Genomic DNA, 144,179 nt, shown 5'->3' with positions numbered 1-144,179 from the left:
GCCATGAAAAGGCCAGACAGTTTGACATTTTCACTCCTTCCTTCTCTTTTTTCAGCTTTTTCTCTCACCCTGTCTTTTTCCTTTGTGCCTCTCCGGTCTCTTCCTCCAGGATGGCAGAAGTGTGACTTTGTGATACTGTGGTGATAAGAAATCTTGCCTGTGTGTGCCACTATCTTTTTAAACCCCAATCTCTCCCAAACGTGATAACATACCAGTTTATGTAAGTCTGTAATATCTAATAATTAGCTTTTTAACAACCAGTGGTTATCACGCCAAGCTTGCTCTGCTTGTACAATTAATATTTTTAAGAAAGTTGATTTGTTTTATACGTACAAAAAAACTATAATCATATAATCTCTGTCATAGCCAACAAATAGCTCACAAAATGCTCGTACAACACTGAACCACACAGCAAACATAAAAGAGAACTTCACTTTGATCTAACATCTCTCTCCTGTGAAGTTGTCAGACTCAGAGCCGACAGAGTAAAAATAAAAACATAAATTAGACAGAATCTGAGATTTCTTCTTCTTGTCAAAAGCTGGGGCTTTCATCAGGCAAAAAGTAACGCCACTGCTGACAGTTAGGTTACAGGTTCAGGTTTGTAGCCTCATTCTGTAAAACTAAAGACCGCTTGGGAACCAGGACTTTTTGATGGTTTCATAGACAGAAATATACAGTTTATGTGTGAATTAACACTACAAGGTGTAGATTTTTTGATTTAAAAAATATTATTAAGCAATATTTCCTTGCCCAGCTCAATTCAGCAAATCCTTGATAAATAATTTACCACCACCTGGCAAGTGGGGGCGCTGTGCCTGTTATTCAAGTTGTATTGACGAAGGCCGCATGAGACCAAACAACAACAAAAAGGCAGCCAAAGCACTAGCAGCAGCATGGTAAAGCCAGCTCCTTCAGCTCTAAAGTCTGATGTTTAGGTTGTTTTAATGTGGCATGAAAATCAAAAATTGAAGCATCTAAATCAATATCAAATCAAGTCGTTATCAAATGTAATCATAACCTAAAGAATCAAAATTGAATTGAATCTTGAGGTTCTCAGCAATACCCAGATCTAGTTGCATTTATTTTCCAAGTATAAAAGTTTTAAGGTCAGTGTAGTAATTGGTGTAACGCTGTAGTAAATTATTTCTTTGTGGATTGCCATGATACTTTTCAGCACCTTCTTAATAAGGTTTCTGTGCCTTGTGCAGCCCGTTGGATTGAGCAGAAGTCTGCAGTTTCCCTTCCTCTCCTGCAACTCTCACTCTAAAAACAGACTGATAATACTGTGAGTGTGTTTAAATCGAAGCTTCCACCAAATGTCACGTTATGTTAAATAAGGTGATAAAGACGCCAACCCAGTTCTGTCCAGCACCTCAGCTGAATCAGCTCCTGTCAGACTCAGCAGCCATGCTTTATCTCCCTCTGCCGTGCCTTTTGCTTTACCCTAGTTAAGCCTGTTTTTAAGGAGCGGTAAGCAAAATGTTTTTCCTCTGCAACATATTACCCACAGATTTCTCGGGAGGATAGCAAAGAAAAGCTGCAGCTGCTTTTTTTTCTGCGCATCTCTAGCCCCGTCCCTTTTTAATAAGCTGCTTATTTTCATCCCACCTTGCTATCTCTCTTTCTCCTCTCCCTCTTTCCTTCTGATTCTCTCTCTGAAAGCTGCTTTTCCCATCCTGCCATTTTTCTTATGTTGGACTCCTTTTCTCTCTATCTTTCATCCCCCTTTCCCTGAATTTAACTCATCCCCTTCCCAACCCAGTACAACTCATTTACACCTATTCTTAATTTGCATCTTCAGTGGTTTCCACTCATCATCTGTTTGTGTCTTTCTTACGGTCTGTAACATCCCTGCTTGTCTTTTTCTCCACCTCTAATCCCTGACTCCTTTGCACCTTTACTACGTCCTTCCTGTCCTCTTCTTTTTTCTATATCTCCTTCAAACTAAATGGAACTACCTTCATCCCTCTTTCTTCCTGCCAAACCTTCCCTCTGCTCTCAGCTTCTTGGTAACTCCTCTTGGAGATTGATGAAGCTCAGCACAACACGGCTGAGGCCGACCTCAATACTATAAAATGCCCGAGTGCACTTTCCCAAAGTCTAAGCACCCAGTTGCACGCTGTGTTATTTTTTTTCTCTGTGTGTGTGTGTGTGTGTGTGTGTGTGTGTGTGTGTGTGTGTGTGTGTGTGTGTGTGTGTGTGTGCGTGCGTGCGTGCGTGCGTGCGTGCGTGCGTGCGTGCGTGCGTGCGTGCGTGCGTGCGTGCGTGTGTGTGTGTGTGTGTGTGTTTTCTTTACCCAGCTATAGCAAGAGTGTAGAGCAGAAATAGGATGGTTTAGTGTTTGCTGACAGTAGACTTTTCAAAGAAAGTCTGTGAGGTTGGGTTTTGCACCTGGATGTGATATATTATGTTTTTTCTAAATGTTGTCAGAAATAAATTCTTCCTCTCTTGCTTATATCCAACATCTTCTTTTTAGACCCACCATTCCCATAAAAATAAGCCCTTATCCATTCTTCCTAATGTTATTCCTCATTCCTAATGGTGTTCATTCACTTGCTGAGGATGGGGGAGTGCAGCAAAGTGCAAGTAGTGAAAATATGGTTCTGAGACTTTCTGATCCTGCAGTGGGATCAACAACATTCATTAGAAGAGGTTTTGACTCTTAATCCCTGGGAGATGGTTATTTGCATAATCCTGTTTAAACTGATCTAAAATAAGAAAAAACATTGTAGTATCTGAAGCATGTCTTAAGAAACCTTCATCTTACAGATTTTAGGGATTTGGGGACATGAACTCTGATACTGTCATAAAAAATAAATCACATACAGGCCCTGCATTGCTTTTGTAGAGGTATTTATAAAATCACCCCTTCATGGACTTGAACTATTTTCTCAATCTGTTTGTATCAATATTTGTGTTTTTATAGAGGGTTTGGGTTGGTTTTTGTTCAGGGCCCAATTTCTGGCAGTTTAAAACAAGCAAACATCTCAATGTTTGTGCTGGCAGCCCGTCTGCTTTTTGGTTAGTGTTAAGACTTCGGCCATTTATTATAAGCAAACATTAAGTTGTGAGAAAAAAACTGCCCTGCTTGTGATGTCGGACTTGAAGCAGTTTGTGGCCCTCATGCATACCGGCCTCACACCAGATCCATATCAGTTTCTTCTCAGCTTCATTGTGCCGTTGCGTCTCTCATCATCCATCGGCTGTTCAGTACACAGAGCAGAACCGACAGACAGCAAGAGTTCCTGTGCTTCCCACGTCCATGATGAGGCTCCTCTCATTCATGTTGGGCTTTAAAACCTGAGACCTGTAGACTCCTGGCCTGGCTCCACTCGTTGTGTCAGTGGAAGTTAACAGCATTCATCGTTCCGACATCTAGCAAAAATAGAGTCGTATCTGATTGCGAGAACTCAGTCCTGCCTCATCTGAGGCGCTGCCCAAACGCATCGGAGCGGATCCAGTGTGAGTTAACACATGACTTGAATTGAAAACTATCAGATCCACTGCAGTGATAGAGCTGAGACAGATCTTATCCCTTCCTTTCTTCATCCTTGCATTTGTTGTATATCCTCTTGAACGCATATTGCTGTGGACAGACGTGTCTGATAAATATAATTGTAACACTGACAAAACAGGTATTAATGGGGAAAGTGTTCTAAAGTTGCTGTACTACTTTAAGAATTCATCTTACCTGATATCGTGCAGAAGAAGCAGAGGCCAGCTAAATGACTGTAGACATAACTGAAGTCACGTTAGCAGAGATGTAATCAGATAAAGTCTGCTCTAAGGCCTTCAGAAGGACATTTATCCATTACTAATGAATCTCTTTGCAAACAGTGGGACACATAAATGAGATTTATGCTTCATCAGATGTTTTTCAAAGCAGTATTTTTCATTTTTAGAAGACAAAAGTCTGAAGATGAAGATGAATTGGTTAGCTTGGCAAATGCACATTTTGGGACAGTGTCCCACACAGTTAATCAGACGATCCTTAAGAGAGATTAGTCCAAGAATTAATATGACCTCCAGATGATGAATTTGTTGAACACAGACAAACATCTTCTAACTTTTAGTTACTAAAGTTTAGTACATGTTGAATGATGCGTCTGGGCTTTAGATGGTAATACCTCCCCCCTCTTGGTAACACACTGTTCTACTTTTGCCCACTTTGAGAGCAAACTCAAATTTTGTGTGCCCCAAGCACAGAGCCGTTCTTTATCCAGTGATTATCATAACTTGAGATCAGCATGTTGTCTCCAACTTTCACAAAGTTTCCTTTTCTACCTCAAAGTTTACCTCATTACCAAACTCTGTTTCTTCTCCCTCTAATGAGGATATCTAACCCCTCTCTGTCTGGTGTTTGCTAAAGCCTCATAAAGAGCATTAGTCCAGCACACACTCACACACTCACACACTGACGCTTTCACAGCCACAGTGGGCTTTTGCAGACTGCTGACAAAGAAATCACTTTAACTCTGTATTGAAGTATCCCACTGGAAAAAAAGCAGAGGAACAAGCAGCACACAGAGGCACCCACACACACACATAAACACTCACACATGCTGTCTTATGTGCGCAACACTTGCACTGCACACCGTCTTCCATAAATCATACACACCTGGGCGCACATACACACCATGTGGCTGGGATACAGTAAAGGGACTGAGACTGAAAATCACTGCTTATTACTTTGTCTGTACTGTAGCCAGGTTACCAGGCTCCCCCGGGGCTGCTGTAATTGACTTGTCCGATCTGTCTTTTCAACACGTTTTTCTTTCTCCGCTTCTTCTGTCCAGCGTTTGCCGCAGGGACAGAGCTGCCACACAAAAGATATTGGCCGCAATGTCAAAACTCACGAGTGGACAAAACTATGCCGCTGTAATGAATACTGCCTCGCCGCCAGCGTCAGCTCAGGTTTAATATCCCAAATGTCCACTTCCACTGCTCACAATAATGAATATTTAATGCACTTGTCATGGTCCAAAACCTCCTGCTCCCCATGCAGATTCAAAGGTCTAGCTTGAGTCATCATGCGTCTCTCCTCTGTTTCATTACTGCTGGGCTCCCCGGAGGGGCCAGCTATTGACTTTCTGGACCTCATTTGAAAATGTTTGTCTTTCTTTTTCTTTTTGACGTATCCACCTGTGGCTGAAGAGTAGCTATGAGGGAGGAGCCAAGTATTTGTTGAGGAGGGAGTTCTTTTCCTTGTAGTGGGTTCACCATACTGTGATTGGCAGGGTAGGGTGATGGGTCAAACCCGGGACCTTCTGTCAGTTAACCCTGATAGTGTCCCATGGGGAAAGTACCAGCTGATGATGATTGTATGCTATTGAGGAACCAAGAACATGGCAAAAAATAAATATATTTACATGTTGCACCCAATTCTTGCAATAAACATACATCATACTTAAGCCATGTAAGCTAACTGCAGAAGAAGTTACCAAGACCTTTCTACAGTGAGTGTGTAAGATATGAGGGGCATGAGTTTTTTCCACATCACTAAAAATTAACTAGGGAAACCAGGTTGAAGCTTATCACTAATTAAATCCTCCATAATGTTGGCTACGTGAGTGTGAAGTGCAGAGAAATGATTAGATAGGACCTTTTTTGCCTCAGGATCTTTTGTTTCCTAGTCTGAGTGCCGGATTATCTGCTCCGTGGAGTTAAGGTTTTATATTTTTCATTAGATTCTTCAGCTCGCCCTCCTGTTCACACAAAATTACCATCTGACCCAGATCATGTGAGGCCAAATAGAGCATTTGATCTAACATGGGATAGGATTGGTATTATTACCAGTCCTTTCATACTGTAGGATCAATATGCCACCTTTACACACCTGCAACACCTTTCTCTCAACAAGAATGTGACAGAGGGGTGAGGGTGGGATCAAGTCATCTCCCTGCTGTGGTTCTGAAGGTAGTGACAGAGACGAGGCAAACCGTCGAAGCAAGCAGGGAGGAACAACGCTGTGCATGTCTGACTCTGTGTGTGCGCGTGTGTGTGTGTGTGTGTGTGTGTGTGTGTGTGTGTGTGTGTGTGTGTGTGTGTGTGTGTGTGTGTGTATGAAGCTCCTTCTGTTTACCCCTCATGCTCCTGCAATGCCAAAAAGCACACTCTGACACAAATATGGTGTTGTTGCGGGCTGGTTTGAACGTGAAAAGCATGTCAGAAGAGCTGGGTTGTGGTTCTGTTGTAAAATGAATAACGCTGCTGACCGCACAAAGCAGCATCCTTCAGGCATGTCAGAAAAACTTAAATTGCTGATGATTAGGGACGCACCCATCAGACTTTAAAGCATGAATACCGTTACTGATAGCACTTCGAGCTGTATAAATTAGATTTTAGACTAGCTTTTTCATTGAACAATCCACAACTTTTGTTCCTCCAAACTGCTTATTGAGACATTTTGTGCTGCACTTTCCAAACTACACTTTTCAGGAATTAAATCTAAAGTGTTTCAGACCAACTGGCCTTAAAAGTAATACTCTAGGATGGAACAAGTTGGGTCCTATCACAAGGTTTAGGGCAGAAATTACCCCTACAGCAGTGTTTTTGTGCAGCAGAAGCCCAGAGCGCTCACACCAAACACCCCCTCTCTGCTCGTCTGCCGGTTTCCTCTGCACTCAGACGGGGCCATATTTTACTTGACCAAGAACACAAATAAACGGACTCCCACCGAAAAAATCTGATATCGGTCTGCATTCACGCTTTATTTAGAGAATTTTCAACGCGTTACTTTCACACAAAAACACAGCTAAATAAGGCTCTAGTTCTCATCGTGTCTCTTCGTCCTGGCAGACTACCTGCATTTGTTTATATCTGGCATGCCGCGTGCGCAGACTGATACACTAAGCGGCGAGCGCCTCGTAGCCAGCTGTGGCTCTGCAGCAGAGGTAGCGCTGTTACAACACGATGAGAACTAGAGCCTTATTTAGTGGTGTTTTTGTGTGAAAGTAACGTGCTGAAGTTCTCTGAATAAAGCGTGAATGCAGACCGATATCAGATTTTTTCGGTGGGAGTCTGTTTATTTGTGTTTTTGGTCAAGTAAAAATTGGCCCCGTCTGAGTGCAGAGGAAACCGTCTGACGAGCAGGGAGGGGGTGTTTGGTGCGAGCGCCCTGGGCTTCTGCTGCACAAAAACACTGCTGTAGGGGTAATTTCTGCCCTAAACCTTGTGACACAACTTGAGTATCACTGTCAGCAATTTCTTCTTCATTCAAACTTCTTTTTTTACCAAACAACAGAGACTTTGATGGCAGTTTTTCCAACAACTTTTCATGTGCTCTACATGGCCACATGTGGTCAGGCAACTTGTTGCAGGTGGTAGGGTAATAGTTTTGTAAGAGAAGATCAGCTGTTTTGGAAGTTTACATGGTTTTTAATCATGAATTACCTTTTTCATTTCATACACCAACTATAGGTTAGTCCCTAAAAGCCTATATACATGGTGTAGGTCTTGATGGGGGTTGACTTTTAGGGAATTTATGACTGCAGTCAGTACTGACACAAGTTGTAGTGAAAATTGCTTTATCTTCAATCTTGCTACTGCCTTAAATGTAGACTGAGGTGCAGGCATGTTGTTTCATACAACAGAGGTGGAGTCTCAAAACTGGCTGTTGGCTGTAATGAAGTTTGGGCATCCAATAATTGAGTTTTTTCAAGGCCTCCTATAAAATGCCCACAGCTCTGCTTTACAGTGGTGGGGGTGAGGTAATGAGGTCAAATAGAAATGGACTTGCTCCTTGTTAGAACCAATGAGAGAAAAATTAGACCAAGTTTGTTTTTTCCAATCTGTGTGTATGCAGTTGCTGCTTTTTGCTCTCCCACAGAGGTGACATATGTCTGTGCAACGACCTCTCTCTGCACCGTGAAGGCCTACATCCTGCATAGTGCTCGAGTCGGATTGTGAGATCTGTGTTACTTTGCCGGGAGCCACTGTATTGGCTCAGAATAATGAGCAGAGTTGTCCTGGAAACTGAGATAACTTTTTTTCCCCTACAGGAAGGAGAGAAAACATGGTTTACATTCAAATAGCTTTGTTTTTCAAGTTTTCTGCATCTTTAATATGTGCTAGTTGACAGCAACAAGGCCAAGCTTTGAGACTGTTTTACAATGTGATAACACTTTGCTTTGTCACAAACAGAATTCTGGGACAATGTTTTACCCAGAGGACAGTGAAGAGACAAATGCCCTACATTCAGTGGCTTTATTAAAGGGTCTTGTTTTAATTATCTGCATTGTTTTGTATCTTTAACAAGCTAAAGCTGACACTGTGTGGTAATGTTTTGTTATAAAGTTGTATCTGTAGTCTAATCTTGTCACATGGTGAATAATTAATGCAGCATGGCATCCAGCTTTATAGCACAAAGATGTGACAGAAATGAATTTGTTGTTTTGTGTCCGAGCTCTGCCACCTGCAGCTGCTTTTCCTCGAGCAGTCTCGTGATATGGTCCTCATGATTCGGCCTTTGATTGAGACGTGTTAATGAGTTGAACTTCACAGCTATAATTGGGTTTTACAGTGTCATTGATCTTTAAGGACAAGGCCTTTAAAAGTTTTAATTTTCTCTGAGATGAAATCATTGGAATGTAAATGTCATGTGTGGTACCCTTTAGCGCCACGCTGTGAGCTATTTGTTTTCATTAGCAACGCCTTGAAAAGCTGCCCTTTTTCCTGATTTACCGTGTCACATTCTGCAATACACTTTGCTTCTCTCCTGTGTTGGGCCATCCTGACTTGATGAAACTAATAAAGACAGAATTTACAGTCTCATAGGTCTCATAATGTAGTTTATAAGACAAACTTGTAATATAAATTTTTAATGTTTTAGTACGTGCTCATTCTCTCTACATGAACTAAGCAAGTTGAATTCTAAATCCTTTTTGGATTTGCACAGTTTGCAGTTAGCAGTTCCACCTAATATTTTCAGTTTTTGGCAGACACAGCAGCCATGTGTTAAGATTTCACCTCTGAATGATTGTTTTCTGCTTCATTCAAAAAAAAGAGGTTTAATTGAGTCCCTGCCTGCAATTATTAACAAGTGTTTTGACAATATTTTGGATCAACGTTTTGGAGAAAAAGCATGCTCAAATTCAGAATTGAGGCTTATTCAAGAAGGGTAAACTATCTCAGTTATTAAATTTATACACTCCTTGACAGAATGACCTAAGCAGTGTTTTTGTCTGACAACATTTTAAGATGATTTGATCTTTGAATGCCTTTATTTAGAGATAAAACCACGGATAGAGTAGGAAATTAGGTTGAGGGATGATATTCAACAAAAGGGTCAGATTTGAACCCAGACTGCCCTCTTAGGCTTCCATAGCCTCTTCACATGGGGTGCTGGATTTAGCGGCTGATCTAAACTGAGCCCTCCACTGGCGTTTTTTAAGGTAGACTTCAAATTAGCAACACTGGGAAGCAATGTTACTCAGAGCCCTGAAAAGCCTGTTGTTTGTTTATTCATGTGTATAAACTGAAGTCCTGTACAAACATTGCTCATGTCTCCATATGTAATCTAGCAAACATGAATGAATTGTCCAAATATTGCATTTGGATAAAGAAAGATATGTACATGCAGTTATTTTCACACAATTTGTTTCCCCGCTGTTATTTTCTAACTGGGTATGGCCTTGATTTAACTCCTACTGTTGATGCTTAAATGTAAAACTGTGTGACAGCAAAACACTTAACACCCGTCTGTATTTCTGTAGCACTCCAACAGCTTACACTGCGCACTCTGTTCTCCCCCTCAGGTCTGCTTCTTAATCTCTAATGATGATTAATGTAGGCTCTGTGCGTATTGGCAGCACTGTGTTATTGGCATACTGACAGGGTTGTTAAGATGGATAACTATGCAAGAGCGTTGCCGTACGTGTGAGTGTGTATGCCTCAACTTGGTAGTCCCTCCCTCCTTTTGCAGCAAAGCTGTGAAATCAATTGATTTGTTTGTCTGGTCAAAGGAGAAAATGGATTTGTGGAAAAAGCAGAAAAACAACACCTAAATGAAACTTTGTCTGTGATTTTCTGTTTGTTGGAACTTTTTTTAGTTTTAAAGTATGATAGAAATCTCCTCAAGCAGAGTGTTTATGTTGATTTATTAACTGTCATGCATAAAGTTTTCTTTTTTTGAGTTTTTGATCCGTCTGTGTGTCTGTGTGCAGGACATGGTTCGTAGAGGGGAGATCCTGGATGACAGCATGGAGGATGAGTTCTACCTCCGTCGCCTGGACGCTGGATTGTTCGTCCTTCAGCTGATTTGCTACATTATGGTGGAGATCAGCAACTCAGGGATATCTCAGGTACATACATAGACACACACACACAGCAAGTCTGGTTTACCAAGTCAGTTTTCCCTCCATGTAATTTATTCTCATGTAGCTGATCTGAAAGCTGTAGCTCTACCAATGTCCCTTTACTGCTATACTCTAAACACCATCAGAGGCCTCCACCCAAGGACTGTACAGGGGACAAACATGTGCCCATAGCTGCTGAAAGTACAAGACAAGCTAATTTAAGAAACAACATTGGACCTCCTGTCAGTCTGGGAGTAAAGGTTAATTATCCCAGCATGATATCAGAGCTACTGATTGCCACTCAGTTACTTTCACGTCATGTTATTTTCACACCTGTGGAGTTCTTGGCAGCTCCTGTACATTCAGTACTAGACTTGTCCTCAACGCAGAAAGAGAGACTGCTATCTGGTGTTAGCTGTCTGTCTTTCAAAGGTCTCATTAAATAACCACACTGCTAAAACATAAGCAATGACACGGCAAGCTGTGTCGCCCAGTCAATTAAACCAGGACAAAGATCACCTGGAGCTTGAATTAGGAACAGGACGGCTAACTGTGTGAACAACTCTGGCTTCTTATTAAAGTGAAAGACAATTGATACAACATCTTTTGGATGTCTGCCCCTCTGGAGAACAATAACGTAGATGCTGTCACTGCATTAAGAAAAATAAGATGCAAATTTTGCACATTTTAGTGCCAAGTTCGACTTTGGCAGACACTGAGTCCTTGCAGTATGTACCGAAACAAATTGGGATACTGATGTGACTTGAAACCATCAGTTTTTTTTTCAGATCCTCTTCCTTTTCTACTTTTAGCTTCAGCAGAGAGTCCACCAAATCCTCAACTTAAGAGGAGGCTCCGTCAAAGTGGTGCGCCACGTCATGAGAGGTAAGTGTCTTTGTTTTCTTGGATACTGACATTCTTCAAATATAGTCTTTTGGAAATGTAATAAATCCTTTAACAAATAAACTAAAGCTCAAAAACAGAAACTGATGGGAAGAAAATACTGGTGCATGTACTACACAGATGTTATTATAATGTCTCTCTTGGTAGATTTATCCACTCTGAGAGGTTAGCCAGGCTTTACTCAACATGTTTGTCTTTTTTAGAGAGAAGCTCTTCTGTTTGATCAATTTCCAAACATCACAGGACAGTGCCCCGAGACTTGATGTAGAGCTTTTAATGCAAAGCTTCTAGCTGGATTGTGAACGAACAGATCCTGGTTATTTAGAAAAATACAATTACACCATTATTTGGTTTAGTTTTAAACCAAATAACGGGATGAAATTAGGGCTGAACGATTTTGGAAAATAATCTAATTGCAATTTTTTTTTTTTTTGTACCAATATTGCGATTTAGCAAGCAATTTTTTTGGGGGGTTATGTTTACCGTTCTATAGTATGACCAACACAACAAAGCATAGTGTAACATACAAACAAGTTTTCCAGTATGCCAGGCCTACATGTCATGTTTACAAATAACATATACCTTCATTTAACTATTACAATCACAGTAGAATATTGACAGATTGATTTTACTTTAGGCCTTATAGACCTTTAATAAAATTATCATTAATTACCTTAAATAAAATCAGAGAAAGGAACAAAGCACTGCAGAACAACAGGCCTATTATGAACAAAAAAATAAACAATAAATATGAATCCTCTCGTCTATGGATCTCACATAAAGTACAGTGCAGAAATGTAAATAAGACCAAATTTCTGGCTCAACCACTGAAATATGTCAACATGTGGAATGCACTTTTTTATAAAATGAAAAAGAAACACTGTGTGAAGATAAATTAAAATATTAATTGTATAAAAAAAATGACTGAGCTCTCATCAGTAACAAAACACAATCTAAACTAAATGCACTTTAATTTTTATTTATTTTATCTTTTTCTAATTGCAGCCTTTGCGATTTGAAAATTGCATTCTGTTACATTACGATGTCGGTTTAAATTCAATTCAATTGTTCAGCCCTACATGAAATAGATATAAAGTCTGCCTCAGTTATGATGTACATGCATACAAGCAATAACTGGTCACATCAGAGAAAAACTGAATCAGATCAACAGGCTGTGTTGGTAGATCACACATGCAAAGGAAATGAGCATGAAATAATCTAGATTAGTAGTACCTGCAGCAAAACTGTCTTTACTTAAAGCAGAGTCTTTTATCATCTTGTATTTTTAAGCTCCTTTCACCAAGTCTCAGCCTGGCAGTGAAGCAACCATTGGGTGAAGTGTTGGTATAATTGCTGCTCTTTGGCTGTGGTTGTCGTTTGATCCCAGGCCCATGCTGTTTTTCTGCCAAAGTGCTTGTGCTGGAATAAAATAAAATACTATGAAAAACAGCATTTTTTTCTAAATATGCTCAACTAAGATGAAAGCATTGGCAATTGTTAATAATTGTGCGTCCAAATGCATCTCTTAATGTCTTTTTAAGGTGGCCCTTTTTTTCTTAAATATCCAAGCTTTTAATTTGGCAAGTTCCTGTCCTCTCCATTCCTCCTGAGCGTGTGCCCATTTTCACAACAGTGCTGATCACAGTCGTGTTTTTGAGGCTATTCATAGGCTGACTGAGAGACTCAAGAAAAATCAACCATTAAGAGACAGCTCTACAGGTTTATTGTGTTTCTATTAAAACAAGAGGACGGACTGTAAAACCATGCACAGAAATGCATCTAGCTGTGCAAACATGCCTTGTGAAATAATCACATTGTTATCCGTTGGGATCATCACTCATTCCTCATTCATTTCCCAAAGAGTTCTAGTCTGCAATATTTGTTTCTTCTTGTATTTCAAAGAGCTGGCAGGTGTGTTATTTTCCTCCCAAAGTGACATTCATCCGTCCTGTATCATTGTCGGCTGAAGCTGGAGGACGAGCCTCCGTTCACACAGCCTCTGGCTCTCAGTGGCATGTAGCGTTGTAGATAGAGCCATCCGTCATGCATGGCGCTGCCAGCAAGCGTGGCAGGTCTCCAGTCTGCGTGTGTGTGTTTGTGTGTGTGTTTGGGAATGTGTTTTCTAAATGTACTGGTGTGTGACTTTTGCTTGAGTCTCTGTCCACATACATGTGTGTGTTTGTTGGGATAAATTCCAGACAACATTTTTGCGCACCAACATGAATTTCTGTTTGTGAAATGCTGTCAGTAGCATGTTCACATATTAATGTGTGCAGAAATTTCCTCGCTTACCTTCGCTTGCTTGTGTTCTGTTGCTTTAAGAGAACATCTTTGCATGTTTCTTACATGTTCTGTTTGTAGTTTGTATTCATGTGTGTCCTTGCATGTTTATATTGGAATGCAGCCTTCATACATACTAATGTGCGTGTTGACTGGACGTGTCCTTGTGTGATCTTGGCATGATTTATTTATTTATTTCTCATAAATTGGATTTGCATTTATGTGTGTGTTTTATGTGCTGTGTGTTTGGGCGTCTGCATTGTATAATGCTGTCACACCTCTGCATTATACGTGTGTGTGTGTCTGTACGGCTCGTCGTGCGTGACCTTACCTTTTCTATTAGACAGTAAACTCTCACCTATTTCAAGCCACACTGGTCTCTAAATTTAGAAGTGCATGTTCAGGTCATGTCGTAGGCGATAAGGCTCTGGGTAATAAGAGAATATTTTAATTTTCTCTCCTAAGATGAATGTAATTTTGTTTTACCTGTGATGGGGTCTTGATCTCTGAATGGATGTCACTGGCTCTGTTTACATGCGGTTGTAAATATTCCAGTTTCTGAAACATGTCCATAGCAACAGCAACAACAACAGCAGCAGCACCACGGTGGACTTCCTGTACTCAAAAGACAAAGATTCCTTGCGAACAGAACATGGCACAGAATATAAATTAATATTCCTTTGGATGGCGATATCCCAATAGGCGTATACATGATCAAATATTCAGGTTAGGAAAGGAGAAGCCAGGGGTGATTTTTAAGGTTGTTAAAAACTGGAATATGAGCATATTCCATTTTTTAAAAAGGGTTATCGGTGTTTACATGGCTGTGTGCAACTAGGTTATTGCTAATATTCGGAATATGAAAGGGTCACGGACTGCATGTAAACATAACCGACAAAATCACTTAGAGATACCTCTGTTGAGGCTCTGAGACACTAGAATATCAGAACAGGAACAGAGAATATTCAGGTGATGTTAAATAGTTTGTGTTCAGAGTTGTTAAATCTTTTAAAATGATGAAAAGGCTTTAACTCATCCAAACGGCCACTATGAGTGAAAAGAATGGTTACAGAGGCAGGGGGTTGATTTCATTTTGATACGAGGACAATGCTGCTTATTTTAAGACACTTTCCTTTGGAACAGTTTCATGTTCTGTTGAAAGGTGTCTTGTGTCATGAATTAGAAGAGAGCAGGAAGGAAAAGTTCAAACCATGGCTCTTTCCTCACCTCCTCACAGCTGTCCAAGCAGAGTGTGAAGTGGGCGTGAATGTCAAATTATCGGTTTGAGAAAGTTCTTTAAGTTGGGCTGACACAGACAGCCCCACAATGGAGCCTGATTTACACTTCAGCTGCAGACCCTCAGCCATTGCCGGATATAAACCTGTCCAGAAAAGTACCTACATGTCACATTGGTGAGGCCTGTGATTATTCCATTAGAGGGTATAACACAGAAACTGGTTTGACACTAGCTTGATGCTAAACCTCACTTAAATAAAGTGTTTTTCATAATCTTTTGCTCCAGACACACAGTCATCTACTTTTGTTTTGGGTCTGTAATTTAAAGAAAACAAAGAAAATGTAACACAGGGACAGAGTAAGCCGACATCTAACCAAAGATGTGAGGGTGTTATTGCTATCACTGTGAACACATCGCAAAGGTAGAAAATACATGTTCAGAGAAGCAACCACCTCTCACACAGAAAAACTTTGCCTTTGAAAATGAAGCGTTTATGAAGTTATAAACTACTTTATTCTGGAGAATTACTTTCTTGTTTGTTGTCCTCGCCTGCATTCATTTGTTATTTTTCCTTCAGAAAGCCTTGACATTTGTTTTAAACAGCCCTGCAGATGGCTGACTCACTCTGCTGTTACTGTTTTTTCTCCAGATGACCTTTAATGCTCATATTTGAAAGAGGAATATTCATCTGTATATAATTTATTTTGATGCTTGAGATACCGAGCATGTTAACAAGTTAGCATTATTTCCTTTTTATCAAGTCTGTGTGCAGCCTCTCTCATGAGGACTGATGCAACATTTGAAGACATTACGTTGGTTTGATTAGCACACTACAGCGTCATAGCCAGCCATCCTTTGTGTGTCTGGATCAGACCAGTTTCAGACTGGTCTCACGCTGGTCTAACCGTATTTAAAACGCTCTGTGGCGTCCCGCCGCAGCAGCAGTAATCACACTCTAAGTCCTACAGCGTGTCCCTTTCCTTGGCTGCTGCTGCTGCTGCAGAGACTGCTCCTGGAAATGATTCTCCTTGTACTCATGGCAGATCAGTCCCAGTCACTGACCTGAGTAATGGCCATGCTCAGTACTGTATTGTCCTCTGCTGCGTTGCCGTGGTGACAGGAGGAGAGAGTACCGGCATGCCAAAGAAAAGGTTCTGCAGAGAGTTGAGGAGTCACCGAGTCTCTGACCTTTCTGTCTGAGAGGCTGACTGCACCGCCATTTATAGACACAGAGAGACACACAGGAACACCAGCACAATGACAGCACAGTGATGAAAGAGGCTCCAGGTTTTTCATGTTGTTGTTTATGTTTGTTTGTTTCTTTTTTCTGTGTCGCTCTATGGTGTCTTTGTACCAGATTTATTGAGTCAGTCCCAAAGTTCTGACATGTTGGCTTCGCTTACATCCTCATGGATTAAATTAAAACCTCTGAGCAAATTCACTCTCCACATTGCTCTTTGGTTTTTTGCTCTACACCCACCTTTTTGGTCTTTATCATCCAACTCTGCTCAAAATGACCAAGAATGGCGTGACCTCTGTGCTCCTCAGTGAGCTTCTGTCGCACTTTGAATCCTCTAACCAGAAACTTTTCATATCTGGTCTGCCTTGTGGCTCTCCTGATCATCAGATCTGCATTATTTGCCACTTTTCAGTATCCTGCAGATACTCCTCTTTTTTGGTTTAACCTCAGTTAAACCTAAAAAGAAGAGAACTTGAGCCAACTTTAAGGTGAGGTTAAGACTCTCTTGCCCCTCAGAAGCCTGTTGTATTCCCCTCTTTCCTGGTAGTTGTGGTTTAAATGATCAGGTTAAACTTTTGGCTCATTTTGAAGCCAGTTTGATCAAACTTCTAAGCCCATCTGTTCAGCCCAGTTGTGCTGTATTTCAGAGATTGCACCATGTTTCTGTTACCAACTAGAAACTGCAAATAGATACAAAAATGAAGTCCCTTGTTGTTTAATTATTGAGGTCAATGTTTCTGTTGTCTTCCAGCTCTAATGAAGACAAGTTGTGTTCTCCCACAATATCTCCGAGGTCTCTCTTCAGTCCCATTATGCCTGTCACTCTCCTTTATGTACAGTCTAATAAAACGAAAACATTCCTCCCCTCTTGAAAGACAAAATCTCCTCAGTGTCTCTGACAGCCGTGTTTCGTCCTTCTAAACCCTGCGGGCTCTTGTCAGGAAAGCCCCCTTCATTCTCTCCTCTCTGCAGTGTCTCCCTGAGAAAAAGAAGTCTTTTTCATCTTTCTGTCTCGACATCCCTGGGTTTAATGTGTAATCCCTGCCTCAGAGGCTGGCTGAGAGACAGAGAGAATGCACCGGCTCCACTGAGGCTGCGGCAGCTGCAAATTTCTCTTTCTGCACATTAGACTCACAAATCGACCGTTCTACAGTCTCGAAGGCCTCGTGTGGGAGGCAGACGCATCAAATGAAGAAAACAGTCAAACACTCAGAAGCACCAAATGAAGTATGAGAACCAAACTGAACACCTGAACCGTTCAGTGTTCACAGCTAGAGGACACACAGTGGATCCCAGAACGACTGATGGCATGATGCCTTGTGACTCTAAGACATGTTTTCAGAGGCAGTAAGCTGGTTTCCTGCCAAGTATGGACAAGCCAGAGATTATCTGGAGGGAGTTTAAGGCTAAACACTAAAATATGTCTGCTCGTCTGATTCTTAGTAACACAAAGAACAAATTTTGTGTTATTGATCACAGAATACAGTGAAGCCATAAAGGAGGTGATCTCAACCCTGAAGTTAGAGCAGTTCTTTACTTCCTCCTAATTATTCTGTTCTTTAAATTAAGGAAGAAACAATTATTTCCTAAATTCCCTGTTGAAAAGACTGCAGTCTCAGTGAAACCTGGACTATGAGTGTAGTAATTTGTTTGTGTTAAATTACTTACCTCCCTCGAGAATTTAATGTAATTTTTCCTGGACCATTTGTTTGTTTCCAACAGGAGTCTAAGAAAGTAGTCCTGGCTTTCACAAAACTTTGTGAGCAGTTGTAGGTTATGCTGAGCTCATTTTCATTACAGCATATCCCTCCATTTAACCACAGACCAGTTTCCTGTCCAGATCCAATCAGCTTGTGTCACAAACTCTGCCAGAAATCTGGATGTCATGATTGATGACCAGCTGACCTTTAAGGTTCATGTGGCCTCGATTGCTCGGTCTTGTCGATATGCCATCAGGAGGATCAGACTCTACCTGACACAACAAGCCACGCAGCTTCTGGTTCAGGCCCTTGTGATATCACACATCGACTACTGCAATTCCCTCCCGGCTGGCCTCCCTGCATGTCCATTTAAACCTCTGTAGATTACCCAGAATGCAGCAGCACGTCTAGTCTTTAACCAGGCTGAAACAAAGCACATCACCCGCTGTTAAATTCTCCTCACTGGCTTCCGGTGGCAGCTAATTCAAAGCTCTACTTCTGGCTTACAAAACAGTGACAAGAATGGCTCCTGCCTACCTGTGGTCCCTCATCCAGGTCTACACTCCCTCTTGCTCTGCCTTGAGGATGCGTGGTTGTCCAAGCCCAGCTTAGTTCTAAATGATATACTGTATTAATTATGGACGTCTCCACTATGTCACCCGTCTGTTCCTGATGCAGGATAAAGAAGCTGATCGTTGGCTGGGGCCATGTTGGTCTATTAGCTTCCTTTTTAATGTGAGCTGAGCTGTGCCTCGGATTGGACAAACTTGTCGTCTTGTGGTCTTCTAAAATACTAAGTTAGAACAAAAATTACCCTTTTACAGTTTGTGTATGTTTCTAATCAGGCTGTAAATATTTTTTTTTTAATGCTGTAAAAGTCTGTTTTTTTGCAGTCTTTCTGCAAAAGTCTGTGGATTCTCAATGAACAGCAACTTATAGCACTTCCGCATTGGCTTCATTTTTCTAAAATGGATGTTGTCCCAAACGCACCTTCTCTGTTGTTCCCAAATGGTGGCATAAATTACCCATATTCATACGATAGTGTATTCCTTTTCTCTGTAAAATATGTCTGAAAACCTAGCTGTTCAGGGAGCATTTACGCACTTGTTCTGCCCCTTCTTCTCTTTTGCTGCTTCCCATTTACATCGGGAAGTGGAGAGCAGGAAACATGTCATCTCCAAGTTAAAAGCATTCCAGTTGCAAGGTTGGAAAAAACTTGCCATAACGGCAATATTCCTGTATATAAACATTAAATAATACTTTGTATACAGCTGATTTGTTGCAACAAACACAAGAAATTCTAAAATAAACGGAATAAAAAGGAGCTTAATAAATGTTTACCCCTGAAGTTGAAATGTCCTACTGGGAACTCGAGGGTGGTGTGGATCTTCCAATAGGATATTCCAACTTCAGGGGGCATTCCAGTTAAAATTTCCCACTTGGGATTCGTAGATTACGACTTCCGAGTCGGACGCATCATTTATCCTCAGGGGTAGAATGAGTCAGAAGGTCTCAGATCCAGCTCTTGGTGAGCACTTGAATGTTGAACAATATTGTTGATGTTGAATTATTATTTCCTAACACCAGATGGCAGTACCTGCGGCCAAACAAAGTATTTGTCGCACTTACTAAGATTTTTTCCTCCAGTCAAAATTCTTGCTTGTCTTGTACGTCGCTTTGGACAAAAGCATCTGCTAAATGGAATTGTTGAATTGTATGCGAGAGAAATATTCTTCATTGCTCACCTTTATGATGACATCAAAATTCATGAAATTTGAACTTAGCTCAGAAACTTAATCACTGGAAGGTGATAGCTGATGTTTATTTTTTTAATTATAATGTTCTCATTGTCAATTCTGCTGTAGGAGTCACTGACGAGGCAAGGCAAGTTTGCTTATATAGCACATTTCAGCAAAGCACATTTCAACAAGGCAATACAACAGGTCAAAGTGCTATACAGAGAAAACATATTAAACAATTAAAATTCAATTAAAAGCAGATTAAAAATATTAAGATACAAAAAAGAGAAAAAAAAATAAAGTGAAAACAGATTTTAGATATAAGCATAACCTCTTCAGAGTTGTTCTTTGATTTGCTTTGAACACAAACACTTAGGATCATCATCATATTCTCCTGTGCCCCCAACTTATTAATGTGGTCCAGTCTTCCCAAGATGATTATTCAGTGATAGGTGAATGCAGTGTGACTGTTTTTGTGAATTAAAACAGATACAGGAAAGAGCTACATGTTGAAAAGTTAACCATCCCTCACAGCTATAGCAAAGTTTAGGGAGCATGCACAAAGGACAGGAAAGGAGTGAATCACCACCTCGACTCTGAATCACACAGTTCGATAATTTGGGCTAAAACTCAGAACACTTCTTGGCTCCAGTTCTTTAGAGGGTTGCCGTGTCTCTGTTATTGTTTTGTGCCATTTGGAGTTGTTTTGAAACATCAGGATGTTACCTTTGACTCATTTTGGGGATCAAGTAGCCAGTTAATTTTCTTCACATCTGCTGCCTTAGCCAGATCTGCTAAGTTTCTTGCTTCAGAGATGACTCTGTGTCCTCAAAAACCAAACTGACTCTGCCTGATCTGACCACTAGACTAATCCTCTGTTTTGTTTTGTTTGTGTCTTTTGCAGAATATGCTGAGAGCATCGGAGACGGGAAGAGTGATGAGTTCAAAGAGGCTGAGAGGAAGAGGATCATGGACCTTTTAGATAGTTTCTAATCTGAAAATCTTTTCTATTTTTTTTTTTTACTCGAGAGAAGCTCAAAAACCATCTGATGGGGGACTGATGGTGACTGTGACCATGGCCCTGTAACAAGTAACAGTCTGGGCATGTTGTACAGCAATGCTCTGCTAAAACCAGCCCTTTTGATTTCTGTGTGATTATTGTTAAAAGAAACCTTCTCTGTTCCATGAGATGAAAATATTCATGTGTTTTGGGAAATAGTTTTAGGTTAAATTTGTATTTTCTGTTCATGTTAAATTCATTGTATAAGCACAACCCCTCTGTGCAGGAGATCTGGTTAAACCAGAGGTTGCTGTGCATGTAAACCTGCTCACAGTGGCATCAGCAGGCGTCGAGTTTGGAGAGCAGGAGATTGTAGCTCGACTGAAACAGAGAAAATGAGATATCCTCAGAGCGACTGTGGATAATTACAGACAGACTTCGCAGGCATCTGCAAACTTAATGTGTCTCCCTTGGCTCTCCCGCTTTACCTGCTTTGTTTGTTTTGGATTTGAGTGTAAAATATTTTCTAATAAAACATTTGGTAATAAAAATCTGATTGCTTGTTTGGTTTGTTTGATTAATGTCAGGGTTTAGTGAGTGAGATTGGCACAGCTTGTTGAAACTCGTCTCTGTGCATGAATCTCATTATGCCTACGCTTGGTTACTGTTGCACAGAGGCACAGATGGAGACAACAAACATATATCTGCAGCTTCCTTTGCTGGGAGAGAATCCTTGCAGAGAGAAAGACCTGCTTCTTTTAGTTATTTGTCTGAACCCACCCACTGCTGGATCTTAGCTGCCTCCCAGAGCTCTCAGCCCACTGCTGTCTTCTCTTTGTGATGCTGAGTTCACATGCAGCAGTGTGGAGGTGTATTATGGTAGAGCTGTATACACAAACCTACTGTATTATTCACCCTGTCCTGTGCACCATTATTCACTGTATCTTTGCTGTCTTTATGCTGGGGAGCAAACGAGGGAGAATGAGGGAGAGGAGGATCAGTGCAGAGCAGAGAGAAGAGGAGGATGTGTAGCAGAGATCTGTAGTGAAGAGCTTACACAACAGTTTTTACTTTTTAAAGCATGCAGAAGTGCCAAACATGAGCCGTTAGAAAGGAGAGCAGTTTCTGAGCGTGTTGGATTTTCCTCATTTGTTTGTTGTTCATCGGCTTACACATGAAGATGAGACTCACCCCCTGCTGTGACACTGAAGTAGCTGCAGCTCTGCACCTCAGGCTCCACTGGATAACCCTGAAGTGAGAGCTGCTCGCTGGATTTTATTATTTTAAATCCCGTTCTTTGTGTGTGTGTGTGTGTGTTTAGTTTTTGTACTATAGGATCTCCCCTCAGGCTGATTGATTCGTCTCATATCCAGTTTAATTTTATTGGCTCTTGAACCATAGAGATATTAATTTTTTATTGTTGATGGGACTTAAATAGCTCTGTACTAATAAATGCTCAAATACACGTGCTATATTGTGAAAAATAGTTAAGATACATAACAACTTAAAAGCAGTTATCAGGAAGTGAAGGCCACGTGTTGAAGGCTTTTATTTTGAAAAGGTAGGTTTGATGGTTAGATGTTTGGATGGAGAGAGTTCCAGAGAGTTGGGGCAGCGATGGCTAAAGGTTTGTACCTCAAAGTGCGGAGCTGGATCTTGACGATGAATGATAGGAAATTAGTGTCCAATGATTGGAGACGGGGAGTTGGGGCAAGCCAAGTTTTTTAACATATTGCACATTTCAGCAATAACGCAATTCAGAGTGTTTCACTGAGATACAACTTAACATTATAACGGTCAGCAATTATATTAAAAGAAAAGGTTTAAAACAATTTAAAAAATACATTAAAGAAAAAAAAAGACAAGAAAGAAAGTAGGGGAGTGTTTTTTGTGATGGTTGGTGAGATATGAGGGGGTGAGGTGAAGGGTGGCTGTGACGTAAGCTCCAGAGCAGGTGAGCGAAGAGGGCAGCTGAGATATAAACACAGTCCAGTCTGGAGATTATGAAGGCATGGATTAGTGGATGAGTGTATATGCAAAAGAGGAGGAGAAAGTGGGTCTGAGAAGGAAGGGGGACGTCTTGGTTCTGATTTCAATGTGAGATTTGAAGGAAAGTGTGGTCAAAGATGATGCCAACCATGATTTCAGATTACTGGATACTATGTGAATACAAAAACCTTTTTTTGAAGGATTCAGAAATTAAACTTTGAGTAGTTTGGTTGTAGCTGTTCTGCAGAATCTCCTTTAAGCCAACAGAGCTTTGAAATCTGCCAATGTGCTCACAACAGAAGAAGCTGATCTGCAGGGAAACTCCCAGAGAAAGAGACACAGATTGAAGTTTTAAAGCCACCATGGGGAACTTTTTGTCTGTGAGCTTAAAGGATAAATCCGCATTTTTTTAAAATCTCTCTTTTTATCCTGTTTATGTTAAAGTACTACTTTTTACAAAAAAAAAAAAAAACAAAAACAAAGAAAGACATCGTGCTTTTTTAACCCAACACATCACTCATCTTGAATCTCTGTTGAGAAAATTGAAAAAGTGGGTTTAGTCTGTTTGTTGTGAACTGCTCTGACACCAGCGTACCACTATTAGTTTCAGTCTATTCCAAACCAGCAAGATCTTACAGTGGGCTTAGATAACTATAAAAGAAGATTAAAAAAAGATTTCAAAATGGCATGGAGGTTATAGTAGAGAAAAAAAAAAGTTAGTATTTGAATCACTTTATAGATCTTGAACATGGTTGAACTATCAGTAAGCTTGTGCAAAATGAAAATTGAAGATGTAAACATCTTCTTCAACCCTCAAAATCCCAAGCACTTTCAGCACATTTTTGCTTCTGTCATATTTTGTCTCAAAGTTCTTCATTAAGTGAAGTGCAGCACCTCTATAGATTCAAGACAACCATGGCTTTGGTTGATGTAACTCAATTATGTCTTCATGCAGTGTTAAAAAATTTGAAAGCTGTAATTCATTAGCGTTGTTGAACCTGCTCGCAGGTTTGGGATCCAGAGGGTTAAAGCTCCTGTGTGAAACATTTGGTTTTGTAAAGGTTTTGGCTCCCCCTGTGGTAAAAAGTGCTCTGTTCATCAGTAAAAGTTTGTCTTGATTATTTTATGCCACCTTCTCTTTGCTGTATGATACATTATAAATATGCCAGTTCACAGCCAGTTACTTTGACTCTGTCTCTCAGCCCATGGTTTCCCACTGTGGATGATCCTGCTCCCAGTTTGTTTTGCAGTAAAACACATCGTTACTAAGCCAGCACCTGTGTCTTGCTGGTATGAACTGGAAGAGCTAAACATTGTTTCTGGGTGTTGAGTTTGAAATGGGTCTCCAATGTGAACTAAACCCACCGTCTGTTCCTCTCATTGCTTCGTCTACATCATATTTCTCTGTCATCAATTACTCATTAAGCAAACCACGCCCTCTCTGGGTCCCTGACCATTGGCCGGCAGGAGGCAGTGTTAGGTAGGACCAGGGGGCCGCTCCCTGACAGCTGTCACATCTGCTTCCTTTCCTTAGTATCGTCGCTGACTTTAGTACAGCTCAGTAACAAGATGGGTAGAACGGCAGGGCGTCGTTTGCATATTGTATTGGCAGTGGAGGCTCGGCCCCATGCATCTCTTATCAGTGATTATGACTGCGGCGTGTTTAACAGCGGTTGTACAGCAATTTCACAGCCGAGGGGAAGAAGAATAATTGTATTTTCCGAATGACTGAGTGCAAACACTGTGCACCGCTGTGCTTTTGGGCTCCTCTCTTTTTAGTAAGGACTGAGAGGAGAAGGTATTCTGCTATTGAGACTAAGTATGGGGACAACACTGTATAAACAGGGCTGTCCAAACTTAAAGCTGTGGTGTAAAAAAAAAAAAAAACCTCTACATTTCCTCATATGTTTGTGGCAAGGCTCCACTGAATGTTAGTTCAGCCTAGAAGTCTGTCTAACAACCAGGTGACCAAATAAAGTGACTGTCAAGTTAGAGCCAAATCAACCAAGCCTTAAAAACTCCCTCTGTAATTCTGGCCAGAAGATTTTCTCAACTTGCTCTGTTCATATTAGAAAACAGGAAGAAAATTTTATTCAAAGGAGGAATTTAATAACCAGGTTTACTTATGGCAGAGGATTTCTAAAGGAGCAGGAAGGTCAGCCCACAGACGAACATCATGACATGAAATAAAATGCTTTGGTGCATCTGATATGAAAGCCTCTTTCATTATAAATGTTCAGTCGGGTAAAGGTCACTGCACTTTGGATGATGTGAAACTTATTATACACAGAGTAGTACATTGCTGATTGCAGTTTTCTTAAAGCAATTAAATATTTTGGTTCTTGAGTTTGCTGTTAGGAAAGCTTTTCAGACCAGACTCTCACACTCTCAGTGAAACAGAGATGAACCTGCCAAATAATAATAATAAAAAAAAAATCCACAGAAAAAAAAATCATTGGGGAAACACCTCAGGAAAGTCAGGTATGGCTTCCACCATCAGCAGGCTAAAAGCAGCATGACGAGGAGGAATGATGGCACCCACCTGTGTCCACTGCCAGGTGAGATCAGCGTGTGTGACAGGTGTCTGAGCTAAACCCGACCAGCAGACTCGGAGCTGACATATTCAGTCATGCGCGCGCTCATACAAACAGTAGACAGCTGGTGTAATGATGCTGACAGAGTCAGAGGCCTCTTCCTTTTCTAATGGCCACCGAGACAGAGGAGAGGAGACAACAGGAGACCTGAACAGCACCGCCACTTGTTTAATGAAAACAACAATTTACAGGATTTTAGATTGAAGATTTAACAACCAACAAGTTCCCAGATGAGGATTGTGAGGAAAAAGAAATACCCTGCAGGTGATTTATAAATGTTGAACTTTAGCTTCTTTAGTTATGACACTATTGTAATTTCTCATCATAACTCTTTCATTCTTTTACTTAAAGTTTTTTTTCTCTGCTTATATATTTATTTCATGTTGAAAACTCACATCTATCAGCTTTTTTATGAAAAAAATGAGAATGAAACCTAAACCTGGACACAACTCAGAGGACAAATGTTATGTTTTTACACTCATCTGTAGAAGGATGACCTGTAAAGGGAGAGAAAAAACAGCAAATCATAAGTTTTGTCACTGTAAATCAACATTAATTCAGTAAACCTACAGTATCCACCTTTTGTGGTACTAAAAATGCAATCAGATAACATGTGAATTATATTTGGATGTGAAAACTTAGAGGTGAATGTTTCATTTTGCACAGTCAAGATTACTGGTGTTATCAAGCAAATCTATCAGATGTATGTAGGAGCTTTTTTTTTGTATATACTTTGTTGCCTGAAAGGATATGAATATTTTTTTCACTCTGTTATTAAACATGCTTTATGAGCACAAACAGGATCCTGTGAACGCACACTCCAGGAGATGCTGGGAGAGGGGCCTTTGTATAAACAAGCACCCTGAGCTGTTTGGGGTTTAGTGCCCTTAAGGGTTCAGGAGGTAAACTAGCATCTCTCTACTTTGGTCCACACACACGGCTCAATCCAAGTGCTCCTCCAGTTCCCAAGCCAACACTGAGTGTCTTAGGCTGATGTAAAACATCAATACAGCCCAACTCTTGGGAATAACTTGGCTGAACACAGAGTACTGTTCACCCAGGAGAAATCTACGGTGGCTGGTGTGTGTCCGATTATTTGTAAAAGCAACAACAAATGTGCAAACACCACAAAAGTACGGCCACAACAGAAGTTAAAAAGGTTGGTTATTCCAAAGGATGTAGAAAAGTTGAGAAAGTAAGTAAATGATTTTCTTTTTTAACTTCATCTATGATAAATAAAGCTTTGTAGGGGTTTCCCAATGTCATCTTATATTTAGCTTTATGAATAATAACATTAGCATTAAAACTATATTTATCAAAGCTGAAGGCAAAGAAAAAAAGATAAACAACTATTTATTTACTTTCACAACTTCTCTGTGTGCATAACTGTCCTCTTAACTTCTGTTGTGGCTTTTGCAAACCAGCTGACACCTACTGGCCACCGTAGAAATCAAACGAACAGAGCAGATGAACCCAGTTGTTGAGACATACTAGAGCTGGTAACATTGAGTTGAAAATTGTGCAAACTTACAAAGATCAAAAAAATTTAGATGAGCACAATTCACCAAAACTGAAACAAAAAAAATTCTGAATGTAAAAAACTCTGGATAATAATTTTCTCCTTGTCTGAGTTAGACCTGTTTCCACGTCATTTAAAACTGTAACATAATGCTCTTTCGAAGCTATCATAAAGTTTCAGCTGAAATCTCTGAACTTATTTTCTATTTTTCTTCGACATCATCAACCTCACCCTCCAGCCATGCACAGGTTCAGCAGCATAAAGCCACCACCTCTAACCCTCCAGCTCAAAGCAAAGCTCTAATTGCAGCTGGGGTCTGACTGCCAGGCTGCAGCAGCACAGGGCCCGAGCTCAGCTCCTGTTAGATATCTCCACTAAATTGGACACTCTCTCTCCCTTCATGCTATCATACAAAGCCAAATCACAATTCTTACCCATGACAGTTTTACTGAGACACAGAAAAATATTACTAAGACCCATGCATCACTAATGATGCCCCTTACCACCAGCTGAAGATCGCCATGAAAGCAGACGAGCCAAAAACAAATCAGAAAGCTGGTCTCCTGTCTGTTTTTTTTAAAATGCAGTTTCTTTTCTTTTCCCCTCTTGTATTTCTGTTGTTATAGTCATATAAGCTTGAAGGATCATTTCATACAGCATTGCTCTCTTTTCTAACAGAAAGCGTTTTTTCCACACTGAAAAAGCACATGGATGACTTGAATAATGGCTTTTATTAAAGGGTAATTGGAGTCAAGTAATCTATTCAGTGTGTTAACATTCAGATAAGGAGAACAGCTGGGTTTCCAGATTTGTTTTTTAAAGATCTACAAAGTTTGTTCATGAAACATCTTCAGAGATCTGAAACATGCCTCCAACAGAAAAAAAATAAAGATTTCAAAGGAACAAGAAAAAAGAACCCCAGTCGAGGGCATTTCAATGACAGGGGCTCTAAATGACAGTGATTGAAACTGATTATGGACCTCCAGGTGTAATGTCTGTCTTCAGATGTCCACAAATAACTATGATGAAAAAATGATGGGAAAAAACAAAGAGAGTGGTGTAAATGGATAGGGAGAAGAAAATCACAGCTTCGCAGGGCTGCCTGCCTCTGTTTTTCCACTGAGAAAAATCAGAAGGCTGAGCACAATCCACTGGACCACCAACACAGTCTGAAATAAAATTAAGTAAGTTATCAATTAGATACCATAGGAGAAAACAAAGTTCTCCTACTCTATGGAAAAGGATACAGGATTTTCCAAGAGAACAAGCTCCTTACACCTCCATCTAAGTATTCTCCACCAGTAACTTACACACACTCTACTACATGACCCCTAATGTTCCCCATCACTAAAACATGACGATGAATGAGCAACATGGTTATAAAGTGGGTTCCTCCTTTCACCTGTGTATCCTCAAGTTACACCTCAACAGTTCATATCCTCATCATATCCACAAGTGAATTGTTAAAGAAAAGGGGAAAACAGAGAGAGGAGGCTGTAGAGAGGTGTTGGAAAGAGGACACAGGAAGCAGAGCCAGTGAGAGGAGCCAGTTCAGGCTGGAGCTCACCCCCTCCCTCTGCCTACTCCTCATTTTCATGAAGAAAGACAGGAGAAAGGAGAGATGATAAGTTTTCCTTTCTCCTGTCTTAACCCCCAGCTGAGATGAAAACCACCTCTGATTGTTACGAAAAGACAACCCTACATACCAACTTGAACTAGCTTTGAGAGCCTCTTGGTTTGATGTCTTTGGATTTTCATGGTCTTCAGTGAAAGACGCACTGAGGTTCAACTGCATTTATAATTATCAATCCTTTATTTAGGTAAAATATCTACAGGATAGCCCAAATCAATAGCAATTTAGATTATAAAAGTAAATTAGATCTTAAAAAGTTATTGGTGGTCTTGAGGATTCATAAGGCATGAGAAGCCTGCAGCTTGTGCAGAAGCCAAAGCAGAGCTAACCTTTGCCCCTTTGACAACTTTAGCCTGACTGTCAACTTGAGAAGAGGACTCCATTTTACCAGGGCTGATTGATTTAGTGCTTTCAGCTGTTCTTGACTGATAGCTGCTCACTCAGAGACCCAAGAATATACAGAAACCCAGGGAAAGAAAGTCTGTTGTCCATAGAGGGACTGCATGCACACATTTAGAAACACCCCAGGGGGATAAAAGGCAGGGAATGAACACTAGTTTTGGGGTTTTGACCCTGAGACATCATTGTGTCGACTCCATATTTGCTAGCTTTGAATAAAGTGCTGGACTGAAGTTGCCTGTTCTCATCTCCTGCTTCTTTAAGCCAGCATTAGGATTTTAGACCACAAAGTTAGCAAGCAGTTAGTCAGGAGTGATCCTCCTTCAAGGAAAGATACGTCAGTGGTAGGATCCTGCCCATGAACAACAGTAAAAACGACTTATAGTTATCCTTTAAAATTTATGAATAGATGAATACTAGCATAACAAACTGGTATTAACTTGATGTCTTGTATGATTACAGTCCTCATGAAATCATCACGCTTTATGGATGAAGGCTGGATTTTGATGCATTTAAGTCCACTAAAGAAAAGACACAGTAAATCACTCTGCTGTATTAGATGGATGAAATACTCCCTGATACCATGTTACTGTTGTGTAAAACTCTTTGAGATCAATGAAAGTGATAAAAGTACTTACTACATTCCATAAATCTCAACAGCCTGTAGCATTTTGCAGCTTTTCTTTGGATATTAAATGTTTTCACTGATCAATATGAGATCAGCACTGAGGCCTCATTTCAGCACCATGGACAGCGACACCCTGAGCAGCAGCGCAGCCTCTTCTGGTTCCCTGGGATCAGTGTTTGAGTTAAACATCATCTGTGGGGGTCCAAAAGAGGTGGAGGGCATCATTATTTGATTTGATACTAGGACACATAAACAAAAGCTCAGAGAAATCACACCTGAGATGATAACCAGTCAAAATGTGGCTAGCAGGAAAGCCCAACTGCAATAAGGACTGAACCTCGTTTAAAAAAATCAAGAAGAAAAACACTTCACTGCACGACCTCAGTAATTTTACTGTTTTGAGCCATAGCTCATCTTGTTCTATAAGGCTGTGCGGATGTGATTTGTTTAAGCTATTTATTCAAAATAATTGTATGGTGAGAGTGAAGTTTACACAGTCTAAAATTATAAATAAATAAATAAACAAAAATGTTGGGACATGCTACTATCTTTGTAAGTTATTTTCTTGTAAAATCAAGTTATTATCCTTCAAGCAAAGATTGCTTTGTAGAAACAAGTTTTTAAAAAAGTGAAAGAAAAACAGGGGGAAAAAAACTTAAAAAACATAAAGTAACTTGTTCTCCCAGGTAGATGTCTTTACCCCACAAGATAACTTTTGCTGACAGTGACAGTTGTTTTGAAGGCTACATAAGAGCACAGTTTCAACTAATTGTGAAATATATTTATCTTTTTAAATCCACTTTTTTGTTTGTAATAAGAAAAAAAAATCTAAAAAAAAAAAAATCTAAAAAAAAAAAAGAAAGAAAGAAAGAAAGAAAAGTTCGATTTCTTTGGCCAATCCCTTTAAAACAACAGTCGGTGTTTTCTGCTTTAATATTTGATTCACATTAATGAAACAACGCTTTTTAACTTCACAAAGGCTAACTTTCTCCACACAGATAGAAACAAGCAGAAGTTTGAAGTCTCTGAACGCATTTCTAATATCATTCCTCTCAGAGCTGATATTCCCAAACGGAAGCCGCGGCACCTCCCATTTGGGAAGAGTCCCTCCGCCGCATGTAGAGCCGACTGAGCGGAAGCAGAGGCTCAGTCAGTCTGCTGGCACAGAGGGAGGCTGCAGCCACTTCCCCGCTCCATTCTTCCTTACAGGTATTCTTTACTCGCTTTGTAGCAGGACCAAGTCACCTGGATTTAGTTTGAAAGAAGAAGAAAGACAGACAGACAGAAAGAAAACACCTTTTCTCTCGTACACTTCTCCACCCGATGTGAAAGAGGAGCGCAGATAAAAGAAGAGAAATGGGAGCGTTCAGGGTGCTGCTGAGGGGTTTACATTACGTGGGACTCTACCTCCAACTTAGTGTCTGCACGAGGCAAGCTGGACACGGAGAGATAGAGAACCACATCTCCGGGAACGGTAGGTGTGAGATCTTCTCAGTGTTTCCTTTGTGTTCAGTTTCTTTTTGAAGGAGAGGACATGAAGGAGGCTGTGAGGAGAGGACGGCAGAGGTGATGCCATCTGCTCGCATGCAGAGGAGGAATTAAACAAAGAGATGCACACAGGCTGAGAGGCTGAGGCTGATAAACTCAGGCATGTGTGTGTTGTCTTCTTCATGTCAGACACCTAACAGCTTGTAGCTTCTCTCTGCCTCAGTGAAAGGAGTTTTGATTCCTGCTCTGAATACAGCAGCCTGTCATTAAGTCAGATCATGTCCATCCATCTCATTAGACTTGGGTTTATAGTCTGGATTAATTTGGATCTTTACACCGTATGCAGACTAAATACTCTTCTTTGATGCTTGTGTAACAGAAAATGATGTTTGGTAATTCTGCGCTCATTCCTCTGTGCTTCCTCTGAGCGCTGCATCCCTCCACCAGCGCTTCTCTTCCTCCTCTTCCTCCTCTTCCTCCTCTCTCCTCCTCAGTGGGTGATTCATGCAGACAGGAAGCAGAGCTGATGTCAGCTGATAGATGGAAGTTAATATTCTCTTTAAGTATCACCATGAAATCTCACCTGAGCAGCCGCCCCCTCCCCTTCTCAGCAGGAACTTCCCTAAATGGCCATCAGTGTTTACACTTTGTTACGTCATGCAGGCTCACACACATACACACACACTTACACACACACACACTGTTTGTGAAGGGTTTGTGTGGATAACTTTGGCTCGGTTGGCCAATCTCCACAGGTGTCAGTCACTCTGTGGGTTTGACAGATGTGCCGGCAGCTCGATGTTTGAGTTAGAAAAATAAAGTGAGGAGGAGGAGGAGGAGACGTGGAGCGAGGGGAGGTGAGAGCCAGAGACTCTAAATGCCTCAGTGCCCTTGAGGCTCTGAGTCTAACTGTAGGTCAATTACTAACTTTTCTGACTTCTGGACTTTTGCCTTGCTGTCAGATGCTTCCTGACAGACTAATGAGCGGCCTTGAAACCCGATGACTCAGTTTGAATCCCACAGATAGACTCCACTGTGCAGAGTCTGCCTGCAGAAAAACACCTGAATAACAAGAATTATCACAGTCATACCCATCATTGATTGCTATCAAGTATTGATCTGGTCAGGTGTGATCACTTCTGCATTGGTGGTAAAAAGGAGAAAGCTGTATGTTCTATCTGTTCACCAGCAATGGCAGAAATAGCGTAATCATTACTTTAAATTTTAAAAAAGCTACCAACAGATAAGTCTTTATCTTTTTTTTTTCAGTTGTGATCCTGAATAATGTTAAAGCTCTTGTCTGATTCTTATTCTTATTTACAGTCAACTTCTATAAACAAGTTTCTGACACGTTGCACCTCAAGATGTCACCTGCACAGTCCAGATTATTTTATTTTTCAAGAGCTTCCTGATTCAAGAGAATCTGTGCAAAGCTGCAAATCCCAAACCACCAACACGAGGTAGAAACTGGTTTAACTGTGAGAATGGTGATGATGAAATTGTGTTATCTCCAAAGAAAAACCCTCGCTGTTAGAGATTTTTTTAACCTCATCCTTATAGTCTGATTTTTTTTTTCAGTGTTGGTTGTTTTTTTGTCAGTGGGTGAGAGTCTGAGAGATTAATTGGTGTCCACAGCAGGGGTTGGCATTATGACCTAAAATTTATATCACTGTATTTTTCCTTCATATTGCGATAACGGTATTATATCACAGTTTTCCCAACATAGAATAAGGAAAGTCTTTTCAAAACATGACTTGGACTCTGTTCTGTGTTATAAGTGTACACATTCTACCTAACAGGTGGAAAATGTCTAATACCGGGTTAGAAAAAGGCCTTTCCCCACAATGTGCTTTTTGGAAGAGTAATGAACAAACTGGGTCTGAGGAATGAAGAATACTTACAGAAAAACGTTTTGCATTTTATGCACAAAAGTTACGAGTTTTCCCAAATTTATATTCTGTATATTTTCTGAAGCCTGTAAGGTTGTCTAATGGAGCACTTAAGATTTCTCAGGTTTTATTTCTCAAAACACTGCTGCTGTAATACAGACAGCTGTGGCATGAGACATAACACTTCGCTGATGTGATTTTTCCGCCGCTATCGTGTTTTTTCGCACAACAAACAGACAAATACAGAGATACTGACAGATCGTTGGCAGTGATTTTGACTGAAGAACAGAGGGCGAGAGTTCGGACTCAGAGCCTGAACCACGACCAAAACAAAACAAAACAAAAAAAAACCCTTTTGAGGCAGCTTTTCAGTCTACAGCTTTATCAATCCAAGTTAGGATTCCTAAATTATGACTCAGTGCTGCTGGCCTTAAAGGTTTATTTTCAGAATGGCTGTGGCAAAAAAGTGACCTTTTGCGACGTCCGAAGAAATAAATCTCTCACACAGCCCAACCAATACTTGGACGAAATTAAGTGTAACAATGCTTTACAGTTTTGCAAAATTCATTTTGTGCCAACATAATATACCAGTGACGATAATGAAGCCGGTATACCGCCACCCCTGGTCCACAGCTGTGTGTTTTTTCAGATTTAGACACAAGCAAAGGTTTGAGGCCAAATCACAATCCAAATTAATTCAGCGTAAAACATTGTAGCTCCTCAAAATTGTTACATTCAAATAACAAATATTTAATTTGTATCAGCTGAGTTTTTTTGTCTTCTGATCCATTAGATGTATATTATACACATCCTTCAAAGTATCCCCAGCTCTTGGTTTTCTTGTTAGCTGAAGATAAACGTCTCCTTTAATTTTTTGAACATCTGTCAATTGAGAGAGGTCACAAGTGAACATTTCTTTACTTACTTACTTTTCTCCATGTATTCACTTCTTATCCATGTGCTACTAGTAACCTTTTTACTGTCTGCTAAAGGTGAATAGTCAGTGGTTAATGGTCCTGCAATGTGATCTTCTTATGGCACAATGATCACGCCTGGTTATAGGTGAAAGATTTTAACCCTTGACTTGGTTAAACGTATTTTAGATGTGAATGTTGATTGAATTTCATCCTGATGGATCACATTATTCCCTTCTCAGTTGACACTGTTAATTTCATAAACATCCTGCCAACCATCCATTCAACACTTTGTCTATCCACTATAAGTTTCCACACAGTTTTACATACTGTCCAGCTTTATCCTTCTGAGCATGCTTTGCTATGTGAAATGTGTCTACTGTTGGTGCCATTTTGAGCTCTAAGACTTATAAGGCTTGGTGCAGATTGGAGCACTCATGAGGTAACACATCAGGACCTGTTTTCATGCCAAATAACATGCTTGTGTTGAGACATATTCTCAAACAGTGGGTGTGTGCAGATTCACCTCTTGTCCTTAGCCAAAATGCAGGAAGAGGAGACGACAACCAGAGATTTAAAATGCTAGAAGATAGAAATGCATGAGATTGTTTTAACTCATGTTGCCTTGTGATGAAACTAAGCTACACATCCCAGTTTTAGGCTCATAAAACAAGAGTATAGAGTTTTGTCTGAGATAATAGCCCGATAAATTGTTGGTAGTATAATTTGTATGATGGGAGTGGTAAGTGCTCAGGGATATAAGTGAGGATAAATCCACCTGAACTCAACCCGCATTTGCAGAAAATTGACCACTTTACTGAGACATTCATAATTATGAGGTGAAAGCTGAGAGTGTGCTACCCCACAGTGAGTTATATGAAATAGATGATATGAGTACCAACTAAGGGAATAGCAGGAAGCCGCCATCTGCTTTTCCAAGGATTTACTGTAAGTTTGGCTTGTACTGGTGTTTTTTTAAGCCCTGTGGGGGTCATCATTTATCCTCCTTTTCCTCCACTGGCGCTCTCCCAGCTGCAGTTTAAAGAACAGCAGCGAAAAAGAAAAGGCCGTATGAAGGAGGAAAAAAGAGTTTGGGTTTACCCAATCTTCATAATGTTCCAGTCTAATTCTGCCCAGACGCAGCTTTAGTCATTGATGCTTTTCAATTAACTCCTAATTAGGGCATGGTTATCCAGCAAGGCAATTATCCCAGCCAATCAATTGCTTTAAACAATCAGTGAAGGGTAAATGAGCTGTTAGCCAATAAGATGCTAAAACTTTGCAAAGTGAGGCAGATTGTAATGAGACAGATGGAGAGAGCTGACAGAAGTTTGGACACTTTTTCTGTTCACGGTTCCATTTTAACAGCACCAGATTTTCCCATCCCAGACAGTCAGCCTCCATCATGTCCTGTAGAGACAAAATAGAGAAGAAAACCATCATTATTTTGATTACTTTTGAATTTGATTACTTACTTTTGATTTTGATTACTTACTTTTATTAGTAATTTTACAGAACAAAATGTTAATTTTGATTTTTAAATGTCAGAATGTAGTAAAAAAATATATATATTGCAACTTCCCACAAGCTCAAAATATTGTCTTCAGATTGTTTCTTCAAGCAACATCAGAACTTAAGATTTTAGAGTGCAAATGAGAAAAAATTGGCAAACCTTTCATGGTAAGTAACAGAATTGGTCATGAAATTACTCCTTCATAGTTTTAATTAGTTACCTGGGAAAGTAATTGAATTATTTAATTAAAAAACCCTTTGAAATATTTAAAATAATTCAGATTTTTGAGCAGGTTTTGCCCTGGGATATAATGTACACCTCACATGTATGTTCTTGCCTTTAATATCAATGACATTAAACTAGTAGGGGTTGGAGAAAAAAAATAAAAATCACTATATCAGGATTTTTTGTTTGACAATATCAAAATCGGGGTTCTCTGTCCAAAAATAGAATTTTCTTATTTTAAGTCAAATTTTTCATTTCAGTCTTCATTTATAACCTGCTCGAGGCACACGTTGCAGATTTGCAACAGCTAAACGTAGTTATCTTATTACTCCACATCCACATTTTAAGAGCCTTTTTTTCTCTGATGTTCCACTGCAGAACTTAGTTGTGCATTAGTAACTAAGAGTTTCCCACTATCCCACCAATTGGAAGAGCTATGCCACTTCCAACATGGCTGCCCCATGTTGGTTACCCCGAAAACAGATTTTCAAGGCATCAATTTAATGTAAGCCTCACTACCAACCTCCATTAATTTGCTCCATTAAAAACTGCACAAGATGAATCCTGTATGTATATAGATACAGTCCACGCCAATTAGTAGATTTGATCTCCTCTGGGTTTTTCCCTGGGGGTAGCTTTATTACAATCTTGCAACATCCCAAAATGCATTGCATGTGAATATAACTACCCCATATGATATTTTTCCCCAAATATCTGATTTTTTCTGTTACTAAAACTTAATTTGAGCCTGAAAGGGATAAACTAGATTGGGAAAGAGTTCCCACTTTTCTCCAGCAGAGGGTGAAATATTTCTCTCTGACTCACGTGATGTGCATTTAATCAGAAAATATGGCTCCTGATAGAATCTGTAGATGTAGACATTATTATCATCATTTAACTTTTTCCCTTGGTCTGGTGTTAAAAAGTAAACAAAAAATCCTAAAAATCTTAAATATCAAAGAATCCCAAAAATTGTAATAGAACTGAATCACGAGAATAGCACATCGTCCCAGCCCTATTAAGTAGTGCCTATACTTCCATCCTGAAAAGGCCAGTTTTATCCTGACAGACCGCTCTGGACTTGCCAATGTAGCATCAGGTTCTCTTGTGTGGCTGTCTGCAGCTTGTTGAGGTTAATAACAACACCCATAGAGATGGGTACCAAATTAGGTACTTTTATAGGTACCGACCGAGTTCTGTCAAAAGTACCAGGTACTGATTCACGTAAAGCCAAAAGGTACCATGCTTAGGCACCTAAATGCATCCTTGTGACTGTGAGGGAGTGGAAGAGTAGGTGATTTTCCGTGCTTGACGTGAACACAGCATTACAGGGTTATAAATTGAAGGATAAATATGTTAAAAAAAAAGAATTTACATTTTATTAACAAAATAATTTATATATTTTTTCCAAATACACACACTAAAGTACCGAAAATTGGTACCGTTGAGTACCCATACTGATTGCCAGGTACCAGGAATCAGTACCATATCATTTCAAATGTGAAAGGTACCCATCCCTAAACACCCACTTACCTGAGCTCTGGCTCTGATTGCTGTACCATGAAATTGTAGTCTAACATCACTACTTGTGTCCGTCACCCACTCCCTCCTTACCTCCCCCCTCACCAAAGATGGAAAATTAGAAAAAAGAAACAAAAACAAAAAACATTGTATTTGCAGCTCCTGTCCTGTGCCTGGCTAAGTGAGCAAGGTCTAATAACAACTGGTAGATACCAGTGCATGGTACCACCCCACATTTCACCGTCAGTAACAGGGCTGCACAATATATCATTTTAACATCCCCATCGCAATATGTGCCAGATGCAATATGTTATGCTTGCTCTGGAAATGTCTCTAAACATTGCTTTTCATTCATTCACATCTCTGAAAAAAGATTATTCAAGCCTACAAAAAAAGGAAAAATGCGTCTGCTTGGCCTGGATGTGGGCGCCCCCGCTGTCTCTCTCTGGCTTTTGCACTCAGGCTGGAGAGACGCAACATGTGAACATATTTAATAAATATCCCTTTATTATTTGGTTGTGGAGGGAACCTTAAAAGATGGATCCTCTTTGTGCAGGAGGCCCTATTACTAAAAAGTCTGACCTGATGTGAGAGTAATCACTTGCAAAATTGTTATGGATCAATATGAATAATTAACAGATATCAACATGGTTAACTAGAAGCAATGCAAACAGCGTTAACAGAGGCAGAGAGAGACAGAGGCAGTTAGGTCGGAGTCTGTTATCATGATTTCAGGGAGAATTCAGCTGAACAGAGTAGAGCAGTAAACTCAAGAAAATATCGCAATATATTTCTCAGGGAGTCAAAATATCGCAGTAATAATTTTTCCTAATATTGTCCAGCCCTTACTGGGAAACAATAACGTTATTTTAAACACCATCCTTCCCAACACTGGTTTTAAAACATCCAAAATGAAACATGGCTTAAAGAAGATGTAGGTAATTGTCATGGTCATTTAAATGTCACAGCATGTATTTTATTAATCGTCCGCATAAATTGTGTTTAAAGCATATTTTCCTTGTCATGCAAAGTGACATAAGGGTATATTTTGCTCACCTGGAGATGATATTTAAAGCTGTGAGCCTCCACTTTGTATCTTCACCCTGTTTTGACCCCCATCACCAGAGAAACCAGCCTCATCCTGACTCCCATTATTAGATTAGATTTGAACCATTTTTCTCCAATTCAACAGGTGAATCATTTACCATCCAGTCAAGACAGAAGCATTTATAGCTGCTGCAGCCCTGTTAAAAGGCTTCAGGCGCGGCTGCTCCTCCACGCTGACTGAATATAGAGGAATATAGTAGAAGGATGTGTGAGTGTACACCCAGGTCTGGTACAGATGCAATCACAGCCTGGGATTGCTAAACCTCTTTTACAACTCCGCCTTCTCCACCTGGAATAACCCTTGCAGACTTTGGGTTTGTTGTTGTGTGATAAATATAGAAGGGATGAGGGGAAATAGGACTTCCTCTGAAAGCAAACTGGAGCACCAAAGCAATGACATCACACTACTGTTAGACTATTAAATATTTAACAGTAGCCGATGCAGCATCACTGGCAAACATTCAGCAGCAGCTTGTGGGGTTTACTCATGTGTTCTGCAGAATCAGACGCCAAATGTCCCTGTCTGCTCCTCGCCTCCCATTCACTCATGTACAGCTCACTTCTGATGGCAGCGTTTTAACACGACCGTGGGGTTGCTTCCATTATCAGCAGAGCGAATTCAGAGAAACTACTGCCATAAAAAATTCAAATAGGGTCAGCTGATCTTGAGATTTTCAGCACAATAATTATACTTACATCTGCTAATATGGGCATGCCTCCAACGAGCATCAGTAAAATAAGCTAGCATTCCACTGATGCATATTATATGAGCAGCTGCTTCTGTGCTTCAGAGAGACTGTGTAAAAAGGTTAAACTAAGTTAGAGATATTGTAAAGTGAAACTTTGGTTATGCAAATTAGAATCCCAACAGGGCGAGTGAACAATTCTGTAGTTACTGAATCTCCCCTTGGTCATTGTATTCAGAGCACTCAACGGGTGCCCAGCTTGCTGTGGTATTAATATTTCTAATACATGATCTAGACTACGTTTGTGTCTGAATTCATAGATTTAAAACAACTTTTAATCTTTGTGTCCCTGTCTGCATGTCTGAGTCAGAGAAGAAGAAAGAGGCTGACAGTTTCAGAGCTTGTTGGTGCCCAGCCGTGGGTAGAGCTGTTGTATTTGGGTCTTGACCTCAGTATACACACCTCACTGAGAGATGAGTGCTGGAGGGCAGAGCGGGACAAACCACAGACAGGAGACAAATTATGACCATAGCTACACCTTACCTCTGCACTGTGGACAGCTTCGTTGTCCCAGGTCTTAAGAGTCAGTCGTGTACAAATCCTCTGGTTTTGTCTGCATATTTTTTATAAGCAAAGACTAGTAATCGTTGACATTTTAAAGATGGAGGTGCTGATTTGCAACTTACACTATTCACATATAACGTTTTCAACTTGATATTACAGCATCCTGGTGAAGTTTCAGGCTCAGTTTCTCAATTCAAAACACTTAAAATTAAAAAAATATATATTTCATAAAGGTAAGCCTGAAGCCAAACTCATAAAGCATAGACTGTGTAAATCAGGGGTAGGCAACCTAGGGCACATGTGCCATAGCTGGCACGTGAGGCTATTTATGTTGGCACTCAGAGAATAATTACAATGAGACAGAGGACAAAATAAATAAATGCTAAAACTATATTGTTGTATTCTTTTTAACACTTCACAAGAAATTTAACACACTTTAAATGTCCTTACGTAAAAATGTAACATTACATAAAAAATTAAAATCATGACGTCACAGGTGCGTGAATGTGTCCTGCAAGTGCGTCACCACAAACCTCTTGGGAGGTCAGTCTGCTAGCTTGCAATCACATCCATTTAGAAGTGTCATTAAGGCAAGCAAACCAAGTTCCAGTTGTTCTTTACAACAAAGTTGGAGAAGGGTATATGGATTTATTGCCAGAGATATCCAGAGATCGAGTGATATGCACCCTTTGCTGTGAAAGGAGACTTTCCTATCAACTGTTGATGATTTTATGAAAGAAGTAAGTATTGGCACTTTGGGCATGAGTGCATTTTCTCGGTTGCTAGGCGCTACCCAAGTAGCTGCCTGTTGCAGCAGCTCTCTCGTCTTTGTCCGTTTCTTGTAATTTTTTCGTCTCTTTTTCATAATCTTTGTATTTGGAGTGGATCATCACTTTGTATGGTTCATTGTCGGTCACGGACACCAAACTTTTTGTGGCTTCGGCGGTATTTTTGACTACTTTTCTCCTGTGTTTGTCTGGAGATCCTACATGTAACCATGGCTGCATTGTTTACATGCGAAATTAGCTGTTAGCAGCCTGTAGCATGTCAATGCTAACTAGTGTAGGGCTTGATGATTTCCCTCGAGCTGAGGAGGAGGAGGTGAGGACGACGTGCTGGTTCTCGGATGTGAGCTGGGAGGTTACGACGTGGACCTGTCCTTTCATCCATCGTTGTTGGGAACGTGGGATCTCGCTCCGGGGGATGGATGAGCTAGCTGTGCTAACCCAGCGGCATCGTGCTGTTCACGGACGTGGCTGACGGAGCTGACATCGGACGCCGCGACACATCGGAGGAGCTTCGCCTGCTGTGAGCAGACAGGATCCAGGAGACAGAGACTGAAGGGACTGCTGGAGAGGCTCAGTCCTGGACCCTGTGGAGGTGGAGACTGGCTGGGCTGGAGAGTGGTGGACAGGATGTCGTCATCTAATTTCTTATGGACATTTTTGCACTTTCTATACTCTTTCTTACTTTTGTTTTCTTAAATGCTGCGGTGACTCCTGAATTTCCCCTCGGGGATAAATAAAGTATTTTCTATTCTATTCTATTCTATTCTATTTTAAAGTTGCTCGAGTCATGGAAAGGTTGCCTACCCCTGGTGTAAACTACCCACTCTTTAAAAGTACAGAAACAGCGGAGCAGCCTTTCCTCTGTTAGTGAACTGCACTGCATTTTTTACAGGGAAATAATCAATTTAAAAAAATGTAAGGATTGATTTATACCTGCTCGTGACATAATTGCGATTCGTCAATAATCCTTAACCTCTATTATCCAGAGAGTGGTAAAGAGGTGGACATGAGGCCTCATCTATGCCCAGAACTTGTGGCACCATGCTTACCTGTCAGTCAAGTTAGCCATGCCCCATTCTGCCAGTAACTCTACCAGCGCAGATACACCAGATACGTTTCCAGTCTGGCTCCACTCTGTCATGGCACCGGACAGGTTTCCATTCATGCCAATGTGTCAACTTACACTGGATCTGCTGTGTTGTGGTCCAGCTGCATCCCTGCTCCAGCAGGTCACAGCTGATGCACAGAAATTCCATTTCAGCCAAATGCCAGAGCAGTGTCACATCATTTCACAGTACAGGTTTGAGGTTTTTACAGCCCAAACAAGAATGAAGAGAGGCTCATTAATGGATTGGGAAGCGTGGGAATTCTTGTGACTCCCACTGTCTGGTGCCAGACTGAACACGCAGCTGGTGTGAAGTGATATACACAGGCAACATGCCACAGAGTGTAACCCGACAGGAGACGTATCTTGTGTATTCTTGCAGTAAGTCTTGCTACATTTGAAAAGGGACAGTGCAGTGGCAAGATGGTAAAGTAATATGCCGTTGTTTCTCCAGAAAAAAAACCATGAAGACCAAAACTACTTCTTCAACTGGGCTGTGAACAAGGTTAATTTCAATCTTTATTTATTTATTTATTCATTCATTTATTTATTTATTTTAGTTCAGTTCATATAGTTAAGTGTTGGGAAACAGGTTTGGAAAATTTCACACATTTAAGCCCTGACTTTAATAACAGTGACCACTGCAAAGCTAAAGACACTGCAAAGACATTTTAGCAATACATTTCTAAAAACACAGAGTTTACCCAAATTTGGTGTCAGAATTCATCACCAGGTCTAGTTGTAGAATTGAAATTGAAACACATCTTGTCGAATGACAAGAGCTGTAAGCTGTTGAGGAGGAAGATTTCTTGGTGGCTCAGTCAATCAAACCCTGAAAAACAGATTAAATATCGTAATGATTGGAAGTAACAAATACTCGAATTAGAGGGTTAAAAAGGTTGCCCTTGGTAATCCAACTCACTGGAGGTGACTCACAGACTACAAGGGTCTTTGAATAGGGGTCCCCAAATTGCACTCTTGAATCTGCAGCCACATATCACTGTGTCAGCTTCATTTTTCTAAAGTGAGGGCGGCCATATAGCACTCTGATCTGATATGCTTCAAATCATATGCCTGGCAACACTTAGAAAAACTCTCCTCTTTTTACTTGCAAAGCTTCTAAAATGATAAATAATTCACCTCTAACCCACAGAGGTGTGTTTACATATTCTGATCAGGCTGCAAAAAGAGATTTAACAGCAAACATGGAGCTGAGGGAAGTAGATCCACCCTCTCCTCCTGTAGCATCAGAAAAACAAATTGCAATGAATTTTTAGTCTAAAAATGGTTTTGTCTTGTTGGATGTGGTACAGTCTTGAACAGAATATTCAAACACAAGCAGATTGTTGGAGGTTCAAAAATTAAATATGTACTCAACTCAGGCATGTTCGCTCCACCTCTGTGGAGAACATCCGATATTATTGCCTCCGTGTACGACTGGTCATGAGAAGTATTTATACCTGCAGTGTCTACCTGAAAACATCTTGCAGTTTGGTTTATATTGTGACAACAGTGTTACAGGAAAGAGAGCAGAAAATACCTTCCTTGTCTCCCAAAAGAGGAATAAAAAAATCTGAAAGGAAAAGGACATGTGGGTAAAAAATAAATACAGTCTATGCCTGAAACACAAGACTGCAGAGAACAGGTGGTTACAATCTTGGCTGACATCCACAAGCTGAGGCAGGGACACATGGAGCTTGCTCATGAATGAAAACACTGGTACCATAATTTAGAAACTAATTTAAAGGACCTTATGAAAAGAAAAGCTTGTTTCTGGCAAATTAAAATAAATATTGAGTAAATGCTGAAAAGATCTGTCACGTTTCTGTTGCCCAAAGAAGCCAAAGTGGTGGTGCAAAATATGAATACTTGGTGTTTAAGAGGCTCAGGAGAAAGTTGAGTGTGTGACTGACCTTATCTGTCAACTGAATATTAAACCAAAAGATAACACAGTACCCCTGAGAGCAATTATTTCAGCTACCTTGACAGGCAAGTAAAGGAATAACTACAACAACAAGCACGCAGTCAAGCGTGGATTGTTTACCAAGGACTGAATATTTACTTTAACCACGACTACACAAGAGAGAGAAGTAATTAAAAAGCTCAAGAAAAAGACTAGAAAGGCACAGCTTGAATACCCGGCCCAACTGAAACTATTTTCGGAGTCGGGCATGAAAACAGTGAATACGCTGACAGACGCTGCGCCTGTGCTCAAGGAGACGGGGATTTACAACGGAGAGGACGAGACAGTGAAACTACACAGAGCGCTGATACAAAGCAACTAGAGCGCTGTGATGGGAGGGGAGCGCCAAAAGATGACAGACACCCAGACTTTCATCCAAGTATTTAGTCCAAATGAACAGCCTGGTGAGAATCCTGATGAAGATATTAAAATAAAGAGGTTGAGGTTGAAAATGAAGATAATGAACATAAACAGAACTCTGGTCCATCCAAAACCTGATCATCTGTATACATGAGTAAGTTGTAGGTGCACTGGATGTTTTCACCAGGGAAAACCGGCCACATTTCACAGATTAGCCAGTTATTTTACTGTAATTATTTCCTCAGTTTATTAAAAGTCGCAGCATTTTTTGTTTCCAGCCTTGGGGAGCTCATAAGTGAAGCTGGAGTTCCTTTGCAACAGCTCATTAAAATCTGAATATGTTTACTGTATTTTATTATTTCCATGGCATAAACCATTTCATTAAAGGAATAATAAAAGGTCATTAAAACAACTGTGTTTCATACTTAAAAAACAAGAAACTAATTTAATGTATTACATTTTTTATAGAGTTATAATTCAAGCATCCGATGTAGCGCAAAGAGCTGAAAGACCAATACCATGGGCTTTATGAATATATTTTTGGGCTCAGTGACGCCTCAGTTTGGTTTGTAAGAACCTAAAGCAACTCACCTGACATCAAATTAGCCACGTCTGATTATGGCTCTGTCATTTACAGTTGTATTGTTCTGAAGCCAAAATAACACCGTCACAAGTGCTGCCATCGCGAATCAGAGTCTGTGAAGAAGAGACTATGAGGGAGATTGATAGAATCTGAGTGGAGCAGGGTGACAAAAGCATTTATATTTTTCTTTCTAGAGTGTAACTCTAATCTCTTCTTGGCTGTTCCTCCTACTGTATTTTACTATTACCGAAAAAACTACACAAGAATGGCAGCTGTTAATCATTATTAAACATGACAAAAAAAACCTGTTTTAAACCTCCAATAACTAATGAAAATGAAACTTTTTTTTTTTTTTTTTGAAAAAAGAGAACTTGAACACAATACAGCCCAATAATATCTTCATATCACCACAGCATACAGGCCTGAGACACATTTTTACAAGGTGTATTTATTTCTTCTGACCACAGTCTGACCACAGCCCATCTGAAAAGGCTGGGGAGACAGATTTTTTTTTTTTTACCTGTACTGCAGCCAGTTTCCAAGGGGAGCAGTTTTTACAGCAACCTCATTTCGAGCGCAGTGAAACAACGTCCATTTTTTTACAGTCCATGGTAGCACGTTTTAAGAATATTCAATTCTGCTGGAACCAAAGACTGTTTTTATTGGCTGTGTAGAGGTCTTCTTTGCTTTAGGCCTGGACCACATGTATATGGATATTTTTTTGACCGGATATCTTTGTCCTTGTTTAAAAAAAATAACTGTCCACACCACAAAAATATTTCTGTTCATACGAAGAAGCAAAACTGAAAACAATCGCTTCTGAAGCCTGCAGTGCCATGCCTGGCTGATAAATGGTAGGTTAGCAAAATGTGAAAACCATAGAAGAAGAATGTTATGAGCATGTGCAGTTAAAAACAGGAGGAAGAAGCAGTCAACAGAGTAAGGACATGTTGAAAAAAACAAATACAGAAACATTACATTCATTTGTAGAGCTGTTATGAGGGCAAAAAGTGCAGAGAACACAGGAATAGCACGGTAAATGTCGGCTATCATTCTTGTTGTTGGCAACTGTTGCTGCAGTGACTTGTTGCTAGGCACCATCATAGCGCCAACACCAGCTCCGTTTAACATCACTACATGGATCCACTCTACTAGATAATTTTTATTTCTTCACTTTTTTCTGTTTTAAAAAATCTCTGTTTATGTGGGTGAAACCACTATGCTCATGTCGTTGAGAGGCCCAATTGGAAAGAAAAATGTGCGTTTAGGAATATATCTATATCCATGTGGTCCAGGCCTTAGAGCAGCCTATGATGAACCTTTTGCTTGGTCATGTCTATGATTTGTCATAGCTTGTCACAGCCCAAGCTATACATACTTATTAGGGCTGCTACTAACGATTATTTTTAAAGTCGACTAATCTATCGATTATTTTTTCGGTTAGTCGATTAATCACAATTATTTTGTGTTTCAACCTAATTTGGCCTTTAAAATGTGCAGAACTTTAAAATTAAACCTGTGTGTTGCATTTTCACTGCATTTACCCAGAGTTAGGTTCTCACCTCTGATTGGTCAGCCCTGTGTCATGTTTGATTGTTTATCTTTATATCATTCATGATGACATAAAAATATAAGTACAATACAAAAAAATAAATAAATCTCTAAATGAATGAAGCAGGTAACAGCGAAATGAAGTTGTTGTACGCAGTGTTGGACAGACCTCTTTGGGCTTATTTTCTAATGTTTATTTGTTTATTGGGGCTTTGCTCTCTGTATGATCCTGCCTGACTCTCTCCCAGCTCTCCATGACAACACGTTTAGTTTCGTTTCTTTACATGGGCTATTTGCTCATGCGCACTCCGCCCCTCCTCCTCCCCACTGAGTGTTACCGGTGCAGTGTGAGCTTCAGAGCGAGAGATCCATCAGATAAGTGTCCTCTCTTTTAAAAGTTAGGGGAGTTTTGACACTAGTTTGTGACTCAGATCCTGAAAAACTGTCTGTAACAGAGAGTGAAGGAGACTCTCTAAATCACGTTATCAGACGCTAAACTCTGGGAGCTGTCAGGCTCCGTCAGAGCCTCCGTCAGCACACAGGGCTCTCTGGGAGTGAAGATTTTTCCTCATCAGTATTCCTCACGTAGAACTTGGTGATCTTTTCCCATTAAAGTATCCAATAACACAGCACCTCGTGCTGTGAACTGAAGTTACAAATGAGTATTACCCCCTAGTATTTGATTTCACCATGTGACAACGACAATGAAAACAATAATACGACGCGTCGACTGTTAAAATTTGCGTCTATGAATTTTTATCGTCGACGTAGTCGATTATGTCGACCTATCGTGGCAGCCCTAATACTCATGCATAACTCTAAGCCTTGAGATAATCATACAATAACTCAACCTATGCATACTAGAAGAGACAATTAGATCTGGAGACTAAAATCAAATGTGTTTTTCCTTTTGTAAAAATTAAAGTTTAATGAGGGCTGTTACTAGGATCCCTAATTTTTGGGGTCCGCCTCAAGTGGACATTAGGGGAATTGCAGTTTTTGGACTCTCACATTGGCTTCATTTTTTTCAACTATGGAAATGTTGAAGTTATATCAACTATGTTTGTCAGGGTTATTTAACCTCTTACTGCCTGAATTAATTAACAATTATAAAAAAGAAAAAAGTTGTTTTTATGTGTTTTTGCATTCTTACGTTGAATTGAGTAGCGATTGTAAATTTGAGTATAGTTAACGCAATATTTATGACTACGTTTTATTATATGTAGACATGAGAAGTTCATCCCCTGAGCAATATATGGTGACATAGTGGATCTGATACCATCTTTGGTATGTGTAGAATATGAATTAATAGGTAATAATTAGGAACAAAGGTCATTTCAGCTGCATCAAGACCTGACAGGATATGCTGCAAATTTGCGACAACAGGCATCAAGGAGTTCATATTTAATGGTTCTACATGAGAAAATTCTATTCAAGACAGTTATTTTCCAAAAACAGGTAATGGTTATCCCGTGCACCTCATGTAAAAAGACTGTGGTCCTCAGAGCAGGTGGCTTAGGTTGGGTTCCCGGCCTTGGTCTTTTTCCAGGCCTTTCCTTAATCTTAGTGCCCAGCTCCCTGCACTGTCCACTCTTCTATCTCTTCAAACAGGCAAAGTAGCCTGAAGCAAAACTAAAAAAATGAAAATATAAAGCCATGAAAACAATGATTACACTGCTCAGCAATTGTTGAAACAAATTGATGCGGTATTATGAAAAAAATTAATTCTGCAAAATAACAAGCTCCACAAAAAAACACAGATTATTCAAGGCTGAACTCTGCTTTGAAACATTTTATTTGCCCAGTTATGCAGCGCTCTTCTTATTTCAATGCTGGAAAAACAATGATTCATAGCCTCTCAGAAGTTATTTTTTGCTAAGGTAAAAACATTTTTTCAAGGTCTGCAGCTGAGGGGAGTTACCTTACCCAGCGGGATGAAATATCTCAAATATAATACTTTCATAATTCACTGAGAAGTTATGATAGTGTGTAAAGACTAAACAGTGTGGTCTAAACATTATATGAATATATTTTGTGGTAATTTCATTTTCAGAAAATGGTTTTAAAAGAAGATGCTCTTGTAAACTGTTGTTGCAGAATACAGATTGGTTTAAAGGAAGTGTTCTCATCCACTTTTGGTTAATTTTATAGTTTTTGGATTCTGCCCTTCATAGCTGTGCTTGGTTTGATGTCTCCATGAGCAGACCCAGGTGTCAGTGTTTGATAAAGCCGGCTGATTTGTCATCCTCACCTTGGGAAGAAACGTGTGGCAGCAGTTCATGTGTTGTACTCAGTTCTTGACAATGTGGACTTGGACCTTTGGTACCTCCCATCACTCTTTCCTCCTGCTTCCTTCCCTCCGCTGTCACTGCTCGCCGTGTTGTGTGTAATAAACTGAGGATCCTCTCCTGTCTCCCCTCTCGCCATTGCGACGCACTGCTCACAATCGGCACAAACAAGCTGCCAGGTCAGACGGCAGTCAAGGACTCTCCTTCTTTCTTTGGCTATAAGTGGCTTCTGCTGCACTCATCCTTTGCTTTCTCAAAAAGCACTTCACCAATGTGTATGATAGCGCGTGTGTGTTTGTAGACATACTTTAGAGGAGAAATGATTGCGGGTAGCTTTGAGCGTGGCGATACAAAGCTCCACTTTTTTCTGAGGTGTCCGTCTGACTGAACCTCATCATTATCAAGCCATTTGTGTGTTTGTATGTGTGTGTGTGTGTGTGTGTGTCATGCATATGTGCGAGCCTCAGTATTTGAGATGATAAAGGCAGCTTTGAGCTGGACGATCCAAACCCTCGCTCTTTGTACCGCTCTCATGCTTTGCCTTTGCATTTGTTTGCTTGTGTGTATGTGTGTGTGTGTGTGTGTCCAGAAAGATGGCGGCCCCCCTCTCTTGCACTCAGCGTGATGTTGTTGGGGGAAGTGCTTGGCTGTGAAGGCTTGTTTGAGAGAGTGTTGCTTATCTTCCATTAGACACATTACTGCCAACGTTGCCATCAAAGTGAAAAGGCACACACACTCATAAACAGACTCTCTTAGATTTGGAGGGACACACACACACACACACACACACACACACACACACATGCCTCTCCTGGGGAGGCACTTGGCAGGATTCATCTGTTGGCAGTTTCACTGAGGGAGGAAAGAGGAGGAGGAGGAGCAGACAGGCGAAGAGGGGAGTGCGATGTATCCGTGGTCCAGGATCAGTCATTCTGCAGCCTGAAAGAGCTCCTCAGCCTCCAGCAGGCTGCCACATCATTTAGTGGAGTGCCATTGTTCCCTGAAGAGCCTCCTCTCATTTGTTAAACTCTTTTCACACAATGCAACTCTATCTTTTAGTCACAAGTTATTCTGCTCACCATGTCATCTCAGCTCTGAGATTATTTGCATTTCTTTGACTCATTCTTAAAAAAAGCAAGTTTCACGCCACAAAAAGGTGTTAAATAATGTCAAAGAAAGAGCAACGTTCTTGTACGTCTTCTGGTCCATGTCAGTGTGACATTACACATCGCCCCAGCTCCCCAGAGGGAGTGTAAGAAATGTAAATTAATCATTAAAACATAAAAAATGAAAAGCCTTCAGCATATTTGTTGCATTTTTTAAAGAATCAAGCAGACACTGCAAAAAGCCGCCTTAGTGCTTTTTAATCACATTTAATGCAGCAATGCAATTACAAGGCTGCCTCGTCAGTCCATTGCGGTGATTTCATAATTCACATACTGCTGAGACTCAAGAAAATAATCAGCCAAGTCTATTGTGCTCAGAGTAAGCATGTAATATTCATATAATGAGCTACACTGAAGGCCAAAGACGCTGCCTCAATGTTAATACAGCGCACATCTTCATTTATGCTGAGGACAATAATAGTGACTTTATAAAGTAACTACAAAAACAGATGTGTACAGTATGGTCTTATTGACAAAGAGAAGGCAGGGAATGCAGAAATATCTTCAAAATTAAAGAACTAAAGGTGTGAGAGCTGGCAGGTCTCAAATGACAATAAAAAATAAAACAATCTAGAGACGAAGGCTAGGATCAGATGAAAAATTTAATGTGGGGCTTATAAAAAGGTGCCAAAAAAGCTTGAATTGGTATAAAAAGTAAATGCGTCAATTTTTTTTTACAATTAATACATGATAGAAAGCAATGATTGTGAAGCAGTGTGTTCTTTTAATTTTTGAATGATGAACTTCTGCTTACATAATGTTGGTTCCATATCTGAATTTTAATGTCACTTAAGTCGTGCTGCATGAATTCTGTAATTGTAATCCCGTAATGAGAGCGTGCAATTAGAGGATCGCTCAAAATTTTAACAGCACAAAAAGCTATGATTTGCAATTTAAATAAATTTGCACATGTCTGAAAACATTACAACAGCTCTCTTCTCTGATTGTTTGATTACATGCTTACTACCATCAGCTGCTCCGGCAGATGGAGTGTATGTGTGAGTGCAAGCAGCACGTTTGATTGGTCACATGACGTGAGCACAGAGTGACCTACACGGCTTGTGAAAAAGCTGATGTTGAATTAGTGAAAGAATAAAATATGGTCATTCTCTTTGATCTGCATTTAAACTCATCACTGTTTCTAAAAACTGATATCTGTTCATGGAAACACTGAGTTTACATTAAGTGTCTATAAGGTGTATATGCAAACACTTTCTTTTTTTTTTAGAAGTGACATTACAAGTACATACAAAGTGTTTTTTCTGATCTGAACAACTTTGGTACATCCAAGGGTCTCAATTTTCTTTAACACTTCCAACAAGAGATGAAATGGTTTATGAAAAATCCTAAACTGTTTGGTTTTTCCTCACTCAGTTCAGGGCGCATGTGCTTTGTTTTGCAACAACTTTGTTTTACAAATTTTGCTAGACGATAATTTTCCAAAATATTATTGCCGATGAACAATATTATTGTCAATATTATTTTGAGTTTTTTTCCCCCATTTTTTCATTGATGTAATTATGATAAATGGGATAATAAAGAGAGTACACCATATCAAAAGCAAGAAACTGTCTCTAAAGAAAAAACGAAACTCCAAAAAAAAAAAAAACCCCAACAATAAAAACTATAGCCTAAATAAAAGGGAGTTTATACAGTTCCTGAATTGTTTGTAACATGTACTTTTTCCCAGTCAATCCGTACTGTCTGTCAAACATTTTGAACATTTCTGGCTTTCAACCGTATTGAAGGCCTGCATTTCTTTGGCAATGTAGCTGTCTATGAGCGCTCACCATTTGGCGCTTTTATTTCTATTTACTTTGCAGACCAAAAGTCTCAGTAAGAGCGGATTGTCAAAGAACAAGGCTCTGCTGCACCTCCCCTTCTTCTTCTTCTTCGTCACCACTATTTTCAAACAAATGTGACATATCAGCTCGTTGGTGTTCATGAGCTCACACTTTGTTCATTCTGATAAAAAACAAAATATTCCCACACTGGGACTGTGGCAGGCGGCTTAAGAATCGTATCTTTCGTGTCATCACTCATTTTAGCGTGTGTTTCCTCCTTACCCCTCAGGACGCTCGCTTCAGCTCTCTCTGTGTGTACGCGCGAGCAGCCCTGTCTTCACCCCAAAGATCGCATTTTTGACAGATGCTCACTCCGCTATAAATCTGCTAAATCTGCTATAGAACCTATGCACCCCGATGTTAGGAAAGATAGACGTAGTGAGTCATCTTCTCATTCAGCCACTTTGGTCAAAAGAGAGGAGGAAAACAAACACGCATGCATGTGTCAGTTTATCGAGGCTGGCAAACTTACTGAGGATGTTTTTGTTTATCGTTCGGTTAATCGATTTATTGATAACCGTGACAGGCCTAGAAACCAGCAATGTTTCACTCAGCTTTAATGATTTTTTAAATGGGGAACAGCCATAGTCTTTCAGATTTTTCATGACTCTACATGACAGCATTGATTTAAAAATAATCTGTTATAAGGGTATATGGTAATCTGGGGTGTTAAAAACAACAACAATGTACACTGAACTGCAATGAACCAAAAACCTTGACCATAAAACTGTGAAATGAACAGAACCATGGTTTTTATGAACCGTTCCATCCCTTCCTCCAACAAAACTAGTTCAGGTGGCTTTTTTCCATCTGGTTCTGTTAAATCTAAATAAATTTATACTGAAAGGAAAGTGGTGGTAAAATTTATCTCCAAGTGACAATTTTACTGATTTCCCTATCTGCAATCTCTGTTAAAAGGAGTGGGTACTCTGTAACTGTGCGCTCAGTTTATTTCCCTAACTTTTCAGAATTAAGATAGATATTATTTGCATGATAGATGCATCCAAGGTGTTTTCGCATTGGGGAATAAATCTGTTGGGTGATGCCTGCACTTAGAGGAGGTTAAAGGAAAAAGCTAATCATGGCTGCAGACACTGCAGGCAGTTTGGTCAGTGTGGCTGCTGTCGAGCTTAGTTATCACTCCCTATCTTCTGAATCCTAACAGCAGAGATCAGCTGCTGTGGAATTGTGGGAAACTTACCAACCCTGGAGTTCATTTATTTTCAAATATTTTTCTGTTTTTACACATGCAAAAAAAAAAAAAAAAAAAAGAGTACAGGGGATTTGAGTCAACCACCTGTATGCACACATCAGAATAAAATACCAACCTTTTACTGTCTCCTTAACAGCTCTGCAATAACTACTCTCATCAGCATTCATCTCTTGAGCACACAAATTGAAATGCACTTTGATAAAGCTCAGCGGTGAAAAATAAAAAGTGTGTCTCCCTTTGCTGCAGTGATCTGTATTACATGCTAATGAGCGAATAGAAATGACATGAACTCAGATCGTCCTTGTTATTCTGTGTGTCATCTAGCAGGATTCACTGTTCAGTAAAATATGAATTTTAAGAGCAAAGGGAGCACTTTTTTTTCAAACTGATCATCTATAATACATTTGAGAGGACAGAAAATTATCCCAGTGTTTCATTCTGCCTTTAAGCATATCATTGTTTCTGAAAACTGATCAGTCTGACTCACCAGGTGCCACATATCACTGCTGTGGTGGAGTGTCTCCATGAATAGCTTACAGACAGAGTGATAATAACTTAATCAGCACTAACTTTCTGCTTCAATGACAAAAGAAAGTGATAATGAAAATGTCAAAAAATAACTTTTACAGATTTAAAACTATTAGCTGTAATTGATGTCAGACACTTTGGACGCTATGAAAGAATTAGCAGGCTGTAAGAGCTCAATCCCAGCTGGAATAATAAAGAAGAGAAGGCCAGTTAGTCAACATGTTGTGCACCAGCACTGCTCTGTTGCTGCTCTAAACATGTAGTTTTACTCCCTCCCTAGATGCCGACATGTGACTCCTCCTCTTTCTGCTCCAACACCTCGACCGCCCAGTTTGCACATTTCACAAACAGAAGCCTTCAAACTTGGTGCTCATTTGGTGCTGCTGCACACACTCTCCAGAAAGATGAAACAATAACAGAGCAAGCAGCAAGGAAAGCCATTTTTGGAGCCTTCCCTTGCGATTCTCGCACACACACACTCTCTCTCTCACACACACACTCAATTATGTGTGCAGCCCCTGGCCATTTTCAGTCAGGGTTATCCATTACGAGTCTGCAGTGACCGGGCCTAATTACACCGCTGTGGAGAACCTCTTTTCCTACACAGTGGGTGTGTATGTATACGGGCGCTGCTATGGTGTGTGTGTTTGTGTGTGAATGTAGCCTGTGAATGACTCTACATCCCCTGATTGGTTCTGCAATTACCCAAACTGGAGCCAAATTAACTGGCATACAGTGTGTGGTAATGTTCAAAGTATTGTTTGGGGTTCACACACACATACACACTCACACACATGCACACACACTAACAGGCTCACTTTGCTTGAGTCCAGTCATGCTCTTTCGTTTCCTCCGCCGGCTGCCAGGGATTCTCATATTCTGTCTTTCATGTTCGGCTAATAGGCCCGTGGCCATCTTTGAGGCCCTGCATGCTATTTTACAAAGGCCTGCTTAGCTGGACAGCTCGATACCTGTAGGCAGTGTGGAGTGAAACATGTAAACACACATACACACACAAACAATAATGCCCTTACACTCAGCTTGGTGTGACAGAGCAGTATCAGAGTGAGCAGTGTTTTCTCACTGTGGTTTTAATGGTTGCCTGCCCTGCTGATGAGCACAGGACGCTCAATAAATTTAATACAAGTTGAACTCACAGCCAACTGTCCAATTTTCCTCATTAATATTTTCTTATTGATTGGTTTAGCAGACTTTTCATGATTTAATCACAGCTTAATAAGGTCATTAATGAGGGTTTTTAGTTCAGTTTTTACCTCAAGTTTAGTATTTTTTTGCATCTCTATCTTTGTTTTTTTGGAACTTGAAGTGACAATAACTAGATTACAGGGGATAAAACCTCATCACATCTGTATTGCAACAAACAGGGACAGCACGGGCTCAGTCCATAGAGACTTGGCTTGGCAACTCGAGGGTTGCTGGTTCAAGGCCTCAAATTGACCTATGACTAAGCCACACCCCCTCCACTCACTCAGACAATGAAAATCCAGTGACAGGGGCTATGGCAGGTAACACAGTAGGAGACATTTCACAGGATGCTATTGATGATTTTGGGAGACAAAAAGATCACGTTCTAGAAGTTACAAAAAGGGTTTAAACTACACATTGGGTGGATGTATCGATTTATTGCTCAGAGGGTCAATAAAAAGTTTCAGTTACAAGACAAAGTGTACACGTCCCAGTACAAAATACACGTCATGTTGCCATCAACAGCTTAGACAACAAGACAGAGGATCCACATTGGTCATGTCAAAGATATTAAGTTCTATTTCTGATGTTTACCAAGAGTGTGTCTCTGTTAGTTTGGTGCCACAGTATTTACACTGAATCGTTCAGCATACTGTTTGCCAACCTTTGTTATCTTGACTATCACAGATTAGCTAATGAAGCTAAGCTTTAGCTAATGTTAGTTTAACAAGAGCCCTTTGGACAACAACAAACAATGATAAACGATCACCAAAAAACAAAAACTAGAACAAAATACTCCCAACAAACAAAGAGACATGATGAACAATGCAGCTAATGCTACCTTTAGCTAATGCTAGAAAAAATAGCAGTCCATCAGACTGCAGTGGCAATTTTAATATAAAAGACAACATTTTCTTTTTTCCAGTTAAGTGATAATATGTTGCGACAATAACTGTCAGCTTACCTTAGAACAGATGGCGACATCCTTGTTCATTTCTTTCAATGTTAAATTAATGTGGTCTACTGCTCAACTGTATCCAAAGAAGACACTTTTCTCTGTTGAGATGTGTCTTATGAAAAGGTAAAAAAAATAATCTCCTCATCCAGCCTCTCAGGATACCACGTGTTGAAGTTGAATGTATCCCATGAACACAGTTTCACCATTTTTAAACTCAAAATCTCAGCAAAACCTCCAGAAACCAAACAAAAAAACAACTTTCTGCAATGCATTTAAATGGGATTGTGGCCAGAGAATGTCCAATTGTATGGGAAGGTTATACGCCCTGTCATTTGCTCTTTGTGTTTGTGGGCAGGACTTAGTCATGGGCTGAGCACTGTTGAGTTGCCGTTGGGCAAGGCACCTGCTCAGAGGGGCGCTTACAGTGCAATACCCTCAATCTGCACTCTCCAAGGCATCTCAATGGAGTCTTTTTGGATCACTTAATTTTTTAATGTACAGACTAGTTTTAAAAAAGTATTTGCCAGTTATATAATCGGATTTCTGAAGAGCATAAGATGAAATTTTCCACATAGCCTTTAAGTCAGTGTTGAGAAGTGGGTCTTTAAATTGTGGTTTTTAGCTCAAGGAGGAAAAGATCCTGGAACACAGGGGCAACAAGTCACCTCGCTGTCACCAAACAAATATCTGGATGAAACAGGCCGCATCAAGTTTGTGAGCTTTAGAAGTGCTGGCAAGTCCAATTCCAACACTTTAGGTAGCCTGACCCTCTTGATGTTTTAAGACCAGTTGCAGATTTGTATTGCTAGATGCATAGACAACAATATCCTGGTCATTGGCGATGTTGCTGAGTACAAAAGTTTTACACAACAAATTCACTTGATCCTATGTAGTGAAAAGCTTAGGATCCCCCCATGTGCTGGGATGTTTGACTGTGTGTGAAAACACTGACCTCCTTTCACATTTCAAAGGATTCCTTTAGCAAACAGCCTGTGGATATTTACAGTGAATCTTGAGACCCAACGAAAAAGATAAATACTTGATTATCAACTGAAACACATCACCTGTAGTTTCCAAAAGAGAAATCTCCTCTGAGAAATGACTTGATTATGTACAGATGTACCTGAGGTGCAGAGTTTTCTGTTGCTTTTTATCAGTGCACGCCTAAATGATCCCACTCTCAAACTTGGACAAGTGTCAATGGCCAAGTTCTTTGCATTAATAAAACAGAAATAAAACGTCTTCAAGGGAATCATTTTCTGGAATTTATGTCAGAGTAAAAGCAAAGCAAACCAAAAACCCATGTATCAGACTTTCTGTAGCAAAGCTTCTTTGATGCTGAAGAGAAGACATTTCACAGCCAAGACCTGCTGAGGACATTCTGCTCTGACAGAGGCTGTGGATGCAGCCGCTCAGAGCTCTACTTAAACGTCCCCAGAGTAGACTATTCCCTGCATCTGGCTTTGCTGCTCAGAGGGGAGAAGTTTGGCTCGAGATACAGCTCAATACTGGAACTACATCGGCCAAAACATGACACCGTATCACTGATGAGAGTATGCAGCACATCCAGCTGAATTACTTCTAGAGGGAAACATTAAGCATGAAACTGCTCCGTGCTCAAGCTATAACTCCAGACAAGGGATTAGTGATGAGGATATGATGCATATCAAATCACCTTTTGACTGGAGGGATGCTTTCCCAGCCGTCCATTCAGACTCACACACTTCTTCATGTCTTCTCACAGGATTCCTGGCGATGGTTGTTTTCTCTGCGGCTCTTCTGCAGCAGCCATTTTCAAGTCTTCCCATGATGCTTTCTGTTAAATGTCGTCAGGATCTGAAAACGGTGATGAAAGAAAAAGTGTTCAGTTTTTTTTTCTCACCATTGTTCTCATCCAAAAACAATCATTACCTCCACCAAGGAGGTTTTGTTTTTTGAAGAGTTTGTCTACTTGTCTGTGAAAAACATAACTTAAAAACTAACAAATGGATCTTGATGAAATTTTCAGAAAATGTCCAAGATGGGATAAGGAAAAAATGATTAAATTTTGAAGGTGATCCGGATCACAATACAAGACAAGATCGCCATAATTCCTGACAGATGTAAAAGTACGATCCAGATCCTGCCAATATTCTGGATACTAAGATCCAGAATATGAAGTATGTACTGTGTCATAATTTTTAACACTGTCAGAAAACAAATTATCGTACAAACCTGCAACTAACACAAAACTGTAGCAGACAGTCTGCTAAAAGGGAGTATAACATTAAAGTAGGACTAAAGTGTTGGTGACAATCACAAAATGCTTGGTGGAGGTCTGCGCTTTCTGAGTGCTTTTCTAGTTTCTTCAAGTTTCAGTGTCATGCCAGACTTCCATCAGATCCATATCCTGTCTGTGACTTCTACTGGCTGTTTGGCTCCTGCCTCCCTCCTCCATCAACACTCACTGGCTGCGTTATCAGGATGCAGCATGGAGAGATGATAGTTTTCTAAGAGGCCATTAAAAGCTTTTTTTTTCCAGGACTTTCTCATCATGTGAGGCAAAGTTGTGCCTGTTGGGTTTGGTGCTTGTCTCATTTGATAAGTAACCCTGATGAAAACCGTTCACTTGAAGGTGTCATTCCCTCCAGGTTGGATGTCATTGTACCAGCGACAGGCTCCGATAAGCGCTGATGTCTGGTCTTTGTCCTGAGCTCTGTGATATGTCAAGCTCATTAGCTGAACCAAATTGTAGTATGAGAAAGACAAACAGAGCCGTGCTGCAAATGAAATCTCCTACGAATGAAGCTTAGCGACGTTTCTGCAAATAGATTACAAGAGAGGAGTTGTATTCCCAGCGTCAGCTCTGATTAGCGCTGCAGAGACCGCGCTGGTTCTGTTTTTAGAGAGTCGCTCCTGTGTGACAGCTTGGCCTCTCAAAGGACGCCTGATGTGTCGTGTCCCTATTAGATGTGACACTTTCCTCAGCCTGTTATTCTTTTTTAATCTGCTTTGTCAAAGTTGTGCTCTCTCTTTGTTTTACCTCGATCTCTTTTGGCTCTGTCTCACTCTCCTCTTTTCTCTCTTCCTGTTCTCTTTCTTTCTCACTATCTACACGTGTTAATGTGGCGGAGGTGTCACTGATACGGCTGCCTCGGAGAAGATGAAAAGATCCAGCGCTGATGCAGGCTCTGGCTTCTCGCAGGAGAAGAATATTTTCACCTCTGATTAATCAAATGTGATTTCCTTAAAATATTCCGACTAACTTTTGGAAAGTAGGCCAGGTGCCTCTTTTTCCCCGTCAGCATCTTGTGCCGTGTCTGAAGCCCTCAGGTGCTTTTTTGTGCGTTATCTTTCTTGGTGTAATGAGCTGAGCTGAACAGGGACTGCACTGTTGTAGATAATGCTCCTCTCTTGTTTGTTTGTCTCTAGTTTATCAAACAAATGTATTTAAAAGAGAGAAGGTTCAGCAAAATGAAGTTTTCTGTGTTTCTTTAAAATCAGAGTTTGGGGTTATGAATTTATTTACGATGACCAGGATTTTTTTTTTTTTTTTTAATCTTGTTGTATTAAAGCTTTATTCAAGTTGTGAGAATCCAGAACAGCTTTGACAGCCCATCGAAAACTCCAACGCTACATCCACAGTGTGTTGCCTTTGCAACCTGATGCTGTATAAAACTTTAGTGTTTCTTTGATGAGAGATAGTGTTGTCACAAAATCTGTCCAGTGCTCTGGAACATGTCTGTAATGTGTAACATTAATGAATCCTGGTTATGTCCTGCCAGTCATCTACCAAGCAGAGCTAACGTAACCTCAGTCTTCACTTTATTGATAGACTCTCAAGTTTGAACAGACCACTGCAGAATAACTGCTGACTGTGGGTTGGAGTGAACATTGTCATAAACAGTTTAGCTCCTGTTTTAGCCCATGCTCTATCACTCACCTGTTTAGCTTTCTTCAGTTCTGATGTCCTTTTTTTTTTAGCAGTCCACCATTACTACAAAATTAATCCTAAAAATAATTTGCAACACAGATCTCTCTTCTCATTGCTTAACTTGGAAGTGCTGTAAATCAATTCTGTCCTGGACGACCGGACCGCAGATACTGAGAAATAGCATTGAGAAATAATTATTTTGGCACTGATAATCTCATTTTAAATCATGGATTTCATATATTTAGAAGTGAGACTACTTCAAGATCACTTAGAAACTCTTCACAGGGTTTTTAAGTCAAAATGTGAAGCAATCCTTGCTGATGTCTTGATTTTGAGATCAGATGAATGTAATGAAACTATCATTGTGTTTTTGACTTTGAGTTTTTTTTCCCCTCCAACAGTCACACTTTTGGGCTTGTGGACCCTTATTTAGAGAGACATAGGAAAGAGCAGGAAACCATCAGAGTTGGGGGATGAAATGCATAAAAGTGGCCACAGGTTTGAAGCAAACCCAGACTGTAAACTAACCTCCAGTCCAAGCCTCAGCCCGACTTGGAGTTTTTACAATGATTTACACATAGGGATGGGTACTGAATTACGTACTTTTATAGGTACCGACCAAATTCTGTCAAAAGTACTTGGTACTGATTCATGTAAAATCAAAAGGTACCATGTTTAGGTACCTAAATGTATCCTTGTGACTGTGAAGGAGTGGAAGAGTAGGTGATTTTCCATGGTGGACATGAACACAGCATTAAAAGGTTATATGTTGAAGAATAGATATGTTACATTGAAAAAAACAAATTGCCAGGTACCAGGCATTGGTACCGTATCGTTTCAAATATTAGAGGTACCCATCCCTGTTTACACACTCTTAGATAATGCTGTGTCTGTTTTTATAGCATGGCTGCCTGCTGAAATCAGTCCGCCTAGCAGCACCTGTATGTTTGGTCAACAGGCAATGTCATTTTTATACAGGATATATTTATACATTTTTTAAGTTTTGTCCTCTAGTAGTTTTTATTTTAATAGATTGGATAGCTAAAGGAAGAAGGAGATATAGGGGGTAGAGAGTGCAGGGGGATAAGACAGAGTTGTGAGTTGAAAAGTGACCACTGCAGTGACAATCATGGCCTTTATACACAGAACATTGGCTTAAACCACTGAGCCACCTTCAGTGTTATCTTTCCCCATTAAACACAAAGTAGCTGTCATTTCAGGCATGTCAGCTGAGCTGTCTGGGAGTTTTTCAAGTGAAATAGGCCAAGCAGAACCACAGAGGTGTGGTTTATTTCCCATTCCTGCATCAGGTGATGGGAAGAGACCACTAGGGCTCCACTTCAGGGTACTGAAGGAAAAAAAGAGCGGGAATAGAAAATAAAAACACTTTGAGTTCTTACTTTGATCGTGTCATCGTAATCATAAGTTAATGCTAGCATCTCATTTTTTTTATTTGTGGTACTTCAGCATATTCATCACAGGTTATAAATAAAATGTTGATAGTTTGAGTTTCAGTTTTCACTCAGTCTGTGTTTGAAGGTTTAGCAAGAAAGACTTAAGTAGTTGGATTGTCACGGCTCCTGAGCTTCTGGAAAAACAACAAACAGGAAGTTAATGTGCTCTGCCCACCAAGTGCAGTCATATTCCTTGTTCTCTTATCATAGCTTTCCCTCTGTTCTTCTGAAACTTTAGCTTTATTATGAACAAATACAACAACAGGCGGCCCCCAAATCAAAAGTGTGAGTGAATCTGATTTGTTTCTTTAATTTTCAAAGTCTAACAAGAAGCTGTTCAGAGGGACAGAGCACTCTGGGAAAACAAAAACAAACAAGCAAACAAACTGTATTGTTCACTTGGTAGGACTAGTGAAGTCTCTGTTTACAACAACAAAACACATTGGATGAGGGTAGACGTTGTGTCAGTGCTGCACCAGTCACTGCTGTCTGTTTGGTTAACTGACCTGCACATGCATATGAATGTAAAGGTAAAAGGTGCATTTGAAGCTCCTAGATCTGCTTTCTTTGAGGTGGTGCAAGCAGTTTCCCAGACTCACTGTTGTGCTCCAAACATCCTGTGTTACATCTTAACTGGAAGCTCTGACAGTGCGAGGGAAAGGACGAGGCATAGCTCAGGCATGTGGCGCAGTGTATAATGAGCTCAGAGCACCGGATGCTTTGAGTCTGGACTGGTCTTAACTTCTGTTTGGACAAATATAATGAGCTTAAGTTTAAGATCCACAAACTTTATCCACACTACTCAAAACCCCAGAGATCTTTATGTATTTATATCACTTTCCTCTGCTTGATAAGACACAGTGGTGTCAGCACATCACCCAGAGCTCTATCTAAATATAGATTAGTGGCTATATCCATACGAGGAAGAAAAAAAAAGGAATCAGCCTTTTACTCTGAAACAGTTTGTTTGAGGAATTTTCCTTTTGTCAGAAATAACTTCAAATGGTATTAAAGTACTTACAATATGTTTCTACGTTGAGAGCAAATTAATCTTAACACTTACAGAAAGACTTTCAGAAGTCTCAGACAACATTAAACTCCAATAGCTCTACCCTTTATTGTGTCTATTGACAGTTTCAGTGCACAGTCCTGTTTTATTCAAGTCCATCTTATGGAAACAGGAAAACTCATAGCCCACCCAACTTAAGACTTTTTTTTTAAATTTATTTTCATTTCAAACGTTGGGTTGATGATTGCTTCAAACGGTCATCTTTTCAAGTCAGCATTTTTGTCAAAATTAACTCCAGCAGTTCAGGCAAGGTGTGATAAGTGTGAATCTTTAAGGCCCTGTGAGGCCTGTTTAAGAAATATTGTATAAGTGACACATAGATATTTGCCTGTTCATGATCTATGACTTGAAATGAGATTATTGTTTATTTTGAAATACTACTGGGCAGATTTCCCTTGGAATAAATTATCTATGGCACATAGAACGAAAGACCCTTTGATGACACCCGGCCAGCAAAGTTTAACAGTGGAAGGTAAAATGACCAAAACTAAGAGGCTAGATCTGCCTTTTTTCTTGATGTAAACAATTTCTTGTTTACATGTCTAGTAATGGCGGACACTGGAGCTGGACTGTCAAAAAGAAAAGAGGCCAGTACTTATTCTGCAGTGGTCTTTTCAAACTTGAGAGTCCATCAATAAAACGAAGAGTGAAGTTACATTAGCTCTGCTTGGTGACGTTGGAGTTGGTAGATGAGCTCTGGTAGGACATAAGCTGGATTCACTAATGTTACACGTTACAGACACGTCTCATAGCACCAGGCCAGGAATAATGCCAAACAGAAAGTCTACTCACCTTCTGGACACCAAACTACGCTAGAGACTGACGTCACAAACTTTGCTTGGTATTGCATTTCAGACAGCAGCACTAAAAAACTATAAATAATTGCATTACCTCGCCGCTTTGGATCCTAGAAAAAATTTGCTCTCTGTTTATTTGCTTCCACAACAAAATGCACGCCTTGCAAGAGTCACATCTTTACAACACTGAGTGATGGTCTTCATCTTGAAAGAACACCACGGCTGCAATCAACATAGAACAGCTAGTCCTCACAGCGCTTGTAAGTCAGTTGTTTAAATAGATGTATAGCACTGACAATGGAAAACACAAAGCATTAAACCATGCCAGAATTTCTCTGCCAGTTTTCTATTTTTAGAACCAAAAACTCTTCACATATGACTATTTCAATGCACTTTTTTCAGGATTTATCCTTTTTGTTTGAATATTGTGTTTGTTTTTGAGCAGAGGGACACAAACCACACTGTGGGACAAAGTCCTCTCCCCCACTTCTAACCACCTGTCTGTCTCTCTGAGTTAGACAGCTCTTTTTTAGATGACTACTCATAAATTAGTTTGCACATTATCCAAGAAGATGTCACAGCAGTCAAATTTGATGAATTATTGTCAGCTTTGTCGATTGCTACATAACTAAGTAATCACTGATGCAAAGCTGCATTAATTGAGGGAACAAACTTGCTTTGTGCAGTGTCAGCATTTGTTTACATATTTGCTGACACTTCAAACTGAAATTGGTGTATTTTGAGAAGGGGTCCCATGATAGTATGTGGCTAACAGGAGAAAGATCCATCTGAACTAATTAGACTCAATCACTCAGCATGTGGCCGTTTGTGTCAGCTATATGTTTGTTTAAATCCTCCATGGAAGGGTTTCAGGAGCCCCTTTCATACCTGAGCTCCTGAAATTTCTGAGATAATTTCAGGACATTCAGGGCCGGGACATCTTCCGTTACTGCCTTTCACACTTTTACCTCACAGCTTGTCATTGTGGGACTTGCTTTCATGACCTGGGATACTTTTCTGCTCAATGAGGTGAGGGGACTCCTGGGCAGCACCACAGACTGTAAAAAAAAAGGGCATCATCTTGCTCAGCTCAAAGTGAGGTTACCACAAAAACTGCTCCCCCTGGTGGCTGGCTGCAGTATAGGTAAAAAAAAATCTGGCTCTCCAGTCATTCCAGATGGGCTGTGGTCAAACTTTAAAAAAATAATACACCTCAAAGAAATGTTTCTCACGTCTGATTGTTGTTGTGGTTTGAAGATATCTTTGGCTGCCTTGTATTCAAGTCCTCTTTTTTTAGAAGTTTCATTTTCATGAGTTATCAGAGGTTAAAAATGAGGTTTTACATCACGTGAGGCAATGATTGACAGCTGCTGTTCTTGTGTATTTTTTTTTCGAGGCTGTAAAAAAATGTCAGGAGGTAGAGTCAAGAAGTGATTAGACTCTCACTCAGATTCTCCCAGAATCCCTTGCAGTCTCTACTGCGTAGACTCTGGCTGCACAACTGCTTCAATGGCTGCGCCTGTGACCGGGCTATTTTTTTCTTCAAAACCGTACTATGGTAAATGGCGAAGCCATGCTGTCCACTCTATATACAGTCTATGGGTAGCAGGAGAAGAAGTAATTTTCCATAACAGTGATTGCTTCAACATTTATATGAATAGGACTTGTCTGAGTATATCTTGGCTGTACAAACAGAAGAAAACAATCATTGAGACAAGAAGGGAAAAGGCATTAACTGGCTCAGTGTGAGAAACGTCATTGTCAGGAAGTTTTCTGGAGTGCAGTGCAGGAGGGACTGATCTCTGATGTACGGCTTCAAACATGTCAGAAAAGTGAAGAGGTGTAGAGGAAACAAAGTCATGGATTGATACAAAAATTGAGTTTTAGGAATCTTAGCGCACACTTCTCCTGCAACCTCCTCCATCCTTTGAAGGTTAGAGTTCCCTGGACACCCTCTGTCTGTGTTTGATTGTGCTTGTTCTGTGATGAAGCGAAGCAGCAGTCTGTCCTGTAATCTCCGTCGTTCATCAACGTCCGCTCTTAATGGAGCCAGAGTAGGAACCAAGCAAGGGATGTCTGCTGGCAAACCTCCGGTAAATGCTTTTACGTCTGCCAGTCTGTCACATTTTGCAAGAATTTGTAGATCTTTCTATTGTGTTAGAAAGATTCTGTAAGTGTGTGGAAAGGTGTGCGTGCTTGCATCCCATAAGCTGGTTCACTTGTTTATCCGTGCTGTCAGCTCGCCCCATGAGAGCCCCTCACACACACAGTAACCTGCAGAGAGAAGGAAGGAGGGTGAATGAGAGAAAGGCAGGGAGACAGGAGAGGGAGGAGGAGGAGGAAGGGAAGAAAGAGGTGTGATTAGTGTGGAGGGGAATTTCACCGCTCCCTGCCAGACAAGGAGGCTCGTTTCCAGCTGTCCTGTCTACCAACACCCCACCTCCACCGACCCCCTCTTCCTCTTCTTCCTCCTGCCTGTACGCCCTCAGCATCAGAGCAAAAAGTCTTCCTCAGCTCCGGCTTTAAACAGTGGGGAGATAATAGGAGAGCCTTGTGGCCCTCTGTGAACGGCTCCACAACCACCGGTGCTGTGATTTCAGTCAAAACAAACAGAGCATCCATCATCCTGCCTGTCAGAGGAAGATGCAAAGCCCATACCTGACATGACAACCAATTCATCACATTTGAATAATCCTCCTCTGAATACAAGGCAGAATAATGATGTTCAGGTGGCAAGTCTGTAAAAAGCTTTTATCATTCACAGTTCTCAGCACTCACCGTCCTGTAGCTCTTTCTCAGGATAACAACAAAACCTGCACTCAGTGAAACAAGAAGCCCATCTTCTGTCTTCTTCTTGTGGCATTGAGTGTTTTTCACCAGTTTATGAGACTGGACAGGTGATGAAGATGGAAACTTGGAGGTGAAAGTGGGGAATGAGGAAGAGGTCTGTGAGTTGGGCCTCCTGCTTTGAGGATTTACGCCTCTGAACATCGAGCGCATTGGGATAAACAGACTCCCCTGATATATGTTAAAATCTAAGCAGTACCTGGAAGGGAGACATACTTAAGTGGAAGTGAAGATGCCATTCCAGAAAGTACTTTTATAAGAGTTCAAGTCAGCTTTAAGGGCCCAGTCACACTGGCCATCCAAGTCGTGCAGTGCTTAAGCACAATTGCCCCCCTCTGCAGTGCCGTTCCCCCACTGGAGAGTATGGCCAGCAGTCACATGACTCCAATATGAACCAGACTTTAGCGGGTATCACACACATGCATGGCCTGCCTACGTCATCATGTAGCGTCTGTTTACATGAAGCGCGATCTCATCAGAGTCAGCACAATGAGATACAGGGAGCACTGCAACAACTTTAAAGACTTTTTGACTTATGGTAAGTTGTTTTGGCCCGACATAGTTCTCTTACACTCCTGCTTTGATTTTAGATTTACTTTGTGTATACTTTATTAGTTCCCTTGGGGGAAATTCTGTTTTTTACACTCCGAACATGCTAAATATACAAACACATGCACAAACAGCACATCTGCACAGAAAAATGCACTGATTAGAAGTCAGAGTGATGGTACTGCACCTCCAGCATGCACCTGAGCAGTTGGGGGTTTTGGTGCCTTGCTCAAAGGCACCCAACAGTGCTCAGGAATGTAAGCCCAATTCCAAGCTTGGTTTGCACCTTGGCTTGAACCAGAAACCCTCCAATCTCTAAACCAAGTCCTTACACACTGAGCTACTGCAGCCCCAAATTGTTTAAAATAACTGTCATGCGCTGTCTGTGTGCTTGTGCATGAAGTAAACTGTGCTGAAGCCACCTCTCCAAAGCGTTCCAAAGCAGAGAAGTGAACCATGCTCAAATACGGTACGGCTGTGGTCACACCAGCCACTGGCTTTAGGGTTGAAGCATGCTTCCATGTCCCAAGAGTCTCAAGCCCTCATTTCGCCAAGCAGTCTGGTTTAGATCAATACGGTTTGGCACGGGTTGGTTAGGCTTGATCCTGTTTGCATGGGCTGCATGTAAGCTGAATGCCGGTAGCCACATCAATTAAATAACGACGTGATGCCATAGCAGCACAACACAGTGTACCTCAGTAATAAATCCGACGAAGAAGAAAAACATGACACAGTAAACAAAGACCAACAATGGGAGACCTCCAGTAATTTGTTTTCTTTCTGATTTCCATGTGGCTCTTTGTTTCAAAGCACAACCAAGCGTTGTTTTAGAGGAGACTGTGTGCTGCGAGGAGAAATACAGTCACTGTTGCATGGTGAGTGACGATTCTTTCGACTAATCAACCGTCTGCAGTGTTGTAGCTCCACCTTCTGAGATCGGATCGGTTTAGTCTGGCACCCTTATGGAAGGGTCCCAAAAAGGGGGAAGGCTCATCTTAGTTATTTTGGGATTAGTCAGTGGAAATGCCATAAAATATGTGCTGTACCCAGACAAACCAAACTGAACCGCTTGGTGGAAACAGGGCTGAACATTGGTGCCTTAAAAGGTGGCGTCTCTGAGTAAAAGTAAGGTTTTAAACCTTGTTAACATGCCTTTAGGATCTAAGGGCTATCTAAATAGGATGTGATTAATATGATTAAAGCTCTTCTGTGAGTGGAGCTAAAGTGTCTGAACAATGGTCTGAATGGCACGTAAATAACAGATTCCTGATATCCTCCCCTCTGTTCAGGATCAAGCCCAGCAGGGGAATCCTACCTTTAGCTGAAAGCTCTGGTTCCTGGTTTCAGCCTGAGCAGCTGTCGACTCCTATCTTTGTGCCCGTGTCTGTGCAGGAGAGGATACTCCAGGGTGCATTAGAAAGGGTCGGGAGATTAGATACTGAGTGCTGATATCGCTCGTCTCCCTCCCTCACCGTGCCTCCTCTCTGCTGTTGATGCTCGGCCCAGGAGAATAGGCTGGTGGAGGCTTTTTAAAGAGGCAGAGGAAGAGAGATGCTCCCTGTTGTGAATTCTGCAGGCCTGTTTCTTTCATTTCGCCTCTTCTTCATCATCATCTTCTCTTCTTTTCTGCTCTCTTCTCTGAAACGAGTCCTCGTCCCATGGCTGCACTGCTGCAAAAATACTGCAACAACAGAAAGAGACAAGAAAAGACTGTGCTTTATTTTAAGAGAGCAAGATGGATAAATAAATCATACGATTCTTCCCTGGGTACAGATATTCTGTTTTTGTTTTGTTGAAAACATATTTTATCCCCACGCTTTGCACAGCAGTTTCCTGTGTCAGCCGGGAGCAGCTACAGATTCACCTTGGAGATGGCTTTATTGATCGCTCCATCTCTGGGGGCTACTACACACCTTCAGATTCATTGAGTGAACGTTTGGTGAGCTGTTTTAATTGCTACGTGTAATGGTGGAATCGGAAATTGAGCCATTGGGGAAAAGCAGACATGTTAGGAGAAATACTGCAGGGCACATAGCAGCAGAGCTGTTAAAGGCTGCTGTTCAGCATGCAGGGGAGATCTACGCTGAGGTGCTGTGTGTGTGTTTCTAACATGAGCCAGAGTCCACCATGTAGATTCATCTTTAAGTTGCTCATAATACAAGGTTAGGGGCAAATTCGGACATTAGTTTGATCATTTTTAAGTAATGCTAGCACAGTGCTCAGAACAGCTCTTTGAAAGGTAACACAAGTCAATTTAAATGAAATAAAGACTGTACAGATAAGACAGATCTATCTAGACCATAGCTGCTTTCCAATCAAGCTTAAAAATTGTTGTGAAGATGAGCTTTTAACAAAGAGTGTGCATGTAGCTTTTGGTGGTTCTGGAGCCAGCCTCAAGTGAACACTGGAGGAACTGCACATTTTAACGCCTCTTCATTGGCGTCATTTCTCTGGAATAAAGACTGATGCTTATCAGTTTTCTCCTATTAGAAGGGGTAGAAAAAAAAATTAAAGTATTTCCCTTCCCCAATTAAATCATGATTCAGCGAATCATGGGTTTCTCCAAAATGTGAGGTAATATACCACATCTGTAAACCCAGGCATGAAAATCAAAAGTCAAAGCATTTAAATCAATTTCATATTGATCCAATCAAATCCCAACCTAAAGAAAGTGAATCGAATTGTGAGCTTCTTTACAATACCGAGCCCCGCCTGTCAGGTGTCACTTTGCAATTTCAATGCACTTGTTGCCATAACAAATAAAGTTTTATTCTATTCCAGTGTGTCTGAAGATTCACATCAACACTTGAGGCGACAGTGATGAGGGTCACACTAAAATAGAAGCATACTGCCCACAAGTGAACATGATTTCAATTCACCTTTGACCAATGGTTAAACTGCTGCAGTGGCCAAAATTGTCATAGAATCACAAATGTGTGAGATGATAATGAGTGACATTTCGTAATGAACTGGTTGTTGTGTTGTGTTGTTGACCTGCTTGAGCAAGAGAAGGGTTCTCCTTGGAAATACCTAGTTTTTAAAACCTTAGTTTGTTTCATTCAGATGAAAACTTGGTGCGCATGAAGTGTTCCCTTACAAACTCTAACACCAAGAAAGGAATCGTAAACAGGGGTGAGAATCAGCAAGAACCTCAGGATACAATACGCATGTAGATATTTGGGTCATGATACGATAAATATTGTGATGTATTGCAATTTTCTACCCAGTTAACTGTTTGACTGAAAACAGATTTTCTACTTTATTGTGTTTTAAATAATGATATTAAGATGCAGTGTTTCATACAGACACTTAACTTGAAAATATAAAGTGTGTCAAGTTTGTCACTTAAACTACTGTGACATTAAACTCATGTTGTAACAGAAATGTTGGTAGAAAGACATGGTCAGTTGGTGAAACTGATAAATGTCACTTGGTGTAACCAATGTTACTCATAAAAAATCTAATATTGCAGACAACATGACCATGATTATTACTTTATCAGTCTACTTCACTGTAAAAATTAAACTTAAAATGATTTTAAACTGACCCAAGAATAGAGAAAAACATTGATGTTTACAGCATCAAAACCCACATCATCAAGTTTAGGAATAAAACATTTTGAATATACTTTGAGGATAAACTGATTATACAGTTTATGGGCAACATACAGCAGAGTAGCTCTTCAGTGCAGTATTGTGACAGCGTTACAAATGTGCTACAAAGTCAACGAATCAGGCGTCAGATACAGCAAATTCTAATTGCAGTGGAGGTGTGGAAGGTGTGGACATATTGTACTTCCAACTCACCTAAAATATGAATTTTTATTTTAACAAAAAATTGATAGTAAGAGTTGAAATATTGATATTTTATCACAGATCAAAGTATCGCGATATATTGCAGCATATATATTTTTTCACACCTGTAGTAAACACATCTGCATTTACACATAGCTGTTCAAACCCTCGCGTCATCCATCACTGTTTTACGGCTGGTTAGCTGCTGTACAGACCAGCCATCCCCCCACCACACACACACACACACACACACACACACACACACACACACACACACACACACACACACACACACACACACACACACACACACACACACACACATGCACACTTCCATGGGGCATTTCCAGCCAGGCTTGTAAAAATCATTACACACCTCACCATGATGCATGCATGTCCTGTTCAATTACATCTGAAGGCTGCTTTTTGATAAAACACTGATACTCAGAGTGAATCCAGAGTCATTAGACCTTCTGGGGGGGTTGTACGTACTGAAAGAGGTTTAAGATGATTGATGTGCTTCTTAGATCGCTGTGTCAGCCATGTTTCGGCACAGAATCACTGAAAAAGGCTAATCCTTCAAAAATGAGAGAAGATTTTCTTTATTTACCGAGTGAGTCGTCTTGATCTTCTTAGATTATGTTCACTGTTTGGGAAGCCATGTTAAGTTCATGACAAATAGCGGGATGGGGAGGATCTAAATACAGCTCCACAAGTGTAAGAGGAAAGTGAAATAAATAAAAAACAAGATGTGGTTTCTTTCCACAAGGTTCTGCTTTTCATACTGTTTCAAACTGCCTCCCTCCTCTCTCCTGCCTCCCAACTATTTTACATGTATTATTCAGTGGAAATACATTATTTCATTGTGTTGTTTGGACTGCATATTAAAGTTGAGAAGTGTTGTAGACTTATGAATAAGCAATAGGCACGGCAAACTCCTACTGTGCCGCACTGCGTTGGAGTCATTTGTGCTTTCTCATTAGCGAATGTTGAAAAAAGCTCAAACATGTACTAAAGAGACAAAACAATCTGTTGGATTCGGGTTCGTCTTTGCATTTGCTCGGGCTTAAGGCTTCCGGCACGTTCTCTGTGTAACTGGTGGCAGCTGTTTACCACAGAGCTGTGCAGAGGCTCATTATTAGAGCGTGAAGCTTGTTATGAGGCCGTGTGAGAGACTCGTTAGGCGCTAATTATTTCTGAGGAGCTGCCTGGCAAGTCTGCATGGAAATGAGTAAAGAGAGACGCAGAGAGACGGCAGAGTACAGTACAGGAGGAAGATGGATTTGTCACGGTAGAGACACGGGTCAAATGTGTCCAAAATTTTAATTGTGTGTCTTAATCTGCGGGGAGTTTGATGGAGTTTATTCAGACTTAAGTTCAGTTTGTGGCTTAAGCAGCACCATGTGAGTTATCCTTCAACTGTAGGATACATTTAGTAGCTTTTTGCTTTCAGTTTTAGACAAGTTCATAAGTGTAAAGCTGTAAAATGATGTGTAGACTTGACTATGAACAGTAAGCCAAGTATCTATGTAGATTTTTCCTGAGCGTGATCTTTAAAAGATCATACACACTCAGAGGAGTATCTCTCTAAAAGCCTTCATTTATATCAGGGCTAAAGATTCAAAATTAACTCTGTATTACCAAATGTGTCATATATGATACATGAGTTTCAAAGAACTTTGTCTCATCAACATGACAAATAGTTTCCTTAAAAACTTGTTAAGAAATATAAAAGAATATATTCTACCCCCATGTGGATTATCATTCCACAGGCAGCTGAAGTTGCATTTTGTCCCTTTTAAAGATAGCAGCCCTCATGAAATCACCCACACACTATTTTCTTTTAACTTTTTCAAAAAAGCTGCAAAAAGAAAAACATCTTAATTGTTTTTCATTTTTCCAAATAAGTATTTTCTGCATTAAAAGAATGCATATTTACTATGAAGTTGACAAAAAAAGTTGCCAGAACTGCCCAATTTATCCAGTGTGATACAAAAGATTTATCAAAAACAAAATAATATGACAATATGTTTTTTTTTTCTTTTTTCTTTTGTAGATTGTGTTTTAAGGGATAATAAATAAACATCTCAGTTCAAAAAATAAATAAAATAATTCTAGCAATTTTTTGATGGTTAAGGCTTTGCAGGGTCAATATGTGCTCAAACGATTCACCCATCATCAGATGGGTACCAAATGGTTGCCTAGAAGCTTCCTAGGGTTGATTAGTGCTGGATCATGATGTTTTCTTGGTCCTGGTCTAAACTAAAGTAGATATGGACCTGTGGTGCTGATGAGTGTCCCAAATCCTTGACTGGCTGCATATAGAAAGGATTGAGGTGAGTGAAACAAAATCTGAGGAAAATAGACACGACTGTACAAGAGCAGTCTTTGCAGGAGTCTTGTAACTGACAGGTATGCCTGTAAAACTATCGCTCACTGATTAGATGCTGCTGCATGTTGGATTTTAACAACCGACATCACTGTTTCAGGATGTGATGAGCGGAATATTCAAAAGATGTTTGAAATAAAGAAATATAGAAAATAGGCCTATTCAGCACAACTGTCATACAATTAAAGCTATGGTCCACAATCTGAAACCCAGTTTGGCTGACAAGACACATTTGGAAAACGCAGCCTGCCCCCACCTCACTCACCCTCCCCTCCGTGTTCCAAGATCCCGTCCCCCAGCTCGCATCACCCTACCTCTCCTCCTAACAACATGCCCCCTACAACAGAGCAAGAAGAAAATGTAACAAACACAACAGTCATCCCCCTTGTAACAAACGGTGGTAGTTTTTTTTAATTGGACCAGCATGATCAAAACCATAAATTAGCTGGTGAAGCAGGTCTGGTGTTGCCACTGCCAGCTGATCAGGGCAGAGCCAACTGTGGGCGAGGCTTTACCTTTATCCACTGTAGTAAACAAAGTAATTACCTGTTAAACAGAAATTTGTCTGTCTCAGTTGAATATTTCAGTCCCAAATCCCTCTGCAGCTTTTTCCACAGGTTGTACATTTCTCCAATATTCAGTCTCCGTTGACACCTGTATCGCTAATAATTCAGTAGCTGAGCAGCTAGCTGACGTGAGAGGGGTAGTGGGGAAGGACGAGGCAGGAGCATTGACAGGACGGTGCGGAGCAAGGGAGACAGGGGATTGGATGGACTCACGCACTAACCCGTAATGAGGGGGACGGCGGTTTGGATTGGTCAATTATTATGCCGTTTTACAGCTGATGTACTTAATTGATTTTTTTCATTCTTTTTGCTTTTCTATTGCGTAGATCGGACCATAACCACCTCATAAACAGTGTTATTAATAATTACCAAGCTTCCAAATTGTAGACTATAGCTTTAACACAACAGAGTATCACTTCTGAATTTAGTGCCTGAAAGTTTTCTGATTTACTAACTATGAAGCTAGGCCATGTTAATTATCGGAGTAGAATTATTTTTTTGTGATCAGCTGTCTCTCATTTATAATTTCTATTATGAGGAGAATCATAGTCTCAGAGAAAAGGGTGTTAGTAAAACACAGTTGTTACATTTATAGACGTCACTTAAGTTTGATGAACATCTGGTTTAAAACATTGTAAATGATTTATGTTTTCCCAGAAACTTTAAAAGTTTGAAAAAAGTTTCAAAAGGTAAAAAAAAAAGTTTAGAAGTTAAATTTAACCAGTGAATACATTTCTCTGGAAAGATTCACTGACACTGTTGGACGCCTGTTCTTCTAGCACATTTTTACCCTGCCAGTCTTCCCTCCAGGAATCTGAAGAGCAGGTGATGACTCAGTGTAAACCTTGTGCTGCTGCATAGGTTGAGTCTGTAGGCTGCAGGAAAAGAGGAGTTTTGTGTTATTGGCCCAAGAGTATCTGTCTATCTCCAGATTGTTAATGTTGTTCACGATCTGGATGTCACCGTTATGTTACCAGCTCCTTCACAAACTCATTGTCTAACTCGCTTTACATTCCCCCAAGCAGCCTCTAAATGCCACAAAGGTAATTGTTTCTCTGTGTTGTTCATGCAACATTAATAGGCCTGTTAATATGTGCCCCATGTGTATTCATGCAGCAGAAGTGTTTGTATCTGGACATCCAGTCAATGTTGATTGCTTATTAAAATGAGAGATGTAAGATAAGCTGACATTTTTACAGATGTAGGAGTTTGAGTTGTTGCTGCAGCAGAAAATATGGTAGAAGTAAAATTAAAAAAAAAAACAGAGGCAGAATAATTGTTTCTTAAACCAACATGTTGAGTGTAAAACAAAAGATAGAGAGACAAAGAGACCATCTCTGCATGCCGTTGGATGGTTGTTCAAGTCGTCTTTGTGTTATCAAAACAACCGCGATCATTACTGAGGGAGATTTTATCCTCAGTGTTTTCCACCTTTAAAGTTCTGACTTGAAGCTGTTTCAGCCGAGTTTGATTAAACTCTTCTTCTCATGCAGAGCACAGACAGAGGACAGAAATAGCCTCGGCTCGAGTCCTGAATTTCTTATTGTTCCAAGCTGGAGCTCTGAGCCAGACAACTGATGTGGTCCTTCAGAGCAAAACAAGGCTTCTGCTGGAAGAGAATCCAGTCTCATCAGCCTGTTTTCTTCCTGATCGTGATGGAGAGGAAAGACTGGAGTCAGGGGGCTGAAAGATTTCTGATTTTACTGGAGACTTTTGTTATGATGGAGAGGAGAGGGTTTATGTAATGTTTAGCAAGTTCAAGGGAAACAAATGATCTCAGCTTATAAAACTGTTCTGTTATCTGTTTTACTGTGTGTTTCAGTCTTAAAAATAATTGATCAATAAAATCTGCACTTAGCCAAACACCTTAAATAGTGTTAGTTCTGCTAGAAGCACGCTTAATGATTGAAAGGTGAAGAACTTCATTGGTGCTTTGTTCAGGTTTCGTTTGAAGTCTTACAGATAAAATGAACCTCCTTGTGATCTCAGCGTCTCTTTTAGGATCCTGTTTGTTACTTAAAGAGCACCTCACCTGCTTTGTACTCAGACACATCGGTGCTATCCTGAACTCTGTGCACCCGATGTGTTTCTGTGAGAATGAGATAGTCGATGTGTTGATGTGGTGATTATTCCTTTAGCAGAGGTGGCACCTTTGTTGTGTTGGACGACAGCAAAAAATGACTCGTCCTTGGTGTTCTGGCTGAACCCTCTGGCTCCGGAAGCCGTGTTCTCCTTTTAACCTTTTTCATTTGATTAAGAGGGAAAACAGTGTTTGACCTGCGCGGCGGGGAGGCAGGACGGCTGCTGGGATTTGGGCCAAAACAGCAGGAAACTGAGTGCAAGTGGAGGAGCTGGCAGAGCCAAGGGTGGTGAAGGTCCGCACATACACACATATCCACAAGTGCTTGTGTGCATGTCTTTGCAGGAAAACACACAAACACCTGCAGGGATGAACCCAGAATATTTAGTGGCTCACTTCATGCACTTACAGAAATGCTCACATATATCAGGACATCAGAACATACACACAGCACTGAGAACATATGACATCAGATTCTGCTTATGAATACTTTAAATCATCCGACACATGGAAGACAGTGTGCACACATTCAGCGGCAGGAGTACACAGCTGATATTTCTGTGCATTAGTCCTTTACTGCATTAATCAACACTTTGGTGAAGGTCGTCTTGTTCTCTCTTCTGTGATATTTGTAAATTATTAAAACTAACCTTTAGGCATAGTGTGGCACCTAATGACAACATCATCAGACATATTTACTCATTACCTCACTGTGTTGAATACTTGATTCTGATTGGTCAAAGCTCTATGACAATGGTCATTTATTTTCAAAAGTAAGAAAAACACCAGAAATTACCTGGTTGTACCAGTGTTTTTAAAAGACATGTTTTACCCCTGCCTGTTGACACTGTGGTAAAAACATCAGTGACTGTTTCGGGCTGGTCTTGAGAGTAAACTAAAAGTAGAAAAGATTATAGTCTCAATGTCAAAAGTTGTGACTTTGTCTATTTTATGTTAAATGTGTATAAAATGTGAAGCTCTGAGAAGAAAAATAGTTGATTAAAAGTCCCTTACATCTATCAGTGGAAACGTTTTGCTGCGTGTGATATATGACAAATATATCTTGCATTGTTTGCAAAGTTGCAAAGTTACGATGTTCCAACTTCTGTTTGATGAGTTTTGTCTTGCTTATTATTTTCTTTACATTCTTCAAAATAAACGTTTTCAGTCAATTAATTTTTTTTTAACTTGATAATGAGTAAAAATGTCAGTTTAAAGAGGCTTTGAGGAAGATCTGTTTTAATTGCACTCCCTCGCCACCTTGTGGCCCAGAGTCTCCGCACACTGTCGTTAATTACTTCCAGTGAGGCCAGTGTTTGTTTTGGAACCAAATGGAGATTTGATCAAAACAAAGTTTCTTTGTTCAAGACAACTTTTTACTGGATACAGTATGCTGAGGTAAGGTATTTATTAGTACAGTTACGTAGACATCAAGCAAACGCTGTAGTAGCCGGCTATTTGTAGCACTATCGACAGCCCAGTGCTCCGATGTATCTGTAGGCTAATGTGATGTATCCATGTATGTTTAGTGCAGCTGGCAGCCCGGTGCTAAGACATGACTGTAATATGTAACGTTAGTAAATCCTGGTTATGTCCTGCCAGTCATCTACCAATCAGAGCTAACGTAACCTCACTCTTCATTTTATTGATAGACTCTCAAGTTTGAACAGACCACTGCAGAATAACTGCTGACTGTGGGTTGGAATCAACATTATCACCAAGAGCTTAGCCCCTCGTTAGCCTTTGGCTCGGGCTGTATCTCTCTCCCATTTATCTTTCTTCTGCTCCTTTGTCCTTTTTCTGTCTGACAGTTAGGCTCCTGTGTCCACCATCACTACAAAATTAATCACAGAAATGGTTTTCAGCAGAGAAATACACGGATCTCTCTTCTCACTTCTATACTTAATCAGCTTGCATGGTGTTGCCATAGAGACTTAAATGTGTTGTAAATCAGTCCTGTAATGCTCAACCTGATCGGGAAGCTAAGAAGTAGCGTTTTAGAATAATTTTTAACCTGTAATATTGGCGCTGATAATCTGTGTAGATTACAATCAGGCATACATCTAGACTTTTTCAAGATCAGAAAATGACTCCTCACAGCCCCTTTAATGTTATTTTTTCCTGCAAGAAGGCTGATAAAGTGTTAAAAAATGTTGGATCGGAGGGACTCATTTTTTAGTCATAATTAATTAATCAATATTTGGGGTCAGACAGTCAAGACCTTTATGCATGAGTACCTGTAGACTAAAACTTTTAGACCCTTAAAGTCTATTTTTAGCTTTAGTAGAGGATAACTATCCTTTCCTCTCAAGAGTAATTTACCTTTACTGTTTTGCTTCCTTTGTGATAAACTATTTACAAAACTGCTTTAACCCTTAGGACAAAGACTGCAAACCCATGTATGATCATTCATCAAATACTTTTCTTTACTGCAATAAACTGTTAAGAGAAAACTATAAACTTAAAACATAAGGATTTACGTTTTTGTTTTCCATGAATGATTTCAGAGCTTTATTTTCAAGCTTAAAGGAATAATGATTTTGTGTTACTTCACAGAAATGCTTAGAAAACTCATCCCCTACATGTGTTGGTGCAGATTTGATTGCGTCCTCTTGAAAAGTCCTTGAAAAAGATTAAACTCCCTCCAGCTCCATGCTTGCTGTTCTTGCTGAGCCTGACCTCTGACCTCCCAGCAGAGAGGAGCATGCAGAAAGTAAAATCCTTTATAGATATGTTTCTTTCCTATATCATACAGAATGATTCCCACGTGGGTCGTTTCTCCTGCCTGAGCTTTTCTATAGTGACTGGAGCTTTAAATGGGCTCCAGGTGCTATAAAGACATTTTAAAAATCAATCTTCTGGCACCACTAGCATTCAATCTTCAAATGTGCAGCCACATAATGTAACCACTGTGCATCACATAATGAACAGCATTGAGATTCAAAAGCTGATGCTACTGTCCAATTTTCCTTTGAGCCATTAAGCAGACTTAAGAGAGACACGAACACGATGGATGTTACTGTCTACAGCAGCAAAAACAACTATATTTACATTTTCACGTAGTAAAACCATCCATTACTGGATATTAACTAAATTAGGGTTGTAATAATGATACAATTCTATTTAGAAGAAGTGAAATTGGACAGCACAGTAATATATACCCTTCTCTTTCTCAGAGCGTGGAAGAGGATGCACATACATCAGCCTAATTACCATTATAATAGCTGTAGAGCCACACTCTGCTGCAGCCACTTTCTCTGCTGTTATGAAGCCATTTCAAGGAGCTGAAAGCCTCTTGAGGGTACAGTATGCACCCAATGCAGCACCAGCCATCTCGCAAACTGAGCAGCATTGACATTCAGAGGCTGATGCCGCTGGCTGCAGAATCACACAGCTTGCAGCATCTATTTTTTGCAACAAATACAGGAAGTAGATGCAAGTGTGTGTTAATATTCATCTTGTGTGCTGTGAAGTGGTTTCAAATGCTGCGGCAGAGGATGAAAAAGGGTAAATTATGTCATGGCCTCCAATCAGGGATGGCTCGTTCGGGGAACAACTGAGCAAAAATAATGATTAATTTATCTTGCGAAGAAAAGAACATCAAGTTTCAACATCATTCACAATATCATCTGTCAGTCTGCAACAAACATGAAACCCTTGAGTCTAACCCTGTGCGGAAGAACGTTAATTTCAAGGTCTGAAGAAGATCAAATCTTTATTCTCATGTTTACAGATCACATTTCACACCGTTTAATGTTGATGTCAAGAGTTTTTTTTTATGCACATTCCTTAGTTCCCACTTGTATAAATAGACCTTTTTCATTTTTTATGAGGGGTTCAATTCCACAGTCTTTTACTCTGTCTGCTGTCAAATCCAAGTGTCTGTATTTTTTTATTAAAAACAGTCCACTCCACAAAAAGTGTGGCTTCAAGCATGGGGCTTAATTGAGGTATTAACCTTAAGAATTTTTGATGTAGCATGCCATGGGTGACGCTACTGTTACTGTAGACTCTTGACTGTATATAGAATGAACAGTGTGGCTCTACCTTTTCCCACTGTACAGTTTTGTTGCAAAAATCCCCCCAAATAACGAGTGACGAATAAACTTTTATACAAAAAGAGGACTTGATTACAGCACAGTCCAATAGTATCTCAGTATCACCACAGTATATGGATAAGAGAAACATTTCTTCAAGTTTATTTTTTCAAAGTTTGATCACAGGATGGGTGGGGATACAAATTTTTTTTTATATATACTGCAGCCGGTCACCAGTTTTTGTGGTGACCTCTCTTTGAGCTAAGCAACATGACATCCATGTTTTTGTTTTTTTTTTAGTATATGTACTGCGACACAGAAACAATCTCTGAAACCCAGGCAACAAAACAATTCCAGATATAATTGCAGATCAAGAGGTAAAAAGTCCACATTTTTTGTGAAAAATCTTTGGAAAAATTAGAAGAATTAACACACTGTGAGTGGAAATATTTAAAGACTCCATGATCTTAAAAAGGTTCACAACTGTTGAGTCATAATGAGGTGTTACTTATGGTAAAGATGGGTTTGTTCTATCTAGACCTCCCAATGAAACATCATTATCAAACACTTGTAGATGCTTGAAAAATAGTTTATCAAGTGTTGTACATAATAACACATTAACACTCATAGGTTTTTGTTGTTGTTTTGGTTTTTTTTGCGCCTGAGGACTTGGTCACACTGGCAAACTGTGCTGTGCTTAAGCACGCTTCAGCACTAAAGCACAAGCAAATTGCCAGTGTGACGCAACCATGCCGTGCTTGAGCACGTTTCACTTCCCTGCTTTGGCATGCTTCAGAGAGGTGGGCTTCAGCACAGTTTACTTCATACACAAGCACAAGCACGCGGACAGCGCGTGTGATCCATGACGTATGATCGAGCACATCTCTCGACAATCGTTTTAAACAAAGCGGGGTGTTATAGGGCTGTTTCGGGCCAAAACGGCTTAACATAAGTCTAAAAGTTTCTAAAGTTGTAGCAGTGTTGTCTGTGTCTCTTTGTGCTGACTCTGATGAGATCGCGCTTCATGTAAACAGTTTCTTCACGATGACATATTCGGGCCATGCGCGTGTGTGATACCTCGGGCTGCAAGCAGTTAATTTTTTTTTTCATTGTGAAGAAAAAGAAACTTCTTATTGCACAAAACAATTTCCTTTTGATTATCAGAGCTTTAAATGTATTGGTTAAACAACCAATGTACCGACAGAGTGTTCATTCATTATCTCTAGTTTGCTCTTCTCATTAAACCAAACTGTAGTACACACACTGCTTTAATTACATGTTGTTTTTTAAGCTTTAGGATTCTGGGGTTTCATAAAACAATTTGTGTATGGAATATTTATTCTAAATCCACGATGCTGTAAAACAAAAGGTATCATTTCAAAGGATATATTTCTTTGCTGTCTGTGAAAATAAGGCCTCAGCTGAACGTACAGACTGGAGGAAACATCTCCTGCTTCCTCTATCACAGTTGTAATTACCACGTTTCATTTCTCAAACAAATAAACGATACAAGGCATCGCCGCAGTGTCCGCCCACAGCTATCGCTACCACGCACACCCTCTCTGTCACACACACACACACAGAAACACACACACGCACTGTCTCATATCAATCCCTTTATTCTTCAATATATGAGCGTCTCCCAGACACAGAGCCTGGCTCTCATAAACACTGACCCGCTCATTAATTCAATCTTTGTTGTTGACTTATTCCCTCACTTATTGCACAAACAAAATCTCTTTTTACCAATCTTGAGGACTTTATTTCTCTCATATTAATTTCTCTTTCCATCTCAAATATCCTTTTTCGTGGCATTTGCTACTGACTGTAGATTATATTGCATGGCAATTTGAAGCAACTGCCCCTAAAAAAAGAAACTGAGCAATCCACTGTTTATCTTGGGGATAATGATGATTCCTCAGGGTGAACAGGCCTTTTATAGCCTCAATTATGACACTGTGTGGGTTAGAGATGACTATTACTGACAGACAGAGCATTGGAAAGGCTGTGCTTTTGAATCGCTGGAACTCAAAAATAAACTGTGAGGGAGATGATTACACTTTAAAAGGTAATCTGTTGAAGTTACTCATGCTTGTCTTTATTTTAATGTTAAAACTATATGCACTAATATAATTTACATTATGTAAAGGCAGCGTACTTATAGATGCATATTAAGAATCAGTATGTCAACTTGGAGAGATGACACAAATATTAGTTATAACCGACAGGAAGGCATGATGTGGTTCAAATTGGGGTAAAATAGTTTATGAATTGAAGACTTTATTCAAAATGAAAAATACAAATATCATTTGATAAATGAATTATTTTCACAGTCACTTTGATGCTATGAACTACACATGGAGGTAACACAATCGAAGGATGTCTCCCCAGGCATATCCATCCATCCATCCATCCATGGTGGTGGAGATGTCAGATGATGTCTGATGAAATAATGGAGCTGATCAAAACTGGGAGGACTGAGTGTTGAGGGTGAGATTGTTGAAGATGTCTGGTGAAGCTGTTAAGTGAGGGTGATGATGTGGAGGTTGAAGGGTTACATGATGCAACCCTTCAGAGGGTATCGCAGGTCCTTCCTTCCTGCAGCTGTCACTGTACAACAAAAACCTCTCCAGTGTACAATAATCTGAATTTTTTTACTCCTGTCTTATAGATATACCCAAAACTGTGGTGCAAATATAGTTATTATTCCCCCTGTGGGACTAATAAAGGTATATCTTATCTTATCTTCAATGCATAAACAGAAGACAGCTGTATGTTTAAAAGACAGTAGCATATTGATATGCAGACATGTAAGGTGTATTTCAGTGCTATTGGCTCAAATCCCTCTGACTTTGTTCATCCGGTGGCCAGAGGGGTCTGCCTTAACTCCACATGGGTTTCAAGGCTGACCCAGTGTTAAAGGAGTCATCATTTCCACTTCAACTGCCAACAGTTGTCTCTACGATGACTCTTCAGAAACCAGACTCATCTGTATTTTAGAATACCACTGTTATGTTTCTGTGTTGGCCAAGGAAAGCTGCAGCTTTTAAGGCACAATGGGGGGGAAGTTAAATCACATAAAGTAGCATTCAGTATGTGTTGGTGTTGGTGGGATCATGACAGCAGATGTCCATGGTAAAGCTTTGGCCAAGTGACAGGCTAAAAAAAAAGCTATCTGCAGTCTTTATGGGCGTATCCATCTCGCTGGTGTGATACTCAGCCTAAATCTTTGGTCAAAAACAGAGAAAGATTAAAATGTATCTTAGACACCAAATTTGACATGTATTGAATATCTTGTTACCTGAGACTGAAAAAGCATCCTTGTTGCTTGGTAACCCACAGTCATTACAGGCTTTTACATAACCAGAACACGGGTTCAGAGCAAGAGACAGACAGTTTAACCAAACACCTGAGGAGTTTGTGAATTTGTGATACGCTAAAACCAATCAGAATTAGCATTTTCACCCAGGCTGCAATATGAATTGACTCGGATAAACAACGGTCTTGTGCATTTTGTATTGCTACCACTGAGTTATCTTTACTACATAATAATTTACTGCTGGTGGTGATTATCACATTGTTCTGTGATCTCTAAATGTGTTGACATTGTTTCAGGATTATAAATGGATTTTTTATTGTGGACTTCTAAGCTAAGTAGAAAAAGACAGATTATTATCGCTGAGAGCATCTTCAGAGGCTCTGTCTCTTACACAGCAGTTTTTATGTCCCAGCTTTGAATATTACCAGCCAAAGAGGGGCTGTGGGCATTGTTACCGGCTTCAGCTGTGTAATGTCAAATCAATAGTTTGTGCGTTTCAGGTTTCACAAATGAAAAATACAAGCCGATTTGATCAATGTACAAAAGGGATGTATGACTGGAGGCTTGTTCTGCTCACTTGTTCCACAACACAGATCTTTAGTGCTGCCTCAGTGTGTGCACAGCTGAGGTTAATCTATGAGCCGGGATAAAAATCAGCTGCTTAACTGGTGCAGGTTCGACATGTTTTTATTAACTGAATGACCTGAAAAAATTGGTGATTAATGGCAAACTGTAAAAACAAAGTAAGTGGAAGAAATGGCTTTTCAGTAATAAACACCCAGACCCCTATGATGTGCCACTCTCCTGCTTGAAAAATCTTTTAACCAGGAAATTATGTGATGCTGATTGTAGCTGGTTTTCAAACTCTTAATCGCTATCAACAATAGGTAGATAGAAGTGGTTTTCAACAAGGTCAGACTGGCCAGGGATTGGGAGCGTGCCTAAGTTCCCGCAGCTCCATGTTCCAACATTTCTGAATTGGTGTCCAAAACCTGGTTTTGTTTGTCCCACTTAGGGTACAGCATACAAGGGTTCGATGTTGATACCTTTGCTCCAGCCAAACCTCTTTTTGATCAGCCTTTGTTATAATTTTTCTTGCAATTATAGTGATTGTGATGATTTGTGGGCTGTTGGACATGGAGCCTAATTGTCCTTGGAAAGAAAAAATATAGGAACATAGGGCTGTGGGAACATAGGGCTGGCCCCACTGGATTAGCCATGGCTGACAGGTTTGAACAGAGCCACTGAGCTGTACTTTTTGGATAGGGATCAAAGGCAAAAAAAAAAAAAAAAAGTACTGCAGGGTACCGGTCTTTTGTGTGCTCATGAGGTGTTTGTTGTTGCCACAATTGCCCCATGATACATTGTCATGTTCTTTTACACAACCTAGCTTGCTCTGTACCAAGCCCCAGTGGCCTAATGGATAAGGCACTGGCCTCCTAAGCCAGGGATTGTGGGTTCGAGTCCCATCTGGGGTGATTTGCAGCAGAGTGGTGCAGCAGAAGTGTGCTGAGCCCATAACCCAGAGGTCAATGGATCGAAAGCATCCTCTGCTAGCACACTTTTCGTATAAAGACCATGTCAGACTCGTAGCACACATAAAGCCCCCTATACCGCATGTTACCCCCAGACAAGCACTCCTACTCAGAGTACCATAGATCAACCAACCTTACATCTGCTAGGGAGGTCACTTGCAGTATCGGACACTCACAAATCTGCACAGATCAGCAGGCTGGCTCCTGGTGTAGTATAGGCTTGTCATACATTCTCTGACACACACTGGTGTTTTTCTCTGCATGTTCTGTTGTCTTGTGGAACGTGGACTATGTGCCAAGATAGGGCCTGTGTAAGCCCCAGTGGCCTAATGGATAAGGCACTGGCCTCCTAAGCCAGGGACTGTGGGTTCGAGTCCCATCTGGGGTGATTTGCAGCAGAGTGGCGCAGCGGAAGCGTGCTGGGCCCATAACCCAGAGGTCGATGGATCGAAACCATCCTCTGCTAGCATGGTTTTGCTATGCATTTTGGTGGACTAGCTGTGTTTCAAGTCCCCTACTCCAACCACAACCGCCATATGTCCTCTACCTCAAGGGAGCTCTCTCCTGCAGTGAACCCTACATCCAACAAGGGCCCTCTTGCTTGTGGAAGAGGCACAAACCCAGAAGGCTATGTAGGCAGGTCCCAGCCCCAGGGCCAAACAACAAATGGCACGGTGCCACTCTTTCTATTTGCCTTTATCTAGCTCCTGCCAGAGAAACCTGGTGAAAGGAGCTCACAAAAGGTCATTTAAACTGCTACAAAAACCTCACAGTCCACTGACACAAAAACCACCTGTCTGCCTTCCTGCATTGTTGCTGCTGCAGAAGTGGCACAATGTGCCGATGATGGGCCCCCTGCAGCCCCCCAGTGGCCTAATGGATAAGGCACTGACCTCCCAAGCCGAAGATTGAGGGCTTGAGTCAAGCAGCAGAGTTGCGCAGCGGAAGCCCATAACCCAGAGGTGGCTTGAAATCATCCTATGCTAGCATGGTTTTCCTTTGCAGAGTAAGGCTGTGTCCTCACTCAGCCCTCACAAGCCCTTCAAAGTGTGGCCAACAAATTGGGCCTCTCTTTGGGATGTCATAGAGGATGATTTGGTGAATTCTTCATATCTTCACAAATAACAAGAGTCATTGCAGGTGAAGAGGATGATTGTCCCTCGCACAGGTTTAACATTTGTAAATGTACACTTTTGCTTTACTCTTTTTTATTACATGTGAATGTACATTGTGGTTTTATACTTTATCGATCATAAAAAATATTTTAAATGTAAGGTTTTGTTTTATGCATTTTGTGTCATTTCTAATGAGTAAAACCAGGTCAGGTCCCCAAAATTCTAAACCATACCATTCCACTTTTTGGTACCCTTCCGTCAGGGTGCCAGACATACCAATCTGACCCCAGAAACACTCCAGTCTTTTGACTGGTTGAAAGAATAGTCACTTGCTGTGCGACGGCAGTTGCTGTATTTCTCCTTGTAACACATAGTCTTCTCTGAAACAAAGCTTGATTGAGCTTTGTAACAAAGAGCCACATGGCAATCACAAAGAAGACAAATTGCTGGATGTCATCCATGATTGCTCTGTGTTTACTATGTTGCGTTTTTCTTCTTTGTTGGATTTGTTAGCGGGGTACACTGTGTAATGTCACTATGGTGTCACACTATTATGTAGCTGACATGGGCTATTGTCATACAGCTTGCACACCGCCTACCAAGAGGGGCACGGTTAGCTGTGGAAACACAAACAGGATCATGCTCAACTGATCCAACCTGTACCAAACTGTACTGATCCGTACTGGATGGCTTGGTGGAAACGGGGCTATAACCTCCAAAAAGCACTGCCTAAACCAGGGGTGGGCAAACGTTTTGATTCGTGGGCCACAATGGGTTCTAACATTTGACAAAGGGGCTGGACCAGAAACACATGGATGGAGTGCTTTGGAAACTATCAGGGTATTATTCGTTCATTCCATACCCGTTTTAGAATCCAAAATCGGAAAACAGATAACGACTTGTTATTCAATTTTTCGTTTTCAAATCAAAAATCCAAAAACAAACAACGGTCTATTTTTCGCTGTTTGATTTTGTTTTGAAATTAAAATTAGAATATGAGAGAATGGAATTATAATGGGATTTTTAATCTGTGTATGGTTCGTTCTTTCGTTATTCTGTTACAAAACAAAATCAAAAAAACAAAAAAACGGACTTAATTTTTTTGTTTTTCTGTTTTAAAACCAAAACGGTAACAAAAATATTTAGTTCTCCACTCCTTATTGAACACTCGACATTCTTTGTCCACTTTCCTTTTCTTAGGTCCGTTCATCTTTACAGAAGAGCTGATAGGTCAGAGGGTAAAGCGCAAACGTGGAGTAATAGGCCTACGCTTCACCTCAACAAAGCCAATGTATCTACAGTGCGCCATCTAGTGGGAAACATCAGAATTGCAGGGGAAATAAAACATTAACAAGGTTTATTCAATTAATTTTTTCAAGTTCGGCGGGCCAGATTAAAACGTTTAATGGGCCGCATGTGGCCCCCGGGCCGTAGTTTGCCCATGCCTGGCCTAAACAGAGCTCCTGCCAGCAATGTGCCTTAAATCTGCTTGGAGGCTTTCTCGCCTTTAGCATGCACATTATTCCAGACAACTGAGCAAGTTGGCAACACGTGTAGAAAAGGCCCAACAGCTTATGGAAGGCTGCCACTCCTTTGTGTGCCAGACTGTTTGAGCAAGGTAACTAAAGGTAACTATTGCCTATTACTCCCATTAGTCTGTCTCATGTTATTTGACCCACAACCATACATTTTTTTCCTGTGTTGTTTTGTTTGGAATTCCACTAGTGTGTTGACATTAGCCCCATGCAAGCCCCAGTGGCCTAATGGATAAGGCACTGGCCTCCTAAGCCAGGGATTGTGGGTTCGAGTCCCATCTGGGGTGATTTGCAGCAGAGTGGTGCAGCAGAAGTGTGCTGGGCCCATAACCCAGAGGTCAATGGATCGAAAGCATCCTCTGCTAGCACACTTTTCGTATAAAGACCATGTCAGACTCGTAGCACACATAAAGCCCCCTATACTGCATGTTACCCCCAGACAAGCACTCCTACTCAGAGTACCATAGATCAACCAACCTTACATCTGCTAGGGAGGTCACTTGCAGTATCGGACACTCACAAATCTGCATGGATCAGCAGGCTGGCTCCTGGTGTAGTATAGGCTTGTCATACATTCTCTGACACACACTGGTGTTTTTCTCTGCATGTTCTGTTGTCTTGTGGAACGTGGACTATGTGCCAAGATAGGGCCTATGTAAGCCCCAGTGGCCTAATGGATAAGGCACTGGCCTCCTAAGCCAGGGATTGTGGGTTCGAGTCCCATCTGGGGTGATTTGCAGCAGAGTGGCGCAGCGGAAGCGTGCTGGGCCCATAACCCAGAGGTCGATGGATCGAAACCATCCTCTGCTAGCATTATGTTTTACAGGATGCAATACTTTAGGTAGCCTCACCTCCAGACACATGGAACCCTGACTAGCAAGGAGGCTTTCCTCTGCTTTGGAGCTTTCTTTTTAACACACAAAGCCAGATACTGCTGTTTTACAAGCCCAACAAGCTTCAGCAGGGTGCCCCCTTTTTATGCCTACAAAAAAGCGTACAGTGGGCCTGAGAAGCATCTTGGTGCAAGCCAACCCTGATCGGGTAAACTGTTACTGCCCAAATACACTCATGAGCTTGTCTCAAGTCCACTGCCAAAAAAGGGTCTATGCAAACACTGGTGGCCTAATGGACAAGACACCTCCCAAGCCAGGGATTGTCCGTTCGAGTCCCATTGAGGGTGATTTCCAAGTGTGCTGGGCCCCTGATCCAAGTTTTCTATGCTTCCTCATAAATCAGGTTGGACCCCCGTCTGTCATAATGCATCAACAGAGAAAAAGATAAAAAGAGAGGGGCAACTGTTTGAGGCACAACAAAGAGCAATACTCCTGTCTCACTGGAGTTGTGCAAATCAAGCAGGCCAATAATAATCGCTCATCTGACTCAAAGCTACTTGTTGTGTTGCAGTATGATGTCATTAAAGAGGAGAATATTCTCTTTTACAATTTTTGCATGGGGATTTTCTGGTTCTGCAGAGAGCGCCAATCAAAGCACGTCATTAACGAGTTGCCAAAACACTTTGTATGCTTGTCGTACAGAAGGACAAATTGAATAACAGTGTCTTCAAAATGATAACTGACGTTTACTTTCCAGCTTGAGCCTTTCTGTGCCTGATGAGCTGCCTGTCAGTCTACTGAGATAGAGAAACACAACTGTCAGACCAGCTATGTCCCACTTACAAGGCTGCATCCTGTGTGCATCCTCCTCTAAAAAGGCTCAAACTGAAGGTGCATTCAAGGACTCCTTTCGACAAAATCTGCAATCAGAAAATTATCTGAAGTGTAGACAAGTGTTTTTCATACAGGTTGTGTTTATGTTAAGTCCACTACGGTTTAAGCTGAGACAGTTTGATTAAAATTGTGGGGACCGACAAGACACACCCCTTGCAAGAATACTTCTGACATCTTAACACAACTCAATCAAAGAGGATCTGGCTGTGTGCTCAAAGGGCTAAGGTCATCCCTAAACGTCTGGGCCAAGCTCAAACAGGCAAGTTAGTCCTTGACATTTATCAACACTCTCTTTCTCTGTATCTCTACAGCCATGTTCACAGAGGTGCCTCATGATATGACGGCTCAGAGAGGACAGGATGTGGAGATGGCGTGCTCTTTCAGAGGGGCAGGAACACCCTCATATTCACTGGAGATCCAGTGGTGGTACATAAGGAACCATGCGGACTGGACCGACAGACAGCCCTGGACAACCAATGAGGTGAGTTTATATAACACATTGGAATTTTTTTTCATGTGAAGTTTTTAATGAGGCTCTGATCATTTTTATACAAAACATTTTTTTTACCTGTAGCTTAAATAAACTGTGTAACTCCAAATGATATCAAATGTTTTTGGCCATCAATGCAATGATCGAACTAGAAAAGCACTCAGAGAGAGCAGACCTCTGCCAAGCATTTTGTGATTGCCACCAACACTTTAGTCCTACTTTAATGTTATACTCCCTTTCAGTAGACTGTCTGCTACAATTTGGTGTTAGTTGCAGGTTTGTACGATAATTTGTTACCTGACAGTGTTGAAAATTATGATGACCCAGAACATATTTCATATTCTGGATCTTAGTATCCAGAATGTTTCAAGTAAATACACATATGGTGAAAACGGTCCTATCTAACGATGATAAAGAGTCCTTAAAAAAAAAAAATCCTGGATCCAGACAGTGATCTGGATCACCTACATATTAGTCCTTATCTAATTTTGAAGTTTTCCTGAAAATTTCATCCAGATTTGTTCGTTACTTTTTGAGTTATGTTGTTCACAGACAAACAAACAGATCAGCTCTCCCAAAGACATAACCTCTTTGCGGAGGTAATAATACAATAATTCTATGATTCAATGAGGTAGATTTAAAATCTATGTAGCAAACAATCTCATTTAAGTTTGGACTAAATGGACTACAACATCTGTGGTAACCACAAATTGTTAACGGACAAAGTCTCAGCTACTTCACCCATCTGATCCTAATTTAGAGAAATGAATCTGATCTTGGAGGGGAATATTGGATATGACACAGGCTTTGAGCTTCTTTTATAACAGCTTTAGAACGCCCATCTGTCCATGAACTGAGCTGTGTTTCTAATTGAACAAACCTGTGATCCAAATGTCTTCTTAACTGCTATCAGCACAGTGTGTGCTGATAGCAAAATTACCGCTTTGTGTGTAAGCTGTTTTTTGAACAGGGCAGAAAATATTGTTTTAGTGTTGTAGAAATCCATGTTTTTTTTGCCTTAGTGTGTACATGGTTTCCGGTCTTTCTGCAGCCAGCCTCAAGCGGATTCTCAATGAACAGCAACTTTTAGCACTTTTACAGAGGCTGCATTTTTCTAAACTGGATGTTGCCTCGTTGCGATAACATACTTTAACACTTGACTGGGCAAGGAACTATATTTTGTAACCTCTGCGCACACCTCAAAACTTTTTTTTTTTTTTAAACTCACAAAAGTTAAAAACTTCTTGTTCAGCTTCTTGTCCTCCAATTTCACACTGGGTAGAAACTTTAAATTTCAAAGTACTTCAATAAAGAGCTGCAGAAATGGTTTGTTTCAAGTTAGGATGCCTACTTGGGAAATTTTTTCATTAGTATGTTTTTGTTTGTGCGTGATCACCTTAAAAAACAATGAATTTTATGACCTGACAATAAGAAAGAGCTTGTCGAACATACCTACCTTGTTCCAAGGTCTCTATGGTAGCCCAGAACAGACACACCCAACGCTTACTACAGTACAGCCAAACAGAAACTAAATTGTTAGTATTTATGGTTTGAGTTGGTTTCATTCATTCATTCATTTTTTGAACCACTTATCCTGTTCAGGGTGGTGGGTGGCTGGAGCCTGTCCCAGCTGTCATTGGGCGAGAGGCAGGGTACACCCTGGACTGATCACCACTCTGAATTGGTTACAATCTTATTGAAATGAATGTTGTTGCCTGTTGCCTCCAGATCTTACACACTGCTCTGTTAGACTTTTATTTCTAACTTCTAAGTGCATTAATGAGTTTTGGGATCCTTGGGGACAGTAATAATCAAACAAGGAGAAAAACAGTTTACACCATTTTCCTGGTAAAATGTTAATCTAGAGTGGTCAGAAATCAATGCTATTATATGTCTGCAGCCACAGAGTATTGTTATTCATATTTCCCTTTTTCAGACAGGTGAGCTTACATTTAATTGGAAAAAATATTAAGAGTGAATTCTTGAATTTTTGTTTGTTTTCCAGGTGGCTCCTGAGGAGGAGATGCCAAAGGATGCTACAAAGATAAGCGTGAGTTAATCACACTGCTGTCATTCCCAGAAAGAAGCCTTATGTTTGCCTCGGTGTTGTGTGACAAAATTGAAGCACGAACCCCTCATGATTACATCCACACTTTTTGTTCCGGATGATCCGCAGATGTTGTACTTATGCTGTATTACACACAAGGATCAGATTTTCACTCACAGCAGTGAGCGCTCCAGACGACACATCAACATGTTCCCTTCATCCTTGATGCGTTTGCAGAATCACGGTGTCAGCCAAAGAGCAGGCAGCGGCAGAGCCGGTGGGTGGTTAAGTGTCCTCCTCGAGGGGGCACGGCCTGTACTGCATCATCTTCAGATTCTCATAAACGCCCCTGCATCTTTATGACTTCAACAGCAAATTCAAGTGATAAACAGTGATGGGGACAGGCTGGGAAGTCAGCACAACTTTTATATCATCTCCGGTATCCATGGAGACTTTGAGTTCCTCACCCAGGAGAACCATTTCCCACAACATGCTGGGAGGAAGACAGCACCGCCATGTTGAAGCTTAGACATGAACTTTTCCCCTCTAATTAACTGCAGGAGCGAGCAGAATGTAAATTACTGTTAATTATCTCTGCAACAACCCTCTCCTCTTGCTAAATCTCTTTCCGCAGTCTTGAAGCTCCTGTAAACCAAAATCCAAAATAGCCCTCTAACTACTGCCGTATGTGCATCCCGGTGTGCATCTCAAACAAATTAGAACTAGTTTTAATCCCAATACTTTCAACCTTTCTCACTTTCAGGGGGTTTTGCTGGTACATGGTTTGAAGGGGAATCAGCTACACTAGATCCTTAGGCCTTGTATCGACAGCTTAAAGGAATTAATATCTGCAGCAGTGCTTGTGATTTTTAAATCTAAAGGAGAGTAAGTGTAGTCTCTTAATTGTCTATGTTAAAGGACTGCTGCTAAAGGTTATAAGAAGTCCCAACCCTTTTACCAATGTGGCACTAGCTTAAATGTCTGCTACATGCTAACTGTCCCATGTAAAAAAAAAAAAAAGGAAGCTGACCCAGTTGCAATATGAAAACACTTTAGATTTTAAAATTATAGCTCTTAAAGTTTCAGCTCTGAGGACAGAGTGCACCAGTTAGGCTAAAACTAAGCCGGTTATAAGTGGTTAATACTTATGCTTATATATATATATATATATATATATATATATATATATATATATATATATATATATATATATATATATATATATATATATATCCACTCTCTTCTCCGATAAAAATGTTCTGAGCACAGTGGAAAAAACACCCACATGATTAAAATAAGAGAGTGCAACAATGAAACAGAAGAGTCTGCAACCAAAACGGTAATTACAAAACAGCTTGGTTATTGATATATTTGGAATTAATTACCCTACTTTTAAAGAACAGGATGGCATTTACAGCTCTGAGTTGAAAGTCCCATTTACAGACAACAAGAGACCAGTCAGCATCTGCAGTGTGAGGACCTTCCCAGGCTTGGGAGGTACGCCCAGGTTTAACACAAACAGGGCTGAAGTCCAAGATGTGCTTTAAAGAGACTGTGAGGATTTACTAAGTGATCTTGAAAAGTCTTACTTCTAGATACATGCCTCATTGTAATCCACAACTTAAAATGAAATTATCAGCATATTACCATAACCGTTTTTTTCTAATATTCCTCAGCGCCCCAGTTGGGTCAGACCATAGACTGTTAAAAAAAAAATGGACGTCATCTTGCTCGGCTCCAAGTGAGGTCACCACAAAAACTGCTCCCCTGGTGGCTGGCTGCATTATAGGTCAAAAAATCTGGCTCTCCAGTCATTACAGATAGGCTGTGGTCAAACTTAAAAAAATTAATACACCCCATAGAAATGTTTCTCATGTCTGACTGTTATGTTGGTTTGAAAATATTATTTGTCTACCTTGTATTCAAGTCCTCTTTTTCTGGAAAGTTTTGTTTTAATTAGTTATACAAGGTTAAAAACAAGGCTTTACACCACGTTAAACGATGATTGACAGCTGCCGTTCTTTTGTTTTTTTTTCAGGAATAATGAAACATGTCAGGAGCTAGCGTCAAGACGTGATTAGACTCTTGAAAGAAAAAAATATATATCATTTTTGTCACCCGGCTCCACTCAGATTCTCCCAGAGCCCCTCACTGTCTCTACTGCGCAGACTCCGGCTGCACAACTGCTGCCAATGGTGGCACCTGTGACGGGGGAATTTTGGCTTCAAAACCATACAATGGTTAATGGTGGAGCCACGCAGTCTACTCTGTATACAGTCAATGGGTCAGACAGGACCAGATTGATTAACGTCACCTTGTCCCTATGACACCACACCGACAAAATTTAGCAGTGAGGACAGAGATCTGTGTTTTGTTTTGTTTTCTTAGAAATTGAGTTCTTGAATTAATTGTGTGGTAATGGTGAAAACTGAAGCTGGGCTGTCAAAAAATAATAATAAAATCAAGAGTGAGGTTAAGATTGCTCTGCTTAGTTGGTAGATAAGCACTGGTAGGATTTAACCAGGATTCACTAATATAAGTCTATAAGTTACAGAAACATCTCATGTCCCTAGGCTTTGAGTAGTGCTAAATATAGCCAGCTATTAAACTAAACTACAGACTGAGATTAAAAAGTTTGATTGTTGTCACACTTTAAACAATAGCACTATGTAAATACATTACCTTGTTGTACGAATCCGGTAAAAAAAACATGTCTTGAACAAAGATCTGCACTCCTTTCATTTGCTTCAAAACAAACACGCTTTGGGAAGAGTCAAGTCCTTGTGACAGTGGGTGCAAATACTAATGGGAAATGTAGTCTTTATCCCTGAAAAACACTTTAACCTTGCTTTACAAGGTGCACTCCACTGAAGCACTTTTCTTTTACAACAAATCAGGCAAATAATATACTTCATATACTTTTAATGCTTCATTCACTTCTTGCAAATATGCATAAATGTTAGCATGTAAAAAACTTTATAAATGGATAATCCACTCTGTGTTGGTTATGTTGACAACTTGTGAAAAAAATTGTAGAGTTCTTTTCTGGAGGAGGACTAAATTTCACATAAACACTGCTGCACAGAATTAAAAAGAATTTGAAAAAAGGAAGAAAGAAATTTATATGCAAAGGCAAAGGTATGTTTGCAAAGCTGTGTTTGCAAAGGTCTTTGCATTTTTCATTGTTTATACTGAAACAGAAAAACATGAAACCTCTCTCCCTCCTCCCAAGAGGCTAGCTGCTGCTGATACGCTGTAATGAAGGCACCAGCTGTGCTTTGGGTGACTGAGTGTGTGAATGTGTGTGTGTGTTTGGGTGAAGCCGATCACTGCAGGCTCTACAGCTGGAAAATCATTATGAGCTCCCTGTGTATAATGGATGGTGGCTGCCGCACTTATAATCAAACAAAAACATGGTGGATGCTTACACATATGGCGACACAAACAAATGAATAATGAAACAAAATCGCAGTAAGCGCTCATTTTTTACGTACAGTCACACACACACTCACACACACAGGGATCGTCTCGAACACACCAACCTCTGCCAGCGTCACAGGGAAGAAGGTGGATGATAAACGAAGTCGTATTTATATCTCTGTGCGTCACATCTCATGATGTACCCAGAGACTCTAATCATCTCAGCAGCGCTGCTCTGTGAACTCACAAAGCTTTTACCTCCAAGATGAAGTCTCCTCATACTTCCGAGGCCACAAATAGAATTTGTAAAGCAGCACCTTTGTCTGAGTGTGCATGAGTGGGAGTAATTGGCTCCGAGGAGGTCGGCTGTAAAGCGTCTGAAAGCTCACTACAGAAGAGGTCTCAGCATCACAGCTGAAGGTCTCATTTGCTTTTTTTCATCAACTTGTGTGGATGTCTGCATTTAAGCAGGCTTTTTTTCCCTTGTTAAACCCTTTAAAGCCACATCAAAGACAGAAAAAACATTAACCTCTGAAACAGATCACTTTGAGAAAGTGTCGAATGGATGTCAACAAATAAGCGCAACAAAAAGGGAATTAAGAAACCACTCTTCACTCTGGAAAATGCATGTCTCAGTTTCCTTTTTTTACAGTTTGATTAGAGGAGAATTCTTATTGTTGTGGCTGTCTTTCAATTTGAAGTTTGTGCCATGAGACAGTTAGCTTAGCTTAGCTTAACGTCAAGACTGTCCAAGGAAAAATAACAAGCCTGGCTCAGTCCAAAGTTTTGAAAAAAGGTCAAAAGCTCAGTAGTTAACATTTCATTTCAATATGTAGCTCTTGGCTGAGAGCAATGAGTGCCTGATTGCTTGGCAGTTTCTCCATTACACCAAGACTGCGGAGAGTCACTGCACCCTGCCAAGATATATTCTGGCACAAATATGTGATAAATATGTATTTTTTGTGCATTTAACTAAAAATGGTTTCACACAGGACTCAAATAGTGGTATCTAAAGTGAAAGTAAAGGGAATCAAAACCTGTTTGTTTGCTCCTTACATCCACTCCACACTGACATAATCTTCATGTTGCATCGCTACACTCACTAACTGATTTGGCATGCTAGCACAAGCTAATCACAGGTATTTGACACGTACCTGGTTAGCAGAAAGACACCTTGCATCACTCTTTATTTTGAGCTGCTCTCCAAGTGCCCGGAAGTGAGTGAAACTGGAGCCAAGCTTCACCCTAATTTAGGAAAAAGCTTTATCTTTTTGGTGTTTCATTTCACTATAGTTGTGTTTTTCTTTCTCCATGCTACGTCCACTATTGCATCACTCAGGACAGCTTCTTCCACTCATTAGTGTCAAAACGCCAAGTCACATGCACACTGGGTGCTCTGTGATTGGCTGAGGTAATCATTCTCACTCTCTGCCCAGAAATATTCGAAAACAACTAAAACATCACATACATGCAGAGTAGGGGGTTGAGGCAAACACATACACTGACACACATGTATAAAGCCCCGTGGGAGACAACTGAGCAGGATTATTCCCATAACAGTTGACATTCTATATTTTAAGAAAATCCTCCAGACCCAACCTCATTATTATTACTACAACCACCTGAGGTTGTCACCTCCTGTAAGCCCTACAAAAGTGATCATTTTGTTCACTTCTTCAGCCCCAACCACCCATTAGATGCACAATCAAGCTTTTAAATACACGTTTGTCAGAGTAATAAGTGAAGGAAATGCTTTAATATAGGGAGCAGGAATTCATCTTTCAGACAGCATTACAGCAACACAGAGATTGTTTTAGCTACAATCTAGCAAGTAAAGTACAAAGTGGTGAAATATGGTTAAGCTTAACTTTCTATGAGGAACAAAGGAAAAAAAAACGTAGCCACTTACATAAGTAACATAACACAAAACCAGGCTGACACTTTATATTTCTGTACATTTAGATATTGGAAAGTTTGCTCGCATTAAATGTTTAGATTCAAGCAATACTCAGGACGAAACTTTGACAACTGCCAGTTAAGTTATATTTCACAATTCCACACACACAAAAGTTAAAATCATAATACCAGTTTTAAGGGGCTGTGAGGATTTTCTAAGTGATCTTGAAAATTCTCACATCTTTATATATTCCTGATCATAATCAGCAATTTTAAATGGGATTATCAGAATAGGTTATTTCTGAATCCTGTTTCTCAGCTTTGCAGTTGGGCCAGACAGGACCGAATTGATTTATGGCACTTGGTCACTATGGCAACAGAAGGCCGGCTGATGAAGTTCAGCAGGAAAGAGAGATCTGTGTCTTTCTCCTCTGAAAAGGATTTCTTGGATTAATTTTGGAGAAATGGTGGATACTGGGGCTGGACTGGCAAAAAGAGGAAGGATGTCATGGCAGTGAAGGTGTAACAGAAGTGTGATAGAGCATAAGCTAAAGGCTTAACACAGTTAGTGATAATATTATCACTGTTGGTGATAATGTTCATTCCAGCCCACAGTCAGCAGTTATTCTGCAGTGGTCTGTTCAAACTTGAGAGTCTATCAATAAAATGAAGAGTGAGGTTACGTTAGCTCTGCCTGCTGAGCTTTTCTATATTGCCCTCACAGCCCCTTTAATATGTGCATACATGTGTGTAATCTATGTCAGTAGTCTACATCCTGTATGTTTGTAGGCAACCAGCTTATTCACCCAATCAGGAAAAAGTCTAGAGGTCAGGAAAAAAACGTGTAGCTCTGCTTTCATCGAGTGAGAGGATGCAGCCAGCTGAGCCACGATTCTGATCCAGATGTGATTGGCTCTTATTAAATCTCCTGCTGCTGCGATCACAAAGGTTCTTTACTGATCTCCAGGATAAAAAAAGGTTGCTCTTTTTTACTTCTAGGGCTTCCTGTTTCTAAATGTAAACATGGGTTGTTGTATGATGAGTCAGTGTCATTAAAATTCCTCCTTGGTTTTGTCTCTTTTCCAGGTTGTAAAGGTTGTAGGAAGCAACATCTCCCATAAACTCCGCCTCTCCCGAGTCAAGCCATCTGATGAGGGCATCTACGAGTGCCGTGTCATTGACTTCAGCGACGACGAAGGTGCCCGCCACCACCGTGTCAGAGCTTACCTGCAGGTGGTGCCAGAGAGTGACGTCGTCGACAGCACACACAACGATAACTTTGAGGCCCTGGATGACACCAAGGGAGGAGACACATTCAATGACGGAGACATGGAGTCTCACAGAGGCACCAAAGAGCACACTCACGCTCATCACCAGAACCACGGGCACCACCAGGAACATGGCAAGCGGTCTTCATCGCCAACCCATCATGGCCACAGCCACAGCGGGAACAGCCAGCAGCACAAGGCGGGCAGAGAGCTGAGGAAGAGGGAAGTGGACAGTAACCACAGCCACAATGACTGCAGCAACGAGCCCAGCTGTACACTGTAGATGTTAGTGAAATACACCTGAGTGATGGAATAATGTGTGTCACAGCATTAAAAAGCTCCTCTCCCCACACAGTGTGAGCTTGTGTACAAATACAGAATACTTAGAATCGTGCTGCACGGCTTGCTCCGCTGTGCCAGGGAGGTAGCTTTTTCTTGCTGTGTATGGATCTGGGTTGGACTCCTCACTGTCTATAGAGCCTGGCTTCACCACATTCAGCTTAAGGGGGCTGATGTGTAGATCTAAGCAGCTCCTCTGTTTCTGTTCTCAGCACCAACAAAAAAGACCCTGTCTTACTGTTAACTCATGCTTCTCTTGTACTTCAGATACTGTAAATGACCCGACTCGGCTTTCACGCTCATACTCCTTCCTCTGCCTTACTTTTCCATTTGATGCTCCGTCGGTAAAAAGGACAATGCTCCTGTAAATGGGTTCATGCTTGGTAGAAGAAAATGTTTCTTTAATTTTAAAAGTGTACTGACTGAAACCCAGCTCTCCTCCAGTCTGACTCCTTAGCTTTCCACCCTAAGCACAAGCTACATGACATCTTTTTGAGTATTTAAAAAATGGACATGAAAACGGTGCAAACCCTGCAATCACCTTAGACTCAACAAGTTATTCTGCTCTTAGTGGCAGGGAGACAAAGCTGGCTTTCTTCAGTACAAATCTATCATTGATGGAGAAAGCCTCAGTTCATCTGAGTTGACGTAAACACAATGGAGAGACTGGGATTTAAACCACAATTGTGTGCAATTCAAACAAAGCACATCACAGTCTGTGTTTACCCCGCAGTGCTTGTGAGCTTTTGTGTTTGCAGCTCAACAGAAAATATGATTTTTTTTCTTCCCTTTGTGCTGCAGGTTCGATCCGTTCATGGTTGTTCAGGCTGAGAGAAATCAATCATGTTGTTCCATTTGGACGGCCACCTGTTTGGAAAGCCGTGAAAACATCTAAATCTGTGGCACTAAATTAAAAATCTGATTTGGTGTGCCTCTGAATCAACTCTGTGGCGATAAACCAATCGGAGAAACCCATCCATCTTGGTGCGAGTTACTTTTTGGGATGAGCAGTGCTGTCTTTCTACCCGGGCTCAGTTCACTCTCACCCTGACGCTCATCAATCATTTAAAAAGCCTCAATCCTCTCCACTACAAGCCTCTAACCCACTCTGTATATACGACTGTATTATAGGAAATAAAGTGAGTGCATGTTCAGTAATTTTCTTAAAAACTTTTTCAACCAACCATACACAAAGCCAGTGAGTTACTTAAGGATATTTATGTCATTTGTTCGTTTCAGATTGTTTAAAACTTTCTCCCGTCGTGTCCTGTCAAAAAAAGCTTCTGTTCCTCAAAGTTGTTTTTCGTTGCTTTACCGCTCTCCAGAAGTGCTGTACAGACAGATGAATGACACATTCTCTTCATAGCTGCTCAGAAAAGGGGTTTCCCCAATGTATCTTAGTACTAACACAGTGTTTCTGAAACTACTGGACTGTATGTGCAGGGCCGCTAACACAAGTGTCACCATGTTTTTAATGAGCCTCAATGTGGGGCTGATTCTGATAGGATCTGAAAGGCCATTTTAATTCTCCTGAGTTTATAACCTGATGATAATCTCTTTGCTTAGATACTTGTTTGAGGTGCTGGACAGTTCTCCAATCTGAAGTAATGGAATGGGCTAAAGCGCGTGTAGGTAACACTCTGTGAGGCCCTGGGCAGTGAGGGTGAGAAGTAAAAGGAAAATGTTGTTAGTGCAACACTGAAATTGGCTGTCGTTACTGCCTAAAATACGGTGTGTTTGTGTCTCAAGGCCACGTCCTCGCTGTGTTATCCATCAGAGGCTGCTAGGGCGCCGCTCGCTGTAAACTAAGAGGAGGCTCGAGTGGAGGGGAGAGTGATCTGGGATCGTTTTCTTTCTCAATGAGTAACTTTGATTTAATGTTTTGTAAAGAAGAAATCACTGGTAAAAAAAAAATGAAGAGGGATAATGTACATTTCTCTAGAATGTTTGGTCTCACTTTAAGTGTATGGCTTTATCAAATGGAATAAATTGTATATGAAACTGAAACAAACCAATGGTCATTTTCTTTTCAATCTACACCAGTCATTACTACGGCACTGAAATGAATCTTACTCTGAATTATGTGTACATTTACATTTTCTACCAGGCGCATAAACCAAATCTAAGTATATCTAGTAATGTGTCTCTAAACCACATTTGAACTGTGCATAGGCTCCTTGTATAAAGCTACAGCTCTGTACATTCTGCAGAAACTCTTATAGCTGAAATGTGCTTTATAAACAGCCAGGGTTAAAGAAAGAAACACATTTTAAGACACAAGACTATACTCAAAGGGGCTGTGAAGAGTTTCTCAGTGATCTTGGAAAAAGTCTCCCTTTTTAGATATATGCCTGATCATGATCCACACTTTAAAATGAGATGATCAGCTCCAATATTACAGTTTATGGGTTATTTTAAATTGCTACTTCTTAGCTTCTTGATTGGGTCAAGCAGGATTGATTTACAGGATGTCTAAGTCTCTATGACAACACCACACCTGCTAATGAAGTTTAGTCTTGAGAGGAGATGAAACACAGAGATCTGTGTTTTTTTTCTGCCTAAAACTATTTCTGTGATTAATTTTGTAGTGATGGTGGAGACAGGAGCTTAACTATCGGACAGAGGAAGGACAGAAGAGCAGAAGAAAGCTGAACAAGAGAGTGATACAGCACAAGCTAAAGGCTAACACGGGGGCTAAACCGTGATAATGTTCATTCCAACCCACAGTCAGCAGTTATTCTGCAGTGGTCTGTTCAAACTTGAGAGTCTATCAATAAAATGAAGAGTGAGGTTACGTTAGCTCTGCTTGGTAGATGACTGGCAGGACATAGCTAACCAGGATTCACTAACGTTGCACAATATGGACATGTCTTAGAGCACCGGGCTGCCTGCTGCGCTACAAGTAAATGGCTACTGAACTACAAACAAATGTTCTAAATCCTGACATGTTTTCCCTATATTGCCCCCTAATAGAAAACATTTTCTTTGACAGAAACCAGAATTTGCTGATCTTTACACAGCACATTACACTGCAGAAAACTGACCACTTATCAACTGGTATCAAGAGACAATTGAGGGTCAGGTGAGGTTTGATCCATGAGTCTGTAATGATGCTACAAGTATGCCTGACCACACTTAATGATTGATTTTTGACCTTAATCACTAAAAGAAAAGTTTATCATGCAGTTGTATCACGGGATGCTATCAGTAATCACTATGTATAGCAAAGCTTTGATACACTTCTTTAGATTCTGCTTAAAGTAATTGTGGGTGATTTGTAGTTGGAAGAAATTAGGCTACGACAAAAAAAACAGTCTCCACATCTATTAAGTGTTTTGATTGGCTGGTTTGAAGAATTGGCCCCTGATTCTCAGCAGGGTGACATAAATTGTTTGACTGAAATTGTTTGAAATGGTTTTGTGTGTCTGGGCGTGAATGAGTATACACTTTAGTTCATAGCAAAAAGGAGAGCCTAAAGTAATACTTCATTCCCAGTTATATTATACTAGTGAGCTGTATGACGCTCACCCTGTGGGTTATTAAACATGTTGCTTTGTCTTAAAATATTGTCAAACCTTCTGATAATTTCATTTCATTTTTTAAGTTGCAGATCAAATTATTCTAATGTATCATTTAACCCCAGTCATGTTTTGTACACCTAAGGTTTAACAAGTCCATCTACAAACCCTCCCCTAACAGACACTAAACATCGATATCTTTAAAGTGTTACCTGAGTATGTGTTTAGTTCTACCTTGGCTGTGGTGAAGCTGTATGCTCCTGGCTCCCTCGGTGTGTGTGTCTGTGTGTCTGTGTGCATTAAGGAGAAACGATATTAGGCAGTTGCCTGTGTGTAATAGGTGCTGCCAAAGCCCTCCTTCCGCTGCTGCTGATGACTAATGGTGCTATTGTCAGCACTGGCAGCAGGATAAATAGCAACAGCACAGGATGAGATAAAGAGGCGCTGTGCCGTGCTCACTAGCATTAAGCCAGGCCAGCTAAATACAAAACATGTGGTGATCTTGTTTCCCCACACTGGAGGGCTCATACATTCATTATGGAGCGACGAGGTAGGGAGGCCGCGAGCGCTCCCATCAGTGAGGTGATGTGATAAGGGAGGGGGGGCTTCCTTTTTTTCTTGTTTTAAACTGCTCTGAAACCCTTTAGGTCTCTGAGTGATAACAGGTACAAAGATAGATTGGCCTACATCCCTGTCATGAGACGTTCAATTACCCAGTAGGTGCAAAACCCCGTGCCCCGTGTTCCTCTCACGCTGACACATTTGCAGACAGCTCGTGTGATGTGGGCGGCAGGAGAGCTTAGAGGTTAGTGAGGGCATCATTTCACTTACACACCGCCTTCACCCCTCCACACCTGCCACAATACGATTCAAATATGAGTCCAGTTTTATTCAACTGTAAGAAAACCCAGAGAAGAGACAAACCTGAGCAAAATTTCTGACTTCTCCAACCTGTTTGTGAAACTTAATCCTGATGAATCCTTCTGCACTTCTATAAAAAAGGGCCAGGCATCAATTAATAAATGCCCCCCAAAGCCAAAATAGCAGTTTAGTATTACAGTTGTCAGCTCGACTGCAACAGTCATCACTACATGTGTGTGCAGTCAGTGCAGCAGGTTCATATGATTCTGTTTTTGAAAACATAAGAAAGGTAGAGTGATAAAACTTTGAATACATAGAAAACACCTAGGATCATTTTGTGAGCCTCTTTATGAAGTTTGTTGACAAATGGGACTTGTGATCTGGTAGCTGCTGATGCTTTAACATACACAATCCAGCTTTTATCCCTTAAACAAACCAACCTTCACGTCAGCTTTCTTACAACAAGATTGAGGAATGTTTTTTTTAGTCTAACAGTGTTAATGTTATAATTCTAAAGATGTGTTTACAGCCTCCAGTGAGTCACAAGTGCTGATGTGGTAAATTATTTTTTTTTTTCCAGGGATGAAAGATCAAACATTTTTAATCCCCGACTTTCAGGAATTCTTTTAAATTTCTCACATTTGCAGCAGGAGCTGAACGCTTTGATTTGTAAAATTAGTGGCAAACTAAAGACTCTTCACCAGACCGGCTCATTAATTTAACTTTTCATGCCAAGAGTTTCAAACACTTTTAAGTTTTTCAAAACCATGTGTGAAAATTGTTCATGATTCAGAGTTTGGGAGTAGCATCAACCACAGAATGATGCTTTACCCATAGCAAGAGATATTTAAATCTTAAAAACCATAACTCTGTCTATGTCTTGAAATGTTACATCGAGTATCTGTCAGTTCTATTAATAGTTAAAGCTATGGTCTACGATTTGTAAGGTTGGTGATAATTAATAACACCGTTTATGAAGCTGTTATGGTCTGATAGTCTGATCCATGCAATAAAAAAGCAAAAAGAACAAAAAAAATCAATTCAGTACATCAGCTGCAAAATGGCATGATAATTGGCCAATCTAAACCGCCGTTCCCCTCATTTCGGGTTTGTGCATGAGTCCATCCAATCCCCTGTCTCCCCTGCTGCACACCGTCCTGCCCACGACCCACCTCGTCCTTCCCCACTACCCCTCTCACGTCAGCTAGCTGCTCAGCTACTGAGGCGTCATGGAATCGGAGAAGACCAAAACCAGGAAGCTGTTACTGTTACCCTCCACAGTGAAGAAAATGAAAAAGTTTCAAGGAAAAGGCTGAAGCAAGGAAGAATTATGAGCGATACAGGTTCCACTTGAGACTGAATATTGGAGAAATGTGGAAAAAACTGCATAAGGATTTGGGACTGAAGACTTACACTGAGACAGACAAATTTCTGTTGAACAGGTAATGACTGTTTCCTACAGTGGGAGATGTCAGCTGAATAACTGTGGTTAGTCTGTGCCTATACTAGCTAATGACTGAACGCTGCTGGTCAGAACGGGTCGGCTCTTTCAACAGATTTTAGCATAAGTTAGCCACACATCTTGAGCATTGTAAACTGAGCTGGTGAAGACACGACAAGAAAGGTAAAGCCTCGCCCACAGTCGGCTCTGCTCTGATCAGCTGGCAGTGGCAACGCCAGACCCGCTTCGCCCACTAATTTATGGTCTTGATCGCGCCGGTCTAATTGAAAAAGCGACTGTGTGTTACAAGGGGGATGACTGTCGTGTTTGTTACATTTTCTGCCGGCCGGCTTCTTGCTCTGTCTGAGGGGGCGTGTTGTTAGGAGGCAAGGTAGGGCGATACAAGCTGGGTGGCCAAACTGGGTTTCAGATCGAAGACCATAGCTTTAAGTCTATATGACAACGGTGCTCTGTTCTATGGCTTGCTTTAGATTATGCCAACAGGCAATCAGCTTTTACAAGTTCTCTTTCTCCAACACTGCCCACACTGGCAGCTTTCTTTTCTTCATACACAGTGTTACCCGCCTCCTGTATCAGTCTGATCTTTCAAAGAAACTCATTAGCAGCATGCTCTATGAAGACGCCCAAGTAACACAACTTATGTTTTGAGATATCTCACTTGATATTGTCACAACAGTTGAGCCCTGAGTGGGCAAGGCGTGTTGGTGAGTATAATATATGACAAGCTGCACCACAAACCACTGCATCAACAGGAGGAGCTCACTGAAGGACCTTTCTCTTTCTCCCACTGATCACTGACAGAGCATGTGTCAGGCCAGATGGTCTCTCAGCTGTGAGGGGCTGAGAGAAACAAGAGATCCTTGAAGTCTGTGATCTGGAATGGGGATCTTTACCGATTAAAAAAAAGAAGAAATGTTAGAAGTAGTCTGTGTTAAAGCAGCCTGCCAAGGTAGAATTTAAATGTGTGTGAAACATGGGAATGGAACTTAACAGGAAGGGACGTTTGAGTATTTTTTGTGATGTTTTATGAATGTTAAGGATCATGAACATCTTGTCAACATAACATTAGTTTTCATGTGTTCGACCCCAAACACATAGGATATGTTCTGAACATAAATCTTTTAATAAAATAAAACATGAACATCAATATAAGACATGAAGATACAAAAGTGTGTCTCTCTTCAGAACTGTCAGGTTAAATAAAACACATCAGTGCTGTCACTGCATGTCTCCTGATGTAAAAGAGCTCTCTGAAGTCTTCCTGGTTCCAACACCTGCAGCAGGAGGGCGAACAGCGGCTGACATGCTTCATTGACACGCTCCCTTTGTGTCATGCTGCTTATCAGAGCCGTGTACACCATGAAGGTTATCACACACCGTATCTGATGGCTGCTGTTTGGCACAATTGTCAGATTTTCTTTCAGTTAATTGACTTGCTGGAGTCAGTGGTGAGCCGTCTGTTTGAGAGATCAGTCAGTCACATCAATCACTGCCTCATTAGCTGCCTGGCTGCGTGATCGTCTCAGCAACACAGCCAAACTCCTCCTGCAGCAGTTTCAGCACATTATCCGAGTACTCGTCTCTCGGTCGACCCATTCCGCTCAGCTGGACCGGCTGGAGGTCGTGGTGGGGCGGGGTGTAGGAGGACGGGCAGTGCAGCTCGTTCAGAGTAAACCAGAAGGCGTCTGGATCCACCTGGATTAAGTGTCTGAAAACGCTGAGGAGGGGAGTTTGGGAAAGAGGATTAGCTCAGGGCTGTATTTTGCAAATGTGTGTAATATTTATACTATAGAAAAACACCTTCCTTTAATCCAAAGTGACAGACTAAGCAGAACGCAGCAGATTTTTCTGGCTTTAGAGAGCAGTCCCACAGTTTGACTATGAGCTCAACACCACCCTTTTCTTGCCAAGCGCTAGGTTTGACTAATCAGAACTTCCTTTTTTTTTACTCCTCGTCTTACTTTGTGAATCAAAGTGTTCAAAGTTGTTTTGGATGACTACACTCCAAGGCCCCGGAAAAGCCCCAGCAAGATTTTTAATTCAAAGCTACATAAAGTGTACGCTCCCAGTACATTTACATGGAGACTAATACGACTTAAAGCTCCGAAGAGGAAATTGGCACTTGGTCCATTTTGGCGCCCCCTGTAGACAAAATGCAAGTCTTTTCTCCACACAGACTTCAGCCTCTGCATGTGTAAGTGATGTTTCCTGACAGAAAAGTCATACCCGTGTTTCTTTCTTCTTTTAACACACAGCTGTATCACTCATTAAGAATATTTACAGCGCAGAATGTAAACACAGCCGGTTTCCTCATCATGCTGAGAACTACTCATCTGCCACCTTCCCCTGCTGGCAGTTTCAGACATTAAAAAAATAATTGTAATGAATCTTCCTGCTGATGATGATTGTTTTGCTTTTAAGACCATAAAGGAGCATCAGTAATATTTGAGTCTGCTTTATCACTAACTAAAGCCTTCTGACAGGAACTTAAATGAAAGATTTTATAATTTCATCAATAGAGAGAAACAGAGAGTCTTGGCCAGGGGTTCCCAAACTTTTCAGCCCTAAAATAGCAGTGCCAGAAACCTGTAGCCCCTTGTAGGATAAAAACACTTAGAGGCCAATCCAAGATCAGACAATCATGAACAAAAAAAGGCTTTAGATACTTAGTTTATCTGATGTGGGGGGCGAGTGCTAGAGGTGTGAGCATTGCGTCAAAGAGAAGGCGCTGAGATATGTTTCTTGTGGTGGTTTTTCCAGCTCTCTGTCCGCTATACAGAGTGTGCTTGTCTTTGTGTGTCTTTTCTGTTTGTGATTTTATTTTTATTGTTGATTTTATTGTGGTTATTGTTTTGATTTTGTTCAGTGTCCTTGAGTGTCACGAAATGCGCTTTTAAATAAAATGCATTATTATTATTATTATTATTATTATTATTTTTAAATGTGCCAATGTGTTTGTGGGTCTCTGAACTCGTGCCAAACTGCGCTGTGTGCGAAGGCTACGAGGAGAAATGTGAGTGCTACAATGTAAAACTGACATCCCATCATGTAAATTAGGCATACATTTAGTCTGTAAAATTACAAACGAGGTATAGACCTAGGGCTTTATAGAAAATAAATCCTGCCTTAACATTGTTTTATTTGCAATTTAATTCTTGTTTTTTGCCATATTTCTACAATAATGGATGAATTATGCAATCATAAATACTTTTTGATTTTAAAATGCATTTCTGACCCCCATTTGGGAACCGCTGGACGACACTATTATTTCCTGCCACCGTTTTTTGCCATTGTTTGAGGAAACAGAAGCATTCATTTCATTTATTTTAAAGATCCCTGGCTATGAATAATGTATGAAACTTAAAAACTTCTAAGATTGGTTTTTATTGAGGGATTGGGTCATCTACTGTGGTTTGTTTCACAGTGGAGTATATAATATAATAAAAGTATAAAACAAAAAGGGAACCCAGTTTCTGCTGGATGTGGCACTCAATGGCTGATACTACTGAGATGGAAGCTGAACCCAAATGTTCAAAAAACGAACCTGCTCATAGATAGGTTTGACGTTTCTTAGAAAAATGGTTTGGTAAAGCATGCTTTGTTTTTTTTCTCGACATAAGGAAGAGGAGCACTCTTAAATGTCATGTTTGAATTAATCATTTACAATAAATTTGGAGGTTAACAATTTTCAGTGAAACAGTCTCGTGTTAGATCATTGGTAAAGCTTTCATTTTGAATGACACTTTAGCATCTTTATCAGGTACTTAAATTAAAAGTACATGCTACTCAACTCATTATCAAATAATAAAATTACCTTTATTCGCTGGTTTCAGCTTCTCTGGGCTTTGTATCTTACATCAACTGGCTGTTTAAAGATTGTGCTTCTTGGCTATTTTTCTGGCATTTCACAGACCAAGTGATTAACAGATTATTTGAGGAAATAATTGGCAGATTAAATGAGACTAAAGTTGCGGCACTTATCTAAAGCAGCAGACTGCTCACACATTTAACTAAGATGCCAACATGGACAACATTCAGCACTGCTGAGAAAATAAACAGATTACGCTTTAGTGTTTGTTATATCCGTGCCAAGAAGGGATGTTTCAGGGAACTTTTCTTCTGCGTCGTGCTTTCCTGAAACTCCTCAGAGAAATGATGACGGTAAAAACTTCAGACATGCCTCAGTACGGCTCAGGGCTCACAACAGAGCAGACTTTGGATTCAGGTAGAGTGGGTTTTCATGTGATGTCATAAATCATCACGTCAGGTTGTTTAAGTGAACACAAACAGATTTGTTTTGGTGGTGGAGTTTGAGCTGACTGTTGAAAAAGATGGGGTTAAAGGTCACCTTTCAGGACAGGTCAATGAAGCACTTTGTAGATTATACTGGATTTTTGACAGTTGATGGCACCACAGTGCTTAAGAAGTGATAAGTTAGAGACCAACACTTTAAGCTGAACTTCAAGACTGGTTCTTTTATTTCTTTTCATGCTGTAGCTTTCCTGTAAACATCCACCCTGTTAAAGTCATTCCCAGTTTTTACCTACACCGCAATAACTGAAATCTAAGCAGGTGTTTCTGCATCTGTCTGGCATCATTTCTGCATTGAATGTGACTCACACTGAGTCTGAGAAATTACTTTTACAAAAAAGCTTAGACTTCTGTCTTTGCAGAGTACACTTCTCTCTGAATACTTTCTTGGTTTCCTTCTAGATATATGCCTGACCGTAAGCCATACTTTAAAATGAGATTATCAGCGCCAGTATCACTGGTTACAGGTTATTTTAAATTGCAACCTCTTAGTTTCCAGTTCAGGTCGACCAGGGCCGGAATGATGTGCAGCACGTCTAGGTCTCTATGACAACACCATGCGGGCTGACGAGGTTAAGTAGTGAGAAGAGATAAAACAGAGATCTGTGTTTTTCTCTGCTGTAAACGATGTCTGTGATTAATTTTGTAGTGATGGTGGACGCTGGAGCCTAACTGTCACACAGAAAAGCAGAGGAAAGTTTAACATAAGAGTGATACAGCCCGGGCTAAATGCTAATTAGCCTTTATCAATAAAATGTCTAACAATAAAATGAAAGGTGAGGTTATGTTAGCTCTGCTTGGTAGATGACTGACAGGACATAGCTAACCAGGATTTTACACATTACAGACTTGTGTTAGAGCACCAGGCTGCCAGCTGCTACTAAGCTATTTACAAAACGACAGTATTTACTTGTTGTCACGCTAGCTTACAGATACGTCGAAGCACCGGGCTGCTGACGCCACAAACATATAGCCTGCTTGATGTCACGTTTCAAACCGTAGCGCTACTAACTGTACTGATAAATACCTTACCTTGGCACGTTGTTTCCAGTAAAAAGTTGACTTGAACAAAGGAGAATTTGTTTAGATCCGATCTCCATTTAATTCCAGAACAAACACACGCCTCACTAAAAGTAATTTACGACTGCGTGCAGAGACTCCGGGCCAGAAGGTGGCGAGGGAGTCCAGTTAAAACAGATCCACCTCATCGCATCTTTAAGCTAAGTCTGTGCCTCATTCTGCTTTGTTGTGGCCATAAACTCATAGTTTTGATTAATTTAGTTTTGACTGTTTTAATTGTTACATTTGTCAGGTTTATTACTCCCTAAATGGGGGAATGTGGAGTCTTGGAACCAATTAGCAGCATGAAGCACCATTTCTAAGAGTTGAGCGAGCTGCAGGTTCAGTTATTACACAGAAATGAGCAAACAGTTGGTGGCAGAGATGGAGCAAACAAGGCTTGAATATAAAACTTCATCAGCTTTATTACTCTTTCCATGAAGTGCTGGAAGAAAACGCTTTTTTGATTAGACTTCAAGAAAACAAAATAAGTTTCTGCGTGCAGCATGTAGACTTTTGTTTCTGTATATGGCAGCTTCAACATAAAAGCAGCGTTTAAATTTAACCAGAGCTGCCGGGACTGAGGCTAAGTTTAACTACCGTATGAAATGATAGGTAAATTAATCTACACAACTGCAAAATGTGATTCTTTTATAATTAAAACCCAATGCAGCAAAGAAACAGCTGACAAGAATCTGACAAGAAAGATCCAGAGTTTCAAATTTGTGCTCCTACAACAGATGAGGATGAGGGCTCACCTTAGGCTGGCGTCTTGTAGTCTGACAGGTTGTCGACAGCTCAGGTAGGGCAGGCAGGCCTCACAAACTGCATCCAGGTCTGCCTCACCTGAGAAAACAAAGCTGTCAGCTCCATTCCAGTAAAAAAAAAAAAACGCAGAGCTTTTACAGATCATCAGCAGATAGATGAAGGGTTTCAATCAGTCTCAGCAACTTCAAAAGATCTCGGAAAATGTATATGCAATCATAGTCGCCAGCAAACTGCACAGCTCTGTAACAGATCTGAAAGTGAGAAGGACGAGGGATAAAAGGGAAAGAAAAGAAGATGAAAGAGGAGGAAAAAACGAAATAGAACATGCCTGGACTTTTACCTTTTCTAACTCCTAATGAGCTGCGAGAAACTGCTGAGATAGCTGAGGAGAAATTTCACAGCGGGCTGTTTCTCTGGAATTCAGGTAATCCACTCGCCCGTCTTTTGAGGAGTGGATGTGGCTGAGCAGGGCTACATCTTTCCTCTCCTCCTTCATCTTTTTCTCTCCCTTACCTGCACTTTTATATACATTGACCCACTTGCCTTTATTCCTCTTTTCTCCCCCTCTTTAAACGCACCTTTCATAACCTTGCCAGCTCCTGCTCCCTCCACTTCTCTCCACTCTTTCATCTCCTCTCCCTATCTCTCTCCCTCTTTCTCCCCATATCTCCCAGCAGACACTCAGTGAGTCCCTAAGCTGCATAGTGGGCTGCCTTTCAAGCCTCATTTCAAAACATGTCTCTCTCCCTCTCTGCTTACTCTATTTGCCAATTCAACCCACACTCGGCTTGAACTGGGCCTGCTCGCTGTGTGTCAAGAATAAAAGCAGCAGTGCACATTTCAGAGTTAAATGGGATTATTTAGCGAGAGCTTTTATCCCCCTTTCTTCCTCCCTTGCTGCTGCTGCACTTGTAGCCTGTAGTCTTTTGTGCAATCAAGGTGCTGGGAGGGAAGCAGGGAAGTGAGAAATACTTAAGAGGAGAGGGGCCAGGTGCTGTTAGATGTAGTGGTAAATGAAGAACAGGCTGGAATTGGAGTTGAAGTCGGTGCTGAGGCTGAAACGTATTATTTGCTTCAGTCAATCTGTGTTTCTGTCTTTCTCTCTCAGTGACTGGGGCTCGGTAATTGGCTTGCTGCAGGCCTCCCAGAGGTAAGCCGTAGCCAAATCGGTATTCACATGAGTTAAGGCTGCAGCCGCTGACTGTTTCTCCCTGGCTCCTTCACATTCTGTCCACCTCCAACGCCAAGTCTCTCTTGCTCTGATGTGAAGGAGCCCTGTGTCAAGTGCCAGTAGGAAAAATCAAGCGCAAGGACTGTTTTCTTGGTTACACTTCAGTCAAATGAGAGTTGTAAATAAAACATGGGAGAGAGGAAGTCATGTTGCTGCAGATGCCTTTTTGTAGTCTCCAGTGGTCGTGCAAACGTTGGAGGCTGTGTTTTTTTTTTGCAATCAGCTGAACTAGATCAGCTCTGTATGTTTGACACAGGAGCAGTTTGTCTCAATTACTTAAACATAGAGACTACACTTGCTGTGCTGTTTACAGACGATGTAAACATTATGCAAAATGCAGAGCAGCAGGATGGCATTCAGAAGACATGTTCAAACCTGGAGCGTTTTCCCTTTTTCTTACCTTTCAAATGTACATGTTTCTTGTCTTGTTTTTCTCTAATGCAAAAGATTGAACATAAAAAACATGATGTTTATAATAATAATCAAAATTTAGAGCAGTGCCAATGCTGTCCAGACTCTTGAAAAGGGAGAACAAAGTAGAATAATGTTACACAAATGTGCACAGTGCATGTTGAAGTTTTTTTTTTTTTTTTTAACACATTTGGATTTTATCGATTTACTGTGTGCTGTACTTATACTGATCTAAAGGTATGGCATTAAAAGTCAGATGTACTTCACCCTCAGCAGAAAAAGATGATCTGTTTAATTTTAACTCATTTGTATTTACCCATAATTTAAAGTCCCTGTGAGGAGTTATTCAATGATCTTGAAAAAGTCTCACTTCTAGATATATGCCAGAATCCAGAATTTAAAATGAGATTATCACAGTATCAACAAAGGTTATTTCTAAACACTATTTCTCAGTTTCCCTGTCCGGGTCATTCAGGGCTATATTGATTTACAGCACAGAGAAGTCTCTATGACAACACCACACTGGCAGACAAAGTAAGAGGAGAGATCTGTGTTTTTCTCTAGTGAAAACTCTTTTCTGGACATATTTTGTGGTAATGGTGGACACTGGAGGTAGAATGTCAAAAAGAAAAAGGACGGAAGAGCAGAAGAAAGCTAGAAAGGAGGGTGATAGAGCACAAGCTAAAACACAGGCTAAACTGTTTGTGTTCATTCCAACCCACAGTCAGCAGTTATTCTGCAGTGGTCTGTTCAAACTTGAGAGTCTCTCAATAAAATGAAGAGTGAGGTTACGTTAGCTCTGATTGGTGAGGTTGTAGATTACAGATAAGAACTGATAGGACATAACCAGGATTCACTAACGTTACACTTTATGGCCACGTCTCAGAGTTCTAGGTTGTGTTACACATAACAGTCTGCTAACTTTCTGGGCCCGTATGCATGACCAGCCATTGGCGAGGAAAACGGACTGTTTGTACTAACAGCCCCCAAAAATCGATGAGTGGTTTGCATGAGCCAGGTTAACGGCCCAAAAGAGCGTTTGCTTTAATGGAGGTATCCCCCACCATTGCAGGTGCTAACGGCAGGATAACAGCACCTTTGGAAAGGTGGTGATGTGTAGCCATACAGCAAATTTACATTTAGGAGACATCACATATTTTCAGTGAACAGATGAGAGAAAAGTGACAAAGTCTCAAACCAGTGAGGCTCACTGCCTTCAGTTTTACAAGTTTGATTCTCTCTTTGCTTTTATACATCTGGGTCCTTCAAGGTGTGCGTGGTAAAATATTGGACTTCATGAACTGTTTTAAGAGTTATTCATCGAGGTACTGGGACATTGGTGCAAAGCTTGTTCAGCAAAGCAGCTTTCATATTACTGATCATATTATTGAGGTTTTCACGTGTGCATTTTAAAACACCACACACATTTATTCTGTTCGAGATTGCCAAACTTTCTCTTTCTCCTTTCTCCTACAGATTGACTCACTGCTAACAACCGTTTGTGCATTCTTGTAAAAAATCTCAATTTCTGCGGCTGAAAAATGTTTTCCTTGATCTTCTCTCAGTCACACCGCTCGCCAGGTTTATTACTATTTATGAGTGGTAGGCATGCGCAGTTCAAGTTTGTTTGATGAGGTTTTCCAGGAGGTTCCCCCCAACTATGACGTAATCTGCACCTTCATCTCTTTCATGGTGTAATTACTAATTAGTTAACTGGATTATTTGCAGTCGTGTATGTGGCTAACGCTGCAGCTAAACAGGCATTCAATAACAGAACTAAAGGACTAATGGTCCCGTTTATCTTATGACTGAACGTGCATGGTCACTAAACTTTCAAACTGAGTTTACAAGGCTTCCCCTTTGTCATGCTTCAAACAATACCGCTACACAACTAATAATTATTGAATTACCTTGTCGCTCTGCATTCTGTCGAAAGTTGTCTTGAAGAAAGAACAGTAGCGTTAATTAAAAAGAAGATCTACTCTCCATTCATTAATCGCTTCAAAACAAACATACACCTTAGTAAGTATCAAATCCTCACAACAAAGTCTTTATCCTGGAAAAACACTTGCTTTTCCAAATAGTCCTCACATCCCCTTTAACGCACATTAAAAATCTGTTTCCACAAGTTTCCTGGCCAAGACAGGCAGTACTGATAGCAAAGTGATGTCCACTAACTAATGAAAGAGGGGAAAAGGCACCAAAAGTAGAAGCCCATTCAATCTGTCCTCTCTAAAAAAAAAAATGCTCACAATAAACATGAACGATCGACTCTGTGTGTAGTTGCTGCAAATGCAAAACACTTGTGTTTGATTTGACTTTGGACAATCCTCTCCAAAGTCACGCACCACCCAAGCAGTACGATATCTTCAACACAGTCAATGTACAACTTTGCTATTCAAATAGAAATCTCTCAATAAACTTACAGAATCCTGTTCACATGTTTGGATATCGACTGTGAAGCAAAAGAGTTCAACTGTAACTGTCTCTCACTAAACTAGAGTGAGCTGTCAGAACAAAGCTGTACTCATAAATGCATGATATGTTTTCTCCCCTCGTTCAAGCGAGGAAAAAAAAAGTGTTGTTCCACACAAGTGTTGTCTGCACAGACCGCAGTGCAGAAATTCTGTCCTTGAATTTCAAACAGCTTAAATTTTCCACAACAACTGCAGAAGCATTAAAAAGACACAGAAACTCTGGTCATCCCTGAAATCCAGAGACAGAGCCCAGAAACATGAACCAAAAAGAGCCTTACATTTTAGTCTTTGCTTTTTCAAAGACGGACATGGTTACTTTGGTAAATTAAGATCATCACAGTCAAAATACACCCAGTGACAACATAAATTTCACATTTAATGGTGATTACAGTTTGAGAATTTTGAAAATACAGATCACCTGAGTAAAGAGAAAAAGAGGCCTTCAATAAACATTTTTCAAAGCAACACATGACTATAAGAAGTATAGGATACTAATAAATTATATAAGACACAGAGGTCAGGTGTGTGATTTTTCATTAACTAATCTCAAAGCTCAGCTTCAGTTTGTTCTCTGTTGACAACTTAGGGAAATCCTTTGCTCTACAGCTGCTAACTGCCAACACTAGCAAACATTAGCCTTAAATTATGGATATATGTATTGATGCATCTTTAAAAACAGTGCATTTAAATCTTGGTAGCGTTTCGTAATGATTTGTGTGATTTGACCCAAAGCGGGGCTATTCGTTCTGTAAAGTGTGCACCAGAGAGGAACATGATCTGACCCTGTCTGATCAAACGCCATATGCCACCATTGTTAGAGACAGGCACAGATGGTTCCTCTGCTGCTGTACACATGATGGCTTTTCTCACCTTTCCTTTTGCACAGCGTTTCAGATCTCAGAAGTGAAAGCACTGACTCTGACTGACAAGCACTACTGCATCCGTGATTGTAGAGCAAAAGCTTACAGCCACCAATTGTGGACTACCCCGGTGTGCATTTATACCTGAGATTGTCCTCTGCCTCCAGTACCAGAGTGCAACAACAAAAAATCACCTCTTCTTCACCTTCTTGTTAGAGCAAACCTGTTCACTTCCAGCCTGAACCTTAAATCACACATCCCCCACCAATATACACTCACAATAACACTGATTCACTGTCGGCACAGTATCCCAGCTCTAACAGGCTTCAAACACTGCTGTACAGCTGAGCTGATGAAGCACTTTCTGACCCAAAACTAACAGAGGGGACTATTACTGAATGCATAGTGTCTGATTTTTTAAATAGAAATCCATCTGCATGTTACACAGAATAGTGTATGTATGGTAAATCTCTTTTAACAGATTCTAGACAAAAATGCAGAATCTGTGCCAGATCTTCAGCACGGGAAGTCTTCTGGTTTCTGTACATTTGCAGTCAGAGCAGTACTGACCAATCTCATCGCAGTAGACCATAAGAGTAGACCATAGAGCCAAAGCAGTTTGTACAAACAAAATAACATCACTACCGTAAAAAGTAATCTGACAAAAAATTTGTTCACCTCTTTGAGCAGATACATAGATATTTAGTTTTTTCGTCTTGAGGACAGATCATACAAAACTTACATTTTAACTTTTTAAAATTCTGCATTATGATTTTGTTGCCTCTGCAAACTTCAGACCAATTAACTGTAAGTAAGTCCAAAAAAAAACAATTTCTAAAACCTGTTGGTGTAGAATAATCAAGCCAACAAACCACAATTAATTGCTGCAACAGTATACGTCAATCTTCAACAACATTCAGTAGTAGTGCTGAAAATTCACTAAGAGCTGGCTCTGAGACCTACTGACTTATTCTACCCCTGAGGACAAAGAGGAGAAGGGTCAGATTAAGTGCTCAAGTGTTTCCTGGACAGATGAGTTTTCAGACATGTTTCAAAAGTAGAAAGAGACTCTGTTGATCGCATAGAGTTAGGTAATTCATTTCACCATTTGTGCACAACAGAGAAGAGTCTGGCTAGTGATTTGGAGCCGCGCTGGGCTGGGAGCACCAGGCGTCTTTCACAAGCAGAGCATAGTGGGCGAGAAGGAGTGTAGACCTGGATGAGGGACCCCAGGTAGGCAGGAGCGATTCTTGTCAATGTTTTGTAAGCCAGAAGAAGAGCTTTGAATTTGATTCGAGCTGCTACTGGAAGCCAGTGAAGCGAGATTAACAGCTAGCTGAAGTGTGCTGTTTTTGGCTGGTTAAAGACCAGACGTGCTGCTGAATTCTGGATCATCTGCAGGGGTTTAAATGTACACGCAGGGAGGCCTGCTAGGGGGGAGTTGCAGTGGTCACAAGCGCCTGTACCAGCAACTGGGTGGCCTGTTGTGTCAGGGTCTGATCCTCCTGATGTTTTAGAGGGCATATTGACAAGACCAAGCAACAGAAGTAAAGCCACAACAGAAGTTAAAAAGAGGTTAGTTATCTAAACGCACACAAAAAAAGGCATAAAAGTGAATGATTTTCTTTTTTAACTTCATCTGTGATAAAAATATTTCTGGAGGGGTGTTGTGATATCCTTAAGTTAATTTACCCGAAAAAATTTCATCGTGTATTTAGCTTTATGAATCAGTCATAACGTTAGCATTAGAGCTATCTTTATCATAGCCAAAGGTATATTAGAAAACGTTTTACCGTCACAAGTTTTCTGTGTCCATTAGTATAACTGTCATCTTAACTTCCATTGTGTTGTGGCTTTTGTATTTGTGTTGTGGCTTTTGCAAATGGGCTGACAATTATTGGCCACCTTACAAAATATCTAACCTCTCTACGATCAATATTTTGAACATCCTTCACAAAAGATAAATAAAAGGTTGTTACATTCTGTAATTATAGCGTGCTCCTGTTTTACCTGGTCTGTATTGATTAACACCAGGAGGCAGGATGGTGGGGTAAAGTCGTCCTGCCTCTGATCGCTCCATAGGGTAGTCACAGAGGCAGAAATATGGGGAGACAGTGGCGATGCAGGGAGGAACAGCCCTGTATGTGGCGCTCTTGTTATAAGTCAGCAGGCATTGCCTCTTGTGACATAAAGCAATGTGCTGGGACGCTGGTGTTGCAGCATTGAATGTGTTAGTCTAAAAGCTGATGGCTGAACTTCATTTATTCATGCTATTGCGAAGTGAAGGAGGCTGAAGTGCGTCACAACAGCAGTGCTAGAGACACCAATCGCCAACCACACTCACTTCTTTAGAAAAGGAAATCAAAAAAGAGAAATTTGTTTGAGAAATAGGTTAACCTCTAAGTAAGACATTTGAGATGTGGAATTTCCAATGATGTCAAAAGTGGTGGATCTTGGTATTTACAGAGGCTAAACTGTTCAATAAAGTAAAAGGATTAACAATGGTTAAAACCATGGCACATGCCTACTTTTTACGCTGTTCTGTTTTTTTTTCCACCATGATCTTTGTAAGTATCTGCTCAACATCCAATCAAAAACTAAATCTATTTCTATCTTCCCCCTCTTCTGCCCAATTTGAAATCCCTCCTGCACGGCATCCCTGTCACTGTGAGGCTGGCAGATGCAGCTGTCCTGCAGACAACCCTGCTACCTCTGTGACACATGGTGTCAACAGCAGGAAACCTGTGTGAGGTTCCCACTGTCACATGCTCCACATCAAAACAGAAACTCAGGTCTTCCCAGGGTTGGACAAAAACTTATTGTTCATGTCACATGCTAAACTTGAAAAAACTGATTTCTGCTCAGATTTCATCTGCTTTTAAATAAAAAAACAGCTGAAAACAAAATGAGCCCTCTGAATCAGAGCTTTTAAAACCTCTGAGCACTGATTTATCACAGCTTCAACCTCTCAGTTCACTCTATGATAGCTACTGTGGGAAGCAGGAGTGATTGCGATTGCCACTTCACACATTAAAAGACTATTTTCCCTGTACTTTTTTACCGCTGATTGCAATCACTACATATTTTTCTTCAGATAAGGAGCAGAATATTTTCCTCAAGTGGTTGGAAACCTCTTATCCATTCAATCCTGCACTCATAGCAGCAACACTAGGGTGAAATAAAGTCCAACAGAGCATAAGGAGGCTGAAAATGCCACTATTAGTGTGTGTGTTACGTATTGTTAGAAGCTGAAGCCATTTAAACCAAGCATGGATGCAACAGAGATGTCACTTTGCTAAATGAACATATTGACTGATGAAAAATTAGACAAGCAGCTCATAATTACATCATTGGCAACAGACTGACACGGAGCCCTGAGGCGACTTAAGATTACCATCTTCAGTGTAATAAGCACAAAATACACAACTTACACCACAGGTCGTTGGTATTCAAGCAAATTTCCTGTTTCCCTGCAGCTTCTGTGCAGAAACGTGTTTCCTGCTTGTTTGCAGTGAAATGGAGCTTGAATGAGAACAGTTGTTGTAGCATTTTTTTTTTTTTTTCGGTGAGAGCAGCTAATGATTCAGAAGCATGGTGTGGGTTGGCTGGCTGTTGTAATTGTACAGTATGTTCACAGTCATCTTTAAAATGTGTTAAACTGGAGGAATGCCACCCCGAAAATCCACAGAGCATTGTGGGATTTTATGCATGGGCAGAGAAAGCATGGAGGATTGTTTTATACTGTAATGCATTGAATGTGTTTGTGTAGGCTGAAGGTTAATAAACAACTCCCATTTATCATCTGAATGAAAACAGCTGCACTGCATCTTGATTAAACCAAACTGTCTTTTCACACCAACGCTGGTGTGAGTCTTTGGTCCTCAACGATAAAACTGAGACCAACTGACTCCTGCTATGTTACTCCCTCCTGGTTCACACTGTTGTACATGTGTGCCACCTGGTGGTTCAAGTCTCCTTTAAGGGTGATGAAGAGTATTGAGATGTCTTTGTCCTTACACATTTTGGCAGAATGCTGAAAAGTTTCATCTCATTTAAAAATGAAATAAAAAAACACAGTTATCTTAAACTCAGATAAAGCAGGTATTTGGTGCTTCAGGGAGGTTTGAGAATCCCAGCCCTCACTTATAACAATAATGTGGCCAGGTTAACAACACCAAGCTTGTACAATTACCAAGATATAACCTGTGTCTGTTTATTAAAAACAAATGAAGGTTTCAGTTTGGTGACTGTTAACAATGCAAACTCCTCATGTTGGTTCCATTAAACCCTCTGAGCCTCTACAAATACCTTGGAGTGACACATCCCACTCTGTGAAACTTCTTTGCTCTCTGTTTCAGGTGTTTCAGAGAACAGTCAGCACTTCCTTCTATCCACTGAGGTTTCGTTTTAATGACTTGATCCAGTTTTCTCTTAGCCTGGATTATACTGAATTCTGACAACAACCCTTTACTTTAAAACAAGTAAAACACAAAAAAATAATAATAAAAACAGCACTAATCTTCTTATTTTTACAGTCAGAAAGAAACAGTTAAACAATTGTATTTTGCAAGGAAATAGAAAATATTCCCACACAAGGTTGAAGCCATAAAATCAAATCTTTGAAAAACAAAAAAAAATTGCCTCTAGGTGGGTATCTTATATTCACAGCTGCCTGAATGAGGTGATTTGTGTCATCCTCGTACATTACTGGTCTGTGCTTTGTTAATAGTTTTACCCTTGGTGAAATAAAATATTTATATATTTATACATCAATCAGCACTAAAAGTGTATCCTAATCCATTAACACATTACTTTTAAATATTAATACTAGAATAGCACTCAGAGAGCGCAGACCTTCACCAAGCATATTGTGATTGTCACGCAACACTTGAGTCCCACTTTAATGTGATACTCCCTTTCAGCAGACTGTCTGCTACAATTTTGGTGATAGATGCAGGTTGGTAAGATAATTTGTTTCCTGACAGTGTTTAAAAATTATGATGAGCCAGTAAATATTTCCAATTCCTGATCTTAGTATCCAGAATATTGCAGAGATCTGGATCGTACTTTTACATCTGTCAGAAATTATGGTGACCTTGTCTTGTATTGTTTTGCAAAGCAATCCGACCATTTATGGTGGGGTTATATACACATATGGTGAAAACGGCCCTATCTCACCACTAATTAAAAAAATCCTGAATCCAGACGGTGATCCGGATTACCTCCAAAATTTAATAACTTCCTTCCTTGTCTCATTTTGAATCTTTCCTGACAATCGTATCCAGATCTGTATCTGTTCATTACTTTTTGAGTGTTGCGTTTGAGTGTCCCAAAAACATAACCTCCTTGGTGGAGGTTAAAACACATTAAAGAGGGGGTATTGTGCATTTTTAGGGTGTATACTGTCCTTCTGGTACCCGCTTTACATGATCTACAGTTCAGATAAATCCAAATTGCTCTTACTCTGGTGTTTTAGAAAACCCTTCTTTCAACTTCTGCCTTTAGCTTCATAGTATTTTTTTAGAACAGAGTGTTTTACTTAATTTTAAGACACATTTAGGGATTTCTACGGCACATGGCTATGTAAAGTTTAAAAATCTGTATGTTTAGTATGAACACCCAGCACTGTTAGCCATGTTCACAGTGAGCAGGTGAGCAGAGTACCCCCTCTTTAAAGGACTGAACTCATTATAAAGCTGTGGGCAGAAGCTGAAGCTTACTGAGTCTAGCACTTGAGGTGACATGGTATTAAAGTTTCTGACCTTAAACATGTTTTCCTTGAACATGTGAAATGGTAACTGCCATAAAGCAACTTATCTTGACTTTTTTCAGGTTGTATATAACCCGATGAACTTTATCAAAAGCTCTACCGTACCTATTGACACTTCATGGATTAAAACAGGTAAAAGTTTGATGAAACTGTGTAGTGTTTGTGTGTGTGTGTGTGTGTGTGTGTGTGTGTGTGTGTGTGTGTGTGTGTGTGTGTCTTTTCTCATACCGAGGTCCAGCCTCTGGCACAGTGAGCCCATCCCCTGGAGAACAGCCAGCTGCAGTTTGTAGGCCAGGGTGTGTGTGTAGACAGGTCCAGCTTTGGCGCTTATCGGAGCCTGTCGTGCCAGCGAGGAGCGCAGCTTGGGAAGAACCTCTTTGGAAACCCTCCCCCGCAGGAAATCACCGCACGTTTCCCCCAGCGTACACAGCACCTGGCAGAAAGGCTCAGCATTTAATATCTGAATGACTCCTTTAAAGCAACCTGTATTATCTCATGGGTGATCCAAAATATTCACAACACCTTGACACACATAAAAACTGTGATACTGTCATCAGTCATGGCACACTCTGCTGACTGACTGACTGACAAATCTCCATGTCTGATTCTGTCACTTCACCAGGGGAATTATGTCAAAAGATTTCTAAAAAGAGTACGAATATGACAGGTTTGACAGGAACACTAATACAGAGTGACAAAGAATAAACTGACACATGTGCTTTGAAAAACTGATCACAGCCAAGTGTGATCTTCATCCAGCTGGAGACAAGGTGGAAAGATGTTTTCATCCTTCTGTAAAACAGACAACCCAGCTCAGGGAGAGCTGTTCTCCAAAACTTGCAGTGTTTCTGTTCATGTTAGTTTGAAATGTGTCACAAAAAGTGTTTCTCAGAATTACAACTAAAAATAGACTGCTAAATGTTACAATCATAAGATTTTAGACAACGTCTGCACATAAAGACCAAGAATTGATCTTCATTGTCTCTAACAACTTAACCATGGAGCCAGTGTTTAGAAAAGTTTGCTTTCTAACTTAACCTGACAGCAGATGTTAGAACGTGTTCCATTCATAGCTGAAATCAACAATTACAGACATGTTCAGCTTACCCTGAAGGCTCTGAGGACGGCTAAAGGATCATCAGCTATGAGTCTTTGTAGGAGGGGGGGCCAGCAGCGATGTGCCATCGGCAGCAATTCATTCTCCTTCTCACTCAGCACGTTCACACAGAGCTCCAGCACGTCCAGCACCTGAGGACAGTCACACAAAACAACCATAAAATGCTTCTTCAGCATGCAGACTGTTAATGAGAAAGAAAGTTAAGAATATTTATAAAGAACCTTCAATACCAAGGTTACGAGTTACTGCACAGTGACACCAATTAAAAGTGGAAACGACGAGGACCAAAGAAAAAAAAAATTCAAGGACAAAGTGCTCACAATACCAGTGAGTTTTTAACAGCCTCCTCAAACTTAACTAGGAGTACCAGTCTCAGGGGCAGTGAGGGTAACACACTGGACAGAAAACAGAGCCAAGAGGCCTGGTTCAGTGAACCTGAGTGATCTCACTGAGGGCAGGGGAAGTTGTGGATATCTTATAACTAATGAGCACTGCAGTCTGCACTGGGGATGGCTGCTTCTAAATGAGCTTCCCCTGCAGCTTATTTCATGGCCAGCCCTGTGTGGATGTTCCACAGTGGGGCATAAAGTGGCCTTAGAGTGGGTTAGAGTTTGGGTCTCTGTGTGCATTTTCTGTAGAGAAATGTGCGTAACAGTGACAAAGCAAATATGGGTATCACATGTTTTTTTCATGTTGGTCTAAACCATGTGTAATCTACATGTCACTGAGGATAAAACTGGTGAGAAAAGATTTCTTGAATGTCATGTTCATTTTAAAATAAGCTTTTAGAGGAAACAAAGCTTTTCAGTGCATCAGAAAGTAATGTAAACATAAAAAACAGGTACTTGATGACAACAGCTGATTTCAGGTCTGCCTTGGAGTTTTCTCACGGCAGTACAGAGACAAAACAGATTGTTTCTAAAATATTTACACCTAAAATAGTAAAAAACAAACCAGAATTGTTACCGACCAAAGTTTCTGCAACATCATCACAGCAAGTCCAGAATGCAGCTGCTCGTCTTTTAACAGGAGCACGAAAGCATGATCACATCACCCCGATCCTGGAGTCCCTCCATTGGCTTCCCGTTCATTTTAGGATTCATTTAAAAATTATATTATTTGTTTTTAAATCTTTTCGAGGATCAGAACCTCAGTACATCTCTGACCTTTTAAATATTTACACCCCCTCGTGGTCCCTGAGGTCTGCTGATCACTTTCACCTCGTGGTCCCAAAAACTTGTTTAAAGACCCGAGGTGATCGAGCCTTGGAATGATCTGCCACTCAAAATAAAAACATCCCCCACCCCCACGACTTTTACATCGCGTCTTAAAACTCACTTTTATTCTTTGGCTTTTAACTCAGCATGAGAGTTGTGTGATCCGTGTCCTTTAATGTCTTTTATAGTCTTAACCCCTTTTTTATGACTCTTATTTGTTTCTATGTGTTATTTAAATTGATTTTATTTCTTTTATTGATATTCTCATATGTTATTTTAACTGTGCAGCACTTTGGTGAACTTAAATGTTTTTTTTTAAATGTGCTATATAAATAAAGTGGATTGGATTGGATTGGATCAACATGACAGACAGTACCTTAAGTCTGACCCTGAGGCTGGGGTCGGACAGCAGATGAATGCAGCGCTCCATGACGTCTTTTGTGATGCTGAGGTGAAGAGGAAGCTCTGTTTTAACATCGGGACCAACAAGATCTTCAATGTCCTCACACTCCTCTGGGGGAGGGACTTCTGGAGAGACAGTGAAAAGAGAAAATGAGTGACTGATTCGACTAATGTTGTCTTTGGCACTTATTAGCAGAAACCCTCTTTAATATGGTAAAAACCTAGTATTACCAAGATCCTCAATGGTCACGTCCTCCTCGATTCCAATGCCCTCTGCCAGCTCTTTCTGTTTGTTGTGATCCAGCATGAACTGGCGAATGTCCAAGAGTTCCTCGAGATCTGAGCTCTGCTTGGTTCTGGCAGACTTCCTCGTTTTACAACAACTGGAGGGAAACCATCGCGCTAAAGAAACAGAACAACAACAAGAGGTTGAGGTTGGGACACGGCTGGATTAGAGGCTCTTCCAGATATTATCTGTTAATCAAGCTCTGTTTTGGTACTATGACGGCATTCTCCTTACATTGATTGAGATATTCAAAAGGACACATTTTTGTGAGGGTAAGATAAGTTTCAAGATATATTTAAAGTTCCCTCTAAAAGCTGTACTCTGCAAAATGTGGAGTAAAGTGGAAAGGTCTGATGGTTTACTGTGAGTGAGGTTAAGTCATATGAGCCAAAATTAATTTAATATTCTTTTTTTCTTTTATCATGTGATAAATGGTTTCACATCACTTTTAAGCTCCTACCCAGTGCCTTCATGAGCGCGTGCAGTACGGAGCAGAAAAGAGCAGCCGTGTGCTCGTAGCTGAGATCCAGAGCCATCAGCACATCCTGAACGATGTCCCCGACCAGAGGCAGCAGGCTGCAGTCGGAGTGAGTCAACATCACTGTCAACACTCGCGGAGCCTGGCCAACGAGACAGGAGTGTGTTAAAATACATGTTCAGGGGCCAGGAGGCATGAGCAAAATTCAAATCTAGATACTTCAGACTTAACCTAACCATGACCCTTGACCCCTTGAAGTGAAAATGTTGGAAGCTGTGTCTTTTTTATAGCACCCTAATTTAGAGGCCTTTCTCTGATGCTTTCTTAAAATGCTGTTGTGCATCACAGAGCTTAACTCTGCTGATCTTACCTGTGGATGCTGGCTGAGCCTCTGCAGGTTCAGTGAAACATCATTGAGCAGGTAGTCTGAGTTCTCATTGATCAGATCCTTCAGAGAGGTGTAACCACAGGCTTTACTGATGTCCCACATGGAGCCCAACGCTGCCTGGCTCACCAGCAGGGTCTCCTCTCCAGCTTTCTCCAGCACAGGGTACAGTGATGTCATCAACAGGGGACGAAAGTCTCCCTTCAGAGCCTGAGCGAAGCAGGCGATGCCCTCCAGTTGGATGCAGAGCTGCCAGATGTTGCTGTTGAGCTGGTGGATGGTAGAGGTGGATGTCGAGGCAGATGGGGAGTTAAATGAAGAGGAAATCACTTGAAGACAGTTTGAGTTGATGCTGCTGACATCATTGTTGGATATGGAGAGGAGTCTGGATGGGCAGAGAAGCTACAGGGAGACAAAAAAAAATCATTTTTCATGTATTTAACGGACAAAGAGAAGCTTATCTTAAACTTACACAGGGCTGAAAAAGGTTTTCATGGCTCTCTTGGAGATCTGTAATATTTTTATCAGCTCAATTATCCAGTTCTGGAGATTAAGAGAAGGTACTTTAAGCTCCAGAGCAGTTCCCCTCTTTGCGCAGCGAAGTCTGAAGTCAAAAAGCTGGGCACCAGTTCTTCATTCAGAGTATCACAGAGGTATCACAGAGGGATCCTCTTTTACACACGAGTACCTCGAGCAGACAGTTAACTGTTCAGCAAATTTAGCTAATGACGATGCAATAGTCATAGCCCATTAAACTTCCAATCACATTTCAAACCATTAAACAACATTAAAAAGTAGTTTGGGAAAGCACTTATTTGCTTTACTGAGAAATAAGGAGAGAAGCTGGATGATTGGCTGAACCCACTTGTGTTTTGAACTGAATCTAGAGTTAGTTTAGCTTAGCATAAAGACTGGAAACTAGTAACCTCCCTTCAAGAAAGCTCTTGGACTTGGTGTAACCTGACAATCAGAAGAGATTCCATGAAGTCACTGGTAAACTGCAAAACTGAAATCCAAGAAAGTGTTTACATCTTATTTTCAGTAATAACTGTCTTATTGACTGCTACAAACTGAAATCTTATCAAGTGTTTTGTCTTATTATAAGTAAAAGTTGTCCTATCACACTCAATATGAGTCACATTTAACTTATCAGTACAGTCTTGTTTCAAGTTATTTAAAGACAAAAATGAGGTCTGAATCTTTTGTAACATTAAAAAAAACTGCCAATGGAACAAGAAAACTTTGCTTGAAAATTTGCTTAAAACTACAATAATGTCTTGATACACTGAACTTTTCTCTTGTTCCACTTGCAGATTTTCTTTAACTTGTTCCAAACAATTCAGAACTCATTTTTGTCAATAAATAACTTGAAATAAGACATTTTTCTGGACTGGTCAGGTGAATGTGGCTCATATTAAGTCTAAAAAGACATCTTCTACTGGAATTGAGACAAATAACTTAAGACGATTCAAGTTTCTTTCCAGTTGGGGGAATGTGTTTAAAGATATTAAAAGACTAAAATGATGACTGACATGCTTGTAAAAAGAAAAAAAATCAGCAGATGGAAGAGGAAAATAAACTTATTTAGTTACATTAATAAATTATTGTTTCAAAAATTTGACAAGGAAATTTTTGTTACTTACTCATTTTTTCTCTAACAGGCAATTCTAGCATCTCTTTCATCTTTTTATTATTTTGCAAAAATCTGAACTTGTCAGTGAATGTAGCTCAGATTAAGTCTAGTACGACAATTTTTGTCTCATTATATATTCTTTTATTTTTCAATAAGTGCTTGTGATGTAAAGGAAAGGGAATATTTCCAAAGCACATATTATCCAAAAAGTCCAACTATTCCTTTAATTATGACTGAAAAAAAAAGGTTTTCTTTCGATGAACTGCATCCAGCCAGCAACCTGATTCATAACTAAGTACCAGACCTGCAGGACGGACTCTGTCCTCACCTGCTGGTCTTGTCTGTCTCTGTCCGTCTCCTCACTGACAGTTATCAGGTGCCAGTTCTTCAGACTGGTGTACTCCTCCATGACTGAAACCACAGCAGCTCTGAGGTCTTCCAGAGTGGCTGAGGGTCCCTTGACTTGGCTCTCCAGACCCTGACCCTGTGTTACCACGTCAATGCCTGCAGCACCCCTCACCACCTCATTGAGCACCATGGCTGCCTGCTTCCTGTAGGATGCAGATTGTTGGTACAGGTCCAGGAAGTGATCCGTCAGCAGGTAAAGGTTTCCATAGTAACCTGGAGACGGGAAGGGAAAAGTTACCTTGTTGTGTTTTGAGTATAGCTGTCAAACTTTGAAATAAGTAAAGATAGAGGCACAACATGCAGCCAGCCTTACTTCATAATGCATTAGCCTTCAAAACTGACACAATCCAACTTCACTGTGAATAATTCTGATCCACATGTTGTGTTTGGATATTTTTGCAGAAAAATATGAAAAGCACTCCTGATCAATATGATTCAGCACTCTTACCCAGTGTTCGACAGATCTTCATGAGCACAGAGAAGATCTTCTCATCCGTGAAGAACAGGAAATGCTTCCTCTGTGTGTGAACGGTGTATGAATCACCAGAGCCTGGAGTTGTCTCTATGGTGGGACCATAACTCCTTTCCTCCACGATACGAACATCCATCACATCCAATTCCAGCACCTGGAGAGGCGCACAAGGTGAATTATTTAACATTTTGGACTTTGAGTTGAATTGTAATCTCCACATTTTCTAGTGTTGGAGGTCTGTGCTGTTATAAATTTAGGATGGAGGCAGAAACCAAGCTCATCACAGACTCCAAAAAGGGGGGTATCACCTTTGATTGCCTGGACTTAGTGTGTGTCCCAACATTATGTTTAACAGCTTTGTCTTCTCTGTGTTTCATGTTATTTTAAACATGTCCGCTTGTCTAATATTCCAATGCTTACACACTGACATGTTATCTTTATTTGGTTTGTTTTCTACCTACTCCCTTGTTTATCTGAAAAGTCGCTGAGTGGTACACAAACAAAATATCAGAAATGCTCTGCTTAAGGATATTCTGACAAACACATTTAAAGACTAAAGGTTAGAAAGATAAATATCTTTTTGCCTCAAAGCAGACACTTCAAATCTAGAAAGCTTAAAATATAAAGAAGTTCAGCTGGAGTTCAGGTGCATGGACATCCCAGACACATCATGAGGATTTCACTGTAAACTAGAAAAGCACTCAGAGAGCGCAGACCTCCACCAAGCTTATTGTGATTTTCACCAACACTTTAGTCCTACTTTAATGTTATACTCCCTTTCAGCAGACTGTCTGCTACAATTTGGTGTTAGTTGCAGGTGTTACGATAATTTGTTACTTGACTGATGAAAATTATGATGAGCCAGTAAATATATTTCCAATTCCCGATCTTAGTATCCAGAATATTGCCGAGATGTGGATTGTAGTTCTACATCTGTCAGAAATTTTGGTGACTTTGTCTTGTATTGTTTTGCAAAACAATCCAACCATTTATCGTGGAATTATATACACATATGGTGAACATGGTGCTATCTCACAATGATGAAGAACTCTTTGAAAAAATCCTGGATCCAGACGATGATCCAGATCACCTCCAATATTTAATCACTTCTTTCTTATCCCATTTTGAACCTTTGTTCACAGACAAACAAACAAACAGATAAACTCTCCCAAAAACATAACCTCCCAGGCAAGGTAATCAAAATTCACATATGAACCTTAACTGTCGGTTATTGTCATGTTTACTAGACATGCACCAATCAATTGGTGCCGATTGCCTTAATTTTGGGGGATTGGTGATCAGGGATCGGTGATAGGTGATCAGCCCACCCTTACATATGAAACTGATCTTATCTACCTCAGGAAAGGTTTGACAGCCAGCCATTGTTGCTTTTTGCTCTGAGGCCTAAAACTCAGGACACTTCTTTGGTTGTTTAAGTTAAAACACAAAGATTTTATTGTTTCACAGGTATTGTTCAATGATTTTCAATAAAATAAGACTGGAACATTGAAGGTATATTTTGTCAGTTCATATCATATGGAGAGAACAAAGTAACTAAGTAGTGGTTTAGTCGAAATAGCTGAGGTAGGTAGTCCAATGAGAAACCACTGCAATGATGATCTCAGCCTCTTTAAAGGACATGTTCTAACCATCAAATCAAACTGGTCCCCAGTAAAGCATTTGAAACATGAACAAAAATATGATCTGGGACATGGTTTTACCTGCATTAAAGCTTTGGAGATCCTCTCAAGATGTGCAGCTGAGTTAAGAACCACAGAGACCAGTGGTCCCAGGAGTTTTAAATAACCCAGAAACACACTGAGGACAAACAGCTTCTTGTGGTCATCAGAGGTCCTCATCAGTCTGGGCAGGGAGGTGGCCAAAGAGTGGAGATTTTCTGACAGTACATCTGTAAACGTCTGAGCACTGCTGCTGTTATCACTAATCTGATTCCTCTGTGACACCGCTCTGAGGGTGGCCTCACACCTAGAGGAGAGGAAGACATTTCATAAAACACCTCACCAGACTTTGCTTTATTCCCGATGGAAACCTCATTGTTACACACCTCTCTCCTACTCTAGGCTCCTCGTCATTGACTGCTCCCACCAGCGCCTCCAGTAGGGGTCCCACACACTCTTTCAGCGACTGGCTGCACCTGTCCAGCAGGTGGTCATTTAGCTCCACCATCTCCAGTCTGACCCTCCAGTGTTGGTGAGAGGATGTGCAGGAGATGATCCTCTTCAGAAGCAGGCACAGTTTCCCTGCTGTGCTCTTTGCCCAGTCTTGAGTCCGGTGAACCACCAGCTGTCCAATTCTACCCAAGTCTGGCGTGGGAGTCTTCGGGGGATCAGAGGCCTGAAGCTGGGAATCTTCCATGACGAGCCCTACAGTCCTTGACCAAACCTGGAAGATAATAAGACAGACAAAAATATTAAATACAAACAAAGACTTTTTAAGTTCAGACCAAATAATGTAGATAAACTCATTCTTTTGTGTACATATTTGTGTGATTGTTATTCATAAATAATAAATCCTGAAAGGTAATTTGAAGGATTAACAAAACTCTTTTATCGATGCTCATAAGTAAAAAGTGCAGATCAAGCCTACGCCACACTACAGGGCTTGATATGGATGCACACTTTACAAGATGATAGATTATGTGACAAAAGACAACAGTCTTAGCACAACTCTACAGTATTTTTTTTCCCAAATAAAACTTTCATAAAAACAGATTTACATTACCTTGATGGCCCTAACTGTAACTGCATGACCTTGTCTCAGATCTCCTGTGATGATCTTGGTCACAGCCACAGTGATCCCAGGTAAGAATGATGCCATGCAGCTTCCTATAATACATCTCTCCTCTGAGGACGGAATGATGTGATCCTTATTGCAGTCACACTGTAAAGTCAAAGCCTGAAGGCACTTCAGCGCCGATACCTGGATCTCTCTTGATTTTGCTGTCTGTGCTAAAGCCAGCAGCAGGGATACAGCAGCTCCAAGTCCAGGCAGCATGACGGGTTCAAAGAGTTTGAAGACTATATCACCATAAGCAGCATGAAGCAGTGCATCCAGGCACCTCAGCACAGCTGATTGTAGCTCCTCTGATGTATCAGCAGGTTTCCCAGGGTCAGTTGGAGAGCACAGGCAGAGGCAGAGTTCTGACAGGAGGTCATGGAGCGTGTCCCAGTTCTGGACACAGGTGTTTTCCAGGACATGACTGATGGCCTCAGCCACAGTCTGGACTAGTTTGTCTTTCTTTGGTCCAGGGACTTTGAGGACAAAGCGAAGAGGGAACAGGACATAGTCTTGGAGCTGCTGAAGTGTAGCATCATTGACATCTTTGAGCTGGGTGCTTAGGGTCTCTACATTAGTCACAGTGGGCTTTTGGGTGAGCAGGACACAGGCTGGGCGCAGGTATGCAAACGCAATCTTTGGATCACTGATCTGAGCCATTATTGGAGGCATGACAGCAGGGCTCAGTTTACTGAGGAAAAGTTAAAAGAGAATAAAAAATAGATTAAAAACTTAAAATTCAAGAAATGTTTACATTTTTTTTACAACTAGCAATTCATAGAACCTGGACAATCTAAAACTTAAAAAAAGACAACATTCCTGATGATAATCTGTTTTTTTTTAGCCTGGTAAACTTAAACAAGATCACACAATACATCTGATATTACACTGTTTTGGGTAGTTGTCAGAATGTAGAACTAAGTTTTAGAAACACAAAGTAACTCACATCATACAATACCATATTCTACTCAGTTCGTGGTCGACATCAACGGTAATATCAATATGCAGAGACAAACAGAATATGGGTTGCAAGACACATTTATCATCATATGATGATAAATCAAAATATCTGAAATACTAAAGAATATCAAATTAACCTATTACAGGTGAAGAGCACCATAAATAATATGAGTAGATCAAACCAGTCATGAAGAAGTGACAGGGTGAGGCAAACTAAGAGGCAACTTATATCAGTGTTTTGTCATACCCCGAGTAAAAGCTGTATAATCTGTTTTACGTTATTCTTCCATGTGGATGTAGTTTTGTACTCTGGCCAGTTCTATGTAATCAACTATACACTGAAAAGGCGTCTTTACCCCTGTCACCAAAGGGTCAACAAAGTTGTAGGAGAAATAAGAAATAAGACATGTCTCACATGATAACACGTCATCTATGGTTTTGATTTGGTGATTTGCTGTACCATCAGTGTGAGACGAATCTTAAACTTAGCCTATATGAGGACACAGAATCACAAATACCCAATGTTTATGTAGGGACAGCATAACACCTGCAGCATGAGTGTAGGTTTTGGGATAGCTGACAACATCGAGCATGCTCCTGAGCTGCACAGCGTATGAGCTTTAATAAACGGGCAGCCTACCGTCACAGCAGGAGAGATAAGCGGACAACCAGAGGGGGGATACATCCACAGGATGGTTTAATAAAAAGTAAATTATTTGACAAATTTAGGAGAAAATACAACATTGCTTGCGAGAGAGGTGTCATGATTCTGCGCCGACGCAGAGTAATGACGAAGATGGGCGCGTGACGTGAGCGTTGTGTGTTTGGCGATGTCTCTTCAAAATAAGACTGACAAAAGTCTTGATACGTCAAATAAATCCTTTATAGTATGTAGTTGAATTGACTTTTTTGATATAAAAATATAAGCGTAGAGGTTAAAAACATAAAGAAATGGTTCTAGAAGAAGAGGAAGAGAAAATCGCACCAGGTAGAAAATGGATAGAGTTGAAAGAATCTGAAATGACATGAAAGAAATGTAAACCATGGTGCAAATTATCAAGAGCATAAATATAAGAAATAAAATTAAATTAAGTTAATAAAATAAAAAGGTCATTTGCATACGTCTCAGATCCTAACAGCTAACCATAGTAGAAAGCAAAGTTGTTCAAGAACTACATTAGAATCTTATTTTGAAGGAACTCAGTCACTTCCGTTACCTTAACCATGCACCGGTGTATGTTGTTACTGTGAACCATCAGTTAGAGAACTTAGCTACATGAATATCTTAATTTTATGAGAAAGTATGTATTTCATGTTTTTCTTCTTTTGTGTGTCGGTGCAGGAGATGTCAGATAAGTAGCGTACTAACAAAGGTAATTCCAGTGTTCTCTAAATCAGACTCAAAGTTCATTCAAAGAAGGCTAACATTGAGCTAAGATCACTGAGCTAGAAGCATTGCTGGGTTAGCAATTCATCCGTGCATGTTTGTATTTTATCAGGACTCTCAGCCCGTATAAGTGAAAACTTAAATCCTGAACTCTGTGTGAAATAATATTTTTTTTTACACTGAACGTAATCTGATTTTATTTCAAATTGTACAGTGCCCCTTATTTCATTGTTAACATTTTTTTTTTTTTTTTACAATCTTTGATCACAATATACACCTCCTTTTTCACTCAGTCCCTCCTAAAATAAGTAATTCTGCAAATTTCATTAGTGTTTTCTATATAAAGTATTAGATGTAACGTTGTATAGAAAACAGAGCAACAAAAACAACAGACACAACAGATTTATGGCTTCAGTGTCAATATTAAGTCTAGAAGTTTAAGTGCGGCTTTCTGTTTTTTGTTTTTAATTTTTTATTTTAACTCTGATTTTTATTTTTCCACCCTTTGTAGAAATTCTAGTACATATCTGTGTAATTGTGTCAGTATATTTCCAGAGAACCATAACACTAGTTTCATCCCATGCCTTCTGCAGCCAGAGGCCTGAGGCTTTCCTTTGAATGTGCACTGCTACCGCTGTATAATAATGATAATATCAACTAAGATTATTGTTTGTTGCAGTTGCTGTCAGGCGAGTTCTCTGCAGTGGAAGTATGTTGATGGAAATAAATGCAGAAAAGTTCTTGTAGGACAAGACAGAAAAACAGCACTTGACAGGAGGTCATGGAAAAGTCAGTTTAATTAATCAGTCTACTTTTTTTCTTTTTATCATCTATCCTTTCCTTAGGTTTTCTGAGGGTTTCATGCTGTCTGTTCCAGTACCGCTCTGTGACAGGTCTCAGTATGGATGAAGAAACCCTCGAGGCAGCTATCTCTGCCTATGGTGCTCAGCTGCAGCAGGTGGAGACCGCTCTGTCAGCTGGCCTGGACCCCTCCCAGCAGGCAGACCTGCTCAAACTGAAAGAGGACCTTTGTCAGCTAATAGAGCTCACCCAGGCCAGCCTTGTGTCTGTCAAAAAGAGTCAGCTTCTGGCCAGCCTCGAGGGCAGTGCTGGACTTCAGTCAAATACCTTAGAGGGAGCAGCTGACACAAACAATGCAAATGGAACTTTGGACGATGAGTTTGCCTCTTTCTACGCTGAACTTGGAGAATCATCGGGCATTAAATCTGATCCAAGGCTGGGGGATGATGTAGAGGATGGAGCAGAAGAAGAGGAGGAGGAGGGAGAAGAAGAAGAAGAAGATGAACTCAGTGGGACAAAAGTAAGAGCCCCCTATCGGACAACATGGGGGACACTGGAGTATCATAACGCCATGGTGGTGGGGACAGAACCATCAGATGAAGAGGAGGCACAAGTAAGAGTGCTGTATGTGCACCCCACTCAGAGGTCAATGAAACCCTGTCCGTTTTTCCTCGAGGACAGATGTCGCTTTAAGGAGGACTGTAGGTAAAGTACATTTTAATTCCTGTGTGTTCAGACAGAGCTGCTATCCTTTCATCGGACACTCGTTGAAACACTTTGAAAATATTTATATTCATATTTCAACAACAGAGTGTTATTAGAGGACTTAAAAAGAGTTTGTTACTCTTATATTTTTCAAAACTCTTCTTTTCCATGTGAAGTTTTAGAAGTGACTTTGAATAGTTTCTTTGCCGCATAAAGAGTTAAATCGGTTGTTGTAATTTAATTTTTCATACCTGCCCCTCCTTTAACACGAGTGTGTGCCATCCATTTTCAAATGATAAAGCCAGTTTAATAAGGATTGAAAGCCTTTTTTTTTACACACGTTTTGTCTTATTGTTTCTCAGTGTCACCCTGTTGATAGTCCATCCTTGAACGAATTCCAATTTAGACAAAAAGTGGAGGGTTTAATAAGAGTTTCTAAAGATTTTGACTCAGAAGTGGATGGATGATGATGTGTGTGTTTTAAAGTCCAAAATTAGCCTCAACAAGTCAGAAATTAGTTGAATTGCTGTTATTATCAGTTTAATCTGCTCGGATCTGAGTCCCGTCTCCTCACAGTATTTGTCCTTTTCCTTCTGTTAAAGATTTTCCCATGGGGAAGTTGTGTATGTGTCAGAGCTCAGAGAGTTCCTTGAGACTGACCTCAGTAATCTTGAAGAAGGCTCGTCCTGCTTGGCTCGGCATGAGGATGGCATCTGGTACCCGGCCAAAATCAGAGGTATTTCATTAGGAGGACGAGTTTCTGACTGTATTTCACTGTTAACTCTGACAGGCCTGGCTGTAAATTCACTCCAAGGCTGACTGAACTTGTGCTGCGTCACTTAGCTAAAAATGTGACAGGTGATACTAAAAATATTTGAAAGGCATCCTTGCATCCTTCCATAGTGTAACCAGAACAATCAAGAAAACATTGTTTATAACTCAGTGTTTGACTTTGAATGACTCTCTGACTTGATTTTCCTTCCTCATTCCAGAAATTGACAGCGGTTTCTACACTGTGAAGTTTGACTCCCTGCTTCTGAAGGAAGTTGTGGTGGAAGCTGACGCTATTATCCCTCCTCTGAGAGAAGACGACCCATCGTCCTCTGAGTCCGACCCTGAGGACACTGGAGATGGGGACAACCTGGCGTATGCAAAAGGTGTTCATAAATATGTGCTCCTTATTTATCCTTCAACCAAGATTGAGATTGACTTTAAATTCTTGCTAAAAGTACAACTTGACTAACTTCTTTGTTTAACAGACTTGTGTTATTTGTTAATAAATATTTCAAAATTCAGATTCATGTAAGAGTTATTTGATACCATTTTTGCATAAAAAGTGACAGAGTGGTTCTGCTTCAATTTTCTCCTTTTACCCATCAGTCATTGAGTCTGCAGTCGAAGCCAAAGAATCCTTAAACAGCGCAAACTTTGGTGGCTGGGAGGCTCATACCAGGGGCATTGGATCCAAGCTTATGCTCAAAATGGGCTATGAGTATGGGAAAGGTAAGTGCATTAACAGGGAAACACCCTTCAGAGCCAGTTGTTCAAAGAATTTAATCCAGATCAAAATGATCCAGATTTGGAAATCCCAATTTTTGCTGTCCAGAATCAGGTAATGCATCTCAATTTTCTGCTGGTTTGTCAGAGCAACTTTGGATTGGATTACCCTGATCCGGGAACACAGTTTTTGGGGTTACCAAATCTGGATTAACAGTGCTCTAAATGGGACGAGATATCATAATGTGGGCTACCAGTTCTGTAAAGAACAACAGGTAGAAGAGCCAACATGGGGTCATTGTAGGTGGTTTTTTTTATTTTGAGAAAAAAATAATAATAATAACATAACATCCACTTCCATTTTTAATTTCTTTTATGACCCTGCATCTGAGCCACAACAAATGAATAATACATATACATAAAAAAATACAAAGTGGATATTTTAAAAACTTCTGAAATGTTAAAAAAAGGCAAAATGTCCAATAGTTAGCAAAATTTTAAAAAAACGGTTCAGGATTTTTCATCTGTGAAGGAGAGTCCAGCATTTTAAGCTCTGCTTTTAGAAGGTGGATCTGAAGTTATGGTTTGCTGCACGTTGTGCAGCTTGAATTTGTTCCTCTGTCAGGAGTATCTGTGCTCCTGCTCTTTCAATTTCTCTTTGTTTTTACTGTACTGTACTGAAAAGCCTCAATGGCAGCCTGAGTTAACTTTATCCACTTTACTACTGTAAAGGTTAAACAAGTAAAGTGCAAAATACAAATAAATTTATCAACACTAAATGATGCAAATGTTGTATTATTTAACCAATTTTAAAGTTTTACTACATTTTCTTCCCGAAATCCACCTTGAAATCCTGCCCTCTGTTGGATCAGGAAGATCCTGTTTTTTTTATCAAAGTGATCTAAATCCTACTGAAAAGTTCTGAACAACAGAAACTGGAGGTTGGATCCAGATTAAAACTAAGATTGGGTTACGTGATCCGATCCGATTTGGAAATCCTTCTTTCCCTTTTGAACAACCCATTGGCAGAATTTAATCCAATCCAATAACCAAAATCAGATTAGATTACCTTTGAACAACTGGCCCACAGTGATTACACTGGTCGTTTGAGGCTTGTTCACATTAAGTAATGAGTTATCCACTGCTTTTCACAAATTTTCCACTGTTTTGTTTTAAGAGGAAAAGATGAACCATTTCCTGTTGGTTAGACAGCTGCTGGTTTTCCTCTGACGTAAAGTTGTACACTTGAAGAAATGAGGTGCCAAAACGTTTATGATCCTATTATCACATTATTAATATGCAGGTACAATTTCATGGCTTCAGATTAAAAACTAAATAATAATACTCTCAAAGCACAAATCAGTGATTACAAAAATTGCAATATAAATATCAAGCAGTCATTGAATTTCTACTGAGGGTGTTATATGCTGATAGGACACTGGGGGGCGATATAGGTTGCATTGTTCTCCACCTGAACGTAACAGGGACAAATGCTCAGAAATCATTACAAAGTACAGACCAAAAATACTTATGTGTATAAATTCTAGATTATATTCCTGTTTTTTACTTTGCTCCTTAAATATGCATAATTATTTCAGACACATATATGACACTCCATGCAACATTCAGAGAAAATGAAACTAGGAGGAATGATATCTCTGCAGTTGTACCAAATAAAATGCAGTGTGCCCCTTCTCCTCACTCATTTTTTGCTTCTGTGTTTTTTCAGGCTTAGGGAAGAAACAGGAGGGTCGAGTAGAGCCGGTCATGGCTGTGGTCCTGCCCAAAGGAAAGTCTCTGGACGAGTGTGTTGAGCTCACTCAGAGACGAACCCAAAGCAAGATCAACAAAGACGGCACACAAACAAGCCGCAAGAAGCGACAAAGAAAACCCCGGGCTCCCTCGGAGGGGAAGAAAACTGTTTTTGACTTCCTCAATCACCGGTTAGGAGGAAAGAGCTCAGAGGGGGGAGCTGCTGCGCCATCAGCTGGAGCAGCGACAGGGGTGGAGGCTTACAGGGGAGGGAAAAGCACCAAGAGAAACCTGAATGTGAGGCTGTTTCAGGCTGCTGAGAGGGTGTCCCAGACCGAGAGGGAGATCCAGAAACTGACTGAGTCGCTGAGTAGACAAACAGGAAAGTAAGTACTGATTTGTGCACAAGATGTTATATTTCAATTTGTCTAATCTGTCTTCTGTGAATACATCCTCAGCTCAGCATCTGTTATCTGCTCCATGGAGTTTACAGACTCATTAGCAATCACAGAATAACATGTACATACTCACACTAACACACATGCACAGCTCCCACTGTGATAATTTGTGGAAAAAAAACATGAGCGCACTAGTTGCTTTGGAGTGCTTGTCAACCAAAACGGTCATTAATTTATATTCAGGGATGAGGAGGCTGGTGGGAGTTGTGTAAAAATGTTAATAAGGTGTGAAGTTTCAAGCTGCAGACACTTCTTTCTGTGGACATCTCATTCCAGAAATGTGGAGCTGAAACTAAGTTATCCCTCCTGTCTTTCTCCACCTCCTAATCTGTTTGTTGTTTGCGTGTGCAAAGGGACACATCCACAGCGAAGCAGCTGGAGGAGAGGCTGTCAGCGGCTCGACGGCTGCTGGCCCAGCAGAAAGCCCAGGAGCTGTCCATCCAGAGAGAGAGCAGGAAGGCTGACACACACAAGAAGATGACTGAGTTCTGAGGTCTGTTCGCTCAAAGACTTGTAGGATGAAGGGAAGCTCTGCTCGCCTCCAGTGAACTTTTGTCCCTCGCCTGTTGTCAGTTATTTGCCACACTGTTTTCTAAAAGACATTTTTTAGCATTATTTCTCACACATCATGGATTTCAGCTGAGGACAGTGCCTACATTTGCACACACACACACAAAAAACAGATCTGTTCCTCCTTTTTCAAGGACTGAGTTTGTTTTATGTAATGTGTTTTTTTCAGTTTGATTACAAACTAAACTTTCATTCTAATGAACAGTGTCTTAGTGTATTTATCTTCAGCAGAACTAAAAGAAACCTTGTTTTCGAGGACTTGCCACACTGTCTCTTCTTTCTAAAAACCTTCAGCAGATACTGAACAGCATTTGATGTAGTAGGTAAATGTGCTCTTTGTAATCTGTTTTCCCTTTTTACTCTCTGACAAATGACATCAGGGACTGAACTTGTGGAGAAACAAAGCATTCACAGGGTTTCTGTTGTGTTCGTGCTTTCAGATTTTCCACATGACAAATCCCAGAGACAAAGAAAAAGAAAATCTCATGATGCAGTCCAAAAAATAAACCTTGCCATATCTCCCTCAATTTTCCTCAAGACAGTGTGCTCCAAGGGAGATGTCTGACTTAAAAAAAAATAAACTACCTCTACATAATACTATTTTTAAAAAACATAGTACCAACATGCCAGAACTTAAAGGGATAGGAAATATTTTTAAAATACAGGTTTGCTTTTTCCATTTTAAGCCCTTCATATCAGTAAGTGCAACATCTTCACACTGCTGCACCTGTCTTGACTCAACTCAACTGTAAAAAAAGGAGAAGGGAGTGTTTAATGTCTTCAATGTGGGACTTTTCTCTGAGAGCTTTTCTGTAATTCTGTCTGGAAGCAGCTTCAATGATGAGTTCAGTAGTACACCTGGCTTCTGACTGATTTTGAAATTACATCCCTAGGAGTTAGGAGACCTTTAGAAACTGTTTAAAGTGAAGCACCTCCATCGCCCACGCGTCTTACCGGCTCATACACCGAGTCTTTGAAGCCTTGACCATAACCTCTCTATTAAATAATGAATTGGAGAGCAGCTTGTCTGCTCGTTGATGGGACACACATTGTCTGTGGGCGGCGGGGCTGGGCTGTGTCTACCCTTCAGATTCTCAAATAAAGGTTGAAGTCGTGTTGTTAGCAGCCATAGATGAAGGCTTCAACCTTTTATGTTTCCTTTTTATGAGAAATTTCCTCTCTGGAAGTGATGTAGCATGATGAGGGGACGTAATGACACAGAATTACTGCCTCTTGGTTGAATGCATCTGCCAGCCAATCAATTTTCAGCCCTTTAGTGTTTCTTAGAGAGTGACCGTATGACCGTGACAAGTATAGAGGATAAAGTCTTCGTCCCGGCTAATAACCTGTTTCTCCCTAACTAAAACACAAGAAATATGAAGGCCCTTATTTCACAGGTGAGACCCCTCTTAAGTTGTTCACAGGATGGACATGTAATAGCAGGTATGCAAGGTTTTGAGCAAAGGGAGATTTTCTTCAAATACATTTCTAAGAAATTGTTCTCCTCAATGAATAAAAGTGATTTCATGCAGTTTCCTCCGGGTGTTGCTGAGATACGGTGTTCATAAGAGTGGCTGTAAGGCCACAGTGACCTTGACATTTGAGCACCAAAATCTTATCTGTTAATGCACACATCCGAGGGGACTTTGTGCCATATTCAAAGATATTCCCTCAAAGCAGTCCTTATAGAAAGCATTCACAGGGTCAGGTCAGAAAGTTATATTTTCCAGAACAATACAGTTGTTATTTGCTCTGAAACATAGAAATGACACAAGATTTGACTTCACAGTGTCCACACTGCAAAAAAATGAAATTTTATCAAGTGTTTTTTTTCTTATTGTAAGTATAAAATGTTTTATCAAATTTCATATGAGCCACATGCAACTTATCAGTCCAGAGAAATGTATTATTTCGAAATTATTTAAAGTCAAAACTGAGGTCTGAATTGCTTGTAACAAGTACAAAAATCTGCAAATGGAATAAGAAAAATTTGCACAAAAGTTTCCTCAAAAGTAAAATAAAGTCTTAATACAAGTAACTTTTCTCTTGTTCTGTTGGCAGATTTTCTTAACTTGTTAAGAGCAACTTAGACCTCATTTCTGTCTTTAGATAATTTGAAACAAGACATTTATCTGGGCTGGTCAGGTGAATTTGGCTCATACTAAGTCTAAAAGGGTATATTCACTGAAAATAAGACAAAATCACTTGATAAGATTTCAGTTTTTCCTAGTGCAGGTTTCGGGTTGCAGTCAGAGCAATGCTGAAAAATAAACCCCAAGTCAGTGTCCTTACCTTAGTTGTTTATACTTCCATCACAAAATTACATTCAGTAGATCCAGAGCCTTACTTGAATTCTTATTATTCTACATCAGAAGTGAAGTTCACCTTTTGACCCTTTCATTTCAAGGTATAGTCCCTTTTTTCTGATTCATCTGATTGAGCACAGTTGACATTTCCAGCATTAGCACATGAGATTTTGAGTCATGACCATCAACTTTCAGAGATCACATTAATCTTGACCTTTGACCACCAAACCCCAACCTGTTCATCCAGAAATCCAAGACTGGGCTGTCCAAACACTTTTTAAAGAGGGCTTCATTTGTTTAATGACATATTTATTTACCTGGCAGTAACATGAATGCTCTGGGGTTTTTTTTTCACTTTCTGTGATTTTTGTAGAAAATCAGTCATAAATAGTGGTCAAACATTCCTTACGACATCACAACAGACTCAAAAAATCAAACCTCACCTGTCCTCCAGGTGTCTCTTGATATCAGATGATCATAGGTCAGTTTTCTGCAGTGTTGCGTGCTACGTAAATATCAGCAAACTCTGCTTCTGACCAAGGAAAATGTTCACCATTAGGAGGGCGATATGGATAAAACATGTCAGGATTTTTTTAATGGCGAGATCAGGATCTGTATTTATTGGATATTGTTAATCATATTCAGACTATTCTGACCTGCAAACAACATTTTCAGCCCTAAACATTTCTTATCATCCAATCTGAAATATTATTTTGTGATAATTTTGTCTTTTCTGCACCACTTCATAACTTTAATCTGGTCTTGTGTCCTCATATGTGTTTTTGATCTCTCAGATTTTCACGCCATGATAAATTTGTTTATTTACAGACCTCAGCTGTAAGAGTTGAGGTTTATACAGAGCTTTTGTTTTAGACAATTAGCCTATGCACAGTCCACATGTGGTTTAGTGACACCTTATTAGACATACTTTGGTTTTATTTGCGCACCTGACAGAAAATGCAAATGTACACATAATTTAAAATGTGATTTATTTCCGTACCATCGTTAATTGACTACAAGATGAAAGCTGGATGCCGCATGAAAACGGACCCCTGAGTGTTGCAGATAATATTGCTATTAAGAATGGGAAAAACTTGACACCTCAGTCACCTTGACCTTTTAACATCAAAAACTGAGCTGCTCTTTTCTTGAGTTAAGGGTGATGCTTGTGCCAAATTAAAGGACATTCCTGTGTGGTGCGGGTTAACAGTTTCACAATAATGGGACAGAGAAATGCACGGACATATAAAGCTTTAGCCAGGGCTGTTGCAGAGGTATGAAAAACAAAAAACAAAAAAAACTTTTTCTGCTGCCTTGGCTAAACTTTTAAATAAATGCTGTCCAGGGAATCGAGGCGGCTGAAATATGTTGAGAGTGCGAGAGACCCTGAGTCTATGAAAGATAGCTGGAAAACCAGTGACCATCAGCAAGTCACCGTGGCTGTGCTGTCCCTCAGGGGAAAGAGATAGTAAATACTCCATGATGAAGCTCTCAGAGCAGCAGGAAGATACAGTACACTTTATCAGCCATCCTCAAAGTCTCTGGAAGCTTCTGGCAGAGCAGAGGGCAGCAGCACGTGAACCCCTGACTCTGCACCCCGAGGGAGGACCCACTCCTGCTCTGATCCGTTGAGTGGCAGCATTTGGAGATTGCCACTGACTGGAGAGATCACACTGAATTTGCTGATCGTTGTGGAAAAAATGGCAAAATGCACTATGTGTGTTGATTTAATGGGATCCCTAGAGGGTCTGCGCTTCACGCTTTACCCCGTTTTATGAGCCTCGGGTCTCAGAGGGTACTGCTGCCCAGCCAGGAGCAGAAATAACTACCTGGTGTGGGTTTCTGGGGTGTTGTAAACATTCTTAGCTGTCTGTATGCACTGCACACATCCAGCAGACCTGAGACGTCTGTCTCATGGATGGATCCAGACTGGCCTATTACGGCCATTTCGACCCTAATCGGCACTTATCTGAGCCCGGATTAAGTGATTAAGGAGCTGTGATGGGAAATTGATTGGGAGGCCACCTTGACAGATGTTTTATTTAGGAATTCATGCTAAGCTATCAGCCAGAGGCTGCTCTGTGACCTTTGAATGTGACCAGATTTTTTTTTTACCCTAGGAATGATAAATAGAGCATTTCTTAAGATAATGGATGATTTACCACACTAGAACCTCACACCAGTGCTAAGGGGCAAAATTCAGCATTTAGCGAAATCACTGACTATAGAGCAAATTTATTCAGTTGATTCTGCACTGATAAGAGGGCACATGGGTCCTGATGGCCATCATTTGTTAAAGGTCCCATATTAAGCAAAAATCACTTTATGAAATCTTTTAGTTAAATGTGTGGGTCTTTGGCTTTCCTCCCAGCCCACAAAATGTGATATCTAATGACAAAACCTGTACTTAGTAGTGCTTGTGAATGTAAAATCCTGACCTAAAAGGAGCTGTTTGGATTTTGAGGATTTGCCAACATCAGGGATTCCCTTTTTTGACCAATCAGGAGCAAGTCTGACCTGATTGGTCCACGGGAGCAGATACCCCAAACCCCCCCCCACTCCCCCCCTTTGCTGGAGAGAAATCTCTCCAGCAGTGAGGAGGAGAATGCCAAAGTTGGAGAGCCATCACTGCTTTGTTTTTGGCTGTAATCAGCCACATAGTTTCATGCACAAGCTTCCCATCTCGGAAGAAGACAAGACAAAGTGGCTAGAGGTCATTTCTCAAGGAAATGTGCCAGCTACACTAAGTAAAACTGTGCATGTGTGTGCTCGTCACTTCATGGCTGACTGCTTTTCCAACTTTGGACAGTACAACAGAGGGCTAGCGAATAGACTGGTCCTGAATTCAGGCGCATTACCAACCATCCACCAACAAACCTCTGACCCTGGAAATGTGAGTATTTTAAATGCTGTGTGCTGTGGAGCAGATGTAAGAGCTTTTCCTCAGTGTCCCCACTGTCTCTGTGTTCCCACTGTCTCTGTGTTAGCTTCAGGATGCTAACTGTAGCTGTGGTTAGCCTGTTGTTTTAGCCTGTAATGTTATGCTAAACGAGCTTCACTGTTTTCTAAACATTGCGCTCTCAGTGATGCTGAAGAGCGGGCGGTATCAGCGGTGGCTCATTTACATATGAAGGTCACGCCCACTAAATCAGAGCGTTCTGAACAGAGGGGCTATGAGAGCCTGGAAACAATGCTGCTGTGCTTGATTTATTGGCTTTTTGGACCAAAACATGTTACTACCATTTCATGAAGACATCAATGACAACTGACGACCCACTCACGCTGAGTTTGAAGGAGCTCGAGTTGTATGTTCATGTGAATGTTTGATGACCTTGTTTCTTTAATACCTCAAGCATTGTTTATTGCTATAAATGCTAAAAGATGGCTGGTATGTGTCTGAGATGGGCCTGTAATGGCTGTCAAAACTGGTCTTCTTCCATCAGGAGCCGTTTAGATCATGATTCAAAAACCTCACACAAACACACACATACACATGAAACTCAAATCATTCACATACACAACTGAAAACCTGTCACACACTAAATGAAACACTCATGTGCAATACTGAAAGTTATACTCTCAAAAACACAAATAAAAGCTCTCATACGCCATCTTAAAAATTCACTCACACACACACACACACACACACACACACACAGATTGTCACATACCGTGCATTCAAAAAAGTACTCATACCCCTTCTCTTTGTCACTTTTGTTATGTTACAGCCTGATGCTACAACTGATTAATTTCATTTCCTGACATTAATCTTCACCCAGTACTCACTAAAATGGAACAAAGGAAAAACTGAAATATCACACTGGGCTAAGTATTCAGACCACATACCAAGTACTTAGTTAAAGCACCTGTGGCACCTCAAGCCTTTTTGGGTGTTTTAGTTGTGTTTATGAGCGTGTCCCACTCGTGTTTGTGAGAGGTTTTTAGTTTAGGGAGTTTTGTATCTGTATGTGAGAGAATAATGTCCCTAACAGCCCTTCATTTACTGCTGTTTGGTTCGGGCTTTTTTGACAGCTATTCCCACAGAGAAATGACGTCCTTTTCTTTTATGACTCATAAAATAATGACTCTTCTATTTTATTCCTTTTGTGTGTGTGTTTTGCACTCTTTACAAGCAGTTCTGGCGTCATTTCTGTCTTTTATTATCTCTAAAAAAAAGATGATAAGATAATAAGTTAAGCTTTAAAAAAAAAAAGTCATAAACACTTGATTAGAGTTCAGTTTTTGCAGTGTTTCAAATCTAGAAGTTCTCTCCATCTGTTCAGTGACTAACCAAGGTCAACTTCTGTTTTCCTCTGTGCTGAATCACTGAGCGTCTCGTGGTTTTTCCTCTTTTCCTTTCCTGCCTGAGCATCAGCAACAGCCAGAGATAAAACATCAGAAATGAATTAATCTACATTGTTTTGAGTGCGGCTCAGACCTGATGATAGAAATTCATCAATGCATCTATTATCTGTACTGCTTATGTACACGTAGATACAAACAACCACACTCTAACACCTAGTTTAAGTTAAAGTCATCAGTTAACCAAACCAGAATGCATTTTACACTGTGGGACAAAACTGGAAAAACATGCAAAGTCTAGTCATAAAGACTCCATCCAATGTCTAAAACCAGATCCTTTTTTGTTGTGTGGCATTGTGCTAAGCATTGTTCTACCATGCTAACATAGCCTATTGTTAGCCCACATGCACTTGTTAATGCAAGTCCTACAGTAGAATCTTCATGATTGTAATCAGGATACTGTTAGCAGCATTAGCACTAAATTCATCATGTCCCAGTTTATGAGTTATTGAATTCTCACACCTCTCCTTGACTAAATGAATTATCACAGCCTGGGCACAGGTACAAGCAAACACAATCAACTAATTAGAATTTGCACCGAAGGTCAGTTTTTTTTTTTTTTTTCCCCCAATCAAGGTGAATTTAATAACATGGCATTTAGTGTTGATTAATAAATCAATTTATTTCCTAAGGGAAGCCAAGGCCTTCCACTGA

The 144,179-nt window shown here is 40.5% G+C and overlaps 4 protein-coding genes and 4 non-coding genes across 9 annotated transcripts in view; 7 read left to right on the top strand and 1 right to left on the bottom strand.

The window, feature by feature from the left end:
- Positions 1-20,907, top strand: part of ctnnbl1 (catenin, beta like 1) — a 52,064-nt gene extending 31,157 nt beyond the window's left edge. The window contains exons 14-16 of the mRNA XM_074680586.1: positions 10,167-10,304; positions 11,111-11,183; positions 20,302-20,907. Coding sequence (XP_074536687.1) covers positions 10,167-10,304; positions 11,111-11,183; positions 20,302-20,390 — 300 coding nt within the window. The 3' untranslated portion in view covers positions 20,391-20,907. The remainder of the gene's footprint in view (positions 1-10,166; positions 10,305-11,110; positions 11,184-20,301) is intronic.
- Positions 20,908-30,277: 9,370 nt separating this feature from the next.
- On the top strand, positions 30,278-98,797 carry vstm2la (V-set and transmembrane domain containing 2 like a). The gene is made up of 4 exons (XM_074682497.1): positions 30,278-30,633; positions 87,657-87,826; positions 89,841-89,885; positions 96,285-98,797. Exons 1-4 carry the CDS (start codon positions 30,516-30,518, stop codon positions 96,747-96,749), a joined length of 798 nt encoding a protein of 265 aa, XP_074538598.1. The 5' UTR covers positions 30,278-30,515; the 3' UTR covers positions 96,750-98,797.
- On the top strand, positions 82,839-82,911 carry trnar-ccu (transfer RNA arginine (anticodon CCU)). The gene has a single exon. It is a non-coding gene; the product is annotated as a tRNA-Arg (tRNA).
- trnar-ccu (transfer RNA arginine (anticodon CCU)) lies at positions 83,284-83,356 on the top strand. The gene has a single exon. It is a non-coding gene; the product is annotated as a tRNA-Arg (tRNA).
- Positions 85,833-85,905, top strand: trnar-ccu (transfer RNA arginine (anticodon CCU)). Its single transcript has one exon. It is a non-coding gene; the product is annotated as a tRNA-Arg (tRNA).
- On the top strand, positions 86,278-86,350 carry trnar-ccu (transfer RNA arginine (anticodon CCU)). The gene has a single exon. It is a non-coding gene; the product is annotated as a tRNA-Arg (tRNA).
- Positions 98,798-103,654: 4,857 nt separating the features above from the next.
- tti1 (TELO2 interacting protein 1) lies at positions 103,655-130,486 on the bottom strand. 2 transcript variants are annotated; one of them, XM_074682214.1, is made up of 15 exons: positions 130,328-130,486; positions 130,103-130,177; positions 128,674-129,418; positions 127,997-128,334; positions 127,653-127,917; positions 125,908-126,085; positions 125,380-125,672; positions 123,404-123,820; positions 123,016-123,175; positions 122,501-122,671; positions 122,244-122,395; positions 120,641-120,781; positions 119,762-119,966; positions 108,775-108,862; positions 103,655-104,363 (listed from the first exon to the last, which is right to left on the bottom strand). In XM_074682214.1, exons 3-15 carry the CDS (start codon positions 129,397-129,399, stop codon positions 104,144-104,146), a joined length of 3,354 nt encoding a protein of 1,117 aa, XP_074538315.1. In that variant the 5' UTR covers positions 129,400-129,418; positions 130,103-130,177; positions 130,328-130,486; the 3' UTR covers positions 103,655-104,143. The 2 variants fall into 2 exon arrangements, with proteins under 2 accessions (XP_074538315.1, XP_074538314.1); XM_074682213.1 differs by lacking the exon at positions 130,103-130,177.
- Positions 130,487-130,909: 423 nt separating this feature from the next.
- zgpat (zinc finger, CCCH-type with G patch domain) lies at positions 130,910-138,559 on the top strand. Its single transcript, XM_074680605.1, has 7 exons — positions 130,910-131,060; positions 131,920-132,580; positions 133,183-133,316; positions 133,573-133,737; positions 133,961-134,083; positions 135,807-136,215; positions 136,641-138,559. The coding sequence occupies exons 2-7, from the start codon at positions 131,976-131,978 to the stop codon at positions 136,777-136,779; spliced, it is 1,575 nt and encodes a 524-aa protein (XP_074536706.1). The 5' UTR covers positions 130,910-131,060; positions 131,920-131,975; the 3' UTR covers positions 136,780-138,559.
- Positions 138,560-144,179: the final 5,620 nt, after the last annotated feature.

Source organism: Halichoeres trimaculatus, unplaced genomic scaffold, assembly GCF_033239565.1.
Source record: "Halichoeres trimaculatus isolate MK-OKI-2021-1 unplaced genomic scaffold, fHalTri1.1 fHalTri1_scaffold_11, whole genome shotgun sequence".
NCBI classification, from domain to species: domain Eukaryota; kingdom Metazoa; phylum Chordata; class Actinopteri; order Labriformes; family Labridae; genus Halichoeres; species Halichoeres trimaculatus.
The sequence above is the reverse complement of the archived record's forward strand: the minus strand, read 5'-3'. Positions and strand labels throughout refer to the sequence as shown.

What these genes read in the sequence shown, in the direction of transcription:
- vstm2la (XM_074682497.1), top strand. Translation starts at nt 30,516, where the DNA reads ATGGGAGCGTTCAGGGTGCTGCTGAGGGGTTTACATTACGTGGGACTC. An exon ending in GAACCACATCTCCGGGAACG is followed by an intron (nt 30,634 to 87,656) that starts GTAGGTGTGAGA and finishes GTATCTCTACAG; the next exon opens with CCATGTTCACAGAGGTGCCT. An exon ending in AGCCCTGGACAACCAATGAG is followed by an intron (nt 87,827 to 89,840) that starts GTGAGTTTATAT and finishes TTTGTTTTCCAG; the next exon opens with GTGGCTCCTGAGGAGGAGAT.
- tti1 (XM_074682214.1), bottom strand. Translation starts at nt 129,399, where the DNA reads ATGCCTCCAATAATGGCTCAGATCAGTGATCCAAAGATTGCGTTTGCA. An exon ending in GAGCCTAGAGTAGGAGAGAG is followed by an intron (nt 127,918 to 127,996) that starts GTGTGTAACAAT and finishes CCTCTCCTCTAG; the next exon opens with GTGTGAGGCCACCCTCAGAG. An exon ending in GTGCCAGAGGCTGGACCTCG is followed by an intron (nt 108,863 to 119,761) that starts GTATGAGAAAAG and finishes TTGTTTTCTCAG; the next exon opens with GTGAGGCAGACCTGGATGCA.
- zgpat (XM_074680605.1), top strand. Translation starts at nt 131,976, where the DNA reads ATGGATGAAGAAACCCTCGAGGCAGCTATCTCTGCCTATGGTGCTCAG. An exon ending in CAACCTGGCGTATGCAAAAG is followed by an intron (nt 133,738 to 133,960) that starts GTGTTCATAAAT and finishes TTTACCCATCAG; the next exon opens with TCATTGAGTCTGCAGTCGAA. An exon ending in GGGCTATGAGTATGGGAAAG is followed by an intron (nt 134,084 to 135,806) that starts GTAAGTGCATTA and finishes GTGTTTTTTCAG; the next exon opens with GCTTAGGGAAGAAACAGGAG.